Source organism: Oryzias latipes, chromosome 3 (assembly GCF_002234675.1).
Source record: "Oryzias latipes chromosome 3, ASM223467v1".
In the NCBI taxonomy this organism is placed as follows: Eukaryota; Metazoa; Chordata; class Actinopteri; order Beloniformes; family Adrianichthyidae; genus Oryzias; species Oryzias latipes.
Genome location: NC_019861.2, coordinates 14,198,476 through 14,342,654, shown reverse-complemented (window position 1 = coordinate 14,342,654; position 144,179 = coordinate 14,198,476). Strand labels below are relative to the sequence as shown.

Below are 144,179 nucleotides of genomic sequence, written 5' to 3'. Positions count from 1 at the left end.
AGGCATTCCTCGGCTTCCCTGTCGCCTAGAAACAGCGTAAAACAACATGCTTATGTTGTCCGCGTGGTAATGCCCGGTGTAACACAAAATCGTATACAAAATAAAACTATTCTTTTAAATAGGTAAATATAAACATTGCATTAAAAATAGAACCGTATCAAAACACAATTATGAGTTCACAGTCTGTCTTCCACCTCCTCCTCCTTTTCCAATCCAGAGCTTGGAACTGGTGTCCACACGCAGATTCTCTACTGGGACTTCAGCCCCAAACTGTTGGAGGGCAGAGGGTAGGCGTAGGCTTTTCCCAGCACGATGCGGTCTCGGAGTAGTTTAAAAAGCACATAGTAGTTGCAGAAAAGAATAAGGCCCAGAGACAACGTGTGGTTCCAGCGCTCAGAGCGCAATAGAGAGTATAACTGATATAAAACGACGCTGGACTCAATCCAGATCAGCAGGTTCAGGATCCGCAATGGTTTGTGAAACAAGAACTGCAAGAAAAGACAGAAAAGTGGTGAAAAAAAATGAACAGAGCACCAACCAAAACATGACATCCACATGAGAGCCACTGCATGGTGTCTCACAGCTGACTCCACCCACTTCATGCTACATCCACATCAGTCCTCTGCAACACGTGTTCAAGCGTCTGCTTCCAATGACATTTTACGTATTTGTGCACTAAACACCAGGGCTGCACGGTGGCGCAGTGGTTAGCGATCTTGCCTCACAGCAAGAAGGCCCCCGGTTCAAGTCCCGGCTGGGGGAACTGAACCAGAACATCAATGGGGGACCTTTCTGTGTGGAGTTTGCATGTTCTCCCCGTGTATGCGTGGGTTCTCTCCGGCTTCCTCCCACCGTCCAAAAACATGCTTCATAGGTTAATTGGTTAATCTAAATTGTCCATAGGTGAGAGTGAATGGGTGTGTCATTGAGGACACTCTACCCTGCGACACAGTGGCGACCTGTCCAGGATGCCCCCTACCTTCGCCCACAAGTGGCTGGGATAGGCTCCAGCAGCCCCATGACCCCGAAAGGGAAAAAACTGAATAGTTTTCAGACTTTGACGAATCAGTGACGTTTGGATGGCGCACCGTTTTAATTCATGGAAGTGCCAATCATTTGAAAATTGATCATGGTGTAAAAAATGAATAATTGCAGTTTCGGGTGGAATTACACAACACCATGTCTTTCATTTAATGGAATACAGCTGTGAAGGAAAAAACCTGGAGCAAGATTTGCACTGCGTCGACATTTCATGCCAAGCCTCTTCCAACTGTAAGTCTGAGGTAGCAACAGTCCAGTGCGAACATCATGTGAAAAATGCACGTTCTTGAACATGCATCACAGACCTGGTGTGTTTGTAGCATCAGACTAAAGAAAGACTCTGGGAAGTTCGGAGGAGAGGCGGTATGGTCTAATTCTTGGGACAGCACTAAACCCAGCTGTCTATTCTGCAAGTAAACTAAACACATCAGTAAGAACTCCTTCTGCTTTGAAAGATTACATCAAGAAGCAAAATATCATTCTTTATCTTTTTTCCCACCAAAAATTCTGAAACCAGAGCCACATGCATTAGCCCTCCATTTAGGCTCTTTGACTTTATTTAAAATGTATTTTATAAATGTTTTTAGTTACGCACAAATTCTAATCTAACAACAGTGTGTAGTTGTTGTTGTTCAGAGGCAGTTCTTGCACACAGCCCATGCTTTCGCTGCATTATTATTGTTGGACATGAAGAATTCCTTCATATCAAGTTTTCCCACAATTTCTACAATAATATTTAGTTGATCCAAAGTTTAAAGGGAACTGGGGGGTTTCCAAAAGTGCGATGGGGGGGGGGGGGGGGGGGCAGAGTCTTTACCCATCAGGCCCCTCCACTGAGGAGATTATCCCCCCTTTATGATGCTGAAACCCAGAAAAATATCCAATGAAGGAAGACAGTACAGAGAAAAGTATTGGAGAGTTATAAAAGTTGATGCAACAATATGACACTGGAGCCCTAAGCAAGAATTTTACACCCAAATCATCTTTGGAATAAAAAAAAAACAAATAATTTGTGTGTATATATATATATACATACATATAAAAATACACAAAAAAAATTAATTTCAGGGAATAAAAAATATGCAACAAAAAAAAAATCATAAAACTAATCCGTAGCTCATGTTTACTACCAGAGGATAAGTACTAAATACTCACATAAAACCTTGCATGAGAGACATCAGAGGGCAGGGCCACATTATAGGGTCCAACCGCTTTATACAGACATCGACTGTGTCGTACCAAGACCCCCTGAGGCCAGACGGTGCTCTCTGACCACCTGAAAATCACCAGCATATCACAAACAAACCCCAGACTGACAGCTGCGATCATGCGAGTCCGGGAAGGCCACTCACACATGCTGGGGGGCGTTACTGTATGACCCGTGCTCCAGCTTCTGCCAGCGGCCGAGGTGAGCTGCAGAGCGATGGAGCAGGTCACAGTAGCTGGGGGGCAGCAGCTGGCTCATCAACATCACGAACGCATTGATCCACACCATGATCAGGTGTTCGCATGACCAGCGCATGTCGTAGTACTGAGTACTCTGTAAGGGGAAAAATGATGTTGAAGCAGGAAACCCAACCATGTCAGCATGAAGGCTTGTAGCAGCTTGATCATCTGGTATCAGATTATCCAGCAGAAGCAACACAAAGACACCAACCTTAACGAAGCAGAGGGGCAGGAATGCTACATAGTAGGCACTGAACAGAGAGTTGAACAGCACTTCTTTGATTCGCCGGTTAAAGTCGCTCTTGAGCTCCTCCACCTCTGCTCGGATCAGCTCGGGTGTGTCCGAGTGCGTATGTGGCGGGCAGGTGTGGGTGGGCATGTGTGGGGGGCTGGAAAACTGTTCTCTGAGGTTTTCACGCAGCAGGAAGAGGAAGTCTCGCGGCCGAAGAAACGGAGACTCTGCCAGATCGGCCTGCTGGTGGTCCCCTTGGTAATCGCATTCAGCTGCCGCCGCCACCGCCTGGCTTTTTCCTCCTTCCTGATGGAAACAGCAGAGGGGGACATACACGCCGAACCTGGAGCACAGGAAGCAATAGAAAAAAAAATCAAGTTTTTGAGGAGGTTTTGTCATGAAAGATTAAAAATGAAGAAGGAAATGGAAACAGTAACACAAAAAAGTAGAACATGGAACATTTTTATTAACTAAATCAAACAAGAAGTGAGTTTATTCCTCTGTGGATCCATTTTTTTTTTAGATATATTAAATAAATAAATAAAACAACAACCAGTATAAATAAAAAAAATAAAAAGGTGTGTGGATAAAACTGACTTGAAGTCAGGAAATAATTATTACGCCTTTATGATATCAGGCACCTTCTTAACAAGATGTACACAAAATGATTCAAAAACACAAAACTCAGATAAATGGAGGAAACATCAGGTACTCAGCTACACTTGAAATAATCCATCTGTCTTGTATGTCACTGGACATTTTTGGAAGAAATAAAAGAATATTGCAAAAGAACAGCTTCGACAAAGGTTCAAACAACAGACAACGGTGCCCTCTGTCTTGCAGCATCCTTGCAGAAAACTAAGAAAGTGCTAATGAAAATAACACGCTCACTGGCCATTTTATTAGTCACACCTGTCCAGCTGGTCGTTAATGCAAATTTCTAATCATCCAATCACATGGCAGCAACTTGGTGCATTGAGGCATGTAGAAATGGTCAAGATGATCTGCTGCAGTTCAAACCGAGCATCATAATGGAGAAGAAATGCGATTGAAGTGACTTTGAACGTGGCATGGTTGTTGGTGCCAGACGGGTTGGTCTGAGGATTTCAGAAACTGCTGATCTACTGGGATTTTCACCCACAACCATCTCTAGAGTTTATAGTAGTATAGTATAGAGTTTAATAGTCCAAAATTAGAAAATATCCAGTGAGCAGCAGTTCTGTGGATGGAAATGCCTTCTTGATGTCAGAGGTCAGAGGAGAATGGCCAAACTGGTTCCAGCTGATAGAAAGACAACAGTAACTCAAATAACCTCTGGTTACAACAGAGGTCTGCAGAAGAACATCTCTGAAACCACAACACGTCCAACCTTGAGACAGATGGTCTACAGCAGCTGAAAACCACTAAGAACAGAAAACTGAGGCTACAATTCACAGGACCACCATAATGGGACTATAGAAGATTTAAAAAACGTTGTCTGGTCTGACGAGTCTCCTTTTGTGCTCCAACATTCGGATATTAGGGTCATAATTTAGCGTCAACAACATGAAAGCAGGGATCCATCCAGGCTTGTCTCAATGGTCCAGGTTGCTACTGGTGGTAGTGTAATGGTGTGGGGGGTGTTTTCTTTTTACACTTTAGGGCCCTTAACGTCAGCATTGTCACAACGTCAGTCTACCAGAGTATTGTTGCTGATCATGTCAATCCCTTTATGACCACAGTGTATCATCTTCTGATGGCTACATCCAGCAGGATAACACGCCATGTCATGAAGCTGGAATCATCTCAGACTGGTTTCTTGAACATGACAATGAGTTCACTGGACTCAAATGGCTTTCACAGTCTCCAGATCTCAACCCAATAGAACACCTTTGGGATGTGGTGGGACTGGGTGTTCAGTGCACAAATGTGCAGCAACTGATGATAATACTATGCTAATATGGACCAAACTCTCTGAGGGAATGTTTCCAGTACCTTGTTGAATCTACGCCACCAAAGATTAAGGCAGTACTGAGGGTAAAAGGGGTCCAACCCGGTACTAGCAAAGTGGACCTAATAAAGTGGCCACTCAGTGAAATAGATCATTACAATTTGAACCTAGAATATTCTTTAGCTTCTTATTCTTGTTGTATTTCGAAACCCAACATTTCAAATAGACATTAGTATTTCTAAATCTAAACAAAACAGAAGAGAAAAACTGTGCCATAGACTCACGGGTATCCCAGGAAGAGAAGGTTCAGCACCGAGTGGTTCTTGCACAGGTTGACCAGCGTCCAGCAGAGCACCCAGCCACACAGGGTCAGCAAACTGAGCCGGGCTGCGATAAGTACCACGTAGCGCAGCAACGATCCCCCGCTGCTCTGAGACACCTGCACAACAAAACGGAGCATCTGGACCTTCAAACCTGCCGTTGTGTTCCAACTGAGAGTTTAGTTCTTAAAGGGCAGATTGTTTACCTCTGAAACAATTGTCCAAACGAGCCGTCTGGCCAACATGACAGTGATGAAGATAGCCAGGTGGTAGTCCATTAAATGGAAATTCTGTAAGCAGGAGCCAAATCATTTATCATCACCAGTTTTATGTTTTGACTCTACTTTGAACATTAAATCTGAAACCAACTGTTTACAAGCTTTCACTTCATTTGGATCTGAATCAGGAGAAACAGATTAATGTGTCAAATGTAAACCAAAATTAAAAAGATGTTTTTGCATTTACAAAAAGAAGCTTTAGTTGTCGACTACACAACATAGGTCATGGTGTCAGAGATAAGAAGCTAAAGAGCAGCCAAGTCTTAGCTTGTCTGATGTCTTAACTCCGTGAAGGAAAAAAAGAGAAGCCCTTACAAGCGAGGTAGAGGCAGCAGGGTGGCTGTACGGGTACCACCACACTGTCCTGTAGATGTTGATGTACTGGACGAACAAAGCAACCAGCAAATAGAGAAAGAGCAGGAACTCAAACAGCAGGCTGCTGTCCAACGGCAGCTCAGGGATCCGCGAGTGACGGACCGGCTCAGGAGTGATGAGGGCTGAAAGAGGCGGGGCCGACAGACCTACAGAGTTGCTGCCCCTACAGGGAAGAAAGGGAAATGCTAAAACCGACGTGTGATCCCTAAACTGCAGTTTTATACCGTTTCATTTTCTCCTGATAATATGGAATGGCACTCCTAGGCTTTAAAGACCCACACTGATCATCTTTTGATCGGTTGTAAAAGCGTTCTCAGAAGTCTTTTAATTATGAGTATGTAGTTTTTAGACAAAATCACAAACCCTTTGTGGTTTTCTAGAACAGTTTCTGAAGAGCGGCAGAAGTTCATTTGATATTTAACATGGTGGGGGGACCCCCCGTAACTGCCCGTACGGGTGGATACGGACTGTCTGCGGGTGAACAATGGGCAAACTAGGTGAAAACCAGGCCACCTACGTGCCCTGCAGGAAAATGTAAGATCATAGACCTCCAGATAAGCCTGTAAGTTCATGGACATTTTTTTCTACAGGCATGCGCGGGTGTCAGATTGTAGCAAAATGTAATGCTAAGTAAGGGAAAAATAGGTAAGCTTGTCATCATTTTTCTTTTTAAACCCCCCTGACCCTTTACAGGTACCACTTTAGCGCTGTTCAAGGGAAAAGTGCACGCTCCTTGTGCATGCCTCGCACACAACCCAACTGTTAAAAATTAGGAAATGAGACAATCGAGGACTAGTTTGCCTGGGCATCCTACAGACATCTTATAGATGCTCATTTATCTCCTGCACACCCCGTGCGTGCTGCACTCACAAACAGCTTATTTGTTACGTAAGGAGCAGCCACATGCACCTCACTAACGGCTAGGGCAGGGGTCAGGAACCTATGGCTCGCGAGCCATATATGGCTCTTTTGATGGTCACATGTGGCTCGCAGACAAATCTTTAATTATACTTTTTTTTTTTCATTAGACCAGTCCTTCTCGGGCGCGATGCGATGCCAGAGGCGCGGAGTAGTATCGGTGCTTGGAGAGAAAAATCAGCGCCAGCATTATCAGTTTACTATTATCTATTATTTCACAGAGTTTGTACCAACTGGAAACCTGTGAATTGCCGTGCCTAAACTGCGCGCTCCCGTCTCTGAAAAAAGAGCACACAGTTGCGGGGACGGGAGGTGTGAAGAAGAAAGCAGAGGGTGGGGGTGAGGGGTTGTGGGGACAGCAGTTGAATTGACTTATTGTACTTTAAAAATGTTGACATTACATCAAATGCACACATTCACTTGCATATTTAGTTTTAAACATATTGTCGCGGACTGAGTTTAACTTGGCTGTTGGGCCGCGTTAAAAGTTCTGGAGTTCATTGAACGCGTCAAGCAGAGATCTGATTGGCCCTCAGTTATGTCACTCAGCCTGTTGTTAGGTAATTTGGACCAATGCGGTTCAGCTATGGGCCAAATAAGGGAAATGGGAGGGCTGGAGTGGGAGGGGGGGAATATAAAGTTGGGAGAAGCGCTCTCTCTCGTCTCGGCGGGAGAGATTCAGGAGTTGCTGAATTAATTGTTCAGCATTTGTTGTGGTCTGCAGTAACCAGAATAAAGAACCTTAAAAGAGGTTAAGTCTCCGTGCCTCAGTGTGGGAAAGGGACACTACATTATTGTATGGCTCTTTCGAAATTACATTTAAAAATATGTGGCGTTTATGGCTCTCTCGGCAAAAAAGGTTCCCGACCCCTGGGCTAGAGTGTGCCATAAAGACGCCATACGACAGTCTCACCTGTACGTCAAAAGTGCCTCTAACTTACATAATCCTTGCTTTACGATAAACTTACCACACACGACTGTCTACAACCCTGCATGGGCCTGAACAACCCAAAAACCTGTACGGGTGCATGCGACTAAGACTTTGCAGCCCCTCAAAACCCCAACCCAACAGCATAGCTGCAACAAAAAAATGAGGAGCAATATTGGAGCTACCCAGCTGTGCAGCTTTGAGCCAGGAAAACAAAAACGTAAATGGATCTAGTCGTCTACAAGGACTGGAGCAGAGAGTTTGTAGCCTGCCAAGCCTACTTGCTACACAACACATAAGTTGTTTGTCAAACTGAATTCGTTCTGTGTCCTCCTGATTCACAACGATTTGAATAAAAAAATACTCAGAAATTATATTTAAGCCTAATTTTCTTTTTGTGTCGCCCTATCTACAGAAAAACAAGAACATGGTACAAAAAACAAAACAAAACACCATTTTCATCAGAGTGGGTCTTTAAGGAAATGTGTTTGGTATGCACATACCTATTCCTGAGACCTGTGCCATTGCTGACACTGCCTCCAACCAGGGTCTGCAGGGACGGCAGAGCGGAGCGACTGAGCTGCTGTCTGCTTGGACCCCTGCGGCCTCCTGGCATGGTCGCCAGCTACTGCTCGTCTCAAAAAGCCACCATGAAATTTCAAGCCACTGAAAAGCAGAAAGTCAACGAAACGACAGTTTAGTTTGAAGCCAACACAGTGCAGCTTAAGACGTCTACATGTCCTAAAACCTTTGAAGGATATGTAAAAGTGTTTAGTTATTGAACTTTCTTCAATTGCCACATTTTTATAAATGAACAAATAAATAAATAGGAAAAATACAAAGTACGGAAGCTGATACTGTTGGCTACATAAGAAAACTGGACAGAGTGTGTGTGACGGCAGCCATAGAAAATGTCTAGCCTCCAGCTCCAAATGAAGTCAATTCATTTGAGGTATGGACGTTGCCATGTTGTAGACCAAGGACACCAGTAAGGAGTGATTTGTCCCAGTCGGTCTGAGTAAACGTTTCTATGACAGCCACTCTCACCAATCAGGAATAAGCTTGGAAGTCCACACCCCTTACACTGAAAGAGGGCTCAGGAAAATCTGTCAAACATTTTGAACGATCAAGGTGTGGGCCAGCATGTACCACATACTGTTATTAGACATCTGAGTGGCCATTTCTTTTAAATTTAAATAACTTGCACTACAGAAAAAATATGAAAAACTAAGATTATCAAAAACATGTAAAAAAAACAAAAAACGAATGGTTATCCTGTTCCATAGCTGTTCATTTCTCAATAAATGTATAGGATGTATGTTTTGGTTTCTTGGAGCCAGCAGGTGCTTCCTGTTTGGAACGCAAGGAGGGAGGGGTTACTTATAAAGTCAATGGCCGGAACGAACATTTCTGCCACATCTCTGCCAATGCCAAATTTGGTGGATTAAATGATTAAAGTTAAGAGAACTATCCTGATTATGGTTATTGCTGAGTTAGATATCACTCCACTCTTTACTTGCTGAAAGTCATCCAGTGACTGTTTGTGGTCTTCACCTAAACAGCACCCCAATATTGATCCAACAGGACACCCACAGCTGCCTGCTCTCACAGCTGATCCAGTCAGACACCTGGAGGTTCTACAAGCCTAAAAAAAGACTCAATGGCAGGCGTGACATCACTGGTACCATTTGGTTCCATACACATCAGAGCATTTAAGACACATGAACAGACTTTCCTCATCCACATTTACACTTTCAACCACCTAATTATCATGACTTTAGTAAAAAAAAGCCAAACTGATAGTTCAGTGAAGGAAACAGAAGACTTTCTTTGCATCGTTGCATTACAGAACCGTTTGAAAATCTGACCGTCAACCACCTGACGGCACAATCAGAGCAACTTAAAACCAACACCAAACCTGTTTACACGCAGTTCAGCCTCTTTTATGTTATTTTTAGTAAAAACCTGCCTGGACCTCTTTGAAGAAGCAAAGTCTTCCTGAGCTTTGATGAATTATTAAGAATGTCACCTGTGTTTAAAACACGGCTGGGTTAGCTCTCTTTCAGTGACAGACAATCCAGAAATATCAATTTAGGTAAAAAAAAAAACTTTTAGCCTAAAACACCAAATAAAAATGTAAATAAAAAAATCATTTTATACTTTACACTAAAGGCTAAAAAAAAAAACTTTAACCAGCCTAGTGAATTCAACTGTGTAGACCTCGAGCATAGCTGCTAACTCAATATAAAAATGTCTAAGCCCAAAGAACAGATTATTGAATTATGACAGCCACTGACTGTTTATCGCAACAAACGTATGGTTGATATTAAGAAAGAGCCTCATCCTGCAACACGTCTGTTTGCTCCTAACTTTTTGAACTTGGCATGTCAATGAAAAATACCTGTTTAAACAGGTAACAGCAACAGAGGTGACTGGAAAATAAACTGCTGCTGCTGACTCAGAAGAAAAAAAAAAATAGAAAGAAAGAAACCGTTTGATTGAGGAAAATTTAAAAAATGAGATCCAACAGGCAAAAACCACCAACTCATCCAGCTATGAAAATACAGTATTTAAAGAAGACAAAATACACGAATATATAAAAGCACAATTTCTTTAGGGGATAAATAAAACAAGTATTAGGAAAAATATGATTAAGAAACGTATTATTTTGGACACCTTATGAGAATAAAACGTTCAGAGAGAGTCTGTCAGATGCAGCAGACGCTGAAGTTTCAGTCAAAACAACGTCAAAAACCTTTTTTCTTGACCTTGTTAAAAACAGTCATGAGGTTTAGGAAAGAAAGAAACTTCCAATAATGTAAGAATGGCAATTTTATTAAACCACAAGTTTGGTTTTTAAAAATAGAAATGTTTTCTAAACACAATCCTCCAATTTAGGTTTATCTTGTGCATCAAAATGCTCAATTAATTAACTCCTTAATCTATTTCATTATTGAATAATTAAAAAGCTTTTAACTAAAAAAGTTCAGTAAGTTGATATTTTCTCTACTTCTGCAGGGGTCCGGCTGGTTTTTCCAGAATCGCTGAGATGATTGGCTGCTGCGACCTTTGAGGGGAGCAACCAAAAGGTAAAGAAGAAGACAGCCCCACCTACTGCTGATCACCTGAATCAGGTGTGTTATTTAGCAGAACACAGACCATAGAAGACTGGGATTGGATTAAGACCTTCTCCAAGTGTTGCAACACTAAATTCTTCCTGCACAAAGAGCTGAAATAAAAAAGGAGACATCAAAACTTGTTTCCTTCGCATTGGAGAAAGTATCGCCATGTGTCACTGTGGTTTACACACATAGACCAGTTCACTAAAAAAAAAGTTATTTTGTCTAGAAACTGTATGCTTTTTGCTTCTCTTTGCAAGGGACATATAAAGGAAAAGTTTTGATGTGAAATGTATCTTTATAAAAGGATGATACACAAAACACATTGTTAAAAAAATATATTAAAAGTAGTTCTTAGGATATATCAAAATGTCACTTTTCCATTTGTATTTTTATGGGAAAATGTTTTCACGCTATGGTTGAATTTGAATTATTTTGATGTCATTTAGGCTGCAGGTAAAGGTGCCATGCAGCACACAGCTCAGCTGTATTAAATAATTTTGTGACACTTGAAATCTTGAGTAAGACCTTATGTTACTTTACCAAAACACCACTTCCTCTTTGTTAAACAGGCCTCAAATCCTGCTAGGAGTCAGAAATTGAAATAAAATGGAAGTTTAGAATAAAATAAAAAGTGCACAACGGTAATCAGTAATGCTTATTTGCAGTTTAATTTTACAATCAGCACAGTGATGGTAACAAACCTACAATATGCTTTTTTAAAGAAGATACGACAGTAAAGCACATCTGAGAGATGTGGGTTGTAATTTGTTGCGAGTGTCAACTAAAAAGGAAAAAAAGACAAAACTATATGTTAAAATTTAAAGCCTTTACAGTATATTACCACTTTCCTTTACCTTAACACCTATTTAGCCCCGCCCCCTTTTTATACATTTGAGTTTGCTGCTAAAACAGGAAACATCAAACTGAATCCAAACGATTTCTTTATGCAAATGCACTGGAAGAGGTATGATGGGAGATGATGATGAGGCCTTGAGAGGCCAACATACATGTTGCAGGAGCATTTGACACTAAATGCACCGACAGGAAACAGACGTGAACACACACAGCAGGGGGACAACAAACTCCACCAGGGACCTAAAATTCACAGCCTAAACAATCGAGTGAGAACAGCAACTGTGAACTGCACACATTAACTGATGTGATGGGCTGCTGATTGGAAATCTGTTTACTTTATAATAAATCATATGCCCGTTTAAAAGAGTTTAATACTGACAAGTGTGGGCTTTTTTTGTCTCTGTGTTACAAAGTGACATGATTGTGTTAGAGACCAAGAAACTTGCTAATTTCTGCAAGGCAGCACCTTTTGAGACTTATGGTTTTAAGTTAGGGTTGTCACTCAAACACAATGTGAACTTATGAGAATACTTTTTTTTTAAAATCGATGTAAACGTCTATTTTACTGTCTGCTTGTAAAAGAAAGCTTCCATATTTCGTGTATACTCACACATCGACAGCAGCATGCGGGCAGGAACCAAGATGCATCAGTCAGTTGTGTGACGAATCCAGATAACAGCGAGCATTTCTGCGCCTTCCAGCTTCAATATCCAACACTGGACTGGTGGGACTGAAATTTAAGACAGGCCCAGACACGCCGGAGTTTGCCTTCTTATCACATAAAAGCATAAAACGGCCCAAAAAGTTGTTCCGGGGCTCCAGGAGCAACAGTGTAAACGCGTTAGTGCCGTTCACCGACGTGGCAAAACTGCACCTCCTCCCGTGTGTCGTCATTAGTCGGCGACGTTAACCGTTACGCTGCCGCGCGGTCGCACTTCTCTTTGACGCAAAACAAAATAAAAAATATAAATATGAAAGAGTATAACGGTGATTCTAATTAGGAAAAGGCCATTATTACTGTTCATAAATATTGTCTTAATAGTAAAATAAAACCAGTGTCATTTTCGGACTTGTTATCCAGTTCAATATGATTTAAAATAAACATAGAAGAGTCTTGTGTTTTTCTTTTTGCCAAACAAGTAAGGAGACTATTTTTGTTTTATCACTGTATTTATTATACAAAGACATTTTGGTCCGATTTGGTGGTATTTATCATCACAAAATTAAATGTAAAAATTCAAAATAATATTTTTAATGTTCTACTTTGAACTATGTGGTTAGTCCAAAAATATATTTTTTTATTACTTTGGGGGGAATTCTACATTCACAAGGGTAAGATGTCAAATTTACAACCTCGTTTTAATGTATTCCATCTCGAAATTAAACTACCAAAAACAATAGAAGACACATGAAAGCTACAAGAACACTCCATCTTGTGAAGGAACTGTATTTAAAAAAATCTCATTTTGTTTTATTCTATGTTTACTATGATACTGAAAAAAAATTAAACTAATCATAAAAAAAGTTGTAACTGTAAATTTTTCTAATAATAATCGTAGCAAATATTTTACACCAAGACTTTTCTACACAACACTGGTGCATTTATAAATAGTAAAGGATAGAATAAACATATGTAGTGCATTTTGTATTTTAAAGAGATTTTCCCAAAACAGAATAAATCATTTTAATAACAGATAGATTTTCCTTAAGAAATATACTTTTAGAGAAAAATCCTTGAATTTCAGTGAATGAGTGATGCATCTTCTTAAAAAACTATCTGGTTATTTCATTTTCAAACCAGCAATTGTTCTACATAATTCCTGCTAGAATGTTTGGAAAACCTAATTATGTAAGACAGAAAAAGTATAAATACTTCAATTTATATTAATATCGTCAAATCATTGACAAAGAAATGACCACAAAAGAACATACCTTAAAATGTAAAGTTTAATGAAAATAATAATTCCAGACTCTCTGTACAGCCTTTAAGCAAAGCAAAAAAAAAAAATATATAATTAGTTTTGGAAAAAGCATCAATGAAGAACGTTATAGAAAACTGTGAGTTTTGCATTTCAAATTTGTTTTAGGCATAATTTTAAAGCAAAATGACGACTTTGTTTTCTGTACATTGGTAGAAACCAAACAATGATACCTTATTTGAGAATTTTCACATTAATTTAAAACATGCAACAGTAAATAAACACCAGTTGAATGTTTCACTTTGTCCTTCATTAAATTGATGCAAGAAAAACAAACAAAAATCCCACAGTTCTTACTGGATAATGTTATTTACAACTCATTCCTGAAAAGTACATAAAGTTTTTCCAATCACTGCATCTTTATTTGCTCTGATGTAACAGTTTAGTTAAATAAAAATAAAAGAAAAACCTGAGCTCTTCTTAGCCTTTTGCATTTTAAAACCTTGTTACATTAAAATGACTTGTATTTGATAATAAACGCCATGCCTTTAACCACACAGAGATAATAGTAACACCAAGGCCATCCTAGAAGTGCAAAATACTTTCAGACGAATCAGGAGACGGAGTGTATTCCTGTAACTTGTCAGATACTAAAAAAAGTATATCCTTGAATTGTCAGTCTCTCATTTTAATAAAGTTTAAATCATTTTATTTTTATCCTTTAAAAAGGGCTAAAAAAGTATTTACATGACTCCTTTTAAAAGATAAAAATGGGTAAAATCTCCAGTTGACGGCTAACAAGGGTTTCTAAGTTGTGCATGTTCTCCAAAACAAAGGTCACAGGGCGTTCCACAGCTGGAAGGCTCAGATGACGATGCTTGTGCCACCGCGAGAGCTCTTGTCCTGGGAGAAACATACCAACTTTAGATTAACTATATGAGCATATATCAAAACTCAGATGTTTTAATAACAACTGATATTCACAATGGATGTTTATTTTTTTAAGAGCCTATGTGTCGCTGTGTGTGTCTAACTTTGCTAGAGCAGTGATTGTCTTACAGAGTATGGATCATTCCTCCTTGGTCCTGGTTTTTGTCCAGGCTCATACTCAGTCCAGCCTCCACCTCCCCGTCTTCCTCTGCTGCTGGTCTCTTCGTCTGAGCTAAAGGATCCTCGGGAGCGCCGGGATGCTGGAGGAGAGTAGTTATCTCTAGACCTGCTGTCAAACAAGTCATCCCTGGAGCGCGAGCGAGGAGGGTTCATGCCTCCTCGTGATCTACCTCGGCTCCTCCCATCCAGTGACTCTTCGCTGTAGCTCCGGGGCAGTCCTCTTGATCTGCTTGGTGAGGGGTAACGTCTGTCAGCTCCTCCCCTCTCATCACGTCGACTATAACCACTGCGATTGCTTTCGCTGGAGCTGGGAGGGCGGGTTTTGGGTGCTGGAGGTGGGCCTCTTCCTTGCGGCTGCTCTCTTATTGGTGGAAGTGTGATGATGCGACGCTCCCTTGGAGGTTCATCAAGGGCAGAGATCATGCTGGGAGGGCCGGGAGAATATGGAATGTTGATGGGCATTTGTTGGGGAGGGGGTGGCATCTGCTGCATGTGGGGGGGTGGAGCTGGTTGGGACTGATGGAGGAAAAAGAACGCAAATTTAGACAATTACATATCACAGATTAGGAATTGATAAAAGTCTTTAAAAAAATAAAATGACAAAGGCTTTTAAAGGTCGTGACATCACATGTCTTCGTATCCGTTTCTCTGTCATAAAATAAATTCTATTTACATGTAGCTGTACGAGTCCCCAGTTTCCATTGAACTGTAACATTATTTATTCAACATGGCGGTATCTATTTACAAAATATTTTAGTCTATACAAGGAAATACAAGGTCAACTCATTTTAATGACCAGATAAACCTGTTTTTGTGTTGGTTGCTCATTTTTTTTGGTCAACTATAACCAGAGATGGTCTACTTCTTCATGCCTCAGTTACTACATATTTTATGAAAACTGCCAAAACCTCCTAAATACAACATAAATACATGTGGTGACTTCATATACACTGATCTTAAAAGCGGATGTCACCACTCTTTATAATCTGCGATTTTAAATAATAAACAAACAAAATTAAAGTCTCATTTTTAAATGTTTTCAAAATCAACTGAAAACACCAAAGGATCCGAAGGGAAAACTTTGGTCAAACTAAAATATTTTCTGCTTTTAACCAATCAATGATCACTTTATATTTTAAACTTTCCTCTATATAGTCTGTTCTTTGGCAGTTACATAGTTTTAAATATCATTTAAAAGCAATAGGACCAATTGCATACAGTCCTCATATCATTATTGCAGGAGAATCTAATGCACTTGCTTTTTGTGGTGCCGTTTGAAAATGATGCATTCTTCCATTTATCTATGGCAGAAGTGCGATCATACCTGCATTAGAGGACTTGTCAAATCCAGCCCTCGGACTTGGTTCTCCAAGTAATCGATCATATGATTTCCAGGTGGGTGGTTGCCTTGGACACTCGGGGGAGGAAAGCTGTAAGGTGAATAGGGGGCTGGGAGGGGCATTGGCTTCATAGGGTTGCTGTTCCCTGTAACTGATCCTGTAGAGGCACATTCATAGAGACACTTGAGGCAATGCAGGATGAAAAAAACAACCATAGAAATGGATTGAGCATTAAATAGTGTTTTCTTTAGTAGAGATGGGTGAGGCGGATATAAATACCTCCATAGAGCGCTGGGTTCATCTGAGACGAAACATGGCTTAGTGGCATATATACTTGTCCATTCTGCCATGCTTGTTTGGCCTCCTTCATCATACGATGCTCCATCATTGCTAAGAGAGAAAGAATAAATCCTTTAATTTTTTGCAACAAAAGATATTTCAGATCATAAATTCACTGATGGAGATGCAAATCCACTGGGATTAAACCTAATGAGAAAAAACACATTGCATTTATTTACTGTGTCAGTAGTAGTTTCATATTATATTTATATATGACTTTTGTTTCAGGAGTGGCTTCTTCCTATTTAGTCACCATGGTTGGTAAGTGTTCAACCACTCAACAGCCAAAAGCCGAGTTCGCCCAAGAAATGTCATCAGGCCTTGAAAGATCTACCCGTCAACCTCGTCAGCAGTGCGAAACGATACAAATTGTAACAAATCGTCTCCTTTTGGTACAGCAAATGTGCCCTTAAGGACCCACTCTGATGAAAATCATGTTTTTGGTATTTTAAACATGTTCTTGTTGCATTTTTTAATGGAAGACCCATCTAAAAGAATTTAAGATTAAAACCACGTTTCTGGGTATTTCTCCATCCAAATCATTAAAACTCAGCCGTTTGAAAGAGCTCTTAGTTGTGACGGACCAGCAGAACTGGGAAGGTCAAAGTCTCCCTTCTCTGCTCCATTCTGCTGCATCCACTTGCAGACAAATAGATTCATGAATGTCTTTTTTTCCTCATCTGAGCCGACATCTGGCTGAAAACTGTACAGCTGGATTTTTGTTGCACCGGTAATGTTATGTTGAAGGTGTGAGGGGCTGTAAACTAGTGGGACAGAGTGCAAACAAAGGTATCCTTGGGTCTGAGGGGAGGGTTACTTCTGCCTCAACAGACCTGCTCACAATTCAAAGGCAAATATCTGATGAACTCCTGCCACTCTACAGAACATATTTTTGGTTTTGGCTAAAAACGATGTTATCATAAATAAAAGTCGACGGGGAATGACTTATAAAAATATAGTTGGAGTGAGACTTCACTGCTACAGGCACAGAATTCCTTCTCCATACCTTTTTCAGGACAGCAGCATTTCTGGGGGCAGCAGGGACAGCGGACGTAGCAGCAGCACTTCTGAGGGCAGCACTGGCAGCAGCAAATGCCAAACAGCAATATCAGGAGGAAGGCGCCGATGATGATGAGCAAGACGGTCAACCAATCTAAGAGGACACGAGAAGACAGAGTTAGTATACCTTTATCATGAAGCATCTATACTGCTTATTTGAGTATTCAGTCTTTGTACTAAAGGTTTTGCCCAAACCCTACAAGGTTTTCACCCAGAACTGTTTCTAATTACTTTCGGAACAAATAGCAAGCTTTTTTCCTTTTTTTTTTTTTTTTTACAAAGTCAAGTCAAAACTATGGCATTAAGTAAAAGTTTGAGTCAAAAGTCTTATAGATTAAAGTGAGCTTTTAGTGGATACCAAAGTCACCATCCGCCCTACAGCTACAGTCACGACTGGCAGTTGAGTTAGTACTTGACTGCCAGTCTAGTACTAACATCTCTTTGCTAAAACATTTCCCTAAGGCTGTTGTAAATGAAAATCAAAGTGACACAGACGGCACACACTGACTGTTCTATAGAAAGACTGTTTGTAATAAAAATTATTCCACAATCATAAACATTTTCTTGGAGGAAATACCAGTAATCTTGTTTTCCTGCAACAGTAGCAGGGTTGGGGTTTAAGGTTTGAATAATTTGATGGAAGTTTCATAAATGGCTTACTGTAAACAATAAGCTTGACCTCTTGAACGGGGTTCCCGGAGGTGTCTCCAGCAGCATCAACAGAGCAAAGGTAAACACCGTTGTCCCACCACATCACCTCGCTGATCACCAGGTCTGCCTCTGAACATACCAACAGATACAGGTCTAACTACACCAGATGTGCCTCATATCATCATATGAAGACATTTGTTTGCAATTATAACAAACTGTTGCCAAGAAGTCACACAAAGAAAATAAATACTTTACATTAAAGTAGACACTTTTAAGCAATTTTGGTAATTAAAATAATGTGTTTAAATGTACTTTGTTTTAATTTATTTAAATGATTTTAGAAGACTTAATAAATTAAAACAATCAAAAAAATGTAAAGAAAAAGAAAAACCCAGCTCAGTTAGATTAGACAAAAACATACTGTTTTGAATCGTTATTTTGCGGTTCACGTATTCTCCACCCAGTATGGCCTCATTTCCTCCTTTCTTCTGGACCACAGTGCGTATAGTCCTTTGACGATCTGGACAGTCATTTGAAGGGTCCTGTCCCAGCTGCAGGGCAGACTGGTACGCTGCAAAACAACAAGCAGATTGTTTTAATGGACCCATTGGAACCCATAGACTGACAGACCCACAAACAAAAACAACTGCACCTTGTCCTCCAAAAACTGACATTAAGAACCTTCAGCTTCTCCAGAACTCTGCTGCACGAGTTCTCACCAAAACCAGGAGGTGGGCTCAACCCACTCCAGTTTTAGAAGTCCCTGCATTGGCTCCCCATATGCTTTTGGATTGATTTCAACATACTTTTAACAGTTTTTAAAAGTCCTATCAGTCTTGCACCTTCTTATCTATCAGATCTTTTAGTCAAACCCTCGTCGACCCTGAGATCCTCGGGCGCTGGTCTTCTTACCATTCCGACTGTAAAAACCAAAACCTATGGACAGGCCTCTTTTCAGCACAAGAACAGTCTGCCAGACGACCTGAGTGTCGTGTGGAACATAGTTGCTTTTAAGTAAAGACTCATCTTTTTAACCTGGCTTAAAGCTAATTTTTACTACTTTTATTATTTTATTTATTTATTTTTTAATTTTGTATTTATTTATCCATTTTATCTTGTTTTATAAATTTACACTAGATTATTAATGATTTATTTTCATTTACCCTATTTCAATGTTTTTATTGTTTATTGCTTTTATCAGTATGTTACTCTTTCATTCTCATTTTTATTTCTGCTACTTCCTCAGTTGGATCTTTTCCCTCTGGGTCAGCTGCTGTTCAGCCGCTGCTGCTCTACATGGGGACCTGCATCGCCACTTAGCTGTGGTGGAGTGGTCTACGCCTGTGATGCTGCATTTGGCTAGTTATGCAGCTATTCACAGAGAGGGATGTTCTAATTATTATTAGTGTTTCCAATAACAAACATTTTGTTTTCGTGCTCAGTCTGTTTCTCATCGTCTATCCCCATCAGCTAGGGGGTGGGAGGTGTAAAAGGGGTGGGGGGGGGGGGGGGGTCAGATTAAATTTTAACTTTAACTTTATTATTGAGATCAATGGATTATGTCAGCTTTACAGAAAAAAACAAAGACTAAAAAAAAAAAAAACCTAAGAATAATCAAAATTTTCAAACATTAAGGCCAGACATAAAAGCAGTTTGCATTAATTTTCAATTCTTGGTTTACTAATTTTGCATAAAATTTTTTAACTAGCTCATTAGCTCTATTAGCTCATTTTCCTGCTGTGCTAGAGGAAGTGAAATAAAGCCAACAAAAAATGGTACCAACATTACAAATATGCATAATATGTTACTTTTGTGGCCTATATGTAATCATGCAAAATCAACTAAAATAACAAAAACATCCCCAAAGCGGTATTTTGCCCCATTCATGCATCTCTAAGTATTCCTCTAAAAACCTGCTTTCTGTGCACCAGTCCAAACAAGAGGGATCTGACATTGTGATGTCACAAAGTGAGGAACAGCCCCTTCCAGGAAGAGTCTGAGCTGCCAGCTCCACTCCCAGGCTAACACCCACCCACCCACATTTTCTCTGTGGAGCTAACAGTGATCAGCAAAACGCTTTCCCTTCATGCACAATGTGCACATCCCTCTTTGCAAAAGTTCGGATATTGTTTGTCTTCATGGTTGTAATGCAGACACACTGCCGAGGCCAGCTCTAGGTTGACGTCATGAAATGGGCCGTCCACAAGGAGTGAAAGGCGCAAAGAGATTGTGTAGTCTTACTTCCGGATTGAAAAATGAGCTGCCAAAATTACTCATATTTCATAAAAAAAAAAAAAAAAAGGTTCTTTAGTGTGCCAAAGCAAAAACATGTAAAAGATAAAGCCCAACAAATTCTCCACTGTCAGACATTATACCATGGTCGGGTTGAATACTCAATTCTGATTGGCTGCTGGGTGTGGGTAGGTCAATTTTCTAACAATTTATTTCCCCAGATGTCCCTGTTAATATTAATATCGATATTAGTTGTACAAATTCCATTTATAATAGATGTTTTAAAGAGGTAAATGCAATTGTAAGCTCCTAACAAATAGTCTGCTATTTGTGAAAAAAGCGATCCAAACCGAATTATAAGAATAAAGTATAAAAAATTGGTTGAATATTTATGTCTTCTGTAATTGACCATTGCATAAGTAAGTTAATGGCGTGCGTTAATTTTCTGAGAATGCACACTTTGTCGGCCATTAAGCTTTACATATTAGACACTTTGAAGGGCATTATCCCACTTATACCATGGTCACTCACAAAATAAATTTTCAATCAGTTTTTAGTATTTGGTTCGTGTTATTTTTTCTGTTTACATCACTTTTTCACAAAAAGAGGACTTTGCGATACATGATGCGATGCATTGTCATTGTAATGGTTGAGCCGACCTCGACTGCAGCCGCAAAGAAAAGCAATATCCATGCTGAAGGGGTAAATAAAGCATCAGTTCAGAGACAAAGTTCACCTCTTCCCGCTTGTTTTTGTCCAGATGATGAAGCAAAAGTTTAAAAGAAGCCAGCGCAGACCATGGTATATATCATATTAGTGGATATAGTTTACTCTGAAAGACTTAGGAAAAGCATGATATAGGCCCTCAAAAATATATACAAAAGCTCCCTCCTCCTATTTTGGCTACTTCCTGTCTCCTAACAGTGGTTCTAGATTCACCAATAAAATCTGAGACTTGTTGCGTATGCATTACTGACGTCTGGCTAGCATTGCACATAAACACATTAACAGTGTGCCCATTATGTGTCCCCTGTGACATTTTCTGTGTCCGGTGTGAGACAGAAAGTCCCAGCCAATGGTCCATCGGTACCTGTGGAGTAGTAATTCAGCACAGGGTCTTGGCAGAAGGACTTGAACCTCCATGTGACGAGGATATCCTGGATGTTTGCAGACGTGGAGTAGTCACAGCGGAGTGTCACTGAGGCAAAAAGAGTTGTGCTGTACTCAGTCTTAGAAACAACCACCTGAACGCAAACAGACTCTGTGGAGAGACAACAAACACACATTTAGGTTTGGAGCATTCATTATGAAAGAAAAGAAAAAACAATTATTCAGTGGCAGATCTGGGGGAAAAAAAAACATTTGGACAGAAAGTCCAGGAAGAGATGAAGGAAACATTGAGGGAGGTGAGGCAACAGTCTGGGGACTTCTTGCAAACAAGAAGCTGATTTTAAAGCGGCAGAACCAGAAAAACAGGTGACCGAAACAAAGGGCAAGGAAGTGGTTTACACTGAAACTATCCATCTAAAACTAAAAAGATGGTGGAATGAAACCGGCTCAGTTCTTCTGAACGTGCTGAGAACTAAGCGTCTGAAGAAATTTGATAACAATATTTTAGACATTTTCAGTAAAAAACATCCAAAACTTTTAAAACCACAGATTGTCATTGTTAAAAATATTAATACAATGTTTATTTTCAGTATACCGAAAAATACCTTATATATAGGTCATATTAATAGCTTTGGGAGAACCAACAGAGAAAACAGGGAACATATTTTACATAAACAACCTCATCATGTGACCGAAACCTGTGGTTTGTTTCACTTTACATAAAAAAGTTTACATAAAAACAAGTTACAATCAGTCGGTTTAAAATTCACTTCGTGGTTAAAAAAAAAAAAAAAAATGACGTCGATAGGTAAAGAAAAATTACCTCTCAAAAGCGACACGATGAAGACTGCGACAAGAAGTCTCCCCATGATGATGATGAAGACCAAGTGTCTCCAGCTCCAGGTTTATTAGAGGTGAAATAATAAACAAATGACGAACTAAATAAAATAAAAACCTTAGAGTAAAACCTAAAGCAGAAATTAGACTAATCTGCACCAGTGACCTATATTCTAGGCTAAACTCAGTCGATCATCTCTGTAAATCCCGAGCGCTTCGGTGACCAGACTGTCCTTCCGGAGGCAAACTCTCTTAATTCAGGCCACACCCCGAAACAGGTGCGCTCTCAGTAGATGACGTAGACAGGTAGATACCACCTTTCAGGAAGAGTGATGCTAGCAGTTCCTCCAAAAAAAAAAAATTTAAAAAAAAGACATCTGTTTCCATCCTTCAGTGTTTTAGAATGATTTTGTCCTGAATATATTTCTGAGTTGTGCTTTATTTTTGTAGGCCTATTGTATTTTTGTCCAGGAGTTTTCCAAACGTTCAATTAAATAAAAAAATAATTATTACTAGTAAAACAAAAAAAATGCAAATACACAGAGACTTTCTGGCATATTAGAGAAGATTTATCCATCTATTTTCTTAATGTTTAAGAATTGCTTTGCTGTTTGTATTTTTACAAAGCCTAAATGTAACAGTTATAGAAATAAGAGATATTTATTGACGCATCAATCGGTAGACAGAAGGCCGTTTTTTGTTATACAGACGTTTTGCCTATTGATGAAAAACAGTCAGAAGAAAAAAATAGTTACAGCTTCATTGAGAATAGCACCGGTTTTGGCATATAGTCACAACACTATTTTACTTCAAATTTAGGAGTCACACAAGGGAAATGTGTAAAATCATGGATTATGTAAGACACTGTTGAATATGACTCTTAATGTGCCAAACTAGCACTGAAACCTGTGATCAGTCTCCTTTTAATATTAACAATTTGTACTCAACATTTAATTTAATTCTTTAAATAAGAATAACAAAGAAAGGATACACGTTTATTTATTGACAAAACTGGAAAAATGACAAACAATGAAACTAAAAGCATCATAAAATAGTAATCTGATGTAACGTAAATACATTAATTTATAAAACAAAAGCTAAAATGGTTAAAGTTAGAAAGGATTTCGTTTTTGGCTAGGCTAAAAAAAATTATAAAACTGAAACATGAGAGTTATAACTGAACCATTTAAGCAAAGATATTTTATGTAACTGCTGTCAGTAATTATTTAAATCAAAAGTTTGAAACATCAGAGAGTCGTCAACACTACAAGATAAGCAAACTAAACTCAATACACCATGACAATGAAGGATCATTCATGCAAACAATTACTATGTTTTTTTATTTTATTTGAGCAGTTATTCATTGTTTCACACAATCTGGGTCAATGTAAAGACATCATTATTTCAGCAGAAGCTATAGTCCATGATATGTTCAGGTTCATGAGGTGATGTGTTTTTAAACAAATAGTTTAATTATAGGTTGGCTGGATCGGGATTTAACATTTCTGTTGTAATCTCTGTTATTGTCTTCAACAGAGCAGACTTAGTGAACATCAGACTCTATGAGTTCAGAGGTAAGCAGGTCTGGTCCTGTACAAACGTATTTCATGCTGGGCTTAGTGTTGGATAATAATCAGTACATTTGTACCACATGTTAGCAAAGTTATGAATTCCACCTTTTATTCAAGGAGAGTTCTTTATTGTTCCTACTTTGCTCTGTATTCGATCTTTTGCTGCTTTCTTTATAATACGGATCTAATGTCCTATTTAATGGTGTTTATTATCTCAATTCCAAAAATCTGGAGTAGGTCTGAACCAAAGGCAGATTTTAAATACAAACAGACTTTCAGTTTTTATTTTCCAGATGTTCTTATACTTCGCATACATCATCATCAGCACATCTTTTGGTAATGGTAGAACACTGGAGTCACTTTTAGTAGTGATTAGAGGAGCTCAGAGAGCTGAAAAGAAGAGCTCTCATGCATATACCTATGAATGAATGAGGTATTTCTCAAGAATTTATGAGTTGCCTGTGTCAAAGTGACACAACCAGTAAAACCCTGAGACACTGTATAACCTGTAAATCCACCCACCAACAGCTGACAACATGGAATGAAACTGGTAAGTAGGTGGTTCTGTTATGAATTTTTCCTCTTCACCTCTGTATTTGTGGGAAGAACTTGGTTTTCTTAGAAAGTTCCAATGAGCTTGAAGGAAGTTTAATCCTGTGTTTTGTCTTAGCCTGGTTTATTCATGCCTGTGCATTAATGAAAGATTTCATCAGCTTGTCTTGTTTTTGTGCGTTTAATTAACATGCCTCCTGTTCATTCAGACTGTTTGACAATGTTAGTTTGTTCCAGAGTTTATTATTTTATTTTATTTTTTTGGCTGAGTTGAATTATATTCAAAGAGGAGATGTAATTTGGAACAAACGCCACTAGATGTCAGCCTGAACCTCTATTTTTCTTTCAGCCTGAACTCAAAGTTCTGTCTTCCTCCAAGCATTTTAACTGAAGACATCTGCAAACATCCCTCTATTTTATCCTTTCTGGACTTGGATGAAACGCCAGAATTTATTCAACACTTAAGACACCAAACAATCCCTTGATTAAAACTGCAACTCCAAATTTGAGAATTATTTGTAGTAGGCTTCGGCCTGTCGGTGAAGACATTATTTTGAAAGTGAACTTTTCCACAACTCTGTGTAAAAGTTTCATATCAGGATTTTTCAAAAAGCTTTTAGTGTTTGGTTTGAAATGACAGAAAAACATTCTTGTAATTCCCAACATTATTTATCTCAATGAGTCATTTGATTTTTTACATCTCCTACTAATAACAAATATAAGAGAGGTTATTGACTGCAAAGTGGTGGTAGGAGAGAGTGTAGCCAGACAGCACCGCATGGTGGTGTGTAAGATGACTCTGGAGGTCAGGAAGAAGAAGAGAGGGAAAACAGAAAAGAAGACCAAGTGGTGGAAGCTACAGAATGAAGAAACTTGTGAGGAATTTAGGCAGAAGTTGAGACAGGGTCTGGGTGGTCAGGATGAGCTTCCAGATGACTGGGAAACTACAGCAGAAATTATCAGGGAAACAGGTAGGAAGGTGCTAGGTGTGTCATCTGGAAAGAGGAAAGACGGTAAAGAGACTTGGTGGTGGAATGAGGAAGTACAGGAATGCGTCCAGAGGAAGAGGTTGGCTAAAAAGAAGTGGGATGTAGAAAGGACTGAGGAAGGTAGACAGGAGTACAAGGAAGCGCAGCGTAGAGTGAAGAGAGAGGTGGCAAAGGCCAAACAGAAAGCTTACGATGAGCTATATGACAGGTTAGACACAAAGGAAGGAGAGAAGGACTTGTACAGGCTAGCCAGACAGAGAGACAGAGATGGGAAGGACGTGCAACAGATAAGGGTGATTAAGGACAGAGATGGAAAGGTGCTAACAACCCAGGAGAGTGTACAGAAAAGATGGAAGGAGTATTTTGAGGAGCTGATGAACGTGGAAAATGACAGGGAAAGAAGGGAGGAAGATGTGGTTGTTGTGGAGCAGGAAGTAGCAGAGATTGGAAAGGATGAGGTTAGGAAGGCTCTGAAAAGGATGAAGAGCGGAAAGGCCGTTGGTCCTGATGACGTTCCTGTGGAGGTATGGAAGTGCTTAGGAGAGGCAGCAGTGGAATTTCTAACAAGGTTGTTCAATAGGATTTTAGAGAGTGAGAAGATGCCTGAGGAATGGAGGAGAAGCGTTCTGGTCCCCATCTTTAAGAACAAGGGTGACACGCAGAACTGCAGCAACTATAGAGGAATAAAGTTGATGAGCCACACAATGAAGCTGTGGGAAAGAGTAGTGGAAGCCAGGCTTAGGAAGAAGGTGGAGATCTGTGAGCAGCAGTATGGTTTCATGCCCCGTAAGAGCACCACTGATGCCATTTTTGCTTTGAGAATGTTGATGGAAAAGTACAGAGAAGGTCAGAAGGAGCTGCATTGTGTGTTCGTAGATTTAGAGAAGGCGTATGACAGGGTGCCGAGGGAGGAGCTGTGGTACTGTATGAGGTCGTCTGGAGTGGCAGAGAAGTATGTCAGAGTGGTTCAGGACATGTATGAGAGAAGTATGACGGTGGTGAGATGTGCTGTAGGTCAGACAGAGGAGTTCAAGGTGGAGGTGGGACTACACCAAGGATCAGCTTTGAGTCCTTTTTTGTTTGCTATGCTGATGGACAGGCTGACAGATGAGGTAAGACAGGAATCTCCCTGGACAATGATGTTTGCGGATGACATTGTAATTTGCAGTGAGAGTAGAGAGCAGGTGGAGGAACAGCTAGAGAGGTGGAGGTTTGCTCTGGAAAGAAGAGGCATGAAGGTCAGTCGTAGTAAGACAGAATACATGTGTCTGAACGAGAGGGATCAAGGCAGAAGCGTTAGGTTACAGGGGGCTGAGGTGAAGAAGGTGCAGGAGTTTAAGTACTTGGGGTCAACAGTTCAGTGTGATGGGGAGTGTGGAAAAGAGGTGAAGAGGCGAGTGCAGGCAGGTTGGAGCGGTTGGAGGAAAGTGTCAGGAGTGTTGTGTGACAGAAGAGTGCCAGCAAGACTCAAAGGAAAGGTGTACAAGACAGTGGTGAGACCAGCTCTGCTCTATGGGTTAGAGACGGTAGCAGTGAGACAGAGACAAGAGGCTGAGATGGAGGTAGCGGAGATGAAGATGTTGAGGTTCTCCTTAGGAGTGACCAGGTTAGACAGGATAAGGAACGAGTACATCAGAGGGACGGCTCATGTTGCCTGTGTTAGGGACAAAGTCAGAGAAGCCAGACTGAGATGGTTTGGACATGTTCAGAGGAGGGATAGTGGATATATTGGTAGAAGGATGTTGGAGATGGAGCTGCCTGGCAGGAGGGCAAGAGGACGGCCAAAGAGGAGATACATGGATGTCTTAACAGAGGACATGAAGTTGGCTAATGTTAGGGTAGAAGATGTCCATGATAGAGTGAGGTGGAAAAGGATGATTCGCTGTGGCGACCCCTGATGGGAAAAGCCGAAAGAGAAAGAGACTAATAACAAATATACATTTTTGCATTTCTGACAGCAAGTAGGCTTTGTGAACTAATATATGTTAAGCTTGCAGTGAGTCATCTTCCTCTCAGAAGACATTAGTATTTTTACAAGGCTCTATGGGATTTTGAAGCTTTAAAATACACTGATCACATTTAATTCATGGTCTTTAAGACAGGTCCTTTGATGTTGAGCAAATTCTTTATAGTTCATATCATACAACAGATACCAAAATAGGATTTCTATACCAGTAATGGGACTTATCACACAATTTTCTATACAGGTAGAAAAACATGATGTCATAATCCTGATTCATTCTCCCAAATGTTTACTTTACTCAGGAGGGTTATGCTCCTATAAAAAGCAGCTGTTCATAACATTCCTGACATATTAAGGTGAGTCTGACTTAAATGATTTCCTGTCCCCACAAACATGCAGTGAATCAACGCACAGGCAGATTTCTTCAAGCACCAGCATTCTTCACTTCAGTTTTATTCCTCTTTCTTTACAAATGAGTAACATTTATTATTAAGGAGTGAAACAAATAAAAAGAAAACCTCAAACATTTCAACATTTCATGCAGATCTTGACTCTTGTGCTACTAATTTTACTATATTCATATTAACTTGTGGTTTAATTAAAAAGTTATATTTAGCAACTTCTGGTGTTTTGGATGTAAAAACGGTTGACCTTTAACACAGGAAGCAAAGTTTGATTTTAAATAAATGTAACATATTAAGCTAGAAGTGCTAGATAGGATAGAAATTCATCCCATGGCAGGCAGAAGCACAAACATACATTTGCATAACTTTATTGTCATAATCCCAAATACATACTTCAGAACTTCATTTTCTGTGGCTGCATTTGCAGAAGAGGCGTGACTTCTGACACAGCTGTGCAGAGGGAAACAGGCTAGATGTGAGTGCAACAATGAACAAAGACATGAGTCATGCTCAATCACACATTGTCTCTTTTGCAGAAAAGTAAAGAGTCATCTCTCTCTTAGCCACAAATGCACAAACATGTCAGTACCAAACAGCAAAAAAAAACCCAACAACAATGAATGAAACAAAACAAAACAAAATGATCCCACATTTCTTGAGCCTGAACGCTTTAACACACAGAGGTGGAAAAACAAACCAGTAACATGACTTATTTCAAAAAGCAGAGTGTGTTTATGTGTATGGCTCATGCAGTTGGATAAACTGTTGACTCAGTAATCAACAGTAATACTGAAGGTCAGATTACAGTCATTTAAAAAAAGGTACAAAGTCACACATTAGTTATTCAAACAGCATCCACTGCAATACATTTAAGTCAAGAGGTATTTATTTTGTGATATAGAAACGTTCACTTTTAGTATTAACTCTAAATATTGCTAATGCCAAACGGATGAACTATAAAGTTTCTTTGAAGAAAGATGTAAAAGATTTTTTAAAGTATTTTTTAAGGAATTCTATATATTTTTGATATATGTTTTCATACATGAAGCTTTCTGTCTTTATAGGATGAACTAAGAATGAATTCGTTCTGTGGTTTAAAGAGTCAACATTTCAAATGTTGTTAAACAAGAATGCTGAACTCTCCACCCTTAAAGAAATGAATTTCATAATGTTTCATAGAAGATTCACTTATCTTTATGTTTTTTTATAGACTGTTTTAATCTAATAGTGTTAACATGTGTAAGAAGATGAAAATCAAATAAACAGCACCAGAATTGTATCCTCTCTCTTAAAAACATATGAGATCCTTTGCTATCACTCAAAACATTGATTCCTAATTGTAGCTAAAAGCTAAAAAGATGCAGAAAAACACATCAGCAAACCCAATTTCATCAGATGTCATTTAGAAACATTTGAATTTAGACTGGAGTATTGAATGTGGAGATTCTTAGTTTAATCAAGAATTAAATCATAACATATCATCATATCAATATTGAGATGGAACTAAAGGATTTCAGAGGAACCTTTCCATGCATTACCTTCAGATGTTGCTAGGTGATGGTATGTATTAACTATGGAAACAGTGAAATATTTACAGTAAAATGCAGAACTTATCATCCTGTGGCAGCTTTGTTGCCAAAGGATGATTAAAAAGTAAAAGTGGACAAACCTTTAGGAAAATAACAGTGTTTGATGAATAATGACTACTTCCCAGTTATTTCTTTTTTTAAATTAAGTGTTTAGATTTCTGGGAGGCAGTTCTGCTACATTTACATGTTTCTCACTTTTCTCATTTACTCTGTATTTTCGTGGTTTGTGTTAATGTCTCCCGAATAAATTATCTGTTAAATACAACTATACAGTAGTTATTATTGCCTCTATTAACTATAAAAACATGCTGACATGACATGTAACATTAACGTTCTCTTCAAAATAAGTGCTTTAGTACTTAAGTGTGTATCAACATGATATAGTGATCTCATTGTTTTAAATGGCAGGCAGTGAGTCATTTACACTAATGCTGTTGTCATTTACTGCCTGTTCTGCAAACGTGCATCTTCATTCACATCTCCCATCGAATGGAAATGAACGCTGTCATTGTACTGGAAGGCTGGAGCAAGTCTCTGCACCAGAGCTGCTGTAAAAAGACAACAGGGCGGTCCAGGTCATCTGTCCCTGCTAACATTAGCTTGGTAGCAGTGAAACCCTTGATGACATCATCAGCCACTGAGATCGCAGCTATATTATCATTGTCCTCTTCACTTATCAGCACTGACTTGAAATTCCCGTATTTCTCTGAGAATTGTACCGAGCATGCTGCGGGGAAATCCACACTCGCAGTCATTAGTCATCCTTTTTTTTCTTGAGCTGACATGTCATTCCTGTAGATTGAAGCTTTAGGCCTCTTCTTTCGGTCAATCAGACGATGAGGGAATCCCGGCTGAGAAGGGTGTTCTGGTGAGGATAAAACAGCAATCGTGAAAGAGAAACAGCAGAAAAGTACAGTAGATATTAGCCAAAATGATTAATTGGGTGAGGTCAACATGGATTAAACTCCTTATGCAATCATTTTTTCACAATAAGTCAGAGTAAAGCCAATTCAGAACTTATTCTATAAAGCTACTTTAGCATATGCAAAAACATTTGCAAAAGCCTGTTTTTTCTATTATTGCTTTGAAAGTACACTGAGAACAGTAAAAGTGGGAGACAGTAAGCCCTCCACCCATTTAAACTATGTGTTTGCTTCACATGGTATTTAGCATTTTGCAGAGTTGCATGCTGCAAATAGTTTGGATGTAACCATGGTGCTGAAGTCGTGAACAGTGCCAGCTTAAAAAGCCTGTGTTCTCGCACCCTTGTGGCTTAACCAATGAGTGACAAATATCTCTGAATACTTGTAAATGCTCATGACTCTTTCTGCCTTCTCCACAAAAACACAGATATGTTGGAGAGTTTTCTAGATGGGTAAGGACAGCACCGTCTGCTCTCTCCATGAAGAGAGCAAGGCAGCCGTTTATACAATGATGTGAATCCAACAAACTACTAGAGCTGCCTGATATGAGGAAAACCTGCAATGTGAGTGACCAATAATACGATGACAATGTGACCTGTGAACCAATAGACAAAACAAATAAAAACATGTTTTATTCAAATAAAAGTCAACATAACTTAAATTATACTCGTCTACAAAGGAGGCGTGCATCTAAGTTAAAATGGATCAATAGGATTGGTCAAATGTGTAAAGGGCTCTACTTAATAAGTTAAATACTTCAAGATGACAATAAATTTGCGGTTTATTGTGCAGGCCTACAAACTACCATCAAGTTTATCTGACAGATCATCTAATCCTATTAAAACCATTTACAGAGAGCAGAATACGTGAATCACAGATACAAAAACATTTATGTCACATCCCTGCTTTTTTTCTCTGATAAGTTAGGCCTTGGCTTGCAGCCTTGTTTCCTGAACTAAGTCACGTCAATGCTGATATCCAAAATAACTGAACTCCCTGTTTGGAGATACCGCTCAGAAATGATGTTTTCTTAGTTTCTACTATTTAAAAGCCAGTAATCCCTCTCTTTCCGTTATTATGATGGAATTTCAGAATAAAAAAGAAATGTGATACATTTTAATTTGAAGAAGCTGACTTCAGACTTGCCATGCAGTTGTGTATCAGTAAACTAACTAGCTCACAGCAGTCTTCAGAACAGAAATATTTACAAATAAGGTCAAACAAGGTCACTTTGAATGCAAATGTGTTACTGGAGAATGAAGTGACAGATTCATTTGATTCAGCACTGCATTAATATGGCTTTACACCAGCTCAGATAATTGGATTCAACAAAATGATTAAAATGGCAAAAAAACAACCTAAGATAAGAGAAGTTTATGAACACGCTGCTACTAAATTAACACAATGTGTAAGAGTGACACAATGCAGAACAACAGAACAAAACAGCTGGCTGGTACTGACATCATTTTACAGATACCTAAAAACAGACAAAATATCATGTGAATTGTACAGTTTGGCTCTTAATTTATCTTGAAAACATTTTGTATGTCTTCAATGTGGATTGTTTTGTTAACAACTCTGAGTTGGAGTCAAACCTGAAACCCACAGAGTCTAAAAGCGGTAAGCAACTGTAAGGATTCCATAGCAGAATTTGTATACTGGCACTGGATTATATCACATTTAAAATTATACATTTATTCTGTGTTGCATAAACGATTTTTGCTTTTCTCTGACTTAAAGTTTTTGATTTGACCCATTTATGTCAGTGAGCAAACAACCAGTTATTGTTTTAGAAAGCATTGGGATACAGAATACCTAGTTTTCATTCTTGTGGCATCTGAACCTGACCTGTCAAAGGTACAACAACAACAACACTTACTGCAGGCCTACAAAACCCTCTTCCCCCCGTTTACACTTTAAACCTTTATTTGAGTTGTGAATATTTTGATATGGATTCACTTTTTACCCACTTGTAGTCCTAACTATTAAACATCCACTTTACAAAGATGTCACCCCTCATTCTGCTTGTGACTGATCTTTATGCTTCAGAGACCATAATCTCCTTCTTACCAAGCAGCAAATCATCGGCTTTGCATCAGCAGATGTGTCTGAATGGAAACGAGGCGTGTGCTGGTGGAGCATGAGCACACTGGTATCAAGAACATGCATAAAATGATGGTCTCTGACCAACATAAAGAAGTCTGGTGGTCAACTGTTTGGTGATCACTGCACGATAATGAGCACTGTGCCTATGATGCTTGTTTTCTTGGTTCTCAGGCCAGGCTTGTTCAGCCAGCCTGTGGGTCCATGGATGGATGCCAGACCCAAAATAACAGAACTTTGTTACGTAAGGGTTAATGGTCTACGAAGTATGCATTATCAGAAATTATACCATGGTCCGGGTGAATACTCAATTCTGATTGGCTGCTGGGTGTACATTAAGAAGTGATAACCGCACGGTGAAAAAAGAAGTTCCGGTCAACTAGCTTAAATGTTTTGTATCACTGCGCCGGCTTCTTTAAAACAACCATTTGGACAAAAACAAGCGGTAAGAGGTGAACTTTCTCTCTGAACTGATGCTTTATTCAACCCATCAGAAAGATCAGCATATATATATCGCCGCACCACCGCTGCAGTCAAGATTTGCCGCACCACGTAACAAATAGTCCGCTTTTTGTGAGAAAAGCGATCCAAATCGGGAAAAAAACAAGAATTAAGGACTAAAAACTGGTTAATATTTATTTCTTTTGTAAGTGACCATGGTATAACCGGGTCAATGGCCTTCGAAGTGTGCATTATTACTTTTTAACGCACTTCGCGGAAGCAACCGTCTGACGCGAAGCGGAATCGAGCATTCACCCAGACCATGGTATAAATGATGTTTTACATCATTATAAATGCATTAGTAATAAAGAGCAACTTTAACAGTATTGAGTGTGATGTCACATGCCGAGCATCGTACTACTTTGCAATGTGTGATGTCTCTTGAAGTTTAATAAAAAATACAGAATGTAGAAACATTAAAATTCTTTATATCTTGGTATTTCATGAATGTAAAAAATGTGTTTCGTATAATGTAAGACATTTTAAACAAACATGAAACATTGGAAAGCAGTTTTTAGGACTAAGCTCTGTTCCTTGCATCTATCTTTAGCTTGTGAATCATGTCAACGGTTGACAGGAGTCAGTGTTACTCACCACCTTATGGGACTTCTCCCTTTGTTCCTCCCTCCGACTGGACAGGGAATGGGCGGATGGTTGGGGGGAGTGGGTGCTTGCATGGAGAGGGCGTGGAGATGGCCTGCTGTCACCTCTCGCTCTCTCTGTGTCTGATGAAGGAGGCCTGGAACTTGTTTCAAGTCTGTTACTGGCTACGTGGCTACAATGCAGATTCGATTCCCTACTCCCCTTTCTTGAGCTGCCCTTCGAGGGTGTATCAGAATCGTCCTCACTCCGGGACCTACTCTTTCCCTGACAAACTCCTCGCAACTTAGCTTTGCGCTCTAGCAGGCTATTTAGGAATGTGGGATCATAGTCCTTTTCTTCAAAAACTGTCAGTTGTGGACCTGATGTATTAGGAGGTGGGACGTTGCACTCGTTTTCCCATGAGCCCCTCCTCTTTTTAGGAGAATGCAGTGGGCTTATGTTGTGTCTGTTTTGCTTGTAGTGCCTGGAATGTTCTTGGCGGTTGTCGTCGTCATCCAGATCCTTTTCACTGTTGTGATAATACTGTGGGGGGCCGTTACGGTAGCATGGATACCCTCTGAACTCAAGCTCCGTCTCATAGTCTTCCCTTTCTTGTTCTCTCCTCCTTCCTCTGTCTCCTCTCTGCTCATAGGTATCAGCAAACTCCTCCAGCTCAACGAGTGAGCCTCTCCGTCCGGTGGTACGATACGCCTTTCTATGTAGATGTTCTGAACGAGGATTCCATCTGTAAGATGTCATCAGATATTATTATTAGATATCATGTATGATATGTTTTGCATTTGTTTTGCATATTTGACGTGTTTTGCACCTGTTGTACTTTTCCTCCTCATCAGGGCCGTGCTGCCACTGATTCCTGCCAGTCCTGTTTGACCGAGAGAAGGAGGGAGGCTCATCACTGCATCGACGGGACAGCAGAGCTTCGTCCTGGCAGTCGTGAGGCTCTGAGGTCAGGTCATGACGGTAACGGTGAGGTGACGAGTGTTTATTGTGGTGACGTTGTGGCTCAGGACTGTTAGTTTCACAGGAGCGCTGAGGTTCAGGTTGAGGGTCATGATCAGGGATTGTCGGCAGGGCTTTCTGCTGAACAGTTTGGTAGTTTTGGCGGAAGGCAGTTTCCCCCTCATGGAGAGAGCTCAGTTCAGAGTGACTAGAGGCTGTGAAAATGAAAGAATCAGTAAAGACTGCTGGGAAAAATAATTATAGAAAAGAAATGTTTCCAAGGAAAGTAAAGAACCAGTAAATGTAGAAAAGCAAAGGCCTGATAGAAAACAGGTGATCTGACAATTTGAACCAAAGAATGACAGATCATCTTTTGTTTCGTGTATGATCAGTTGGAAATGAACTACGGTAGTCAGAAAGCTTGAAAGCAGATGGGCATGCTGAGACAAGAGACTAAAAAGCTGAAATGACATTGTGAGATCCAAAGATAGCATCAGCATGCTATAGAAGCAAAGCCGTGAAGTGGACTTATTAAGCTTACACTGTCGACTGTTGGACCTGGAAGGGTTGAAGTGAGCCAGCTGTTTCTCTACATACTGTAGCACTCTGAGAGAGTCACGATCCGGTGAGGGCACACAGTAGGGAACCCCTACAGCATGCACGGGCACTGAAGATATGTACATACTTGACTCAGTAGCAGGCAAAATGGATGCTAACTTGTCTTAGGACCATTTAATGGTTTACCAAACAAAATAGTACATAAAAATAGCATTCAATCCCAGGATTTTAGTTGGTCAACCAAATTTCTAAAAGACAACACAATGAATTAAATGCAAAAGCTATGCCCCTTAAAAGGTTTTGAGTACAGCTTCTGAATGCTTCAGTTTCAAAAGGGAAACAATAAAATGGTCTCACCTGTTGTAACCAGGCTGCCATTTGTGGGTGGAACAGAAGACACATTGTCCACGAGAGATGGTGGTGCAATGGGCACCATGGTTGGAACGCCAGACACAAAGTATGGAGGGTATGAGGAGGGAGCCTGGGGGCTTGACGTGCCTGACTTTATACCCTTACCTGCCTCATACACTAAAGGAATGAAGAAGAAAACATTCCAGTCACACAATCTAAAAATATAGTCCTCTTTCAATCAGTATTTTAAACACAAATCTTCTCAATCTGAAGCTATTTTGTGACAATAATAGCCTCGATTCCTCTGAGAGGTCCGGTCTGGTATTTTGAGCGTTTCCATTGTAAAAGGAACCTATTAAACAGTACCGAACTGTACCTCTTGGGGGCTCCCATCTGTTGTAGGTCCATTGTAAAGTGGAAGGTATTGACACAAAAAGATGGCGACATTAGAAAGCCCAAACACAGGTGACCCTTTTCCCAACTCAGGATCCAATCCAAAAGTTTTTTCCTCTTTCCGACGGTATACATCTTAGCCGCCCGGAATCTTGTTCCAAACATCAAATTCCTGTTATATACTTTGTACCAGAAGTAAAGTAATAAAAAGACAAGCTGCTGGATGACCTCCATTGTTGTTGCTTTTTTAGTTGTCACACTACAAGGATGCAATGACATGCTAGCGGTCTACACCACGCATGAGTTGTAAAAAAGAACTGCTCGATGGAAGCGAGGCTTAACTTAGTGGAAGCGCTCTGCAGTATTAACTGGATCGTACCGTACCACTCCTTACCGTACCGGACCGTACCACTGAGTGGAAACAAGGCTTATGTGACATTAAAGGAGTTAGAGCATTATACTGCCCATAAACTTGATGTCAACTCCATACGTGTTAGTCTTTACATTTCCATTCTTATTCTTACAAAACAATTTTTATTTCTTTATTTGGCTGCAAAGATGAAACAAAACAACTGCTATGGTGCTTTTCTGTTTGTGAATAAGTTTGCAGCACTTTAGACATGTACCGTACTCTGTTACTGGGTTTGATATTGTCAAATTGCCGTCACAAAATATCAGAATAGCTCCGGGAGGGTTGTTCAGGGAGGACTGTCCGGACTGTACTCACAGTGTCTGGGGCAGCAGCACGTGTCAGGGCAGCACCAACAGCTAACATAGCAGCAGCAGGAATGAGGACAGCACTGACACCAGCAGACCCCGACCAGCACCAGGACCAAGACACTGCCAAACACCACGGCCACCACAAACACCCACTCTGCAAGAGCAGCAGAAACCCATGCATGCACATTAGGACCAGCTGTTTGGAATCCATCTTTGAAGAGTTGTTATAACAAAGTTACAATAGTTGTAGTCTAACTCCACATATTCTCATAGATCAAGTCTGAAACATAACTGGGACATTTTGCAATTGACCTATTTATTACTTTTTTGAGTAGTGTGACCTTTAAAAGATTGAATAAGAATGTTTGAAACAGTTTTGATCAATTTTGACACACAAGACACAATTAAAATCCATAGTTGTTTAGCATAATTGTCTAAAAATTTAGATCAAAGTGGCTATAAAAAGTAATTTAACACACTAATGGAGGAACAAGGTCACAGTTTGCTATCTGCTCCACTGATAGACTACATGTTCTCATCTGTGGGGACAAAACAAAGGGAGGGGAAGAAAAGGGCGGATAAGGAAATGTAACAACAACGTAAAATCAAGCACAACATTCTATCTGCGATACCCACAAACACACAGACACACAAGGATTCCAAAAACAAACACACACTTTCAGGAAACCAGTTTGTGCTGCAGGAAAGAAGAGCTGAAGCTGCTGTTTAAGAAAAGGGGAAACTTGTATAACAACACGACAGCTTGTAATCCGATCTCATTTGCAATTACCATGACTGATCCACACTCTCATCACCTTACACACTTTCATCACCTTACACACACACACAAATGCACGCACGCACACACGCACACACACACACGCACACACCCACACCCACACACACACACAAGCAATTAAACAAGGAGAAAACTGCTGATTTGGAGAGAAGTATACTTTCTTTTATCTCACATTGTCTTAACCAGATATTTATTTTTGACTTTTTTCCATTCTGGAATGCGTAACAAACGTTTGTGGAATTTGATGAGACTGTCTCCAAATACTTTCCCCCAGCAGCAAGGCAGCGTTTTTTTTTTTTTGTTTTTTTTTTACTAAACAGTATCCAGTATGTTGACCATAAATGTCTGTAATGAGGATAATAGCTGGTTTCCAGCAGCACTTATCTTGGTGGGAGCAACAGGCAGCTCACAGTCTAATGAGTGAGGATCAGTCTGATTGTCACACAACTTTTATTAATTTAACTTTTGGGAAGCCTTCTTTAACCTGGTTCACTGAAGTCACTTAAAGAATGTAATGACAAAACCTAAAAGATGATTTTATTAAAAAAAACACACAGTTTAAGACCTTGTTTAAGGTAAAAATGTTGAAGTTTCCTGTGTCCTCTGCTAAAGCTCTGTCATCATGCTGTCAAACATGCAGTTTTATTGAACTGTTTTGTTTATGTGTCTATAAAAAGATTTGCACAGAACGTTCCATAAAAATGTTGCCAAAGAGTAGAACATTTTTCAGGTTAGAATAACTCTGGATTTCAATATGGACGTGAATCCAGTGTCACTTTGTCTTTTTTTCCTTTTTCTTAACTGGGAGATTTTCAGAATAAGTTGAAAGTCAAACGTTTAGGTTAAATGTTTCATTTTTCATACTGAGCCAAAGCTTGAGCTGGAAGCAGGGTTAGTGTGAAAGGAAACTGCCAGGGGAGAGGATGCATTATGCCCCTACCTGGCATAATCTTCAAATGAAAGTCTGGCAGAAGATCTTCAGGCACACCGGAAAAACCTGGAGAGACAGAGCAAGAGTGACCAGGAGAGGAAAAGAGAGAAGAAGTAAAAGAGTGGATATAAGTTGAAATGATCACTTAAAAAAATGATTGCTGTAGAAACATGCAATGAGACAATCAGGATCAAAATACTGCAAACTGCAGAGAAAGAAGAAGAAAAAGAGAGCTGGCAAGTAACAGAATCATGCACAAGATGTTTATTTTCATCACAAAAGCTAATGAACATGATTGAATGATTTTTGACATTAAAAACAATATTGTTAAGACATGTCAATCATTCTTATTAAGACAAGTGGCAAACAGGGGGTTATTAAAGCAGATCATTTAGCCTTTTTGCAGATGAGACTTTTCTTAGAGTTTGCAACAAACTGCAGACAAACTAACTCTTCTTAAAAGTATTTTTGAAAATCTACAGTACTTTGCATTAGCAAACACAATAACCCCCAAATCAATTTCTGATTTATGACTAAAAAGTTATGTTTTTGAAGACTTAGTCAAGTTGAATTTATTAAAAATAGACAACTAGAATGGTCAATGGCCCTATTATGATACAAGTACAATGACAGACAATGACATTAATTCTGAGATGTTCTGATTTTGATGTAAATTAAAATAAATGTAGCCTGATTTAAGAAAGGGTTCAACCAATGTAAAAAAAAAAAAAATATATATAAAAAACCGCTGTAACCAGATGTTTCTGGATTTTGTGTTCTGAATTTCTTCCTTTGTTTTGTCTTTTCATGCTGCCATAAAGAGGCAAAACAAATGTTTGAATAAAACATGAAAGATAGGAATCTGTCCTATGCTCTTGAATGTTTTTTTTGTTTCATTTCACACAGCTTTAGTTTCCTCACATGGACTTACAGCCAACCTGAGCACAGGACAGATTCCTAAGTGTAAAGTAAAAGCAGACATTTTACTGTTGATTCCAACCAAAGGAATAAAAGAGTGTTGGTTGTAAACAAAAGGAAGGTGAGAGAAAAATGATACAAGCTGGACTATTGTTATTGCACTCAAATACTCACATATTTATTATCTTTGAGGATGGTTATTTCTGTTTATTTCTAAATTTGTTTGTTTTTCTAAATTTGAAAAACAAAAAAAACACCAATTACATCGCTGAAGGAACATAAATCCCCCAAACTAAGAGTAAAAATATGCAGTGTATTTTAAATTAGTTTATTTTTTGCAGGCAAATTTGATCAGATTAAGTTTAAGTTAATGAGATCAGTTTTTTAAACTAGTAACGCGTAGAGCTGTGACGGTGTGGGATATTTGATCACTGCGGTGATGAACCAGCAGGGGGCGCGGTGTCGCGGTTAACAATTACAACGCAGTATTCCTTATTAACAAATAACAGTAACAACTAACTACTACCTATCTAACTAATGAACTAACTATATAGGTTTTGTAGAATGACTATGTGTATGTGTGTAAGCGCGCTGCGTGTGTAGGAGGAAGGAGCGCACACAAGTGTGTTGGGAGTGCGTGTTGATTCTTCTGCAGCGGGCCGCTCTCGAGCTGCACGCGAGCCTTCACCTGTGCTCTCTGGTACAGACATCTTCTCAGAATATTATATTTGCCCAGTAACAAACGAGACTGCAGACACTTTGTCACCTTTCCGGTAGCCAAGAAGCCTGACAGCCATGAAAAATGCGGGGCAGGAGACTCCGCATTTATTTATACAGACACGTACCTTTGGGCTGCACAAAACAGTTCCCAAACAAAACATGTAGTGATATTCATCGAAATCTAACAGTGCATGTTTGTGTTTGGTGTTACAGAGTGAAGGAGAACAGTAATAAACCCCCCAACAAAAATCCTCTGGCGGGCGGCCGTGTCGCGCACTCAAGAACGCACGCAGCATGTAATGGAAATGAATACAATGGTAATGAATAATTAAAACGCAGTAAATTTGTCATATTTCGTTGCGAGACGGAAACTCTGTTGTAGAATGAAGATGTGTATGTGCTGCTGAAACCGCCCGCGTGTGTGTGTAAGTAGAGGGAGCACGCCGCGTGCAGTGAGAGGCGCGGTGCCGGGAGTAAAGGAGAACACTAATAAAAGGTTTCCCCCAGAAACCCTTGAAGTGTGAACATAGGACTAACAGAAAAAGTCCATATCAGCAAAGATGAATGTGTTTAATGTGTTTATTATAGTTCCAATAACGCACCATATGCAAGACTTTTAAAAAAAAAGTCCTGCATATGCGGGTGATGAGGTCATCACCACGGTGATGTGGTTATCGTCACACCCCCAGTAACGCAAGGTTTTTTTAGATAAGCAGTAACATAATAAGCAGCAACACATTTCTTCTCATTACTTATGAAGAAAATTTAGAAGTGAGCCTTAAAGTGCAACTAAGGTACAGAGAAGTGTTTTTTTAAATAATAAATTAAAAACAATTAAAAACAAAATTTGTTTAAAAAAAGTATTTAATACCATCAAAATATGCTGTTATTCCCAATGCTTTTAGAGACCTTGCTTTTTATAACTGGACTCAGAACTGTGGTACCACAATTAAAAGTTAGAAGCATCAAATGATGAAAAAAAAGAAAATGTCTTATGGTTTAAAAGTCTGAACTGGTTAAAAAAAGGTAATCCCCACTATTAAGACTCTGGAATTCTGTTTTATTTTTTTTACATTGGCTGTACATGAACTTTCAAATGGGTCTTGTTAGCCAGTCAGGCCTTTTGTGGGGCATCACCTCCATCTATTGTATTACTACACTCTGTCATGTCTCTTTCAGATCCTTAAATCTTCCCTGTCTACTTTCCTGTAAGGCTTTTTCTCCAAGACAAAAGGTTGCCTGAGTCGGACCCCAACTGTTGTTATGGAAACACAAGTGCTTCACATTGCCTATTAGATACGAAAAGTTGAGCAAACACAGTGTTTTGACACAATGTGGGGACTGTAAACTCTATTTTTGTCTGCAAATGGCTTTTGATGCATCATCATTCTGTTTGTAGCTGTTCTACAGCGATAAAGCCAAACCTAACAATTTCGCCAAGTCTAGAAATCCATAAAACTTCTGTGTGTTTATGTGTGTGGCTGTGATTCTTTGTGCATACCAGTGAAACCCCTAACAAAAGTTTAGCCTCTCAAAGTCTTACGGCACCAAACGGCCTCTTAGGTGTTGCTACGGTAACATCTTTAAGTGAGGATAGACATATAGACTTACTGTTACAAGGTACACAACAGACACATTAACAGCACATGAAAGAGAAACACAAATACACACATGCATAGCTTTCAATGTCAATAATAAAGAATAGATGGCAAAAAGACCAATAATTTACACTGAATAAATACCAGGTCCAGTGTAAAAGGATACAGTTACTATGGTTACAAATTAAGATTTCCCTCCAGGAATTCAAAAAGGCTTTTTGTAAATCAGCTTTTTAATGAGTGTATAGCTGGCTGTGTTGTCCAGTGCAGAACAACATAATGTGTGTAGACTGAATAATGGATGAATGGATTCTTGTGGGGTGTATTTTAAAATTTGCTCATACTAGATACTAATAAAGAGTGGGAGCCACATTAAATTTGCACCCAAAATGAAGAAAAGACAAGAAAAAGATTTTGCTACTTCAGTAAACATAATAATGGCCTAAAACTTCTGCTGTATGTCATATTAATAATGGTCAATGCTCCTCTTCTATTGTGGTGTAACAGAAAGTCTGAAAAGAATCCTCTGCAGTTGTTAGCTTTGCTTTTCAGTCAATTCATTTAAATAAGACATTTAAAATGATCTGGACAGAAAACATGCAATCTTACCAAGAACCAGCAGTTCTGCTGAAGCTTCGTTCTGCCCCTCCAGATCATCAGATATGACCACTTTGCAGATGTACACTCCACTATCTCCCCACTTGACCCTTCCTATTTGAAGGTCCGCTTCTAAAAAAGAAAAGGTGAAAAGAAGGAACAAAATACTTCATATAAGCTTAACCCTAAAGACCCACTACAATGAACATTGTGTCATTGGTGTTTTTGATATGTACTTGTGGAGTTTGAATAATGATGGAGGACATGTAATGAGAAAGTTAAGCAAAATTGTATTTTAAGGTATTTTATTTATTAAATCGTTGTGAATCAGGAGCAAATGAAAAAATTCCATTTTACAAAAAGCTTACAATACGCAGGGTGGGCCACAAGCTCCCTGCTCTGAGCCCTCAGCAACAAGGAGGGTAAGGGGTTGCTCTGCGCCAACAATCCTGCCCACAACTCAGAGGTGACTTTCTAATGAACTTCTGCCGCTCTGCAGAAACTATGTCCCAGAAAATGACACAGGTTTTTAGATTTTGGCTATAAAAGGCATAATCATTACAAGACCACTGGAAATGCTTTTAGCATAGATCAAAAGATGATCAGAGTGGGACTTGACTGGAAAACCAGGTACAAACACAAGTCATACCAAAAATCTTTGCACATTTAAAAAACGTTTGACAAACCTGATAGCTCAAAGTGATGAAAAACATACACGGATTGTTGTTTGGTTTGTCATAATAGCTAAGGTTACCTAGCAAACAAGTCGAAGAGTCCAAAACCCAAAACAGTCCTGGGCCTTTAACAGTACCAGTGAGAGGGGGAAACAGATAGAAATACAGGACAGGAAACAGACTGCTCAGCCTAGCTTTCCTTTTCCTGTTCGCTTAAAGAAGGGAAAGACGGAGAGGACACCTTTTCCTATTTTGGTTAAACTCACCAACCCCTTAGGAGCACCCCCTGCCACAGTGCATGCTGGGACAGAATCTAATCTCTCTAGGAACCTGAATAGGATTATATGGGAATGGATGACTGGTTGTCTCCAAAAGCAACTAAATCTTTAGCTTTTTGTCCATTAAAGAAAAAATCTTCACAGTACGAGGTGTTAAGACAGGAGATGGACTGAGAGGGAGGAAAAGGGAGAAAGGGAACACTCTGTCTTAAAGAAAGACTTCCACTTCAAGAAATGTGACTTTCTTGGATGGTGGGATGTTGAGAGAAAAAAGAAAAGCGTGACTTACATCTACATCAGAAGGAAGGAGCAGGGGGTCAAGATGAATAAGAAGACAGCCTGAAAACTATTTCTTTTGTCTAACATCCTGTTGAGTGCGAAGAGGCCCAATTCTTCCTCCATAGGGCTTCATAAATCAGTCCAGCAAACAAGACTATATATGTGCATTCATTTAACATTTATGTGTGCCCAATTCTATGCCAGTAAGATAAAAAGACACAACAAAGAGCAGAGGAATAACAACAGCACTCACAAGACATGCAGTTCAAATGTAATCTTTGCAAAGAACCAATCAGATCAAAACTAAGGGAACCGCCTTACTGTTGATGATGGAGATGTCTCTGTTCTTGTAGAACTCGGATAGTGTGACTGAGGAACCGGAGATGGAGGCCACGGTCCGTACGGTCCGACTGTTGTCAGAACAGTCGAGGTATCCCGTCGTCCTCCCAGCCTCGTAACTTCCACTGATGACTCCGTTCCTACCCGCCGGCCCACTTCCACCCAGGCCGCCATTCAGACTGTCCGTAATGCTAAACGAATCCCTCGTTCGATCCCGGCAGTACGACTTGTAGACCCACTGCACCACAGCCGTCTGGGTTGACACACTTGTGTACTGGCAAGGCAGAACCACCGACTGGAACAGAATGGCGTACTTTCTCTCATCCCTCACAAAGACATGAACTCCGGAGCATGGTGGAGGGAAGATACCTGCAAAGGACAATAACAAAGGGAAACCAAATAAATCAAATTCAAAAATCTGAAGATAAAATCCTGTTTTTTGTGAAAAAACCTAATTAACAGTGTGCTCTATATTTTCTTCTTATTTTAGTAATTAGTACTGGCTATCTCACAACAATATCAAGAGACACCACCCTCAATCGGGAGCAAAACAGACTTCCTTTTCAGATAAACTTACACAAACCCAAGCACCATCTGACAAAACAACCCAGGCTGTTCTGTGACCCTCTGGCTTTGCTTCTGCTGCAGAGAAGTCTGACTGTGAATTGAGCTGAGTTGACCCAACATTGTTCTGAAGCCTTAAGAAGTCGTAGCGCTCTGTGGTGCACCATTACCAGGAGCATGGGCTCGGCAGCGATGAAGCAATGAACAACAGTGAACGGACCTTGTTGAAAAGAAAGCACACACCCAGAAACATCTGTTCTCGATGCTTTGAATGCATAAGTTACCAAGCCAAAGGGGATGAGGAGGATCAGAGACCCCAAGTTTGATCATTAACACAAAAAAGGGGGGAAGTGATCACTTCATTAAAACTAGACTAAGTTTGTTGTCTTTCAATTATCAAGACCGAACCCAAAGGAAGTTTTCTGAGCAAAAACCTTCCTGATGTAACTCAAAAACCCAAAACAGCTACAATGTGAATGACTTTGTGTTTATAAAGTCTAAATCCGAGTTTATGTAGACAGTTTCTACTTACCGTAGTCACAAAATAAGAAAGTCCAAACACTAATGACCAAGTATTCTAGTTAAAAACGGCTGGGACACTAAGAATTGCTATTTATGAGTAAATACAAACTAAGTGTGTCATCATAATTGTTTTGTAAAAACTAATATTCTATGGCTATACTAATATTTACCATTATGATGCTGATTAAAGACCCAATTAAATAAAGCTTTTGTTTTTAACATGTTCTTATGGTGTTTTTGTCATAATGGAGCACATGCATAAATAAACTTAAGCTCAAAGTTTATTTCCCCAAACCGTTGTGAATTAGGCGCAGATGAAGAAGCTACGATCAACATGTTACAAGCTCTCTGCTCCGCATCACTCTGATGCATCCACTTGTAGATGACAAGATACAAAATCTGGATCAAAACTGTGCGGCTGGATAGCAACGAAATTGCTCGCCATTTTTGTTGGGGATGTGAGGGGCTGTAACACAGATGGATGATGGAATGTGGGGGCAGGCTTACTCGACGCCAATAGTTCCGCCTACAACTCAGAGGCAAATTTCTAATGAACTCCTACAGAAACTGTATCCTAGAAGAAGAAGAAAAACAGTTTTTTGTTATTTTGCCAAAAAAGCGGCATAATAATAGTTAAAAGAACACTGGGGATGGTTTTAAAACATATCAAAAGATGATCGGAGTTGAACTTTAGGTTTAGAACAAATCACTCTGATTTCTTTAGACCTTGAAGCAGGAACCATACACACACACACACACACACGCACACACACACACACAAACCCACAGGGTTGTAAGGGGAGCCGGGATTTATTAGTTTTCAGTGGAGGCCACCCCCTAAGGATAAAATGAAAGTGAGAGGAGGAAAGACAGCACAGCTGGTGCTTTGGATGTTTGTGTTTTCAGTGCAGGTAGATTTTTTTCTTACATTCATGTAAATAAATGCAACATTCAGGACAGAACAATGGGGTCTCCTGTTTTTATTAGCTCTTGTTGTTGTGTAGAAAGGTTTAAGAAACGTCTGTGTGTTGAAGTAGCGTAACAACTTTTCAAAGAAATGATCAACTCATTCCATTTTCCTTTAGACTTCCTAATCCACAACCCCCCAAAGCTTCCAGACCAGTCAAATCACCCAGCCGTGAATTATTCAAAGTCCCCGGATAATAGCAGAAAACAATCTTTTAGCGTCTTTTAAATTATCCATTTCTGTGAGACAACACAAGAAATACAGAACAAAGCTCAAATTTAAGAAAACACTTGATGGTTTGACTGTTTTTCGTTTATTACAGCTACGTCACCGCAGACCTGAGTTGAAACAACCTGTTACACTCAACTGCTCCATTTTTTTCCCTCCACCTCTCTTGCCGTTAATTTTTCTTACCTCCAAGAAGACAAATTGTAAATATCCACCACGACGCCGGGCTCAAAAGTAGTTTCCAAAGTGTACAGCGTGGATTCATGAACATTTTTGAAAGAAAGCTGTCGTCTTCTCCTCTCCTCCCTTTTCTCCCCGGAGGATGTAGACTCGAGCGAACCGTTAAGTGGCCCATAACGGGACAATAGCAATCTGTGGGACCGTCAGCAAGCGTGTCAAAATAACAGTGGCCACTTCCGTTACAAACATTTCAAAATTAAAGTTTGACGCTACAAACGCAATACGGATCTTTATTTTCTCAAGCAATTTTAAAGTACAGTTTTTTTTAGTGTGTGACGTTGAACAGTTTGACTTATTTGACAGCCCCACAAAACAACCTCTCTCATTTCCATTTCAGAAAAAATGATGCAGGCGAACTATTAACAAACTGTTAACTACAGGTATTTCAACTTTATTTTACCAGGAAGTCCCTTGAGATAAAAAAAAAAAATTCGAGAGAGAGACTATGCTATAATAAGTTTAGGTAGCTTCACATCTCACTTCCCATCTACTGTATTTTTGTCAGGTAGCTTTCTGTAACATCTATGAAAAACACTAATCGCACTCGCAGACTCAGCCTTAACTGCTAACTTTGATGCTTATATCTATGAAAGATGCAGTCCAGATTTTGCATGTTTATCCAGTTTTAAGCTATTTTATTTTTTATCACATCCTCCTGCTCGGTTGCATTTGATCACATTTCGTAATCAGTTTTTCCCCCAGTTCACATTTACGTCGTCTCCTGCTTTGTTGAGCAGTATTTTCTTTCATTTTTCTTAATGGACCAATGCAAAAAATAAGCAAACAAACAATTAAATAAATAAATAAACATTTGGAACGCTCCCGTTGAACCTCCAACATCTATGGTCTGAAATCTGCATTTATTTGTTCTATTAAGAGCTTTTATTGGCCTCCAGAAAGGGTGCAATAAATTATTGACACGTTTTTACTTTACTGTATCTTCCCAATGAAAACCATAAAATGCAATTTTCCATTCACTTCATTCTTCTTATAACAAGAGTAAGATGTTACCACATTTTTCCTCAAGTATCCTTATTCTTCATCTACCAAGCAAAATATTGCAAATTTGTTGCAGCAAAAGCCCTCCAAACTAACAGAGTTTTTTTTATTTTATTTTATTTTTTTTTAGAATCTGCACAGAAATGGGTGCATTGAAAAAACAACCAAGAAGTGTCATAACACTTTAGGTACTACAGAAACTGTGTTTTTATTTGCTTGCTCTGCTCTCTCATAATGGTGCTTCAATGTTTTTCTGCCATCTGGTGGTAAAACAAAAGATTTTATTTGCTACGGATGACCGTACGTTTTAGTTCATTTTTTTCTGTCAGATTGTATGTTAAATCTTTATAAGTCTAAATGTTACAATTAACGGGGTTCACACTACTTCAGAGTTTGTTGCATAAATAAATTGTGAGAATTTTGTTTGATGCAAATACGTAAGGGATTATATTATATTGGAAAATAAAGTTTATTCTAGAATCTAAGTATATATGAACAAGAAAGATGATGGAAAAGTTACCGCTTAATACATAAAAAGGATACAGTGTTCAAACCTTTAATCCAACTGAGCTTGTTGAGCAAAAATGTAAACCTTTTGAAGATCTGTATTTTTAATACTAAAAAATGCACAAGAGGGCTGCAGTGTTCATTCAAAAAAGTTGATTATTTTGTGCCTTTAATTTTACTTTATTTTTTTCAAACAGCATCAAGCAAAATTTTGAAATTAAAAAGCAAGTAAGAAAACAACATGACAACTAAACACATGGTTTAAAGCAAATGCGTTAACCAATTTCTCATTACTCTAAACTTTTCAATAACTTGTGTGTATTTTGAAAGTTATTATTATTTTACATTTGCTATAAGTAACTTGTACATTGAAAATTCACGTGTCTTTATTAAAATTCTCAATCTACAGGTCTATTAGATTCTTTTATGATTTAAGAATGATTATTCAAATTCTTTCTCATTTGATTTCTTTTCTTTTTTTAAAAAAATTACACTAGACAGCCGATTTTCTTATGCTTGTCTTTTCCTGTCAGTGGCTCTCACTGCACTCCAGTCCAGTAGGGGGCAGCACTACATTTTCAGCTCCTTGCCTGTCTCCAAGAAAGTCAACAGAGGATGTGGCAACCCAACATAGCCGCTGCTTACGGCTAGCTCACTAAGGTGGCTGTGACCATAAGCCGCTTTTGTATCTGTTGTTCCCTCGTTTCAACGACAGAACTGAAAGGTAAAACGTTAAAGTGTATTTATGCAGCAGTAAGTTAGACTTTATTTCCAAGTTTTTATTCTTTTCAGTGTCAGGTAAAACGTGTGTACGAAATACAAATAGCTAACGTTGAAAGTAGCCTAGAGGCTACTTTCAAGCTAAACAGGTTAAGGCTTAGCTGTTTAGCTTTCCTTATCAGTGATATTTATAACTCAGCTGTTGACATTGATTTATTAAAGTCAGCTCTCTCTTTGATCGGTGCCATAAATCAGACTCTTTTTATGATATAGTAAACAAATGACTGTATCTGGTCTTCTTTCTTTCCTCCACAGGGACTGGGATCGTGTTTTTTTTATCCTATATCTTCTTTGGTCATCTCCACGTCATAATGGCAGCTGTGAGGGGTACGTTATGTTATACATAAAGGATAAACCGCACTTGTTTTACATGTGCATTGATTTATGCTCACTGGATCATCTAAAAACTAAACTTTGCTGATAACATGCAGTTTTGTACAACTTATCAGGTTCTGATAGCAAACAGCATTTGCCAGCAAATTTCAATAGAAAACATGTCATAACTAAAACAACAGGCCATAAGGTTGTGTATAAGACCAGTAAAACAATCATAAAACATAAACTTTTTTTAACCGTCTAAATCTTATCTGGGCAGATATAGCTTGTTGTTTATGTGTTTATACTCCACCACGACAGACACTTGTGTTCATAGTGGTGTTATTGTTTCTTTAAGATTTTGATATTTAAAGACATCACGGGATATTTAGATAACTGTAAAAAAAAGGAAAAATTATATATATATATATATATATATATATATATATATATATATATATATATATATATATATATATATATATTATTCCATCTTTTTTAACATAGTAGTGTTATACCTATTGCTACTATTCTTTAAAGAAAATGGTAAACGACTACTCTTTCCTACTGTGGATAAAGAGGCTCCATGTTGTGTTTTTGTTATGCCTGTTAAAATGATGATTATGAGCTGGTTTGTCAGCTGATCTTGCTTATATTCAGAAACATCTGTGGCTTCAGTGCTTTTACAAACTATAGTCTTTTTGCCATTGTTGTTTCTAATTCCTCTGGATAAATACTGTAATTTATATGAGACACATAAACAAAACTGTTGTGCAATATATGTATATAAATACTTTTCCTTTTTAAAACTCAAGGGTAAGCAGTCGGAAGATGGTAACTGGCAACAACTGGCATATACTATTTATGTATGACTTTAAATATAAAAAAATTCTGTGTGGCTTTCCCCCCCCTTTTTTTTTATCATCTAGTTTCTACCAGAGTTCCTATTCGGGGTCCTGGAGATGGCATGGAAACAGAAAATTCAAAAGCAGTGCTGGAAATAAACACTGAAGTCCTGCCTCCAAATCCATCTCAAGTTTCCCTCCTCAAAGTAGCTAACCCAAAGCACAGCCCAAAGTCTACCTGTATCCCTGCCCCTGCCATCCCTGAGCCTCGTGGGGTGCTGCACCTGGGCAAGGTGAGTCGAGAGGCCTGTACTGAGGTGGAGGCTGTAAGGATTATTGTACCTCGAGCTGCGATCACTCGGAGCAGCCGTACAGGACCCACTGAAGGGAAAGGAGAGCCGGACCACCAGGCTGAGGAACGGGGCTCTCCTTCACCACCGCTTGTTGAAGATTGGAGAGGAGAACTGAAGAAGCTACAAAACTCAGAACGCAGACTGCTACAAGACAAGGAGGGCCTCTCCAATCAGCTTCGAGTGCAGACAGAGGTAAGCCTATTGGAATACAAAGAAAGACCGTGATAACTGTTGACTTCTGTTTAGATAAATGGCTGTTTTTTTTTCTCTTTTCTTTTGAGTGTCTTTGTCCTCTAATAAAAACCCTTCATAACAACATATTTTTTTGTGCCAGGTCAACCGTGAACTGAAGAAACTGCTGGTTGCATCTGTAGGCGATGACCTTCAGTATCACTTTGAACGACTGGCTCGGGAGAAAAACCAACTGATTCTGGAGAATGAGGCTCTCGGTCGGAGTCTTGCACACACTGCAGAGCAGCTGGAGCGAATGAGCATCCAGTGTGACGTCTGGAGGAGCAAGTTCTTGGCCAGCAGGTAAGAAAATGCTTTTTTTTACGAGTTCTGGAGAAAAGCAATGGAATGTTTGTGTGCTGCCATAAGATTCTGGTTTTCTGTCTCATTTTTAAAGAAGCTAATTTTTAGAAAAACGTGGCCTGGATGCTGTTGTGATTTATAGCCCAGCTTTATATCTTTAGAGTCATGGCAGAGGAACTCACCAACGCCAGAGGGGCTCTCCAGAGACAGACCAGAGAGGCACAAGGAGCAATCCAAGACCTGCTTCTGGAGAGAGAGGAGTTTTCTAGAGACATGATGCTCACTCACAGGTGAAATAACAACTGATCCATGGTGACCCAAGACCGAGTGCTGGTTGATATTGTCGCTGCTCTCTGCTGTATTTAAAGTTGTTGGGCCATAAGAAAATACCAATCATTTAATCCATAAGAACCCATGGTGACATCAGTGTAACAGAAAAATATCAGAACTAGATTCTGTGGTCTACTTGTTTGTGGTAAAATACACATAATTTAATTAAAAAAAGGGGGTCTGTGTTCGTATGGGTTTAAAAAAAAGAGGTTTATCATTTTTTTAATGGCCTTCATCAGCAATATATTTGTGTGACAGCACAAATAGAATGATTGAATGTGAAAACAAACTGACAGTGCTAAAGTTCACTAAAAAGTTATGATCAGTTAACCTTTCTAAAAGTTTCATTCTTTGCATACCTGACATTCTCTGATGCTTGCGGCAGTGTTCATTTGATGCTACTGAAGTCCAAATGACAGCAGTGAAGATGTTAGCATGGTCATCTGGATGAGTCCTAGGAACATCTGTGGCCTCTGTTTCGCTCAGATCTCTGGAGCAGCTCCTGGTGTCTCTGCAGTGGGGCAGACAGCAGACATACTACCCCAGTGCTCAGCCCCTCAGCATAGGAGAGCTGGCAGCAGCCAATCATAAGCTAGCAGATACCATCAACTCGCGCCTTCTGGGAAAGGACAGCAGCAGCGGCTTGAAAAGCAACGGGGCTGCTGAGCAGCTCTGCAGCACACCAGCTGAGAAAATGGCTGAGAAGGTAGCTATTCGTACAAAAACATGAATTGCATCGAAGCATTTTATTCTCTGTACATTCTTTCTATAAAAACTCAAAACTGCATCAACATTTCACCGTTTATCTCGCCAAGGTGCTGCAGATTTTGGACCCGATCTCTCATTCAGAAAACAAAGCGGAGGCTGAGCTCACTGATTCATCCTCCTCAAACTTCCTGAACAGCAAGAAGAGCATTGGGAGGTTTCACCCCTACACCCGCTATGAGAACATTACTTTTAACTGCTGTGTGCATTGTCGTGGAGATATCCTGGTGCTGTAGAGGTGAGATAAGGGGGCACCAAGACTTTTCTTTTTTTTTTTTTTATATTCAGGGATTATTGATGGCATTTTTAGTGATTTTTTTTTTTTTACGAAAAAAAAACTCTGAAGAAAATGTAGTTTTACTAACCATGTAAATATTCAGTTTCCAACATTTCAGATGTTCTGTATTGATATTAACTCACTGTAGCTTTAAGAATCAACAGAAATGTTGACTAAATGGAGTATTTTGTTTGGTGGGATGAAAATCTGACTGAAACCAAATGAATGTCATGTCAGTGTTGCATAATGAGCACAAAGTGCTTTTTTCTGATTGGGAAAGTGTTTATTATATTTTATGATTTTTTTTTTTTTTTGCTTTAAAAGAATTGTTACTGAAACAGTTAAGAAGAGCAAGTCTAAAGAGCAGAGACCCTACAGGATGTTTACAGTGGAAGGTGCTCACTGTGACCTAACAAAGAATCTTATTGCTTCCTAACATTGCAGTTTTGATACAATGATATTTATTAATGTATGTTTTTGAGAGTTTTGAGGTTAATGTTATATTTAGGATTTTTAAGATGTAATAGTTGTTTAATGATGTTGAGATTTTACTATTGTTCAAAGAAAAGAATAAAAAAAAGTCGAAAAAAAGCTTTATTTTTCCTTTTGATTTATTTGAAATTACAAAATGTGTCTTTGTAATCATCGCGTTGATCAAAGTCGCAACGCTTTCTTCCTTCATCAAAATGATCCAGCAGATCTGTGGGCTCTTGGAATCAACCCTTTGAGCTCTCTTCTCCATTTTCATCGTTCCCGTCTGGATCTTTGTCACTGAAGTCATCATAAACTCTGCAATAACAACAATGGTTAGGTAAAAATAATTATACATAGAACTGAATTATAGAAAAAAAAAAGAGCAATACTCAAAAATTTAAGCAAAGCTTACTTCATGTGTATAAGATAAGTACAACAATACATTTATTGCTGTGTTGTAAATAAAGATGTTCTCTAATGTACATGGATGGTACCTGATGAAAACTGAAATTCCTACTTCACTCTTTGATGTGAGATCTTTTTTTATTTTATTTTTATTCTTTTTGCTTAAGGTTTAGTCTGTTTCGTAAATACTCTTCAAACTTTTCAACATACATTGGACCCTTCAATGCTTTATGAAAAAAGGAATTTTGACCATTTTCCTTTGGCATATAATAGGCCCTTAAAAAGATTGCTAAGCATGCAGAACTGTGGTATTTCAGCCAGGGTTAAACGACCCTCTATTTTGTTCATTTTAATTACTGCCGTTATAAAGGCCTTTTGAATTAGACTTCATGCTGGCTATACAAACTCAGAGGGAGCTTTGTTTGCAAAAGAATTAAGTCTGGTTTAGATGAAATTTGAAGTCTTTCAGTTTTTTTTAAACCAATTCTATTCATTTTGTGAACAGAATGTCTGGACACAGTCATTACTGAAATGGTTTGACTTCATATCTTGTTACTGCTGCTTGCACACCACACAGTCGTCTGCACAGGCCCCACCTTTGCCTCTCAAGGTTTGAAATGTCTTATATCTTCATACATGTTTTTTGGACAGTCTGTTTACAATAAGGGAGGGTTGGAAGGGTGAAATTGGCAGATTGCAGTAATAAAATCTGCTTTGGTCAATTTAAAGCTCTCAGTTTATAAGCTTTCAATTTAAAAAAGCAAGTAAGAAAACGAAACCTTCAAGAAATCAACTCCTGAAGGTGTACCTTGAGTCACCTATGGCCAAATTCTGGGGGTTTTTAACAAATGATTGATACAACAGATACAGATAATAGAAATGAGCCTTTGGTACTACGGTAACGGCTGGGCTTTCTTCAAAGAGACTTATGTTAAATAGCTGCAAGGAAGTATTTACTGAAATGAAATCAAAACCACATACATGACGTGACGGAGAGCGGGAGGCTGCACGAAGCAGAGCCAACTTTGTTACTGGATGTGCAGACGTAGGTTCCTGATGTGTCTTTGGTGATGTCAAAAAGACTCAAAACACCTCCTTCTGCAAAAGAAAAGACTGAACATGTCAGAATGCAGGATACAGAAAATAAGTGGGGGCTTAAACTTTCCCTAAATTAGTTGGTCTAGAAACTGCAGATTTAATTTATTAAAATATCAAGCTTTTCAGGCAACAAACACCAGACTACAAGATGAAAATCAGCCTAATATAAAGTCAGACAAAGAAGTGACAAACAGTAAGCTCTGATGTTGGCAGAGTGCTAATTTCACCATAATCCCAGCTGTCGTTCCAGAGAAGTACATAACTCATGTTCTCCAGCACTTACCATCAGTAGATTTGGGGTCTAGAGCACGAGGATTGTCCTGATCATCACGACTTTCCCATTTATATTCGGCAGGGGGAGAAGCTTCATTAGACACACAGGTAAGATTGATGTTCTGGCCATACTCTGGAGTTCCCTGCACCTCACAGATGGGCGTGGTTGGAGCCGCTTAGGAAAAGGAATTCAAACAAAGGCATATCCTTTAGGAATCAAGTGACTAGATCCAGTTTGCTACAACGCATCAATATCGAACATAATCTTTCAGAGTTTACTAATAATAATCATTAGATCTACTTAAGTGAGGCAAATAATCATTTGAAAAGACTTTGCAACTGATTTTGCAAGTTCTCCTACTTAGAAAGCATGGAGGTGTTTGACATTTATATCTTACGTGCATGTCCACTGTGAGAGACATAATCGAAAGAAATCTGGAAATCACTATATGATTTTTTAAAATAATTTATTTGTATGCTACTGCAGCAATATGTATTTGAACACCTATCAGCTAGAATTCTGTCCCTCAAAGACCTGTTATTCTGCCTTTAAATAGTTAACCTCCACTCTATTCATTATCATAAATTAAAAGCACCTTTTTAAGGTCGTTAGCTGCACGAAGACACCTGTCCAACCCATACAATCAATAAGACTCCAACTACTAACATGGTCGTCAAGACCAAAGAGCTGTCCAAAGACACCAGAGACCAAATTGTGGACCTCCACAAGACTGAGAAGGGCTGCAGGGCAATTTCCAAGCAGCTTAGGGAAGAAAGAACCACTGTTGGAGCAATTATTAGAAAATGGAAGAAGCTAAACAATATCTCACCTCGTAGGATCCCAATGATTCTAAGGAAGGTGAGCACTCAGCCCAGAACTACACAGGAGGAGCTGATCAATGACCTGAAAAGAGCTGGGACAACCATTTCCAAGGTTTCTGTTGGTAATACACGAAGATATCTCGGTTTAAAATCCTGCATGGGACGGAAGGTTCCCCTGCTTAAACTAACACTTCTCCAGGTTCGTCTAAAGTTTGCTAATGATCATTTGGATGATCCAGAGGAGGCATGGAAGAAAGTCATATGGTCAACTGAGACCAAAATCCCTAGAACAGGACTGATTCTCGCCTTGCCCTCCCATGCCTCAAAGTAGTTATAAGTTGGCGCCAGTGTTTGGCAGCAGAGCTGCCATCAGTGTGTGACTTTGTGTCTGAACGGGTGAATGGGACTGTGAAGCGCTTTGGGCCTTCGATGAAGGTAGGAAAGCGCCAAACAGGATACGCCTTTTACCATTTACCAATTCCCTCAGTCAGAGGATTGAATATGGTTTATGGCTTGGTCTTCCAACATGACAATGACTCGAAGCGGAGCTCACACTCTGTGTTTCTCAGCGACAGCTCAGAAACCTGACAGATCTAGAGAAGATCTGTGTGGAGGAGTGGGCCAAAATCCTTCCTGCAGTGTGTGCAGACCTGGGGAACAGCTACAGGAAATGTTTGACTTGTGTAAGCACAAAACATATGGGGTTCCGTTTGTGCCAAAAATATAAGGCTACTGTACTCAATATTAACATTGATTTTCTCAGGTGTTCAAATACTTTTTTGCAGGAGTAGCATAAAAACTAAAGGACCATTTAAAAATATCTACCTTGACATCAGTATTATCCTTGTGATATAAAATGATTTAAGCAGGTAACTTCTAAATTAAAACATCTTTTCTTTTATCAGCTGTAAAGTAAAATAGTTTCTCTGCATGGTGCTGCAGTTTAAGGGCTTAAGGCTTAAGAACACATTTTTTTGATAATTCTATAGTTTCACATGAATCACAGTGTTAAGGCCCGTACACACCGGGACGAATTTCGCGTGTGATTTTCGCCGACGTTTAACGCCTCGTGACTAAACAAAGGGCACCAATGAGAGTGTGCACACCGACGCGAAAAAACGGCACGCGTCAAAGCGCCAAATGGAAAAAAACGCCTCGGGTTCGTTCTTTTTTTTTGACGCGTGGCGTCGAAATCTATTCGACCAATGAGAATGGCGCTTTTGCACACGTGTCTGGAGCCTCTGAAGTTACAGTAAAACACAACTTGGGGGCGCTCAAACACAAAACTGCCTTGCTGAGCACACATACCAGCGAAGAAGATAGACGCGGAGTTGCATCTACACTGCCGCGAAGAAATAATGACGGACATTCTAAAATATCCCCGAACCAAGCACCAGTTGGAGCAACAGGTGCTTGAAATATTCATGTTTTCTTTGTATTATTCTGACAAGCGTGTAAATACTTGCTCTCTTCTTCTGAGTGAAAAGCAACTTTAAGAATCGCAAAGTTGCGCAGCGCCACCTTGTGTACAGGAGTATTTCTGTTTTACATTAAGCGCCATCTAATGTCAGGGAATGAAATTGCATGTTCGCTCGGCTCATCGTCAGCCTGGGTGTGAACACAAAAAACGTGGCGAAAAACGCTGGCGAATAACGCCTGGCGAATATTCGTCCCGGTGTGTACGGGCCTTTAGATTTTCATGTCACATTATCCGTTTCTTTACAAAAATCAACAAACATTAATTTTTGTCTAGCCTTTCAACCTGCTGGTTTTTTCCATAAATGTATATAAGATCTTACCCAAAACGATCAAAGTTGCCGAATTTGCATTATTGCCTTCAACATCCCCTCGAACCTGGACACGGCATTCATAGATCATGTTGTCCTCTGGTGTGACTTCTTTGAGTAGAAGGTCGGCCTGGCCCTTCAGGAAATCCGCCTCAATGGAAAACCCCTTAGCATCAACAGTTTGTGGCACATCATAGCTTTTGTCCGGATAATAGTAGGTAAGAATTAGCTCCTGTTGGAAAATTATGACAAATAAACCACTTAAACTTAGAATAACCTGCTTATATTATTTTAATACTGACATTCCCAGTAGTGGTTTCTAGAACCCTCCTAAACCAGGAGATAACGCCTGCTGTTGGCTCTGTTATTGTTGTTGTAAATGTGCATGGTATTTTGGTATCACTTCCATTGGCAGCCTCATACATTTGTTGAGGAATTTCCACAGTGATGGCAGCAACATTCGACCACACTGTCAGAACAAAAAAGAAGAATTAAAGAAAAGTCTTTGATAACTGTATTAAATAAATACCAAGCAAAATTTAAAATCACATCTAAAGGAAAAATAATGTTGATATAAAAAAGTGTTTTTGTCTTTTAAACATCCTGTCTTTTGCGATGTAAAAGCCGTATTTTGAGTACTTTTGTGAAAAAGAAATTAGGAAACATTTATGGGAAACAAAAGAACATAAAGCAGGTTTTAAGCTTTCGATGCTAACAGGTGGGGCAGAGTCTTTGTGGAAAGAAAATGAGAATATTTTCAACGGCCTACTCACCCAAACACAAAAGAAGAAAGGTAAACATGCTGCTCTCCATTGTAAAATACGTAGGTCAATCAGCCAAATTCAACCTGCTCTTCTCCTTCTCGCGCTTTTATATGATTTGAAAAAGGAGAACCGAAAATACTTTTACGCAATGTAATGTTGAAACTCCTGACTGAGACTTTTCTGCAGCCTGCTGTCCCATCCAAGATGATCAACTGTCTACCTCAAATCACTGTGCCTGCAGTTACACAGGTATGGCGTTTTTCCTGCACATCAAACGTGTTTCTGCTTGTCCTGTCAATACTTAAAATCTAAAGGTCTGCAACCTGAGTACCTGGAGCCACATGTGGCTCCCCTTATCTTTCCACTGTGACCCTTGGGCTTTAAAGAACAATGCTAACAATTGGAATCAATAATAGACTTGTAGATTTGATTAACTGGTTTTAGTTCATCAAGTTTTGTCAATTATGTTTAGATTTGTAACATGTTAGATTACTGAGAACAAAAAGGAAGCATGGCATTATGGGATTGCATTAACTCATGTTCTCCAGCACTTGTTTTGACATGTTTTTTTTTGCTGACAAACTAGTTTGAGAGGACACACGATGGAGAACAAAAAATGAACAGATGAAGACAGCCAAATTAAAATCCACAAAGCCTGTAAACTGCACACCAACAAACTAAAAAATACAATAAATAAAAAATAAAAGGTGGATATTCTATTTGAACTTTAGGTTGAATATGTTCTTGAAGACATTCTTAAGATAGTCCAGTGTGTTCTAAAGAGACCTTTAAATTAAGTACAATGAAACACTTTTGCCTTAAAAATGGTTTTTAATAGAAACACAATGAGGAATAACAGGATTAGATCCACTAACAACAAAAATAGCACAAACCTTCATCATGCTGTCACTCTTTGCATTAAGAAAAAGCAGCATTTGAATTGTTGAAAAAACAAAACATCCTTGAGGTTAAATGTCTCTATTGTTTATGACTGTTGGTAAAAGAATTAACTTGGGAATTCAACTGGGAAATATCTGCAGAAAGGTGAAGCTTGGCCAGTAGAATTATTTAAAAAAATAATTATTGTATTTAGTCTTTAATTTTTTGTAATTGCAACATCTTTTGATAAGGACATAGAGATATGGTAAATGGCGTATACTTATATGGCGCTTTCTACCTTACTTGAAGGTACAAGGCGCTTTTCAGTCACAGTCCCATTCACTTAGTCACACACACATTCTCACACACATTCACACACTGGTGGCGGCTCCGCTGCCGAACACTGGTGCCAGCCTGCCACCAGAGGCAAGGTGGGGTTTGGTGTCTTGCCCAAGGACACTTTGACACATGGGTGTGCAAGGCGGGAATCGAACTTGCAATATTACGATCATTGGTCGACCGCTGCACCACGGCTGCCCCGAGATATGAAACATAGAAAGTAAAAAAACTGGTGAAACACATTTTCTATGATATAGACAGTAATGGTTTCTTTCTAAGCACAACAGACATTCACCAGTGGGTTCATCAGGCAGATTTAGTCATATCCTTAAAACAATATAACTCTTGAGTTACCTTTTTTTCCTTTTTTTTGAAGGGGACGGTATAAACGCGTCAGTGCTAAGTGTTAGATCTGTCAATTCGACCCAGATCTACCCATCATGCCTCCATGGGCACATACACAAGGGCATTTGTAGAGTGAGGCAATACTAATGAAATTTGGAGAGTGGAGGTGTGTCTCGCAGTTCCCTTGAGGCTCATGCAGCCACCTCAATGATATATTGGAACGTTCAATTACTGTGTGTGTGTTAAGTGTTTCGTGAATCTTCAACGCCTTATGGAGGTTGGTCTGTTCGACTGCTGTGGGTCTTTTGAGTTGCTCAGGCCCATGGAGGGTCACGGACAGATGTAGGGCATCCTAACGGGAACACAAGTGTGTCTTGCAGTTCCCTATAAAACAAAACAGGTTTATTGATTTTGGCTAAAAACGGCATAACCCAAATTAAAAGACCACTGAGAACACTTTAATAATTGATCAGAAGATAGTGGGAGTGGGACTTTAAGTGTTTTGTATCGCAGGACGCCTATAGAAACAATTTGCATTAAGATTTTCACTCTATGGGCTCACTAAGCAGTCTACAACCTTGTAACCCGCATGCCCTTGACAGATATGTCTATTTTTTCCTGCAGACAACCCGTGTCCACCCGTAAGGGCAGTTGTGACTAAGACTTAAAGCAGCAAGACGAAGAACATTAATGGATGAAAAAAGAATGCAAGAAATGCAAAACATTTTCTGCTCGTGGCAAGTTACTGGTTTAAAATTTTGATTAACAGTTTTTAACCAAGTTTTCCATCAGGCCAGATTTTTATAATTTTCCAGAATCAAACAATGACTTCATTTCTGTGACCTGTTGCAGAAGGATATTTTGTAAGAGTAAAAACATCATTTATTTTTTTCTATTTTGAAACTGCATGTGGTCAAACGGACATAATGTCCAGACCACTTCTCCATGCTGCAGACCCCATTTCCTCAAATTGCAGGATGCAGCTGCTCCCCACCAATGGATTTCCTCCTACTTATGCTAAATCAGCTAAAACCTGTTTATATCTCACACTTAGCAAAGAACATTGGAAATTTACTGATACATGTACACAAGGAGATGCCCTCAGAACGGCATTGGAAGAGACATAAGATGATAAAAGAGTTGCAATCCTTTACTCCTTCCTTTACTCAATCCTTTACTCTCTGGCTGATCTCTTGAGAGAAGCATTACTGTGGCCTGGTTCAATGATGGTAAACTGATCCTCTGCATCTTGTGTTCTGCATGCAGTGGCAGACTTAGCAGTTTAGGGGCCCCAGGTGAACAACAACTTGGGGCCCTCTGCAATGGTTGTATTAATTGTTATTTTTTAAAGTCCTACAAGGTCAAACGTTGACTAACTTCCTTACTGGTCTACTTTCAGACAACTTCAATGTCAAGAATCCAAATATTTTGATAAGAATTTAAAAACTGAAATCAAATTTAAATGTTAAAGAAATGTATTTTATATTATAAAAATGATTTGAACTTGAAAAAATATTTCATTTATTAAATGCACTAATTTGAGAACAAATTACGTTTTTCAGTCCTTTCTTTAATTTGTTAGGTTTTACTACAGAGGGCAAAAGAAACAGAGTTTTATTCTGTTCTTGTTTTTCCTATTTTATTTGTCGTCCAGCACTTTTGGAGGTTTGGCTACAAATGTCTTGCTTTTTTTCTTTTCACAGCCCCTCGGATCACACTGCTTCAATTGACCACTTTTTAAAAATTGCTTTGAAGCATCATTTAATCTCTACCAGTGTTGCCAGATAAAATCATGATTTTCCAGCCCAAAAGTAATCTAAAGACCACCAGACCCAACAAATAAAACACCCAAAAATAAGAATCAGTGATCAATTAGCAGTAATCAGTCATCCATTATTCATTAATTTCTGATTTTGTTGAAAGTCTAACTTTAACGCATTTTTGATGATATTACATCCATCATTTTTACAGTCAGTCCAATAAAATCATGGCTTTAATTAATAATTGCCTAATAATTGAGTCCTATTGAACTTTTCTAACAATCACTGCTGTTTTGCTCAAATACTAAGAACAATTAAAAAAGGAAAGGGGAAAAAAATCACAAATATTTAAACACTATAGGAGTTCTAGTTCACCTTATTAGTCTATCATGAACCAAAGTGGAAATTGTTCTTGTATATTTACTTTTAATTAATTTAAGTGACATAAAATATAAGTAAATGTCTTTGTAAAAAAGAATAAAGAGGAGTTTAATTTTTGAAAACCTGTACTTGTGAATATAAAATTTACATTAAAAACTAAAAAAAAACATCACTTGAAATGACTGCCAAAAGTATATTTTGTTTTCTAATTGTGTATTAAAAGGAATTTTTGCAACACTCACTTCAAAAAATCCTCCCAAAAACTTATATTTACATTCACAAAAGAAATGATCAATTGTTTCAATTAATATATAAAAAAAAAGCACAGTTGTTTTTTCTGTTGCAGCTTCACATTAGATGTGAAATGAAATACATGACCTATCATATAGAAAGGGAGGACATGGAATAAAAATGTCTAGAATGTAAAAACAATCCGGCTGCCGCTGCTGGTGCGGTGGGGGTCTTGGGGTGGGGATGGCTGGGCACTCTCCCTCCTTCTTTTCACGTTCCACCATCCATTTTAGAAGAACATAAACACTCACCTGAGCACAGGTGTCAGCTCAACAGACTGAATGACTGAAATATTTCACACTAGTTGGTTTTAAGGCATAAGTATGCGTGTGAACACTATCTGTTTTGTGTACATGTCGACAGGTGGACATTTTTGCAACTAACAGGTGTGTTTATACGGAGCCCGTGTCCTGACATTAAGATATAAAAATATATCTTGTTCCCACAGATTAATATCTTGTTCCCACAGGTTATTATGTCGTTCGCACGAAATACTATTCCGTTCCCACAAGATACTATTCTGTTCCCACAAGATACTATTGCGTTCCCTCAAAATACTATTCCGTTCCCTCGAAATGATTAACTCGTGCGAACGCAATAATTATGTCGTTCGAACGCAATAATTAACCTGTTCGAACGCAATAATTATTCACGTCATAAGTCATTCACGCGGATATGCTCTCTGTACGCCGGCAAAACTAAGCCGCTTTCAGCGGTAACTTCCGTGTCTCTGTGACCCATATTCGTTCAAAAAAGGAACATGAAAAACAAAAATGATCACTTTATTACCGTCTCAATGAATATAAGAAAAATATCAAAAGATTTATGATAACTAGGCTGCTTTGTCATACGATAGCTCCTGCTAGGCTACTACTAGCTCCGCCGCAGAGCTCTCTGATCATGTATGCCGGCATATGGGCAACTGGCTGGTCTGTTGTCAGACAGCTGATATTGTAGTTTAGGGTCGAATAGCAATAATAATATTCAGGACTTGTCTTTTATTAACTTTAGCAGTCAGTATCTTTACATTCGAAGCCTATTAGGCTACATGCTAACTGACTAGCCGATCATTTCCTGTTATTAATTTACGTCATAGATTTACAGCAGATACCTTCACATTTCTCTCTGTGTGTGTCTCATTACATCGCATTGAAGACACGGAGGATGTTTAGAGAACAGATTTATTTATTTCAAAAAGCACAAAAGCATCCATCGTATTCACGTTCATTCACATGATGATCTGGTACGCATCTTGCTGCAAAAGCCGCTCCCTGCCGCTACTTCCGTGTCTCTGTGAGCATTCAATAGGGGTAAAAATAAAAGCAAGAATGGTCGATCTGTTATTTTCTCGATGAAAATCTGAAAAATATCATATTAAGCTGGATGCTTCGCCTAAAGCACTTACCTTTAGCTTGTAGCATAACAACAATAGCAGTACGTCCCGTTTCCCAGGGTGCTTTGCTGCCAATCACTGGCCAATCACCGTGTCCCTGTGACCAAGGTCTAACAACAGGACCAATGATTGGCCAGTGATTGGCAGCAAAGCACCCTGGGAAACGGGACGTACTGCTATTGTTGTTATGCTACAAGCTAAAGGTAAGTGCTTTAGGCGAAGCATCCAGCTTAATATGATATTTTTCAGATTTTCATCGAGAAAATAACAGATCGACCATTCTTGCTTTTATTTTTACCCCTATTGAATGCTCACAGAGACACGGAAGTAGCGGCAGGGAGCGGCTTTTGCAGCAAGATGACTGAAGGCGTACCAGATGATGAGAACGTGAATACGATGGATGCTTCTGTGCTTTTTAAAATAAATAAATCTGTTCTCTAAACATCCTCCGTGTCTTCAATGCAATGTAATGAGACACACACAGAGAGAAATGTGAAGGTATCTGCTGTAAATCTATGACGTAAATTAATAACAGGAAATGATCGGCTAGTCAGTTAGCATGTAGCCTAATAGGCTTCGAATGTAAAGATACTGACTGCTAAAGTTAATAAAAGACAAGTCCTGAATATTATTATTCCTATTCGACCCTAAACTACAATATCAGCTGTCTGACAACAGACCAGCCAGTTGCCCAAATGCCGGCATACATCAAAGAGTTCTGCGGCGGAGCTAGTAGTAGCCTAGCAGGAGCTATCATATGACAAAGCAGCCTAGTTATCATAAATCTTTTGATATTTTTCTTATATTCATTGAGACGGTAATAAAGTGATCATTTTTGTTTTTCATGTTCCTTTTTTGAACGAATATGGGTCACAGAGACACGGAAGTTACCGCTGAAAGCGGCTTAGTTTTGCCGGCGTACAGAGAGCATATCCGCGTGAATGACTTATGACGTGAATAATTATTGCGTTCGAACGGATTAATTATTGCGTTCGAACGACATAATTATTGCGTTCGCACGAGTTAATCATTTCGAGGGAACGGAATAGTATTTTGAGGGAACGCAATAGTATCTTGTGGGAACGGAATAGTATCTTGTGGGAACGGAATAGTATTTCGTGCGAACGACATAATAACCTGTGGGAACAAGATATTAATCTGTGGGAACAAGATATATTTTTATATCTTAATGTCAGGACACGGGCTCCGTATGTTTATAACATTTGAGTGTGTGTGTGGACAGGCTCCGCCCTTTTTTTTTTTTTGTTTGTTTTTTTTACATTTGAACCTTACCATAATGATTAACAACCAGTAAACTTGTTGCTTTATGCTGCTTCATGGTCTTATCCCCCTTCCCCTCCTATTATCACCCCCTACCCCCCCTCTCTCTAACGTCCCTCTTTCTTCTTCCCCTCTTTCCTTTTCCGTCCGGTCCAACACCAAAGATTTTCAGACATGTTTGAAATTAATAAAGTTTGGCCTCAATTACAAAAGGGGTTTATTCAGACATAACTTTGGTTTGTCTGAAGATTAATAACCCCTCTTGTTAAAGTAAAATATGTCCAACCCAAGAGGCCCTCAGCTCTCATCTGTCTGCCTAGCTGTTGGACAGGACAAGTTAAAAAAAAAAAAAAAAAAAAAAAAAAAAAAAAAATAGAATGTAAAAACAAAAAGCTCTACATTATTAGCATACACTGAGTAAACTAAAGGAACAATTAACCTGACTTCGGGATTGCGTAATCTCTTGTGCAGCAGACCTCGCAGCCTGTGCTAAACGCAAAATACAGCGATTTTGAGGATAAAAATAATTGATCATAACTGTATTAAACAGGTTAGTGTGAACACATATTTGTTTTATTATCAGTAGGGTTTGCATTTCATGACTGCAGGTGAGGAATACCAGAGGTGACGCCTTGCCTGTCACCTGCCTATCCCCAGACTTCACTTTGCCTGCTTGAAACACATTTCAACCAGGAAGTAAAAGCTCCTAAAACCGATCTCAAACCCGGCCAAATTATGTCCATCCACCTAAAGCAATTTTTGCCCGCAAAGTCAGAATAAAAACTGCCCCATTGAGCTGGAAACCTCCCAGCCTGGCAATGGTGCCTCTGCTCGCTATCTTGTGAGGCTCTGGACTTACTATGAACTAGAATATACCATAGCTGCAGGAGGACGGGGAAGGTCCAAAACTTGATCAACCTTATGCCAGCTCAGTGATGTGGGTTTTTTTCATGATAGGGTTAAATAATGATGGGCGTAAAATTCATTTTAGACATTTGTGCAGCTCAGGGCCCCTAGAAAGTCAAGGGCCCAAGGCGACCACCTACCTTTGCCTACTGGTAAGTCTGCCTCGGTCTGCATGTAATCCTTTAATATATATTGTTATTCTTACAACCTGTTTCTCTTCATTATGTTAAGCATAATGCTTCCTGAGTAAAGGATTGAGTTGCAACACTTTAAATGTGATGTGTCTTGTTCTACAGAGCCCGGTGAGGTGGGCCAGTCCGAACACATCCTGGACGCCTCCCTGTGAAGGTGTTCTGACCATGTCCCACAGGGTGAAGGCCCGGGGGAAGACCCAGGACACGCTGGAGACACAACGTCTCTCGGCTGGCCAGGGAACGCCTTGGGGTCCCCCCAGAGTAGCTGGAGGAAGTGGCCGGGGAGAGGGAAATCTGGGCATCTTTGCTCAGACTGCTGCCCATGCGACCCGGTCCCTGAGAAGCAGAGGAAGATGGATGGAGATGGATGGATGGGAAAAAATTATTAATTTGTGGTACCGAAACAATAATTTGTAGCAACGATTTAATACTTTTTTTTACCCATGTCAGGTCACGGTCTGTGTAGTTCTGTTTCTCACAGAGCCAAAATTTGTCTGTGCTGTTTTAAGTGCAGGTTTGGTGAAGTAATTTACATCAGATTTCATAAAGTAGAATTTATGTTTTTGTGAGGCACACAGTTCTTAGGATTTCCATTTGGCCTCTGTTTTCTTATATCTCAAAGCAGGGAGTCTATATCAAGAATCAATGGACCACACCGACAAAAGCTTACTTTTTGACTCGTGGACTACAAAGGGTTCTAAAATTAATAATAGTCCAATAATACTCCATTTGATTTAAAAGCGCCTTTTCTAGAAACTCAAGGACACTGTAGAAAGACAGAGGTCATCTAGGTTAAAAAATACTCAATTAACAACACAATAAATAATGAGTTAAAATCAAAAGTGAAGCTTAAAGATACTACAAAACATTTAAAACTACAAAACATTTAAAAACACAGTAAGTAAAAACTGACAGAGAATCAAAGTGAATCAGAAGGATAAGCCAGAGTTGAACAAATGAGTTCTAAGTTTGGATTTAAAAGTTAGTAAGGAATCTAAGTTACGGGGATCAGGAGGGAGGGAGTTCCAGGGTTTGGGCATGGCATGGCTATAACAAGACGGGCCGCAGGGACAGAAAACTGAACAGATAAGGAGGACCAAAGAGAACGAGAGGGGGTTTTGATATGAAGTATGTTGGTTAGATAAGGAGGAGACAGGTTAAGGAGGGCCTTAAAGGTAAACAGCAGGAGTTTGAGTTTGATTCTGTAGGTTTTGGGAAGCCATTGCAGCTGGTGGAGAACCGGAGTGATATTGCTGAGAGATTCAGGAGATGATGCGGTCAGCTGAGTTTTGGACCATTTGGAGCTTATTGAGAGATTGAAAAGGAGGGAATTGCAGTAATCTAAGCGAGAAAAGACCAGACTGTGAACCAGAATAGAGGCAGAGTGGATGGTAAGGGAAGGACGTAGGCAATTTATGTTACATAAGTGAAAATGGGCAGACCGAGCAATGTTATTGATATGAGATTGAAAAGATAGTGAGCTGTCCAGGATGACACCCAGGCTCTTCACATTGTAGAGAAGGGCCGTCCAGGAGCATATGCATGGCACGTTTTGGTAATCCACCTCATTAGAGAAAGAAATAACATGACATCTGAAGGAAAACATGCTTTAATTTTGATTGAAAATGAATATATAGACAGTGAGGACAATAAATGTTTGGACAGAGAAACATTCTTTCTAATTTAGTTTCTGTACATTACCACAGGGATTTTTAAATAAAACAACTCAGATGCCATTGAAGTGCAGACTTTCAGCTTTTATTCCATGGGTTGAAAAAAAGGATTGCATAAAATTGTGAGAAACTAAACTAAAGCACAATTAAACACAATCCCTTCATTTCATGGGCTGGTAAGTAACTGGACAATTGACTTCCATGCTATTGCATGGGCAGGTGTGGGCAATTCCCTTGTTATGTCATTATGAGTGAAGCAGATAAAAGGCCTGGAGTTGATTAGAGAACTCATGCCCTACATTGGGAAAATATGTCGGAATTAAGACGTCAAAGGATCTTTCAGTTTTTGCAGTTGAAATGTTGGCAATATCATATAGTTTACACTGGTAAGAACAGAACAGAATAGAATTGGAGATGGTATATTTTGTTCAGACTCATTGTCAGCTTTGATGTCTCTGAAGTTTTATTCTTCTGACAGCAGATCAGATATATTGTATGAAATTAATGAGAGTTTGTACAGGTTGGGAAAATTGAAAATAAGCATCAGATTTATGTGGGTACCAGAACATAGCGGGGTGGAGGGAAATGAAATGGCTGATTTTCTGGCGAAAAGTGCGTTGAAACAGGGTATAGAGATGAAAATTCCAATAGGTAGAACGGAAATTAGGGCGATTATTAGGAGGCGTATTATGGTAGAATGGCAGACACAATGGGAAAGGGAGAGGAAAGGTCGACATTTACTTAGCATTGAAGACAAAGTAGGGAGAGGTTTGAATGTCAGAGTAAACGCCAGAGATCACGGCATAATATCACGGTTGAGAATGGGACACGCTGGTTTAAATAATACATTGGATCTTATAGGGAAACACCCAACTGGTTTGTGTGAGTGCGGGAAAGGTGAAGAGTCAGTGGAGCGCCTTCCACGTCATTGTGAACTGTATGGGGAAGAAAGACGACAGCTGGAAAGTAGAGTACGGTTGATAGAGGGTGAACAGCGGAGTTTGAAGAAGCTTCTGGGAGGGGAGGAGAATTTAAATGGTGTGATAATAGGTTATTTGAGCAGGACCAGGTTATTGAGGAAAATTTAGGGGTGTTTTTTTTTTTGTTTTTTTGTTAGGTAGTCCCCACTCTGACCCACATTCCAACACAGTAGGTGGCGGTAATGCACCTTCACGTTGGTGCCTCCTGCCAATAAAACCACAAGAAGAAGAATAAGAGGCGGCCTCGTGCTTGCATTTTGAAGATTTTGCTGTGAACAGACAACGTGGTCAAAGGGGCTCTTCATGCAGGTGAAAGGAGCCATCGTTAAGCTGAGAAAACAGAAAAAAACATGCCAGAAATTGCTACAGTATTAGGAGTGGCAAAATCAACGGTGTGGTACATCCTGAGAAAGAAAGAAAGCACTGGTGAACTCAGCAACGCAAAAAGACCTGGACGTCCATGGAAGACAACAGTGGTGGATGATCGCAGAATCATTTCCATGGTGAAGAGGAACCAGTTCACAACAGCCAACCAAGTGAACAACACTCTCCAGGAGGTAGGCGTATCAATATCCAAGTCTACCATAAAAAGAAGACTGCATGAAAGTAGATACAGAGGGTACACTACAGATGCAAGCCACTCATAAGCCTCAAGAATAGGAAGGCTAGATTGGACTTTGCTAAAAGGCATCTAAAAAAGCCAGCACAGTTCTGGAAAAACATTCTTTGGACAGGTGAAACCAAAATCAACCTCTACCAGAATGACGACAAGAGAAAAGAATGGAGAAGTGTGGAGAAGGTCATGATCCAAAGCACACTACATCAACAGTAAAACACTGGAGGCAGTGTGATGGTCTGGGCGTGCATGGCTGCTAGTGGCACTGGGACACTAGTGTTTATTGATGATGTGACACAGGACAGAAGCAGCCCAATGAACTCTGAGGTGTTCAGAGACATACTGTCTGCGCAGATCCAGGTGAATGCAGCCAAACTGATTGGGTGGCGTTTCAGAATACAGATGGACAACGACCCGAAAACATACAGCCAAAGCAACTCAGGAGTTTATTAAAGCAAAGAAGTGGAATATTCTTGAATGGCCAAGTCAGTCACCTGTTCTTAACCCAATTGAGCATGCAATGACCATTTTGCTTTCAGTTATTTTATTTGTCCAATAACTTAAGAGCCCATAAAATGAAGGTATTGTGTTTAAAAAATGCTTTAGTTTTTTACATTTTTATGCAATCTTATTGTTCAACCCATGGAATAAAAGCTGAAAGTCTGCACTTTAATGGCATATGAGTTGTTTTATTTAAAATTCACTGTGGTAATGTACAGAAACTAAATTAGAAAGAATGTGTCTCTGTCCAAATATTTATGGTCCTGACTGTGTATATATATATATATATATATATATATATATATATATATATATATATATATATTCTTATTGTGCTTTTATTTTAAAACTGGCTTTTACTGTAATTTCAGCACCAATGCAACAGTGGGTTGATGTCCCTCAAGAAACATGCAAACTTGGAGAAATGCTGCATTCATATGGCAACAAAATGATCAGAAAAATGACTCTCCACCTCGGAAAATACACTCAAACATCAGAAAAAATGCACATCATTTACCAGCACACGAACTGTAACACAGGATTGGGTAGAGCCAAAGTAAAACCTGTGATTCGAAGTTGATTTTTTTTGGTGAAAACTTTTCTTTGGCGTTTTATAATCTACCTACCCTGATCTCTCTAACACATTGATTTGTTCTTCAAAACAGAACCACATATTTGCCCCCCCATACAGTCAATAATTTCGTTTCTTCGAATTTTAACATAATGCGAGGTTACTTTATGTCACTCATAAAAACAGGTAAATCTAGCTGAATCTCAACGGATGTTATAGTTTTGGTGAAACTTGAATGTAAAATGAGTCTCTTGTTTTAATCCTATGCCTAAAATTGTCCCACCAGAAACAAATTGTGACTATTTTTTGCCTTAAAAATTCCTGTTAGCATTTTTTCCAAGTAAATAACATTTATCAAAAAATAATTAAATACATATTAAAAAATTGGGAATGATACGAAGTGTTTGATTTTTTTCTTTATATTTGTTTTCAGTCAAAGACAAAAAAAAAGTGTTTCCAATACATTTAGGAAGGCAAGGAACATCCAATCTATCAATGACATTATGTATGCATCTTACTTTTTGGTCAGGATTATATAAAAATCTAAGTTTATGAAAATTAGATAGAATTTTCCTAAATTGATTTTTTTCCACTTGCATAGGCAATCATCAGGCCTTTTGCAGCACTTAAACAGAAATATTTCAAGTAGGTCTAAGACATAGCCTTCGAAGGTTTTGCCTGGGAACGACTCGGGGTCCCACCAGAGGAGCTGGAGGAAGTGGCCGGGGAGAGGGAAGTATGGGCATTTTTGCTTAAACTGCTGCCCCCGTGACCTGGTTCCAGATAAGCGAAGAAGATGAATGGATAAATGGATGGTTTGAATGTCTTGTAAAAGTACACTTAAACCCATAAAAATCTTTTGATAACAAATCTGGCTTTTTATTATATTTAAAACTATTCAGACCAGGTATGCATGTGTTGTTAGCATGCATGAAACACAATATGATTGTTTTAGTGTGTGCGATTCTACATGAATGTTTGAGTTTACGTGGGATAGGGTTGGTGAAAAGAGCCTGTGTGTCTGGGTGTTTTTGTGTGCTGTGAGGCACATTGGGTGATTTTTGACCCACAGAGCAACCCACAGCTTTGAGGTGACGCATACAATAGCCAGTAGCCTATTCTCTGCTGGCCATATTTGACCCATAAAACCAGGGTCAAATGAATGTTAGCCAACTAATATTCATGAATTCTAAATGTAACAAACCATTAGAGAAATGCTTTAAATGTATACATAAGAAGCTTTATTAAAACAATACAACTAAAATGACCCCGTTACCAACCCCAGAGGTTATCAGACATGAGAATATCAATACTTGCATGCAAAAATAGAAAGATATAAGAATAATTTACAAATAGTTGTTCTCCTACTGAACACTCCAAGTTAAAAATTTCTCATGAAAATTCTTTACAGTTACACAAATAGTTAAAGAAGTCACTGTGTAGAATTGTCCTATTTGAAGAAGTAGTCATGAAGCAGTTATTCTAATACAATGTTGCATGGTCCCCAGAAGACATTACCAACATTACATACATTTCAATGTCCTTTTACATTTCGTAATTTTATCAAAATTATGCTATTAAAAAATATATTTACAATGCCATCTGTGGCTATATTTAGTCCTACAGAAGTAGATTCACCCTATCCAACAATAATTGCTTCAAAAACCTGATATCAAGCTAAACTGGGATTGAATTTTCTACTGAATGTGTTATTGCCTGTCAAGTCTTCAATTGCACAATTAGAGCTGAAGATATAGCAGATTGTCCTGAGGAACTTAGAAAGTTTTAAAATTTAGTTGACATTGTTTTTTAGCTTTTTCAGTTGTGATCAATAGATTGATAACGGCAATCATCTGCACAACCACTAAATACAAGACAGAGGTGGTTTTAATGCATCTCAATCTGCTGGATAGTCTTACTCTAACCTTGCTTTGTGGCCTCTAAAGTTGTACTAATGATCTGTTTTAGTTAGCAGCCATCGTTGTCTTAGCGCTGCCCTCTACGATCGTCATAACGGCGCTCATCATCATAATGGCGGTCGTCATCATAGCGCTCATTGCGATCACTGTACTTGTCACGACGGTCGCTGTAGTTGCTCCGTTGGTCATCAAAGTCACTGCGCCGGTCATCATAATCTCTGCGACGGTCATTGATGTCACTGCGGCGGTCATCAAAGTCACTGCGGCGGTCATCAAAGTCACTGCGGCGGTCATCATAATCTCTGCGTCGATCATTAATGTCACTGCGCCTGTCATCATTGTGCTCTGACTTTTCCTCATATTGATCCCGTCGAGTTATGGGGCCCTTGGAATCACTGTAAACCACTGAGCTCTCTTGAGGGTGGTGATTTTCATCATTTCCGTCTGGGTCTTTGTCAGTGTACTCAGGAGCTCTGCAATTCACATTAACAAGGGTTAGGTATTATTGTGAACTAATTTGAAATAGGAAAAAAAATCTAGAGCAATGCTTCAAACCAAGTACATGTTAAATTCGTGCAACACAAGAACAAAGATAAATGTATTACTGTGTTGCAAATAAATATTTTCTCTAATGTATATAGATGGTACTTCATGAAAGTTTAAATCTCTACTTCATTCAGTCATTTGTTTCATAAGTTATTTGTTTCGAAAACAGGTATGTGGCAATTGTTTAATCAGAGAGAGTTTCCTGGGAGACGCAAACATATTGGAGATAATAAATCTACAAAATCTCCTAGAGGATATGAAAGAGGTGACTGGGGACATGTAGGTCTGGATGTCTTAAGGAGACAAAACATGCATGAAGTTTAAAGTTAAATAACTTGGAATAGAAATTAGTCAAATATCCATTCAAAGAGTTTTTGCCGTAGAATTGTTGTAACCCAGTTATAATTGTTACTCCATTTGTCTAAAATATTTAAGTTTGAAGATCTAATATCAACTAAACTTCAGCAGCAACTGGATTAGACAATTAAATTATGTTTTCTTTAAACCTAAAGAAAATATGAAACACATTGGACTATTTGTTATGCACCATTTTTTAATTAATGCTTTCTTTAAAATAACTGAATAACTTTTTGTGTGATAGCTTTATTAAATTCTGTTTTTGATTCACCTGGCTTTCTGTAGAAGACCCAAGTCCAAGTCTCTCATTTGTGTGAGAAGCAACTCATGTTAGGTATTTAGTCTCTAGCAACAAATCTGTCAAATCTCATGTCCCATATTTATGTACACTTTGCATAAAATCTGGGTTGCAGAGAAGTGAAAAGGTCCATTCAAAATTTGAACAGACTTTTACTAAATTCAGTTTAAAAAACTCCACATAATTTAGGCATTACTGGAGAAAACTGGTAATGTCTTGTTATCAAACAAGCATTTAGCATAAAAAAGTTGAAAATTAAAATGTCCAAAGATGCACATTCTAAAATTGTGGAGACTCCTTGTTTGCCTTTAAATGTACAAAGGTTTAAGTGTGTAAATTGATTTTTAACATTACCCCATCGCATAAGCCTCCTCCTGTTGTTTTTTCTTTCTACAGTAGCAGCAACAGATGATGATAACCAGTAAAATCAAAGCGGCAGCAACTCCACCAATGATTCCTGCAGTACTGCCAATGTTCAGGGATGCTACAAGATCGAAGGACATTAAAAGTTAAGGAACAAGAGACAAATATGAGTTATGATGCAAAGAAGTATGTCCTAAAATAAAATTCATAAGACAACATACGCGGCAAAACCGAGAGCGTGAAGTTGCTTGAAGCAGAGCCAACTTTGTTGGTGGATGTGCAGATGTAGTATCCCGACGTCTCTTTGGTTACGTTAAAAAGACTCAATATTCCTCCCTCTGCGAAGCACAAAAGTGTACATGTTAGTATTTTTTAAAATAAAATACAGAATACATTGATTTCTAATTTTGTTTGTTTGGAAATTGCAGTTTTATTTTAATAAAGTATTATGAAGAATTACTAAAGTATTAAATCAGTCTAAAATATAAGCTAAACCAGAGTCTACGTATGTTTGTAATGATATGAAGTACAAGTTGCTGTAAATGTCAATGATGTTTACATTTTGTCAATAGTGTTGAAATTCATAGTAAATATCATACAAAGCATTGTGCCATACAGAGCGTTTTCCTTTTCTTCCTCATAACTTTTCTGTGGTAAAACAACAATGCTGTCATGCAGGTTAGGGACATGTGAGGTTCCTCAAAACTGCCCAATCTGACAAAGAAGTGACTCCTTTTCACAAACACTAAGCTTTAATGTTAGCAAAGTGCCAATTTCACCATAATCACAGTCGTAGTTGTTCCAGAGAGGTATCCATTCTTCTCCAGCACTTACTGACAGTAGATTTGGGGTCTAGAGGACGAAGATTGTTCAGAACATCATAACTTTCCCACTTGTATGTGGGAGAGGGAGAAGCTTCCTCAGACACACAGGTGAGATTGATGTTCTGGCCGTACTCAGGCTTTCCCTGCACATTGAGGATGGGCTTGGTTGGAGGCACTTAGGAAAAGGAACAAAAACAAAACAGGTTCTTTAGGAATCAAGTGACTAGAGTCATTTTGGTACAACACATCAGTATTAACGTATAATCTTTTTGGAGATTACTAAAGTAAAGCAAATATCTGATCTTTCCAAAAATATATACCTTTAAAATCGTATTATCCTTAAATAAAAGGCTTTAGAGAGCCACTCCAATGAAAACTGTGGTTTTGGTGTTTTAACATGTTCTTGTAGGATTGTTCTCATGATGGAAGACATGTATAAAGAATTTTTTTTAACTTGTCCTATTCAACAGCTGAGCAAACAGCTGAGTTGAAGGCCTCTAGTGTTGAACAGATTTTACTGTTACAATAGGGGGTTATGCATCTTCTGATGGCCAAGGTGTATATTTGTGTGAATCCCTTTTGTAATTAAGGCAAAACATTATTTATATTAATTATATTTATAACATTTCGTTGGACCGGACGGATAAAGAATAACAGGGAAGAAGTGAGAGGGATGAGGGATGTTAGAGATGCGGGCGTGAAGGGAGGGGGGGGGGGGGGGGGTTGGTTAAGGGTTAGGGAGAAAATGGGAGGCGAGTCGACTTCCTGGAAGTTTACCATCATTGCTTTCAGGTATAAATTTTAGTCTACAGGGGCGGAACCTGTCCGCACATACACTCAAATGTTCACAAATCTTCACATACAAACATGTCAACATGTAAACAGTACAACTACAGCTCACACGCACATACTTATGCTTTATGTCATATTTATGATGTTACGTTTTTTTAGAACTTTTACAAACTCATTTGTTTGTTGTGGTTTTATACTAACGTTTTTTAATTTTGCACTATTTCTTATTATTTTATTATGCCATTTTTAATATACATGTCCTATAATTGATGTACGTTTACTTCTGTTTTTTGTAATTGGTTAACATTGTAATTTGCCAAAAGTCTGTCCTGTGCTTTATTATACATTTAATTTGTAAAAAAAATATATATATATATATATATATATATATATATATATATATATATATATATATATATATATATATATATATATATATATATATATATATATATATATATATATATATATATATATATATATATATCCGAAATTATTCTATAACCAAGCATTTCAAGAAAAAAAGTATCACTGGTATTCCTGTGATACTAGCCCTGTAAGTACTTGGTCTCGGATCCATACCCAAAGTCCTTGTATCGCCCACCCCTACTTATTTGTGTCATAGAAAATACGCTAGTTGGGCCAAAAGCTCCCTGCTCTGCATCCACTTGCAGACAAATGGATCCACCAACGTCTTCATTTTCCTCGTCTGAGCTGGCATATGGCTTTAGTGTACTGCTAAAAGCTCTGAAATTAGTCACCATTTTTGGTGCGCTGCTAATGTTAGCTTGGGGTTGTGAGCTAGAGGGAAAGAGTAAAACAAAAGGTTGATGGGATATCAGCACAGGCTTACTCAGCACCAATGGTCGCACCCACAACTCAGAGGGGAATTTCTTATGAGCAGAGATGTGACGTTCACAAATAGACCGAATCTTTTGAAGGGCTCATGAACATGAATAATGGAAATCGAGTCATGATTGATATTTTTTCTCCGACCCCTGGAGTTTGACACGTTAAACATAAAAGCTTCAACAAGTTCATCCTTCTCATTTCAAATGCAAATTTTACATCAGATGTGCAAACACGATTTGTGTAGGTACCTCCATAAAAGAAAAAAAAATTAAGAGTGCCTCAGAGCTGCAGTCAATGCAGTCAGCAACAGCATGGATGGTGGGATTCGGGGGGGCTCAGTCGTCGTTCTGGAGTTGTAGTCATGACTAAGTTTTTCTGTGTTGTTAAAAATATTCTTGTGTCGAGACTTCCGGTTTGTACATCATCGGGATGGCTGTGTAGTGGGAGAGCTCCCGACTGAACCAGAGAAATCAGTCAAAAAAAGCCCCGGGAACGGCGAAATCAACTATGTAAGTTGAATATAACATCGAGGGCAAAGAGAGAACACCAAAGACCAGTGTTTTGCAGCGAATTGGTGGAAGCAAACTGACTTTGAAACGGGCTAACGTTAGCTGCTAAAGCTTGTCACCGGAGGCTTACCACCTAAGTTAACGTTTGCTAACACAAGCGAAATGGCAGAATACAATATACTGCTGCAAGAGCTTAGAGCGTTTCGCCAAGAAAACAACGAAAAATTGGAAAGTATTAAAGAAGACATCGCTAAAGTGAATAACCGAATGGAAGAAGCTGAGGGGAGGATTGAAAAAGCAGAGGAGCGAATCCAAACAATGAAAGACGTTATGGTGGAGCTAATGCAGGTACACGTGAAGCTAACAGACAAGCTAACGGACCTGGAAAGCCGCGAAAGGAGAGAAAACATCCGGATTTATGGTGTGCCAGAAACATCTGAGCGAGATTCCCCCTCAATGAGTGCTTTTGTGGAAACTTTACTTCGTGAAGGTTTGAAGCTAGAGGGCGCGGAGAATATAAACATCGAACGAGCCCATCGCTCACTAGGGCCGCCCCCCCCCCTAACGGAGCCTCACCACGCTCTATTCTGGTGAAGTTTTTAAGCTTCAAAACCAAAGAGCAAATACTCCGCAAAGCATGGCAACAAAAAGGCTTTACCTGGAAAGGTAAACAGATATCTTTGGACAATGACTACCCTCCACTCATTCTCAAGAAAAGAAGAGAATATGCAGCTATCCGGAGGATTCTAAAAGACAAGCAGATCCAGTTTCAAACCCTATTTCCTGCAAGGCTGAAGGTGAAGTATGCTGATGGAGTCAAGATCTACAACACAGCGACAGAAGCAAGTGAGGACATGAGCGAAAGAGGATTTCCTGTGGAGGTCATCAAACCACCGGAATCTGTTTTGGAGCGATACAAGCAGCTGAACACCTGGAACAGGGTGACTAGAGGGACCGGCCGCACTGCACCAGGCCCACCGGGTCCGAGTTATAAAGAAAAACTGAGAGCATTCAGGAGAACCGGTGCTGACCCAGCGGTGGAGTGAGTTTTATAAATACCCTGGAAAGGTTTCCCAATGGTAACTTTGGTTTCCGTTTCTGATAAATCAGAATCTACTAGAACTTGTCTGAGGAGATCTTATTTTTATTTTCTTATTTTTACCTTTTACCTTTAATTCAAATAAAAATATTGAGACGTAATGGTCATCAGGTGTATAAGTAACTGACATTATACGTGGTTCTGTCGGTGGGACAATCTCCCACACCTAAAGCCCTGCTCAAAAGGGCCCCCCCTACCAAAGTGAGGAGGACACTGCCTTTAGAGGCTCAACAGGGTCTATTTCTAAGACCCCTACCTTGGAAGTTTAAGTTACCTACATTTGTTTTTAGTTATGTTCAACTGTTAAGTTTTCTTTCTGTTCAGAGTTCAGTGTTCAAAATGAGGAGCAGGGAATATATGTGCAAAATACTAAAATGTGAAACATTATGTATGACAGAAACGTAAAACTGCTTACACTTAATATCAATGGCTTACATAATCCAGTTAAGAGGTGGAAAACATTATCCAAACTAAAACAAGATAAAGCAGAAATAGTCTTTTTACAAGAAACACATCTCCCAGAGGCTGAGCATCTAAAGTTGAATAAAATGGGCTTTAAACACGTTTTCTATTCTTCCCATAGCTCAGGGCGGAGGACAGGGGTGGCCACCCTGATAGCTGGGGCAGTGAATTATCAACATGTATCAGAATACAAAGACAAAGAAGGCAGGTATATAATGATAACAGGAAAAATCAATAGTATTCTAATAACATTACTAAATGTGTACGTTCCCCCTGGTAGCAACTGGTCTTTTTATAGACATATTTTTGAAATAATTTCAACAAAAAGTCAAGGAACCTTGATATGCGGCGGAGACTTCAATATTGTATTAAATAACTCTCTCGATTCCTCAAATGGCAAAGGTGACTATAGAAAGATTGGGAAAAAGATGAGACATCTCATGGAGGAAATGGGCATAGTTGATGTGTGGAGGGAAAATAATCCAACAAAAAGAGAATATACTCACTACTCACATCCGCATAACGCGTACTCCCGTCTAGATTACATATTTATGTTCAAAAATTACCTACTAAGAGTGAAAAACAGTGATATTGGAATTTGTGCAATTTCTGACCATAATCCAGTTCAGTGACGTGCGGTGAGGTTAATGGCTGGTGAGGCACTGACGTCATCAGTCAGATTTACAAACATATGAACCATGAGTATAAATAACTGAGTAACTTATTCACCATTTGATTGACAACAGTTAACGTTTTGTTTAAAATATAATTTCAACATGTTTTTTTTCATATACAAACTGCAGCATAGAAAAAAGCACAAACGTTATTATCGTCTTACCTTTAGTTGTAAATAAAGTCCATACGCCGCTCCTTCTGAAGAAAATGACTTGCCGCTTGCTATCACTTCTTCTAGTATTTTTAGCGTCATAATCTCAGGGCTCACCGGCGCCCCCTAACATGAGGCACGAGAACTGCAACATGAGGCACGAGAATGTCTGGCCTCACCCAGCGGCTTTTTCGCCGTCGTTTAGCGCTCAGCACAAGAAACACGTCCCTCACATACAGTTATTTATAAAAACAAGCACTGTGCATCATATACATCTGCTAAATTATTTAAACTCAGCTCATATAGTACAAGTGATTGAACCGACATACAGAGAGACAGCAGTACCGTCTGACTGCATAGGTATTGCGCAATCCAAGGTGAGGCTCAGCGGGCTGGTGCCTCATCGCAGGTCACTTAGTATCTGAACGGCAAATGCGGGAATTCAGCGATTTTGAAAAGAAAAAACACCCAAAAATGGTACATTTAAATGGAAAATGACCGCAAAGCACAACTTACTGATTAAATATAATAATTGAATTTATTTTTTCTCTTTTCTTCCCATAATGACAGGTGAGGCTGTGCCTCACCTGCCTCTCCTGACTGCACGTCACTGATCCAGTTACAGTGAGTCTCTACTTGGCTGGACAGAAAAGAGCTACTGTTTGGAGATTAAACAATAACATCTTAAATTATCCAAATATCAAAGATAAATTAAGCTATGAAATTAAAGAATACTTAATACATAATGATAATGGTGAGGTATCATCAGGAACTCTCTGGGATGCTCTAAAAGCAGTTCTGAGAGGGAAAATAATTAGCATCTCATCCTACCAGAAAAAAGCTAATCAACAGAAACTGAAGTGCTTAGAAGAAAAACTGTTAAAACTTCAACAGGAGCATTTCCAAAGTGTAAAGACCAAAAATAAGACTGAAATTATAAAATTAAAGAAAGAAATTGACGACATCAATACACTGGCGGTACAGAAAAAACTTGTTTTAATGAAACAAAAATATTATGAAGTAGGCAGCAAATCTTTTTAAACTTCTATCTTATAAACTGAGAAAACAACAAGCAGAGAGAGCAATTTATAAAATAAAAAATCCTTCAAGTAAAAAAATTGAAACGGACCAGGAGAAAATTCAACAGTGTTTTCATGAATACTATAAAAATCTCTACTCAGAAACAAACCTAAATAATAGTGACCAAATAGATGCATTTTTAAAAAATTTGGATTTGCCAACTCTAACAGTTGAGCAAAATGAAAAATTGCTTACAGCAATTACTAGTGAAGAAATTCAATTTGCGATCAGAAAACTAAAAAGCGGAAAAATGGCAGGAGCAGATGGGTTTAGTCCAGAATGGTATAAAACGATGGAAACTCATCTAATTCCAACCTTATTAAAAACATTTAACTGGGTGATGGAGAAAAAAATGACTCCATTGTCTTGGAACGAAGCAATAATCTCAATAATCCCCAAAGAGGGAAAGGACAGACTGGATTGTGCTAACTACCGGCCAGTTAGTGTTTTAAACATCGACTACAAACTATTCACTTCTATAATATCACGGAGATTGGAAACAATTCTCCCAATGCTGATACATAAGGACCAAACAGGATTCATTAAACAGAGACAGACACAGGACAGCATCAGGAAAGTACTAAACATAATTCATCAAGTTGTTCAACAAAAACAGGAGACTCTAGTGATCAGCCTGGATGCCGAGAAGGCATTTGACTCGGTGAGGTGGACCTTTTTATATAAAGTACTCGGCAAATTTGGCTTTTGCAAATCAATCATTGAGACAATTTCAGGGTTATATAACAAACCAACAGCCAGGATTAAAATCAATGGAGACCTCACTGAGACGATAACCTTAGAGAGAGGAACGCGGCAGGGATGTAACATGTCTGCCCTTTTATTTGCATTATACATTGAACCTCTTGGGCAATGGATCAGGCAAAGAGCAGACATTAAAGGAGTAAAAGTTTCAGGAAAGGAACAAAAGCTTTCCTTATTCGCAGATGATCTACTATTAACTATATCTCAACCTACAAAAACTCTACCAATAATTATGAACTCCCTTAAAGATTTTGGCACTCTGTCAGGATATAAAATTAATGTAAACAAGACACAGGTTTTAACTTTAAACTACAGCCCTCCTCAAAATATTAAAGACGAGTACAAATGGGAATGGCAGGCAGACTCAATTAAATATTTATGCATTGCTCTGCACAAAGATTTTACAAAGATGTTTGAAGTGAACTATGGACCACTTAATACTAAACTACAGTCAGATCTACAAAGGTGGAATGCAATACCATTTTTAGACCTTCACTCACGGATTGACTCAATAAGAATGAATATATTACCACGAATGTTATATTTATTTCAATGTTTACCATTTCCCATACCCCAAAAGCAGTTTGTAGAATGGGATAAGATGTTATCAAGATACATATGGAGAGGGAAAAAACCCAGAATTAAATATAAAACCTTACAATTAAAAACAGATCAGGGTGGCAGAAATCTTCCTTGTCTACAAGACTATTTCTGTGCTGCCCAGCTGAGGCCTCTTATCTGCATGTGTTCTCCAGTTTACACTGCAGGGTGGAAAGATCTAGAGCTGAAAACTTTTGAAAAAATGCCATTAAAAGCTTTATTAGCAGATATCAAGTTACAGGGGGAACTTCCTTTACAAGATGACCCCTTACTGAATATGATGATTAAAACCTGGAATGACACAGTTAAAAAATGCAACTTGATGGAAGACTCAAAAATTCTCAGATGGTGTGCGTACGACTCAGAGTTCACCCCCAACAAGTATGATGGTAGATTTAAGTTATGGATTGCCAAAGGGCTAACTGATTTCAACTCATTTGTTCATAAGGGAGCATTTCAAACATTTGATACCCTAAAAAAAAAACACGGGTTAATTTCTGACGATTTCTTCAGATATCTACAGGTCCGGCACTATTTCAATCAAAAAATTAAAATATCCACAGATGACCCAAGGTTTCTTAAAACTTTTAAAACGTTAATAAAAGCAATATGCCCTACGAAAATAATTTCTAAGTTATACAATAGTATCTTGTCGCACAAGGGGGAGAACACATACTATGTAAAGGAAAGATGGGAACGAGAAGGACAGCTCACTATCACAGAGGAGGATTGGGAACAAATATGTCGGAAACAATGGATCACAACAGGATCAAACATTTGGCGTGAATTCTGTTGGAAAAGCATAATGAGGTTTTTTACTACACCCTCTCAAAAAAAATACCTAGGAAATAGTAAATGTTGGAGGTGTGGTAACAATGGAGCCAATCACTTCCATATATTATGGGACTGTGTGATTATCAAGAAGTATTGGTCTGACATACATGAACATCTGCAAAATGTGTTTTCTATTGTTTTCCCCTTATCTTTTGAAAGTCTGTTTTTGAGTAAAATTGATGGCCTAGACAACAAAAATAAGAAACTGCTCTACATTCTGCTGGCAGCCAGTAAGAAAGCAATAACCAGAAAATGGCTTAAACCTGAACAACCAACGACAGAAGACTGGATTGATGTGGTACAAAGAATTTATATAATGGAAAGAATCTCACACTCTTTACAAATACGGCTGGATGTTTTTTACGCTACTTGGTCTATATGGACAGAATATGTTAAGCCTGTAAGATCAGATTTCATCTGAAATCATGTCATATCATTTATGTTTTGAAACTCCCTGCTTCCTCACATGTTCCTTTTTTATTTATTATTATTTTGTTTTGTTTTTTTGTTTTTCAATTAAAAAACTGAGAAAGCATGAACATTGTAACACGTCAAAACAATGTACAATTTATCCTGTGCTTTTTCAATAAAAAATAAATTTGAAAAAAAAAAAACATTTAAAATTCAAAAAAAAATAAAATAAAATAAAAATAAAAAATAAAAAAATATTCTTGTCAAAATGTTAATGGAGTGTCAAAGTAGCCCGATTTGTTTTATAAACATGTATAAAAATGGCTTTTTTGTTACATTTTTCACGTTTATTTTTTAAAATGAGGGGATCTTATAACAGTAAAATAAACTTGTTTTTAACCATTCATGACATGATTTATCAATCTTCCAAAATATCTAATGATGATTCAATTTATTGCCAGAACTGTTTATAATTAAAATAAGATTTAATCACATGTTCTTATCTTCTGCTGCACAGCAGTACTTACTTTCTGTTCAAAAGCAAAAGTTCTTAAATTACAGAATCGCATAAAATTACTGCAAATAAATCTGCTTCATCAGGAGGATCGGAACCAAATGGCTCTTTTAGTGTTAAAAGTTGCAGACCATCCTGTTTAGTCGTTACATTACTGAAATAATTCAAAGTACTCATACACACTCTTTAAACAAAGGGTAGCTAGTGATCTCAGAATCAACTCAGAAGAGTTTTAAATATTTACAATGAATCCATATCAGACTTCAACATCTTGTCCACAGATGTCAAACAGTATAGGAGTTTTTCCTCACCGAGAAGGAGGGTCTAAGGGCAGGGATGCCCAGTTCAGTTTAGTCTGTTTAGTAGTTCAGTTTAGAATTTTCCTATTGAATTCTATGTATTCATGATCATTTTGATTTTATGGTTACTTTACAATTACCAGTACGAAGCCCATTGAGACGACTGTTGTTGTGATTTTGGGCTATACAAATAAAATTGAATTGAACTGAAGCTATAATTAATATGAAAAAAACATTTCAAACTCAATTATTGGTGGGAAATCTGAATTTGAACTATGCTGATCCAGATCTCAGCCCATCAATCTTTTCTGTGATTATTCTCAGGATAAAATGAATAAACTCAGAGTGATTAATATAAAAAAGAGCCAAATGAGTCAGTCTTGTGAACAGCTCTTTTACAAGAACCTATCCAACTGCAGGTTTTCAGAAACTATGTCCTAGGAAACGATAATTTTCTCGAATTTTGCCTAAAGACCGCATAATCCTAATAAAAATACCACTAGTAATGTTTTAACAATAGATTGAAAAAAATGATTGGAGTGGTACTTTTAAGGGCGTATACCATGCAAAACCAACTTTAGAGCTTTTAATAGTATTGTTTGTTAATTCATCACAAAAAAAGAACCTCAAAGCGGTTTTTTGAGCCATTCACACATTTCTGAGTATTCCTCTTAAACCCCGCGCTCTGAGCACCAGCACCTTCCAATCCACGAAAAAAGAAGTGGGTTCTCACACTCATAGTGAGAACCCTGGAGAACAGCCCCATCCAGGAAGAGTCTGCGCTGCCAGCACCGCCCCCAGGCACACACGCACACACACTTTCTCCGCAGGCCTAGCAGTGATCTCCAAAAACTCTTAATTTATATGCACATCCATCTTCTCAAAAGTTCAGATATGTTTTGTTTTCGTGGGTGAAACGCAGACACGCTGCCGAGGTCAGCTCTAGATTAAGGTCATGAAATGGGCGGTACCCACAAGGAAGCGAAAGGCGGTGCCTAAGAGATTAAGTGGTCCTTGTTCCGGGTGAAAAAAATTGTTTGCAAAAATACCACATATTTCATTAAAGAAATTGTCCTTTAGTGTGCTAAAAGTAATATATTATCATATATATGGATATAGTTTATTCTGAAAGGCTTAAGATTACCATGATACGGGCCCTTTAAACAAGTTAGTCAAAATAAAAACATTTTTTTCTTTTCTGTTTTAAGTACAAAAGTTTCTGTTCATGGTATTGGAGTGTAAGAGATTCAAACAAAAAGCCACCAAGTCATTTTTTAGGAAGACCTTAGTTCCACTTAAATCATTGTTAGACAACAAATACAGGATTTGTAGTCATCTGTCTGGTTTTAAGCTTATTGCCTGCCTTTTTCATCTCCCACCAACCAATTGTCTCTGTGAATGTAAAAATACTTACCCAAAACCACCACATTTGTTATAGCAGCCGTGTTCCCTGTAGTATCCCCTCGAACCTGGACACGGCACTCATAGAGCATGCTATCTTCAAATTTGAGGAATTTGAGCAGAAGATTAGCCTGGCCTGTCAGGACCTTTGCATCAATGGAAAATCGCGTTGGATCAAAACTTTCTGACAAATCAAAGCTTTCGTCGGGATAAAAGTAGGTAAGGATTACCACCTGTTGGAAAAAATCAAACTTAGAATAAAACATTTATGTCCATGTGTACTTATATTATTTTAATACTGACATCCTCAGCATCAGGTTGGTTAGGCCTCCTAGACCAGGTGATAACTGCAGATTTTGGGTTTTGGACCGTTGTTTTAAATGTGCAGGGTATTGTGGCGTTGCCTCCTCTGGGAACATCATACGATTTCTGAGGAATACTTACACTAAGGGCTTCAACATTTAACCACACTGTAAGGACAAAACACAAAGAAGTCATTTATAACTATAGAGCAGATTGATTTCAAGGAATAATTCAAATGCTATGCTGAAGTATAAAAAATAAATAAGAACAAAAACCTGAATTATGCTTAGTTTTTGTCCATTTGGTTCATTAAAACAGAAAATGTGTGGTGTAAAAGCCCCATTTAGTTCATTTTTCAATAAACAAATAATTTTAGAAATATTTACGGGTAACAAAGCCCATAAAACTGATTTTAAGCTTTGGGTGTTCGAGCAGAACAAGGTGTGGCCGAGTCTGTAGTAGCAAAAAAGAACATTCTCTGTCCGTCTGTCTACTCACCAGTACACAGAAGCAAAAAGGTAAACACGCCGCTCTCCATGGTAAAGGATGAACTTCAATCGGCCAAATACAACTTTTGCTCCAGTATTTCTGGAGCTTTTACTTGATTTGAAAGGGGAGAACCGAAAACACCTATAACTAAGCACTGCACTGTCGAAACTCCTGACTGAGATGCCCCTGCTGCCACACCTGTCCCGAGATGATTGACAGTGCCTGCCACCAATCACTGGGCCTACCGTTGCACCCGTAAGTCATTGGTCCCGCCCATCTTACGTGTATCTGCTTGTCCTTTCCTTTCATAGAGTCACAAAACCTCCACTGGATTCTCTTTAATCATCTAGCAGAAAAATTCTCAGTAACAACAAGAAAAAATCCCAGATAAATGTGTTGGAACAAGCACAGGTACTTGACTGTATTACATTTAGTTTTTCCTCAGAGAGTGCAAAAAGGAAGTGAGCATAATGGGATTTCTATGGAAGTCAGAGTGTTCTTTTTTCTTTTTTGGACAAACTTGTTTGACAAGTTATATGAACAGATGCACACAACCACACTAGAAAACCACAGACCCGGGTGTCAGTCTTACACTTACACACAAACTATTCACAGACAGACTTTGAAAACAAAATAAATAATATGACCTTCAATGAATTTGTCTTATTTTTAAACTAAATTTTGGTTGAATGTTCTTTTTCTATTTCAAAATACTATCTAACAATTAACTAAAAGTAGTAGGCCTCCATTTGAAGTCTTTTTTGTCACAAACATTTGCTAAGTACAAGTATGGCACATGGACCATACACCATGTGGTCTTGGAAGTATACTAACTAAATATATCTTAGTCCTAGAGAGGCCTTTGAATTGTTGATATGTTACTGAAAAATAACAAAAAACAAGGTTAAACAACTTCATGTGCATCACTGAAGGAATAGTCTCTTGTTTATGACTGTTGGTGAAAATATGATTGCAATTCTGTGAGGTGGTATGCAAAACAACAGTCACGAGTACGGGTGTGAAGCACTTTGAATTTAGCAAAGACATGCGACCACATAGTGTGCTAGAATGTTCTAATAATTGTCTCCTTTGGATTATTTTGGTGTGGAAAAACATCAGTGGGTTGAGCTTTATGAAACTATAATGTGAATGGATTTCCCATTAATTTTTGTTTACTTGTTTGTTTTTACACATATTTAATTTACACTCGATTATCTTGAAAGAAATACAAGGAAACTGGAAAACCTCAGCTGCACTGTTCAGTACCAGGTATTTATCTCTGAGTCACACTGATTCAATTGATATTCTGGTTCAAATTTACGTCAGTAGATTGGACCGTTCAAAAGGAACCAAAATTGACAATGATTCGGTTCGGCAACCACAAATGATGATATGAATGGAATCATTGTTAAAATAAATCGTTACACTCCTAGTCACAATTATTGACTACTATTCTCAAACAATACTTTCTATAGTCCTGTCTATTCTTAATCTTATCTGTATTTTTTGGTTTCACTATGTTGGGTATTAATAGGGTTTGGACATTTGAAAGCATAGTGTGTTTCTAATATTATTGTACATTTAATCATGATCAAATACAACATTGTTTAATTGTAGCTTAGATGAGGACTTAATGTTTCATTTTGTTGTGTCTTACAAAGCCAAAGATTTTTTTCCCCAAAGATTGCTGAATTTTCTATTTGAACAGTAAAAAGCTTAGTTTGTTAGATCACACTGAAAGAGTCACAGTGTATCCTTTATTATTTACAAGATGCTTTAGGTTAAAAAATTATGTTTATGAACAGAAAACAAGTTCTCCATTGTAATTTCATTAGGTCTTTCTCATCTGTAAGGTGTGGAATAATCCTTTCCATAGTTTCTTCTCTAAATGGATCCCTTGCTTCCCTGGCTTTTTACCTTACTTGCACATTCAGAGCCCACGGCACATATGGGCTTTCAGTTTAATATAACACCTAAAAACTGGCAGTTCCTGAAATATACAAAGAAAAAAAACAAGTCAATAGCCAGATTAGACATGTTTTTGTATTTGTGGATTAAAACACCTGGCTGGAGGAGAAGTCACTCCTGTTGCTTTGTCTGTGCCTGTGTAATCATAGCTGCATGGCTGCTTTAGCAAGTCAGTATAAGAGGTTATTTTGCGGATTATTTCTTTTCTTGACCACTGGCTGATGGAACAGCAGTCCTTTCTCTGCCTGTGGAGTCTCTTTATTCTGCAGCAGCCAGAGGTCTGTGACTGTCTAGGAAGGAATCCATCTATCTGAGTGTTTGTCAAAAGCAGAGAAATGGAGGCAAATGGAAGGAATCTGCAAAGGCACAACAGCTCTATGAGTGACAGGTAGATGGCTTGAGAGGCTTCTTAAAGTATCTGAGGGTTTGAATGAAATCCACAGTCTACAGCAAACATACTTAAACGTCTTACACATTTCTGAACTTCTCATGTAATTATATAGCATTTTTGCTAAAGAAAAGGTTAAATGTTTGGCACAGTTATTCATTGCTGCATCATGACGACTTTCCTTAGTCAATAGGGAAAGACCTTTATATTTTTATGAGATATTATTTTTCCATTTTTGGTTCAAAGTCCCACATTAACTATTGGTAGACATTTGGAATCAATGACTGACACAATTAAATCCAAAATAAAAGACTCCCTGTCCCACAAAGGATCACGTCAATGCAACAAAAGTTAGGTGATGTGATGTCAGCAGTTATTAAAAGAAAAGAAAAAAACAAACTTTATAAGTTTCGTTTTATTGTTTTTGGTACATCTCGACCAGAAATTTGTGAATCTAACCATGTCAAATTAAATTTAGAACTAAGTAAGTGACCTTTCTGCATATGGCACACTTAAAATCCTTAATTTTCTTTTTTCGACAGTCTGCCTTATAATCTGATGCGACCTAAATAGGAATTCTGGTTGTGCTCTCTGAACTTGATTTTGTGTGGTATACGGCGCTCAAAAATCTTTTGAAATGTACAATTTGGGTCAACTGCCCTACTTGATGGATTGTTGGAGCATTGTGGGTATTGTAGTCAGGAGCCTGGTGAAGTGATGTGCGCTTGCTTCAACTGTCAACAGAATAAGCTTTGATTTATCTGACTGATCTGTTTTGCTTGATGCACTTCACAGTCCAAAAATATGTTAACTTTTAAATAAAAAAACATTGCAGTATTCTTTAACCAGATAGCCTCACAGGAAGAGTCAAAGAGCCATGAGGCTCCAGAGCCAAGGTTGCAGATGGCTGGTCTAGAATGAGTTTTTCTAGTGTCGCACAGAATAGATTGAAGGTAGAATAAACACAAAGACTTTTGGTGAACATTTCTCCTTTATGCGTTTAAAATAGATTTAATGTTAAGTACGTAATATTTGCGTGATGCTCTATACTTTTTGCTTATAGATTTTCTTCAAATAACTTAACTTGTAGTAAATGAATTTGCGCACAATTCCACATTAATCTTTTACCGTGTGAGTTTACGAGCAGCTTGAAAGTCCCTCTCATGCGCATGCAAAGTTTTCTCTCACCTGTTGTTTACTTGGTTTTTGTTCATATTGAAGTTATTCCAAATTTTAAGCATAAAACACATTCCTGTTTGATTTCACAAACATCATAACGTCTTGGTTTGACGTTGGGACAGATGGAGCATCTCTCTGCTCCGGTGCGTCGCGCAACGTCACTCCTCTCCACAGCTCAGCACCAGAAATGTGGAGCACCGGCGTGGCCATTGCGTCCATTTACGGTGTAATCAGTGTTTTGGGGCTCGTCGGCAACATTACTCTTATCAAGACGTTTTGTTCTTCTGTTCATGTCGAGCCTTGCGCTCGGGGATGTGCTGCTGCTGGTGACCTGCGCTCCGGTTGATGCGAGCCGTTACCTGTCAGATGAGTGGCTGTTCGGGAGAGTGGGCTGTAAAGTCATCCCGTTTATTCAGCTCACGTCGGTCGGGGTGTCTGTTTTCACGCTCACGGCCCTCTCTGCAGACAGGTAAGCTTTTTGTCTAATGATCATTTCATTTTTACTGAAAACCAAAGGAGCAGGATGATGGAGCATGAAAATAATCCAAATCTGATTTAAAATGAAGAAAGGACATGGCCTTTATTAAATTGCAGTGTCCAGCAAAAACATATTTGTTTGGAACAGTAGAGTGCCATTTAGTTCCAAGTAAAACCAATAAACTTTGGAAGCAACAACATGAGCAGTTCCTCTTCATTAAAATGATAAACAATGTCTTGCTTATATAAATAATGAAATAGTTGCCAGGAAAACAGGTAAATGAGGCAGCTGGGAAATCATGTGTGTAAAACTTAATTTACAGAACATCATACATGTGGTTGATTTAAAGGAAAATCCAGAAGTTGTTCTGATGTGCCACCTCCCTGTGCCCCCCAGGCTGGCACTGACTCCTAGATAACCTGCTCAGTAAGCCACGCCTTCTAATTTTAGAGAAGAGGCTATTTTAAATGAAATATTTACCTGACTCTCATCCACTTTTAACTCTCAGAGCATAACAAAAGCTCTGAGTGTTGTGATTTGAAATTAAAATCCAAACTCTCATCCTTTGGGCAATCTGACGTAGGTTTTCTTGGAGTTTTTAGGATTTTTATTTCAAATATAATGTTCCTGGAAGTTCCTGGAGCCACGCTTTTAGCTTGAAAGGTCACACCCCTCACCTGTCTCCACTTCTCCACATCTTTTTTTGTAACCCTAGACCACTTTCATTATAAAAGGTTGCACCATCACGTTTGTCGTGTAGTTTTTACCCAATATTATATACTCAACAAGAATTTCTTGTCTTAAAAAATAGATCAAAACATAACATGATAAATTTTTGTGGTTTCCTTTTATTTTTAACAGTGGTATGTGTAACAAAATAAAAAAATGTATATAGAGGAAGTTCCTAAATAACATGCTAAAAAATAACTGAAAGATAATGAATTTGAGAACAAAAAATTCCTAAAAAAATAATAAAATGATACTAGAAACTTGGACTTTGGTCCACCGATTCCTGGGACATGTCAGACTTCCCTGGTGAAGCACAGACTTGACACACAACATATTCAAATTAATGTAAATAGTTTTGCTCTCGGCGATAGTGGGTTAAGCTGTCCTTATACTTGCTGTGTTCTTTTGAGTTAGTTAACCCCTTGATATCTGAATTTATTTACCACTATGACAAAAAAATCACTTATGTTTTTGCTTTAGATGCTAGTTTAAAGTAATTTTGGAACAGAGGTGGTTTGATGCACATTTGCATCAATAGGTGTCAATGGGTCAACTTTGCAGCTATCCATCACCTGTCTTGATATCCATGTTTTAATCTTACACAATATTTTGTAATTTCCTTTTTATCTCATGTTTAAAGTAACTATTTTGTGAGATGAGAGCCAACCAATCAGCCATTCTTTCAACCCTTATAATAACATTAAATGCAAAGGAACTATTGAATTACATTTTTTGCATTGGAATACTTTTCATTTCTTCACATAGAACATAAATATTTCTAAATAAATGTTATCAAAATTACTGTAAATTTCATATTTAAAAACCAGAAATACAATAAATGTGGTATTTAAAGAAAAAAAAGCTTTTGTCAACATTCAATCTGGGTTCATATGAAATGTTACATATTTTGCCACTTTTACTGTTAAGTTCTAAATTTAAATCAGGTGAAGAGGGAAATAAAACAGTTATTTTCTTCTAAACTACAAGCCACTGTGGTTTTGATTGGAAAAAGAAATATATTTTTACTTCTGGTTTGGCCCTTGAGGTTTTAAAGATCATGTACACAGTACTACAACAGCTTATAACCTGATGTAGCCAATCACAATCAAAAAATCATACACACAGTTTTTAGAAAGTGCTGGAGGCCACATATTATTGATTTTATAACAGGGGCCTGCGGGCCAGTGGAAATTTGAATGAAGGTGTAAATTGGCCCATGGGCCGGACTTTGGACATGCTTGATCTATGTGCACTTTGTCATTCAGCGTGGGACTATTTTATGCTGTCCTGAGGAAGGAAGCCTGCTGTAACTTGCCGGATGCAGCAGCACATACTCACATACATACACTCATAAATTACATTTTCTTATTTTTTTATGACAAGTGCCTCCTCCTCCTGTCAGACCAGCCTTTTGTGGCAGTTAAGAGGCCCTGATTTCAGCTGCTTCAGCCTCAGAGGATCCATGTTTTTCTTTTCTTCATGCACTTTACTACCTGTAAAATTCATGTGCTGATCTTCTCTGAGGAACATTTTTCTAAAAGTCCTTTAGGATCATGGCTTTTTCACCATAGATTGTGGATATAATGTTTTTAAATGCACAGTTTAGCTGAGCTCAAACTCTCTAAATTAGGTGTTTATTTCTAAACCTCTATATATTTATGAGAATCCTCTTAGCTTGGCTTTTGGGGTTTTTTGGTGGATCAGATATCTTCTGAACATTTATGTCTCATCTCATTGTTTGGTTTCACATTTTTTGTATTCTACCACAGCTCTGGCTTACTATTTTGTTTAGTGACTCTGATATTGCATAGATATTCTTGATCTTTGTTTTGCACAAGACTCATTCCTGCAGGTTTTATTGCTTAAATATTTTCAGCTGTAAAGTCAGGTAAGCACCTTCTTGCTTAGAAAGACTTTCAATAGAGGAGAGTGATGTGTGACTGCGCTGTTTGATTTCCATAAACTGCAAAAGAAAGGGGTTATGAATACTTCTGTATTATGTAGCACAGGAAGCACTAAAATGGTTTTCATGAAAGAAGAAGATTGTGACCCATATCTTCTTACAATCCCAACTCAATTGTTTGTAATTTAACTGCTGATCATGTGAAAAGCAGGCGCGCAAAATGACTAAAGCCAAACCTGTTCCTTTTTCTGAGACACACACTTTGATGACAATAATATAGATTGAAAAAATGTAAAGTGCTGTTTTTAATGAGTTTTGAAACAGTTTTTGTCATCTTTTGGTGAGTGCCTGTTTGACCATTCAAGTGGTTTAAAGGCAGCAGTTATTGTAACTGCAATCATGGAAGTTTATATCTCTGAACTGCATGCAAAGATGGGGCTTATGTTCTCCTGCACATCCAGGAAGTGTTGACCCTTTTATGAAGTTGTCTTTGTTGATGGGACTGTTCTTCCCCACTCATGTTCAGAAGGTGGAGAAAAACTCCAACACAGGGTGAAGAAAAAGAAAAAAATAAATAAATTAAATATTATATCAACAACCATGAAAATAAACATTAGAGTGTAAGTTTTACTCTGCATGGCAGGTGTTTTTTTTATTTGTTATTTATTACGGTTGTCCTCATTGACTTTTAGCCGTTGTGGAGTCTCCATGACTTGAGTGGTGTTGCCAAGAGACTGTTGCCATCTTGCAGTTTAATGTGAATTCTATTTTTAGACCCATTTGTGTTACTTTTCATTATTGTTTTTTTTTTCATCTGTATAATCAACAAATTGTCTGATTTTCCATCTGTGCCAGTAATTAGTGATTTTGTCACTTGAAGTTCTGTCTCAACAGTCTTTGCCATTATCGGTCCAACTGTAGTCCTGAGTTACTTGAACTGCATTAAGGCATGATGATTTTTTTTTTACTATTTTCTTTCCATTTTAGCTTTTAAGCACTGATGCATTAGGCTGACAGGAACTGCACCAAGGCAGAGTTAATGTGGGTAAATGTGAAAGACTTGAGTTGGACAGTCAGTAGAGATTTTAGGTAGAGTGTTGGAAAGAGGTGGAGAGGCCTGTGCATGCAGCTTGGAACGGTTGGAGGAAGGTTTCAGGTGTGACGTGTAATGACAGTGTTAGCAAGAATGAAAGTGAAAGACTGTGGTGAGAGCAACAATGTTGTTCTGGAGACTCTGAGAAAGAAACAGGAGGCAGAGCTGGAGGTAGCAGAGTTGAAGATGTTGATGCTCTCTTTGGGGACTGACAGACATGGAAAGGATCAGGAATAAAAACATCCTATGAACAGCTCATGTTAGATGTTTTGGAGATAAATTCAAGGTTTGGACACATTCAGAGGAGAGACAGTGATTATGTGATAGAGGTTGGAGCTACCAGGAAAGAGACCTAGCTGAAGACCAAAGAGGAGGTTCATGGATGTAGTGAAGGACATGAGAGCAGTTGATGAGAGTCAGGAGGATGCAGAGGATAGAGCTGGATGGAGGCGGATGATTGGCTGAGGCAAACCTTGAAAGGAGCAGTCAATGGACAAAGAAGAGTCAGACACAGACAGAAAGAGAAAATGGAAGACTGAAAACACATTTTTAACCATTTTTTAGGACTTCAGCTTTGAACAAAACAAAGCAGTCCATATTTTCCTTCTGCCTTTAGGCATGTTTTACAGCTTTACTAGAAGAATAAAGGATACCCAAACAAGACAAAGCATTCAGTCTCTGAAGCATGTTCTTGATCATTTTTTGGATCAAAAAGTGAAAATATGTTTTTTGACAATGTAGGCCTAAACTGCCTTTGTGTACTTTGTTTATCCCCAGAAGTTATTCCATTACAGATGGGTGATATGTTGTCTGGTTGATCCAGTGGCTGAAAACATTGTAATTTAAGATACAGATGCAATCAATCTGTGTGTGGGTGCTGCAAAATTTGTTGACATAGAAATATGAAATATGACAGACAGACATTGCTTTGATTATGGTATATTCTCCATATACTCTGTGATTAACTATTTTGTTATAAAACAAGTTATGTTTTAGGTAGATTAACAGGCTTATTCTCCTAACTCAATTTCAAAAACAAAGACAATTTTGATCTTAAACATTTTGCTTTAGAAATCTAGAATTGTTCTTGTAGGTGGCCTGTGTGCAAAATATAAAGAGGTAAAAAAATAACTGAATGAATAAATTATGAGTAAATTGATATATACAACTGCCGTCTATCAGTTTTGCTCCATAATACTGCGTGATAGGTGTGTCTTTATGGCAGCTCAGTTGTGTCAGTTTAAACATCGTCCATAAGGATGGATCATTCTCATCCTCATGGGGTCTGTCGCCTAGCATTAAAGTATAGCTGAACCAAAAGGAGCATAACTGTCATGAGGCATCTGTCAGATCCCCCCCCCCCCCCCCCATCCAGCTCCTCTCCACTCTGCTCCTGATTTCCACCAGCTGTCGTCACTCAGCTCATCAACCTCCTCTGCTCTTAAGGAGACTCAACTCAATCATTCAACGCCAGTTCGTTACCCCTTATGGCGACTATGCCTGGTCTAGGCTTATTCATGTTCATGTTAAAGTCAAGTCAAGTCAAGTCAAGTTTGCCTTGTATTAATTCTGCTGTCTAACCTCAGGAGAATCATCCCACGAGTGATGCCAGTTGGATCATCCATCAAGCTCTCTGAGAAGTAGAAGATCTCTTGGCTTATGCTGACCGCGCTTAACACCTCCAGCCACGCCACAGCCAAGCGCTCCAGCCACGCCACAGCCAAGCGCTCCAGCCACGCCACAGCCAAGCGCTCCAGCCACGCCACAGCCAAGCGCTCCAGCCACGCCACAGCCAAGCGCTCCAGCCACGCCACAGCCAAGCGCTCCAGCCACGCCACAAGCCTCTGTCCTGTTCAGACCTCCGCCACCACAAAATTCAAAAGTTCCTGGAAAGAAATAAATCATTTCTTACCCGCCACTTACCTTTTGTATTTCTGGGTTCCAGCGCCTGGGTTCGCCACTCTCCGAGATTCATGACAATAACAGTGGAATCCTAAGTGATCAAAGCGTGTGATGCATAAAAACTGGTCCATTTTTGTCTCTCAACCAGGACTGAGAGACAAAATTAGAGTTTCATTGTGCAGCCATAAGTTTTATTCATCTACAAGGGGCTGAAAGAGCATCTCAGTCAATCTTCTGTCTCATCCTTTAGAAAACTATTGTGGCTGGTCAAGGACGTGATTAGTGCAGGACCAAAGGGGGGGTTGTGATGCTGAACAAGAGAAAAGTGTGTAGTATGACACAGAGCATCTGTCACTGCAGCAGAGAAACAATGAGTAAAAAACTCCTGTGTTTATTTTTTTGTTCTTTTTAAGAGGGAACTGTTAAATGACACATTCTGAAAGCCTGTGTGAATTATGTTCACTATACTGTTAATTGATGCCCTCGGCTAATTTGACCTGCATAGGCCTGCAGCACTGACACGGAATAGGTAAAAATACTTGATCTTTGTGGATCAGTCTTTGGTTTCTGAAAGGAAAACTGGTCCTGAAAAACGGTTAAGCTGGAAACTGACGTTGCAACGAGGCGACAAGAACACACATGCTTAGCTTCACACCACTTCACTATTCAGCTAATGAGCCAGCCATGTTTGTGTGTCTCTTTTTACATTTGTCCATTACAGGTACAGGGCCATAGTGAAACCCTTGGACATCCAAACTTCTGTCACCACAACCAGCATCATCCTGCGGGCGGCCTCCATTTGGGTCTTCTCTTTGATTCTAGCCATTCCTGAGGCTGTGTATTCTGACCTCCACACCTTTAACATCCCCTCCACGAATGAGAGCTTTGTCACCTGCGCTCCCTATCCCCATGCTGGAAAACTGCACCCTCAAATACACTCCATGGCCTCCTTTCTCATTTTCTATGTCATCCCCCTGCTGGTAATATCCATGTACTACACTGTCATTGCACAAAGCCTTATAATGAGCGCGTCAACTCTCCCTGTGGAGGGAAATGTGCACATGAGAAGTCAGGTTAGTGCAAAATTTACATCTGGCAGTCCTTTTTGAGCTGTGCAAATTACATGAATGATTGTAGGTGACAATTCTAACACATCTAACAGGTGATACACACGCACTGGCCCCTTTTTACATTTATCACAATCATTTTGAGCTTAAGGTAAGAGGAAGTGTCTGCATGCAACTCTCATATCTCACATCAAAATATGTGAGTATGGCTGTGCCACCCTGTGCACGGCCAATCTCATCTGATGTCATGAAGTATGCAGGGTTGGGCTGTGAGTCACTCCAACCACATCGAGCACTTTACCATGTTTTCATTTGTCAGTTTTGGGGCTGGAAAAATTGAGTTAAGATCATTGACTGTACTAGAGAAATGGACTGAGTAACCCCTCCCCCTGCATGCTCAAAACAGGAAGTACCGTTGGTTCCAAAGAAGCCAAAATCCCATAGATATCATTAATCAACAATCAGTTATTATTCAGTCATATTTATCTGTCAGAATAACTATTCTTACTGTGATTTTTTTTACATATTCTTTTACATGTTCTTGCTAACCCTGATTTTTTTTTAACAATGTTTTTTCTAAATTGCAAGAATTTCTAAGCTATAAACTACGACGGAGTTTTAGGGCCAGTTTAAAACCTTCTTTTTTTTTAAATTACGACTTTTAAGTCGCAAATTTATGCGATTTTGTCTCGTAAATTTACCAGTTTATATGTCATAATTTCACGACTTAAAATCTCATAAATTTACGAGGAAAAATCCCCATAGTTTTCCGTTTGTCGGATCCAAGCTTGAAGATGAAATATGTGGAGCCTTTTGTGAAGCTGGCTTCACATTCACATTCAGTGCTTGTTTCCGGGGTTCGGTCAGTAAAGCTTAGTTTTATATGGAGCTCAGAGACACGGACCTCTGCAGCCTTTATTTTCCTTTTCATTCACATACCCTGAAGTTCATTTGTCACCTTACGTCATCAGCCTGTCATCCGAACATCAATGCGGAAGTAAACAGTGTTACATACACCCCCTCCTCCAGATGAAACGTCCCGTTTTAACATAAAACAATTAAGAGGAATCAAATTAGTCTGTTATATTAGCAATAGCACGTTGAACATGTGAAAAAGTGCTCCTCCTTCTCAGACGGAAGCATCACACAAACGTAGAGATCTTGATTAGATATAAAGTTGTGGATGGCAGAAAATTTCTTAAAGCTCAACCAGGACAAAACTGAAGTTTTAATCATCGGTTCTGAAGACAAGAGAGAGATGATTTTACCACATCTTCATAATTTTAAACCTTCTCAATGTGTGAGAAACCTGGGCGTACTTTTTGACTCTGAGCTAAATTTTATCCCACACATTAAAAATGTCGTTAAGACAGGATTTTATCATCTCAAAAACATTGCCAGAGTCCGCCCGTTCCTCTCTCTTGCCAGCACAGAAGTGCTAATGCATGCTTTTATTTTCAGTCGTTTAGATTACTGTAATGCCCTGCTCTCTGGTTTACCCAAAAAGTCTCTTTCAAACTTACAACTTCTACAGAACTCAGCGGCACGAGTTCTGACGAAGACCAGAGGGCGGGAACACATTACACCGGTTTTAAAATCGCTGCATTGGCTCCCTGTGCGTTTCAGGATTGATTTTAAAATTCTTTTAATGGTTTATAAATGTTTTTATGGTCTTGGGCCTTCTTATTTAAATGATATTCTTTTAAAATATGAGCCCTCGCGGACCTTGAGGTCTTCCGGTACTGGCCTCTTAGTTGTTCCCAAGGTGAGGACCAAAACTTATGGTGAGGCTTCGTTCTGCCATTACGGTCCTCGCCTGTGGAACGGCCTGCCGGAGAACCTCAGGGCCGCAGAGACTGTAGAGGTTTTTAAGAAGAGGCTCAAGACCCACCTTTTTAATATAGCTTTTAGTTGATTTTAATTGCTAATTTATTCTATTAGTTTTAGTATAGGCTATTTTATTTATGTATTTATTTTAATTTTATGCATCTTATTTTCAATTTTATGGGTTTTTTTTTCTTCTTTTTTATGTTTTTAATTTTAGCATCTTATGATTTTAGCCCCAGTGTTTCTTGAGGGGATCTTTTCCTCCAGGGATTGCCGGCTTGGTCAGCGGTTGTTGCTGCAGTTGTTGCCCTTGCTGGGGCGGCTGGGGTCTAATTTTACAGCTTTTGGCTGTGAGGGGGACCCCGGTGTTGTCCCGGTCTGGGTGGGCACTGTGGCGATGTTCCGGTGGCCGGGCTGTCTCCTGGTATGAAAGGATTCCCAGATACTGTTTCCTCACAGCAGAGCTAAGCCATACTTGTTTATTTATTTATTTATTTATTCTTTTACAGTTACATAGTCATATTTCATTGTACGTGGGAGCCATGGGTCATGTGGTTTAATGGAGGGGAGTGGGAAGGGTGAAGGGTGGGTTGGGGTTTTTATTGTAATGTTGTGTGTTTACTGTTTTTAGTGTTAAAGCGCTTCGAGCTGCACAAAGTGCATGAGAAGCGCTATTTTATAAATAAAGTTTGATTTGATTTGATTGAAGTGGATTGAAGTGGACAGCTGCCTGCAGGAGACACCGATGGCTTCATCGGCAGCAGAGATCCTGCGAACCACCCATCAATAAATAAAACATTAATAAACATTAAATCAAACAAATGAGCTTTGAAGGAATTTATATTTTTGGAACTTTCATTAGGGTTGTCAGTCTTAATTTTTATTACATTGAAGATAAATCATTTGCTGAAGTGTGTGCTTTAACATCCTTTGAACTCTGAAGTTGCTTCCTTAAGTTGCATATGTGAGAAGGCAGCTCCACATCCATCCCCCGTCAGGGGAAGAAACAGTCTTTGATCTTCTAAGGCCATTTGGTTGAAGGTCTAACATGGGCCATAAATTAACTATCTCTGGGACTGCAGCTATGGGAACCACTTCAGGCGTACGCTCACGTGTGGAGAACAAAAGTTTTATGATCTACTGAATGCATGCTGGGAAGTTCCGGTCGCCTGTGGAGGACCACGGGAAGCAGAGACCAGATGCTGTGATGGACTGAAGGAAGTAGGCGGGTTCCTCTGTCAGCCAATCTCTAGCGACCAGAGGCGGAGATTCAGCGGCCATCATGCTTCAGGAAGAGGGACTCTGACCACATGTTTAAAAGAGCCATGCTTTGGAAAATGTTTTGTGTCCAGACAAGCTGCATGTGAATCGGATTGTAATGTCTTATGTATTGCAGGCCTTGATTTTGGACACCCAGATCGATCTGTTTTATTCTGTTTTATTTTTGTTTAGAGCTCTTTGTTAGGGAAATAAAACCTCTTAATTTTATTCCGTTCGCATTTTCTGGTCATTCTCCCGACATACGAACACGCATGGAAGAAATCTCAAAGTGACAGATTTCTCATTTTTCTTCAGCTTCCAAACATTTGGAACATTATCAATAAACATTCAGTTCAATTAAGTTTAGTCGGGCTGCTCTGCTGCTGCGCGGCGTTCACTTGTTGCTGCTCTGTATGCTCACTGGCACTTTAATCTCGTAAAATTAAGAGTTTTTTTCTCATAAATTTACAACTTAAAATCTCGTAATTTTACTTTCTTTTGTTTTTTTGGTGGCTCTAAAACTCCATCATAATAAACTGACCGATCAGATTCCTCCAAAAAGCGTGTGGTGCCCGCTGGCCCCCACCTCTTACGTTCAGAATGTTTGATTGACAGATTCACCCTAGCCCCCTTTCAGTGGAACTTTAAACAAGCTCAATCTGGATTGGTGAGAGTTGTTGCCATAGAAACGTTGACTCAGATCAATCACTGTTTACTGGTTCCAACACGGTGGTGTTTGTATTGCAAAAAAAAATGACGACTGAATTTGCTTCATTTTGCTGGAAGTAAACGATTTTCTTTGGGTGACATCACTCTCTCTCGGTCCAATTCTCATAAACAGTCAGTGATTGAGATAGTCATCTGCAGCAAAACTGAAGCCGAATCATGATGTGGATGTGGGGTTTTCATTGAGGAGCAACCAAAAAATAAAAAATAACACAAAATCTTTATGTGTGCAACCCTTCTTGGTGGTCGTCGGCACATTAAGTCTTTTAAACCTTTGCATGGTCTTAGTGTCAACAATCTTCTTCATTACCTTTTGTAAACTCACAGATTTGTGGAAATATGTGCAGATATTCCTTGAAAAGATGTCAGTTCAATTCAGCCTAGTTTTGATGTTACAAACAATTGTACAACCTAAGTTTGTCACTTACCTTCTTTCCAATATATATTCAAACCAGAGCCTTTAGTTTTTTTAACATGCAGAATCCATTTATTACTTTTTCTATGAGTATTTTTACAACTACAGCTTTTTTCGTGTATACCACAAAAGAGTTCAGTGGAAACTAACACTAAAGCCATTTGCTTTTATTTTTAATGGAGAAAACAACACATTCAGTGCTTGTTTCTTCTTTGTTCTCATTTGAAGTGGTTCTTTTCACACCCACAGATTGAATCAAGGAAGCGTCTGGCTAAGACAGTCCTGGTGTTTGTTGGTCTCTTTGCCATTTGTTGGCTTACCAGTCACATCATCTACTTGTATCGTTCCTACCAGTATTCAACGACAGAAGAAAATCTTTGTCTGTATTTTATGTGTGCTTAGATAAATGCAACACCCGACATGCCTGACTTTATCATGAATAAGGAGAAAGGTAGTGACAAAAACTGTGAACCCCTAATGAGTTAACATTAATTAGATTGGCATTTAAAACTGATTCTTCATCTCCTTACCCATTGTCTTGTTGTCAGGTGGACACCTCCATGGTTCATTTTGTATGCAGCGTCTGGGCTCGGATTCTAGCTTTCACCAACTCCTGCATCAACCCATTTGCCCTTTACCTACTCAGTGAGACCTTCAAGAGGCAGTTTAACCAGCAGCTGTGCTGTTGCTGTCATTGGATCCTCAAACACTCCCCACGGAGCCCAACCCATTTTAACATACGTGTGACCTCCATCCACAGCACGCATCACTCCATAGCCAGCCTGACCACAGTTAATGGCAAGCAGATCTACCAGGAAGACAGTGTGTAAAGTCTAGTATGGACTGCACATGTCCATATTTCTGCTCACAACATCGTTTAATGTTGTCAAAAAATACATGTCTCAGCAAAAGATTGACATGAAGATGGCGTTGTATATTTCTAAAGTGATTGTAAAAGTGTGAAAAAGATTTTCACTAATGTCAGTTTGTATTTTCAGGCTGCTTTATGGATAGGCTTTAAAAAATCTATGCTGCTTTTAATAAACTAAAGCTGTCATGGCGCCTCTGGCAGTCTCTCCTCCCCCTCCCCTCTCTTCTCCACTCCCTAACTCGAACTAGCTTTGACCACTCACCTCATCATCCACCAGCCCTACATAAGGAGATCCAGTTCCAGCATTCATCGCCAGTTCGTTGCCCCTGATGGTGCTTAGTCTGTTCACTAGAGCTTATGCTTTGCTCATGTGTTTTTGCTTCTCACTAACTTTGTTTTCTTGCCTCAGGACTTCAAACCACGAGTGTCACCTGAGTCATAAATCTCCTATAGCAGCTTCTACTTCACTGAAAATCCTGGTAACTCTTAACCACACCAAGACCTCCAGCCACGCAACTAATCCTAATCACGCCAGGACCTCCAGCCACGCCACGACTCCAAGCCATGGCAACAAAAACATCTGAATACTTACCATCTTACTTACCTGTGTTTTCCTTCCGGGTTCCAGCGCCTGGTTCTGTTGTTGACCTAAACACTTGTTGGTGTGTGCTATATTAACTGGTTTGCAGTTCAAAACAGTTTATTTGGGTGCTCACGCGTATAGATAAAAACAACGATGGAAGTAATAAATATAAAAAGCTATCATTGCAATTAGTTTGGCAACGTTTTCAGCGTGTTCCACACTGTGTTTTTCAAAGTCCTTCAATATTTAACTCTCCTCTGTGTGGCTTCTTCTTTGTTACATTTATTGGTTTTAACTACTTTAAACGTGATGAAATTTGTGTTTAGGTTTGAAAATTCTAGATATGATTTTAAATGTTTACAAAATGCACTTTAAAGTCATGTGACATGTTTAATGTGAAACAAAACATAGCCTTTCTCCTTCTTTGCCTTTCAACCCACATTAGGTGTCACGGTTTTAGGTTCTTTGCCTTTATGTTCTAGTTGTTTTATGTTCGGGCCTGTTTGAGTTACTTCCTGTTTTATTTTGTAGCATTTCCTGTTTTGTTGTTGTCTCAAGTTTTACCTTTCCCCATCAGTCCTGAGTGTTTCCAACTGTGTCTTGTTCCCTTGTATGTATTTAAGTCTTGTCTTTCCCTTCCTCCTGTGCTGTTTGTAAGATGTTAACTGCAGGCAATTATGGCCAAAAAAAAAATCAGTTATTGAATGTCTCATTTTGTATCAGTTCTTTCTGCTGTACTTCCCGTTATAGTACAAATGGACTACAAAAACAAAGGAATTAAATTGAGTACCTAAAGGAATTTCAGTTAAAAAATGTGTATAAAAAATATGTTGAGAAATAGGACTATAAAATGTCCTGAACACCTGATTTCCTTTCAATTTGAATGAAATAAAAATTATATTTGAAAATTATGATAGTATAATAAACAATAATCTAGTATTCCTGTTTTACTCAATGACTGCTCAAAAAGCTGTTTTTCATTATTCTTCATTAGAATAATTTTGCTTTCTTATTCCATTCATATGTCCTTTTTCAAGAAAGTCTTTGATATTTTTGCTGGACATGGTTGAGGTTTAAATTTTTTATGACTGAATTATTTATGTATTATTTATTTGGTCTTCCCAAATTCAATGATGAGTGTTGAGATTATGAATTCTATGTGTTGAGCATTGATGTGTTACAGACTTTGTCAGCTGTCGTTCCACCTATTTTCAGAGGTGTGTTTATGGCCTTGTGGTTTGTAAAAGTGGTGAAATCACAAGCATATTCTTTTGCTTTCTTTTTCATTCTAAGTCTTAAAACTCTCTATGTTGCCCCACACTTTGTCCTCTCTTTAAATCTGGGATTAAAACAAAATTTATATATATATACACTGAACAAAAATATAAACGCAACACTTTTGTTATTGCTCCCATTTTTTATGGTATGAACTCAAAGATGTGAAACATTTTCCACATACACAAAGTAACCAGTTCTCTGAAATATTGTTCACAAATCTGTCTAAATCTGTGATAGTGAGCACTTCTCCTTTGCCAAGACAATCCATCCCACCTCACAGGTGTGCCATATCAAGATGCTTATTAGACAGCATGATTATTGCACAGGTGTGCCTTAGACTGGCCACAAGAAAAGCCCACTCTGAAATCTTCAGTTTTGTTTTATTGAGGGGGTCAGGGGACTCAGACAACCAGTCAGTATCTGGTGTGACCACCAGTTGCCTCATGAAGTGCGACACATCTCCTTTGCATACAGTTGATGTGGTTGTCTATTGTGGTCGTGGGGTTCGTCTAACAGTTTGTGCTAAAATCGAGGACCTGCGCTGTGTCCTGCGCGTCTGTTTCTCATCCAGTAATAATGAAAAAAACATATTTTTTTGTCTTCTGCTGCAGGTACGCATATATCTGTGTTACCTTTTCACCATTACAGAGTTCCTTCATTTATTGCTGGAGTTACAATAAAAAAATAACTTTGATTTGTGAAATCCACGGAGTCTCAGTCTGAAGATGTTTTTTATGGCATCAAAACTCCTCACTGCACACTTTCTACACTTTTCTCAGACAGACATGAACATTTTCACCCTTTTCTCTTGTTTATATTCTCAAACCTTCATAGAAATTAGGTTCAGGATCTTAGAATGAAAACAAAGATCTGCTCGATCACAGATTTCTGTAGATCTGAAGAACTCCATGTAACGCGTTCCGCTGTACAGGAGACACGGCACGGACTGAGGAGATTGATTGACAGGGTCTCCAGCCAATCAGGACACTGAACAGGGTGCCGGGTTTAAAAAAGGCTGGATGATCGCTCAGAAATAATGAGCTAAACCAGGAAATATGAACTGCAACATAAAAAGGAAAGACTGTCTTCTGTTCTAGTTGACAGATTTTAGAGGGATTCAGGTTGGAGGACAGACTGCAGAAGGGGGGAATAAAATGTCACGTCTTGACCATGTGACCAGATTAAAATAATAAATGAACATGGGTCTCTGATATTGTTCAGTGGGCCGGACCAAACATGGAGGCGGGCCGGATCTAGCCTGCGGGCTGTAGTTTTCCCACCCCTGCCCTATTTAGTGCACTTTCTAGTGCGTTCGCCATTTTGTAGTGCTGTTCAAATCTACAATTCCAAAATCGAGTGCCCTAGAAATTTCCCAGAAGTCTCTGCGAAAAACCCGTGTTTATTGATGCTCACTAGATCGGCGAATATAGACCAGAATGCATTGCGTTATTTAAATGTATTTTTTTTAATAAATCAACAACGTTTTTATCTTCAGAACACAGTGGACTCATAAATAATCATCGCAAAATGCTCATATTAATTAGATTTTAATTTTGTGAAATCGATTACGTCATGTCAGCCGTTAAAAAACAAACAGAGTGAGGTGTCCGAATAGCTTTTATAATTCAGGGCACTATATAGTGCCGCACTGTATAGTGTTTTAGTACACTGACCAAAAATATAAACACAACACTTTTGTTATTGCTCCCATTTTTTATGGTATGAACTCAAAGATGTGAAACGTTTTCCACATACACAAAATAACCAGTTCGCTGAAATATTGTTCACAAATCTGCCTAAATCTGTGATAGTGAGCACTTCTCCTTAGCCAAGACAATCCATCCCACCTCGCAGGTGTGCCATATCAAGATGCTGATTAGACAGCATGTTTATTGCACAGGTGTGCCTTAGACTGGCCACAAGAAAAGGCCACTCTGAAATCTTCAGTTGTATCACACAGAACAATGCCACAGATGTCGCAAGTTTTGAGGGAGCGTGCACTTGGCATGATGATAGCAGGAATGTCCACCAGAGCTGTTGCCAGGGAATTGAATGTCCATTTCTCCACCATAAGCCGTCTCCAAAGGCGTTTCTGAGAAATTTGGCAGCACATCCAACCGGCCTCATAACCACAGACCACGTGTAACCACACCAGCCCATGACCTCCACATTCAGCATGTCCACCTCCAAGATCGTCTGAGACCAGCCACTCGGACAGCTGCTGAAACAATCGGTTTGCATAACCACAGAATTTCTGCACAAACTGTCAGAAACCGTCTCAGGGAAGCTCATCTGCATCCTCGTTGTCCTCATCGAGGTCTCGACCTCACTCCAGTTCATCGTCGTAACCGAATTGAGTGGGCAAATGCTCACATGCAATGGCATGCGATGGCGTCTGGCACGTTGGAGAGGTGTTCTCTTCACGGATGAATCCCGGTTTACACTGTTCAGGGCAGATGGCAGACAGCGTGTGTGGCGTCGTGTGGGTGAGCGGTTTTATGATGTCAATGTTGTGGATCGAGTAGCTCATGGTGGTGGTGGGGTTATGGTATGGACACGCTATGTTATAGGCGAAGAACACAGGTGGATTTCATTGATGTCATTTGAATGCACAGAGATACCGTGACGAGATCCTGGGGCCCATTGTTGTGCCGTACATCCAACAACATCACCTCATGTTGCAGCATGATAATGCACAGCCCCATGTTGCAAGGATCTGTACACAATTCTTGGAAGTTGAAAACATCACGGTTACTCACCGGACATGTCACCCATTGAGCATGTTTGGGATGCTCTGGATCGGTGTATACGACAGCGTGTTCCAGTTCCTGCCAATATCCAGCAACTTCGCACAGCCATTGAAGAAGAGTGGACCAACATTCCACAGGCCACAATAGACAACCACATCAACTGTATGCGAAGGACATGTGTCGCACTTCATAAGGCAAATGGTGGTCAGACCAGATACTGACTGGTTGTCTGAGTCCCCTGACCCCCTCAATAAAAAAAACCTGAAGATTTCAGAGTGGCCTTTTCTTGTGGCCAGTCTAAGGCACACCTGTGAGGTGGGATGGATTGTCTTGGAAAAGGAAAAGTGCTCACTATCACAGATTTAAGGCCCGTACACACCGGGACGAATATTCGCCAGCGTTTTTCGCCCCATTTTTTGTGTTCACACCCAGGCGATTTTCGCTGACGATGAGCCGAGTGAACATGCAATTTCATTCCCTGACATTAGATGGCGCTTAATATAAAACAGAAATACTCCTGTACACAAGGTGGCGCTGCGCAACTTTACGCTTCTTAAAGTCTTTTTTCGCTCAGAAGAAGAGAGCAAGTATTTACGCGCTTGTCAGAATCATACAAAGAAAACATGAATATTTCGGGGATATTTTAGAATGTCCGTCATTATTTCTTTGCGGCAGTGTAGATGCAACTAGGCATCTATCTTCTTCGCTGGTATGTGTGCTCAGCAAGGCAGTTTTGTGTTTGAGCGCCCCCAAGTTGTGTTTTACTGTAACTTCAGAAGCTCCAGACACGTGTGCAAAAGCGCCGTTCTCATTGGTCGAATAGATTTCGACGCGGTGCGACAAACCAAAAAAAACGAACCCGAGGCATTTTTTAAAAAGTGACGCTGTGACGCGTGGTGTTTTTTCGCGTCGGTGTGCACACTCACATTGGTGCCCTTTGTTTAGTCACGAGGCGTTAAACGTCGGCGAAAATCGCGGGCGAAATTCGTCTCGGTGTGAACAGGCCTTTAGACAGATTTGTGTAAATATTTCAGAGAACTGGTTAGTAGTTTGCCATCTCTCGGTCGGTGGAGTGTCCTTGCCCCAGGTGGAGGAGTTTAAATATCTTGGGGTCTTGTTCACGAGTGAGGGAAGTTCGGAGCGTGAGATTGACAGGCGGATCGGAGCAGCGTCCGTAGTTATGCGGTCGCTCTATCGGTCCGTCGTGGTGAAGAGAGAGCTGAGCCGAAAAGCAAAGCTCTCAATTTACCGGTCGATCTACGTTCCAGTACTCACCTATGGTCATGAGCTATGGGTCATGACCGAAAGAACGAGGTCCCGAATACAAGCGGCTGAAATGAGCTTCCTCCGCAGGGTGGCTGGGCGCTCCCTTAGAGATACGGTGAGAAGCTCGGTCACCCGCGGAGAGCTCGGAGTAGAACCGCTTCTCCTCCACATCGAAAGGAGCCAGTTGAGGTGGCTCGGGCATCTAGTTCGGATGCCCCCTGGACGCCTCCCTGGAGAGGTGTTCCGGGCATGTCCCACTGGGCGGAGGCCCCGGGGAAGACCCAGGACACGCTGGAGAGACTACGTCTCTCGGCTGGCCTGGGAACGTCTCGGGGTCCCCCCAGAGGAGCTGGAGGAAGTGGCTGGGGTGAGGGAAGTCTGGGCATCTCTGCTCAGTCTGCTGCCCCCGCGACCCGGTCCCGGATAAGCGGAGGAAGATGGATGGATGGATGGATGGATGGTTATTTTGTGTATGTGGAAAATGTTTCACATCTTTGAGTACATACCATAAAAAATGGGAGCAATAACAAAAGTGTTGCATTTATATTTTTGGTCAGTGTAGTTAGGGGTTAGGGTGGGAATTCGGACACAACCAATATCTCTAAGTCTGTGTGAAGCTTCCGTCTGAGGAGAAGCACTTTTTGGCATTTTCAATGTCCTTATGCTAAAATAACAGACTATTTTCATTCATCAGGTGACAAATGGGCTTCTGGGTACGTGAATGAACATGGGTGAATAAAGTATTGGTTGTCTTCACCCAAACATGTCTCTGAGCTCCTTATTTTACGTATAAAACTCCATTTTACCGACACCGAACCCGGAAAGCTGGCTACACTAACAATAATTTGATTTGGAATTGCCAAAATGTTCGCAATTTCTTTGTTTCTGAAACGTATCCGGAAATGAAGCTTCACAAAATGCTCCACATCTTTCATCTTCAAGCAAGGCTCCGATAAACAGACAACTTTGGAGTTTTTTTTTCTTGTTAATTGATGACGAGATCAAATTCGTAAATTTATGAGAAAAAGGTAATACATTTACGAGATTTAAAGTAGTAAAATTTCGACTTTTTTCTCGTAAATTTATTACTTTACTCTTGTTATTTAACAGATTTTAAAGTCGTAATAAAATAAAATAAAAATGTCTGTAAGCTGGCCCTAAAAATCTGTCATAAATCATTCCGCTGGAACAAATCATTATTTCAAGGTGACACAATAATTCGTGGAAACAAAATAATAATTTGTGGTAGAGAAATAATAATTTGTGGGAATGATTCAATCATTTTTTTACCCATGTCAGGTCACGGGCTCCGTGTAGTTCTGTTTCTCAAAGAGCCAAAATTTGTATGTGCTGTTGTAAGTTTATGCTTGGTGAAGTAATTTACATCAGATTTCAATTTTTTCTGAGGCACACAGTTTTTAGGATTTCCAGAAAAACAATACATTTTCAACAGTACACCAAAAAAAGCAAAACAGGATTGGGCAGAGCCAAAGCCAAACCTTTAGAAAACTTTTCTTTGCCGTTTTCCTCATCTACCTGAATCTCTCTAACACAAAACAGAACTACATACCGCATGGATAGATGGATGGATAGATAGAATGTCTTATAAGAGTACACTTAACCCTAAAACAATCTGGCTTTTTATTGTATTTAAAACTATTAAGATCAGGTATATTTGTGTTGTTAGCTTGCATGAAACACAATATGATTGTTTTAGTGTGTGCGATTATGCATGAATGATTGAGTTTACGTGGGATAGGGGTGGTGAAAAGAGCCTGTGTGTCCGGGTGTGTTTGTGTGTTGTGAGGCACATTGAGTCATATTTGACCCACAAAGCAACACACAGCCTTGAAGTGACGCATTACATAGTTAATTCTGAAGTAGATAGCACTTTTTTCATACTTGTACTTGAAAATAGGTAAATCATGACCCAGAGAAAATGAGGGTCAAATGAATATTAGCTACTCTAATTTTCAGTAATTCTAAAGGGTAACAAACCTTCAGAGAAATGCTTTAAATGTATACATATGAAGCTTTAATAAAACAATGAAACTAAAATGACCCTGTTACCAACCCCAGAAGTTATCAGACATGAGAATATCAATACTTACATGCAAATGAGACACAACTAAGCATTTTAAGTTAAAACCACAACTTCCACATTAAATTGCAGCATCTGAGTCACCTATTTTGTCTTATTGCTTGTTTCAAGTAATGTGTAAGACTGGAAAACAAACATGCCAGAACTGCTGTGACATTACATAAAACTCAAAGCACAGAAAAGAAAAAAAACTTTTTTTTTGCTTTTTCAGTTGTGATCAATAGATTGATAACGGTCCTCATCCGCACAACCAGTGAATACAAGACAGAGGTGGTTTTAATACACCTTTAATCTTCTGGATAGTCTTACTCTAACCTTGCTTGATGACCTCTAAAGTTGCACTAATGATCTGTTTTACGTTTCAGCAGTCATTGTCTTCGCCCCCCGTTATGACGATCTTAGCGATCGTCATAACTGCGCTCATCATCATAGTGGCGGTCGTCATATAGCGCTCACTGTCACAACGGTAGCTTTAGTTCAGGGTTCCCCAAACCTTTTCCAGTGACGGCCACATGACGTTTCCATTCTCTAAACGGGGGCCAAGGTCAGTTTGAAACAGAAAAAGTGTGACGATCGTAAGGGTGTCTAAATGTAAACACTTATTGTTTCCCAGAAAGCTACAGATAACCAAATATACATAACCCGATCTGATATAAAATAATACTCATTGGGTTCTTTACCAAAAAATAAATAAAAATAATAATAATAATCAGCAAATATTTAATAACACTATTTTTGAAATCAATAAAAAAACCTCTCTGGGTTCTTCACATTAAAAGTCAGGAAATATATAGTAACACAGTCTGCTGAGGTAACAGTCCCCTTTTAGCTTTGAGAGTTTGCTCGCATCTGCCCTTGCAAGCCATCATATTTTTCTTTATGACAGGATTCATAATTTCAGTGTAGACTGTACTCTTTGAATACCGCCACCATCTATTGACAGATGAGACAAACAGCCATTTCTTTATGTTGAACAAAAACATACTTGTTTGGCTTGACTGGGGCAAAGTGAGATTGCAGTAGAAATTTTTTTAGGTTGGCTCACATTTTAATTCAAATAAGCTTTATTGACGTGAAGAAACAATTCTAGGGATTCCGTTGGGCAGACCCACTTCATCCCAGTTTTCCACTAGTCCAGTGTTTCCATTAGTCTCGATCACCGGGTCAGGCTAAAAAGAAATAATAATGCAAAACCAAAACAAAGGGTCTTTCTGTGGTATCATTCAGGGACCAGGTCAAATGCGTGGGCAGGCCAGGTCCGGCCCCCGTGCCGTCGTCTGGGGACCCCTGCTCTAGTTTCTCCGTTGGTCATCAAAGTCACTGCAGTGGTCATCATTGTGCTCTCTCTTTTCCTCATAGTGATCCATCTATGGGGACCTTGGTATCACTATAATCCAGTAAGCTCTTCTCTCTCAGGGTGGTGATTTTCATCATTAGCAACTGGGTCTTTGTTAGGAACTCTGTAAAACACATTAATAAGGGTCAGGTATTATTGTGAACTAATTTGAAATAGGAAAAAAAAACTAGAGCAATGCTTCAAACCAAGTACGTGTTAAAAAAAAGATAAATGCATTTCTGTGTTGCAAATATATATTTTCTCTAATGTGTATGGATGGTACGTCATGACAGTTTAAGTCTCTACTTCACTCAGTCATATGCTGGTTCTTGTGCTGTACTTTTACTTCATAGAAACATAAAATGTAATCAAGTTTTCATTTGTTTCATGAGTTATATGTTTCATAAACAGGTATGTGGCAATTGTTTAATCAGAGAGAGTTTCCAGGGGGACCCAAACATATATGAGACAATAAATCACCAGGCCAACCTGGGAAACCTACAAAATCTCCTAGTGCAGTGTTTTTCAACTTTTTTTGAGCCATGGCACACTTTAACCTTGACAAAAATCCTGCGGCACACCAGCATCCCAAAAAAAAAAAAGGAGAAACTCATAGTCTGTATTGATCTACAGCCCCTCCGCAATCTCACATCCATTTTTGTGATAATTGTGGCAGAAAAAGCTGGAAGCTGCAGTTGTTTTTTCTAAAAGATGTAATAAAAGTTAAGTTAGAAGATTTAAAAACTGTTTGATGTGTATTTGTTGTGGTTCCAAGACGTTTAACAAGGACTCATTGTGCGCTGAGACGTTGTCACTTTAACCCAATGCATCATGGGAGATGTAGTACAAACATCCGCTGAACGCCAAAGAGACTCGTGTCTCTTAGCTTCATTGTTTTTTCACTTGTTCCACGGTCTGATACCGGATCCTGTTGAAAGCTTCAGACGAGCTTTAGCTGGTCTTTTTGTTAGCACTGAGCATCTTTATGAGCAGAATCGGAACAAGGAAGTGAAGATTTTAAGCACTTCTGATTGGTCAGACTGATGACGTATGATTAAGGCTCCAAGAATTATTGGTGGAGACAGTTAAAGGGGCGGGACTTTTCTTAAAACAGCTGAAGTTACGGCTAAATTACGGTACCGTCATTCTTATCAAAATGCCTTTAATACAATCAAATAAACACGATCTTTTATATTCTTAACTAGTCAGTGTTTTATCAGGGCCTGTTTGGATGAACACAGAGCTGATATCCTGGAGATGGAAAATGTTTTAAGATCAGTGAATGGGTAATTATTTCCCACGGCACACTAGTTGAAAAACACTGTACTAGCGGATAAGAAAGAGGTGACTGGGGACAAATAGGTCAGGATTTCCTAAGGAGACAAAACCTGGTGCATACGATGTTTAAAGTTAAATGACCTAGAATAGAAATTATTCAATATATCCTTTCAAAGAGTTTTTGCCTTACAATTGAAGTAACTCAGTTATAATTGTTACTCCATTTGTCTAAAATATTTAAGTTTGAAGATCTAATATCAACTAAACTTCACCAGTAACTAAATTAGACGATTACAATTTAGTTTTCTTTGAACCCAAAGAAAATATAAAACACATTGGACTATTTGCTGTAATGCACCATTTTTTAAATAATGCTTTCTTTAAAATAACTGAATAACTTTTGTGTGATAGCTTTTTTAAAATTCTTTTTTTGATTCAATGGCTTTCAGTAGAAGACCCAAGTCCAAGTCTCTCATTTGTCTGAGAAGCAACTCATGTTAGGTATTTAGTCTTAAGTCTCTAGCAACAAATTTATGTCAAATCTCATGTCCCATATTTATTTACACTTTGCATAAAATCTGGGTTGCAGAGAAGTGAAAAGGTCAATTCAAAATTTGAACCGACCACATAATTTAGAAATTACTGCAGGAAACTGGTAATGTTTTCTTGTCAACCAAACATTTGGTATAAAAAAGTTAAAACTCAAAATGTGCAAAGATGCACATTCTAAAATTGTGAAAACTCCTAATTTCTCATTAAATGTACAAAGGTTTAAGTGAGTGAATTGATTTTTAACATTACCCCATCACATAAGCCTCCTCAGGTTGTTTTTTCTTTCTCCAGTAGCAGCAAAGGATGATGATAGCCGGTAAAATCAAAAAGGCAGCAACTCCACGAATGATTCCTGCAATACTGTTCATGCTCATGGATGCTACAAGTTCAAAGGACATTTAGAGTCATGTAACAAGAGACAAATATGAGTTATTCTGCAACAAGTATGTCCTAAAATAAAATTTATAGGACAACATACATGGCACAACTGAGAGCGTGAAGTTGGTTGAAGCAGAGCCACCTATGTTGGTGGATGTGCAGACGTAGATTCCCGACGTCTCTTTGGTGACATCAAAAAGACTCAAAATACCTCCGTCTGCGAAGCACAAAAGTGAACATGTAAGTATTTTTAAATGTTGCTTTATTTTCATATTTAAAGAAAAAAAAAAGTACAAAATTGTGTTAAACTATTTCAATTTTGTTTGTTTGGACATTGCTGTTTTATTTTAATAAAGTATTAAGATTTTCAAGCAACAAACACAACTACAATATGAAAATCAGTCTAAAATACAGACTAAACCAGAGTCCATGTTTGTATTGATATGAAGTACAAGTTGCTGTAAATGTCAATGATGTTTACTGTAAAGAATAGTTAGAAACTGCCTTTAACTTTTATCACACTAATGGTTTAAACTTAATTCACTAAGCATGTATTGTCATCTCAAAATTATATTACATTTGAAGACAGCACAGCCAAGCTATTTTCCTCACAGTTTATTCTCATACTCCATTTTTCTGTGCATGTGTGATCTGCTGAGGAGGCCTCAGAGTTATCTTCACTTTAGCCTTGAAGCGCCTTTCCAGCAGCAACCTGGGGGCGTGATTTTCACACGGAGTCCATCGGACGATCTTCTGAATATGCAAATGCAGGCTTTATATACCAAGCCCATCTCTGAGCTCGTTGGTTCGGACTTTAAATGCACCATGTTCATCTGTCTGTCCCCTTCGTGTTTGTACGAAGTAAAACCTCCACAAAAGATAAGTAACTGTCTCTGAGTCTTTATTCATTCATTTCTGTGTGCAGGAAGCTGAAGGGGAACGAACCTAATTTAGCTATTTTACAGTCCTGTTTAGAATCTCCAGTTTCCTCACATTTACATTTTATCAATAGTGTTGAAATTCAAAGTAAATATCATACAACACATTGTGCCATACAGAGCGTTTTCCTTTTCTTCCTCATAACTTTTCTGTGGTGAAACAATGCTGTCATGCAGGTTAGGGACATGTGAGGTTCCCTAAAACTGCCCAGTCTTACAAAGAAATGACTCCTTTTCACAAACAGTAAGCTCTAATGTTAGCAAAGTGCCAATTTCACCATAATCATAGACATAGTTGTTCCAGAGAAGTATGTATCCATTCTTCTCCACCACTTACTGACAGTAGATTTGGAGTCTAGAGGACGAAGATTGTTCTGGACATCATAACTTTCCCACTTGTATGTGGGAGAAGGAGAAGCTTCCTCAGACACACAGGTGAGATTGATGTTCTGGCCGTACTCAGGCTTTCCCTGCACATTGAGGATGGGCTTGGTTGGAGGCACTTAGGAAAAGGAACAAAAGCAAAACAGGTTCTTTAGGAATCAAGTGACTAGATTCAGTTTGGTACAACAAATCAGTATTAACGTATAATCTTTTTGGAGATTACTAAAATAAAGCAAATAATTGTTAAACCAATGCAATGGTTTATACGATCATTCCAAAGTATGTACCTGTAAACTAGTATCATCCTAATGATATGAAAGGCTTTAAAGACCCACTCCAATGAAAACTGTGGTTTTGGTGTTTTAACATGTTCTTGTAGAATTGTTCTCATGATGGAAGGCATGTATAAAGATTTTTTTTTTAACTTGTCCTGTTCAACAGGTGAGCAAACAGTTGAGCTGAAGGCCTCTAGTGTTGAACAGATTTTACTGTTACAATAAGTGGTTATGCATCTTCTGATGGCCAAGGTGTATATTTCTGTGTGAATCTGAAGAAGCCGGTTGGATGAGAGGCAAAACATCTTCAAACAAGAAGTTTTCTCCAGTTGAGTTTTTTTTTTAGAACTTTTCATTTTTGTGGTGCATTTAAAGTAACATTTTTGAATTTTTTAAATGTTGCCCTTTTTTTCTTATTTTATTTTGCTATTATTATTATATATATGTCTTAAAATCGATGTACGTTCAGTTCTGATTTCCTGTAATTAGTTAACATTTTCATTTGCTGAAAGTCTGTGCTGTGTTTTATCATACATTTAATTTATTTTATATATATATATATATATATATATATATATATATATATATAGGACTAGTGAGCGTAGAAGCCACTATCCAGGATGAAACATCCAAGATGCATGAATACATCAAGCTCAAGGCCCCAACTGACAATGTGCTCAGTGAATGTCTCTGGCAAGAGAGAGCAGAGGATACAGTGCTGGAGGACTATCCTCATGGGAGGACAAACCCTGCATAATATACAGGAACATGTGTGCAGAATATGGACTGGAAACCCCAAGGTCAAAATTGGAAACATCTCCGAAGATGGTAGAGAATGAAAGGGCAAAGATCCTGTGGGACTTCCAGATCCAGACTGATAGAATGGTAATGGCGAACCAACCAGACATTGTAATGGTGGATAAAGAACAGAGGAAAGCCGTTGTGGTGGATGTGGCAGTGCCAAGTGATGGGAACATCAGGAAAAAGAAACATGAGAAACTGAAGAAATACCAGGGACTCAGAGAAGAACTGGAGAAAGCCTGGAAAGTTAAGGTGACAGTGGTGCCTGTGGTAATTGGAGCACTCGGGGCAGTAACCCCCAAGCTGGAGGAGTGGCTACAACACATACCTGGAAAGACCTCAGACCTCTCAGTCCAGAAAAGCGCAATGCTAGGAACAGCTAAGATACTGCACAGGACCCTCAAGCTCCCAGACCTCTGGTAGAGGACCGAGCTTGGAGGAGAAACCACCCGCGGAGGGTGAGAGGGGCGTTTTTTTTTTTTATATATATATGATCTCAAGTGGGCCGGACCAGTAAAGTAAAAGCAAAATAACAGCCTTCTTTTTGTTTTTTTACTCAGTTGGAAAAAAATTCCTCAACACAGTAGCCTAATCACTTGGGGCCAATGGATCTCAAATAAAATGAATTTCACTTAAAAAAAATGGTCTATTCAATTTTATACAGACTGAATATTTTACATCTGACACTGAAACAATCCCGATAATAAACTCAAGAGAGGCTACAGAAAAAAACGAAACACCTGCCTAAAATTTAAATGTCCAAACCATTAAAACCATTAAAAATTAAACTAAATTAAACCTGCTAACATTTGCGAATATAAGAATTTAACCTTCCTTTCTCTCCTGAAACTTCACCGGACCGTCAATATCAGAATCCTGTGCAGCAACACATTTACTGTCATTCCAGTGAGCAAAACACAGAGAAATGTCCAAGAATCTTTTCCTGTTTTGCTGACCTTTGATGTGGCCCCATCAGTGACCAGACTGATTTCACGTGACCAGTTCACTCCAACATAGTCTGCCGCTTTAAATAGAGAGCTGACTATGTCATCAGCTGTTGTTGTGTCCATCAACTCAGAAACTCATCTGTGACGGTCTCTTTGACATCTCTAATAAATATGCACGGCTGTATATAACTGTGATGTTGGTGTTTTCATAAATAGCAACCGAAAATGCAATAAATGACGGTACTCCTTCATTTGGCGTCCAAGTCTCCTCAGAGATGTTATATCTGGAATTGTAAGCCTTGACAGACTCATGTTGGCAAAGGTTTTTGGGGCACAAAAGTTCTGCAGCATTTTTCCACAAGTTCACCTCTAAAAAATGGTTTGGATGTTTGCAGCAATTTGTTTAAAATAAGGTAGCTGTCACTGCTCCATCACTGATTTCAATGGGGCAGTGAATGCAAACCAAATCAAATCAAATCAAATCAAACTTTATTTATAAAATAGCGCTTATCATGCATTTCGTGCAGCTCGAAGCGCTTTAACATTAAAAACAAAAAACACACAACATTACAGTAAAAACCCAACCCACCCTACACCCTTCCCACTCCCCTCCATTAAATCACATGACCCACGACAATGAATGTTGACTACCAATGCAAGTTAAAATAAATAAATAAATAAATGAATGAATAAATAAAAAAGCAAGCAAACAAACAAACAAACAAACAAACAAACAAGGCTTGGCTCTGCTGTGAGGAAACGGCATTTGGGAATCTCTTCATACCAGGAGCCAGCCCGCCCACGGGAGCATGGCCACAGCGCCAACCCAGACCGGGACAACACCAGGGTCCACTTCACAGCCGTGAGGCTGCAAAATTAAACCCCAGCCGCCCCAGCAAGGGCAAGAACTGCAACAACAGCCACCGGGCAAGCCGGCAACCCTGGCAGAAAAGACTCCCACAAGAAACACTGGGGCTAAAATCACAATAAGATACTAAAATTATAAGATTTATTAAAAAAAATAAAATAAATAAATAAATAAATAAATAAATAAATAAATAAATAAAAACTGAGAATAAGATGCATAAAACGAAATGAAGTATAGTATAGAATATAGCCTATATTAAAACTAATAGAATAATTTAGCAGTTAAAATCAACTGAAACGGTAATTTTTTCAGTCCAGTTAATAGTTGGAAATCTTCTCTTTTCTCAACTGCAAATGGTGAAACTTTTCTTTATGGTGAGTATCATAGCGGTGCTGAAAAAAATTCTTTGAGCACTGTGACCTGTTGATGACATATACCAAGCATGGGGGGTTTGCATTCAGCTTTGTGAAAAAAATAAACAAAAATAAAACTGTCAATTTTTCCTGGAAACCTCTTTGATCCACTTCACTTTTTGACAACATTTTGGTCATTAGGGTGTCGCTACTGATCATCCTTATAGCAAGATAACAGCGGTGAGGCTCATAGGGAACCAAAGTGCATCTTACCCAGACGTAGAGCTGTTAGGTTTTGCCTGGATTCACTGTTTCACCTGTTTTGCTTTTCCTTTGCTCATCCTAGTGGGGGAATTGCGAATTTCGGTTATTTCTTTAACAAATCATAACTTGTCACAGGAATGGACTAGAAACTTGCTTTCTTTTTTAAACATCCTTATGATTTTTACTCTTCATGTGTGGGCTGGACTAAACCACCTGGCGAGCCGGATACGACCCGCGGACCATGTATTTGACATCCCTGGTTAAGACACATCTTCTCATTCATTTGAAAGAGAAGGTGTGTCCAAACTTTTGGTCTGTACTGTATATTTGTTAAACAAGGTTCTTGTGTTAAAATGTTTTTCCACAAGCTTTCAAAATGGAGCTTCGAAGTAGCTCCATTTGTTTGTTTAAATGTGTATAAATAATGGGTTTGTTTGCCACATTTAATCATTTAATTTTATTCTTTTAAATGAGATGATGCTATAACTGTAAGATTAACTTGTTTTTAACCATTCATGACATGGTTTATCAGTCTTCCAAAATGTAAAATGACCATATCTAAGGAGGATTCAATCTATTGCCAGAACTGTTCATAATTTAACTAAGATTAAATTACATGTTCTTATCTTCTGCTGCACAGCAGTACATACTTTCTGTTCAATAGCAAAGTTTTTTGATTCTTTTAGCACAAAAATTGGCAGCCATCCTGTTTAGTTGTTGCAGTAATGAAATGATTCAAAGTACACATACACACTCTTAAAACAAAGGTTAACTAATGATCTAAGTATCAACTCAGAAGAGTTTGGTATATTTACAATGAACCCACATGAGACTTTAACATCTGGTCCACAGATTTCAAATGTAGCTATAATTGATATGATAAAAATATTTCAAACTTAACTATTGATGGAAAATATAGATTTTAACCTATTTTGATCTGCAGAAACTGTGTCCTAGAAAATGATAGTTTTCTTTAATTTTGCCTAAAAACTTCATAATCATAATTAAAGTACCGGTACCACCAGAACTATGGAAGCATTTCTGTTGAATAATTCAAAATAATAGTCAAAACCAGAAATGCTTTTTCATTTTCAAAATGAAGCTGCCTTTTTTGACTCAAAATTAAAATGAAAAAGCAATCCATCAAAATGATTTTTCATGTTCTTCCTCAACACTACGTATTCTGTCACTTAATTAAAATTGTAAAGAAAATGGTATTTGACATTTAATTTTCAAAATGTTCTCTGCAGTGTAGCAAATGTGTAGCAAAATTCATTTAGAAATGTCTAATTTGACAATTAAAATGGATTCACAGAAATTCATTTTAATTTTCAAAATTTAACTGCATCAAATGACTCAAATTTAAAATGAAAAAGCAATACTTCAAAATGCTTTTTCATTTTATACTTAAAAACCACTCATTCTGTGTCATAATTAAAGTGAAAATGCAAAGAGGGGATTGCATATGGTGTTTTCAACTCCACCCCGCAAAATCTGTAGAAATATTCAATATCAGTCAGCATTTCCAGGGGGGGGGCGGGGCGATGACGTCAGTGCTCAATCGGTGTGGCTACATGCTCTGCGCAAGCCAAGCATGTCTGATCAGTGCAGCCGGAGTCTTCGTGTTTGTGTAAAGGGAAGTGAAGGGTGCTTTGTAACATTCAAGGCTCCGGAGGACGCTTCAGACCTCACTCCGTCTGACTGTGTCTCCTTGGTGAACCGATTCTCTAAGCAGAAGAGTAGCTTTGAGGCGGCTTTTGAAGGCGGTTCTTCGGGCAGTCCTGAGAAACCATGCAATCATGTGAATTTATGTTTCCAATCGTGTCCAGACAAAATAAAGGCTGAAGTTTTTCCCACATATTTACAGCCAAGATGCACATTGTGGCATTGCCCGCAGTACGGAGTTTAAATGCATCAGAACAGGGGTGTCGAACACGCGGCTCGAGAGCCGCATGCAGCTTTTGGCCAATAAGCGTGTGGCTCTTTGCGTCTCATCATATTTTCTATATACTGTGCCTCATTTCATAGTTTTTTCCCTCTTAAACCACACTCAAACCATCAGAGGGTATTGAAAATAAATTATAAATAATAATAAAAGTAATTTGGCAGTGTGTGTGTTTGATTCTGCTCCCGACACATACGTGAGCGGCAATCATTTGCGCAGCTTACGCCCAACGCCGGAACACACATATAAAGATTTCATGTGCGTGCAGACTGTTACCCTCATGGTCAAAATGATGAAATTCAGAGTATAAAGATAAACACAGGACGTTTCTGGAAGAACAGGAAGATTCTTACTTTTTCACTGAACTGAATGGCGTTCCTATGTTTATTATTATGAGCTTTTGGAAGCAGTAAAATAGTTCATGGCAGAAAATAACAAAACGTATCCCGGAGAATATTAAAAACTCTTCCTGATCTGACACAAATTGTCTCCTTTATTAACAAGTTGAAGCTTTTCAAAGTGCACATTCAAAACGGCCATAATTCCACTCTCCTTCTTTGTGGAGTTCACAGCAGAAAGCTGCAATAAACGAATAAAGCGCAGAACGTGATGCTGCTTGCACAACTGGACGGAAACGACCGCAGATCACTTTTCTCATCGATCCTTTAATGCAGAGACTGACTGATCCCCGCTTGTCACTGATGAGGCAGCGAGAGAACCGGAGATAAATGAGCTGAAAGCCCCATACTGTTACGTTTTGGAGAACGGAGAAATACCCGTGTGTCAAAGAGTTGCTCTCAAGCTGCTGTTGATGTTCTCCTCAACATATGTCTGCCAGTCCTTGTTTATTACCTTGAAACACGTGAAATCAAGACATCGGTCCGTTCTGGCCGACACTCACGTAAAGGAACCGATCAGAGAGGCTACAACTGGCATGGGTGTTAGCCCCGCCTTCAGCCCCTAAGGCTCATGGGAAGTGGGAAATCTTAAGTGTAAAACCATGAGCCAGGGAGCAATGAGCAGAAGTGACTTGCATGCCGTTTGCCCGTATGTGTGTGTGTCCAAGGTAAAAATTTATATTGTGGGCATGGTAATTGCAGATAACGCAGCCAGATTAATGGAAAGTTAGTTCTTCTTTGCTAACTACATTGAAGAATTAACTGAGTCATGCAATGTATTGACATCCAACATATTATTTGCTTTTGATGCAAATGTCAGTCATTCAGTTTTAACTTAAAATAAACTTATGAAAGCAAGACATTATAATGAAGGTAAAAATTATTTAAGTTGCACACAACTAAAATTTAATGCATTTAATGCGTTATGGAAGATGATACAGCTTTAATTGTGTGTTTGTGTGTGTACGTCTTGTAAGGTCAGTGTATGGTGTGACTCATTGACTCTCACAGTGAAAAAATTCGGCTCTTGGGTCAAACTTGTTCGCCACCCCTGCTTATTGCTTAAGCTTAATGTTGTTGACACGTATTAGCAGGATGCTAAACCCTTCTCCTGAATCTTATGTCTTTTCATTTTAATCGATACAATAATTATAAATCTGGTTTTATTTTTTCCCTCTCAGGTTAACGCAGGACAGTAAACTTTCAGACTCGGTCAGAGGGAGATGGAAAACCGCAGCCTGCAGCGCAGCGGCCGTCATGCCTGGAAGCTGAAGGAGAGACTCTGTGGGAGAATCTCTGGGATGAACTCGAACACGGAAACATGATTATGATGTAGAACTCTTTAAAACAAATAAACATGATCTCTCTACATTCTCCGTGTCTACCATGTATTGTTGGTGAGATAGTTAGTCACAGAGACGCCACTCCATGTAGCAATCCGGCTAAAAACATTAGCTGGTAGTTCCTCCCACACTCGGCCTGGTGCGTTCATGGAGCTCCAGTACATAGAAGCTTCGCAGAACTCTAACAGCCACACAGTCCGGTAATATATTTTCATAAGAAAATAAGAACTGCCAGACCAACCCTAAAATCACCCAAAATTTGCCTACTCCCCTAAAGCCATTTTTACCTGCAAATTCAGAACCAAAACCGCCCAATCTAGCAACACTCCCGGGAGGGCTAAGTGCGCAGAAGAACAGTGAGCACTGACGTCATCGCCCCGCCTCCCCCCTGGAAATGCTTACTGGGATTGAATATTGCTACAGATTTTGCGGGGTGGATGTGAAAACGCAAATGCAATCCCCTCTTTGTATTTTTGCTTTAATTATGTCACAGAGTAAGCGATGTTTAAGTATGAAATGAAAAAGCATTTTGAAGTATTGCTTTTTCATTTTAATTTTGAGTCATTTGATGCAGTTACATTTTGAAAATTAAAAAGCATTTCTGTGAATCCATTTTAATTGTCAAATTAGACATTTCTAAATGAATTATGCTACACATTTACCAGAGAACTTTTTGAAAATTAAATGTCAAATACCATTTTCTTTATCATTTTACTTAAGTGACAGAATATGCAGTGTTGAGGAAGAACATGAAAAAGCATTTTGATGGATTGCTTTTTCATTTTAATTTTGAGTCAAAAAAGGCAGCTTCATTTTGAAAATAAAAAGGCATTTCTGGTTTTGACTATTATTTTGAATTATGCAACAGACCTGACCCCAGGCTAACACACACACACACGCAAACACACACACACACACACTTTCTCCTCAGGCCAAGCAGCATCGCCAAAAACTCGGACATATATACAGTTTACCAATATTATATGCACATCCATCTATGTAAAAGTTCAGATGTTTTTTGTTTTCGTGGCGTTTTCAAACGCAGACACGCTGCCGAGGTCAGCACTAGGTTAAGGTCATGAAATGGGCGGTACCCACAAGGAGCCAAAGGCGGTGCCTCAGAGACTGAGTCATCCTACATCCGGGAAAAAAAAATGTTTTCAAAAATACCTCATGTTTCATTAAAATATTGACCTTTAGTGTGCATTTAATTCATAAAATATATTTTATAAATGTATAAAATATATTTTTTAATCCCATATCTCCCACCAACCAATTGTCTCTGTGAATGTAAAAATACTTACCCCAAACCACCACATTTGTTGTAGCAGTTGTGTTGCCTGAAGTATCCCCTCGAACCTGGACATGGCACTCATAGAACATGCTATCTTCAAATTTGAGGGATTTGAGCAGAAGATTAGCCTGGCCTGTCTGGACATTTGCCCCAATGGAAAATCGCGTTGGATCAAAACCTTCTGCCAAATCAAAGCTTGTGTCAGGATAAAAGTAGGTAAGGATTACCACCTGTTGGAAAAAAAAATCAAAATTAGAATAAAACATTTATGTCCATGTGTACTTATATTATTTTAATACTGACATCCTCAGCATCAGGTTGGTTAGGCCTCCTAGACCAGGTGATAACTGCAGACCTTGGGTTTTGGACCGTTGTTTTAAATGTGCAGGGTATTAAGGCATTGCCTCCTCTGGGAACATCATACAATTTCTGAGGAATACTTACAGTAAGGGCTTCAACATTTAACCACACTGTAAGGACAAAACACAAAAAAGTCATTAATAACTATAGGGCAGATTGATTTCACGCAAAAATTAAAATGCTTTGCTAAGAGTATTGTAGTGACACTCTCAGCTTGTTTTTCTCTTGTACCACCGTTTGAACTCTGTCCAGCAACTGTTATTTGAAACGCGAGTGAGATGTGCTCTTCATCAAGTTTTATTCCAAAAAATAAAAATTACACAAACACACGTTCAAAAAACTATATCGCTTCCAATTTTCTCAGGCTTCATTCAACAATGAGTCTCGCTAACAGCATCTCTGTGACGTAGCTTTATTTAATTAGAAGTTTAAAAAAGGATTATTTAAATTAACTATTAAATTAAAAAAAGTGCATTTGGCTCCAACAATAACTATTATATATAAACTGATAATTTGGCTCCAACATAATCTGGCCCCTAATTGCTTAGCCGGATGACTGAGCAATTACAAACTCAAACATAGAGTGCGAAATCCTTTAAATATCCATCACACACAACTTCTTTCCTTTCTTTTCACCCTTCAAATGCTTCTTCCAGCAGACACAGTTTATTCACAGGCCTTTCTAGCAGACTGGTCTTGGTCTTTATCCCTACTCTTCTCACCGTCCCACTGAAGTCAGGTATTGTTTCCACCACCTTCCCCATAAACCAGGAGTTGCGTGGGGAAGAACTGTCCATAAGAAGGACAACATCTCCAGCCATGAAATTTCTTCCTGGTCTTTGCCATTTCTGGTGTTCCTGTTGTAGCATCTTGTCTATTTTAACCTCCAGAGCTGCTTCAGTTAGTTCAACTCGAGTTATTGTGATCACTTTGAGTGAGGCTACTCTTGATTTTCCCATTAGGAAGACACAGTGCTTTTTTCCTTCATTGCTCTCTAATAGCAGGTCGGACACAGTACCATGTGCACATCTGAAAAGTGGTGCAACTGTGCTGCACCAATGGATCCAAAATCCAAAGGCATCTTGTTACCCTGAAGTTGGAAAGGTGAGTAACATCTTCCAGCCATCTTTTCCAGTCTGTAGCATGTTTTTCACCTATGTTCATGTCCCACCCGTAATGTTCTTTACAGATCTCTTTCAGAAGTAGCTTAGCTGGAAGAATGACAGGTGCTAAGAAGCCCAGGGGATCATAAATGGAGTTGACAACAGATAAAATCCCTCTCCTAGTCATTGGCTTGTCTTGCAGTTGTATTTGGTAGGTGAAATTATCAGTTTCTGTGTCCCACTGAATGCCAAGAGTTCTTTCAACTGGCAGAGTGTCAGGTCTCAAATCCAAGTCTTTAACTTCACTTGCTCGATAGGGTTCTGGGATTGAGAGCAATACTTTCCTGCTGTTGCTCATCCACTTTGTTAAAGTGACCCCCCCCCCCGGCACACATTGTCTGAAGATCCTAAGCCAAGGCCACTGCATCATCTTCAGTAGCTACGCTTTTTAGACAGTCATCCACATAGAAATTCCACAGAACTACATGCACAGCTGCTTGAGGTGCAACATCTTTGTGGTCTTTAGCAGTTCTTCTTAGCGCATATGAGGCAACAATTGGTGAAGAGGTAGCGCCAAAGAGGTGCACCATCATTCTGAACTCCTTCATGGGCTTGTTTATTTTGCCATCAGGCCACCAAAGAAGACGCAGGAAGTCAGAATCATGTTCCGGCACACTCTAACTTGGTAAAACATTGACTCGATGTCAGCCATTAACGCCACAGACTCCTCGCAAAATCTCAAAAGGACACCAACCAATGTGTTGGTCATGTCCGGCCCTTGTAGCAACTTTGCATTAGATTTACCCTGATAGGTGGCGGTACAGTCAAAAACAACCCGAAGCTTCTTTTTCTTTGGGTGATAAACACTGTGGTGTGGTATGTAAAACACCCTGCTGTCATCACGGTTCAGTTGGTGGCTCGGCACTTCAACAGCATAGCCGTTCTCGATGACGGTGTTCAAAAAGTTCTTGTAGTGCTCAAAGAACGCAGGATTTCTCTGGAACTTCTTTTCGTAAGGCTATATGCTGCTCTGCTACACATTGGTTGTTTGGCATTTTGACATTTTTGTTCTTGAATGGCAGTCCAATACTGTAATGTCCACTTTCAAACACTGTTGTTTTTTTCCATAGATTCCATAAACTGCCTGTCATTTTGAGACATCTCTTATTTGTCATTATACCTCTGTTCAGGAAAATCAGAGTTGTACTGTTCAACCAGTAGCTTCTCAATTTCAACCATTGAGACTCTTGATGTCCTGTGATTCTTGTCCTTTGGGTCTATTTACCACCCAACCAATTGCTGTTTTTACAGCATAGAGGGCCGTACACACCAGGACAAATATCGGCGCACGTTATTCGCCAGCGTTTTTCAACACGTTTTTTGTGTTCACACCCAAGCGATTTTCGCTGGGCCGAGTGTACATGCAAATTCATTCCCTGACATTAGATGGCTCTTAATGTAAAACAGAAATATCCCCTAACTGCATCGCAACTATCTACATTTTAAAGCCTTTTATGCTCCTTCTACCTCATAACCCTCAACCATTTCAGTACAGGAGGAGTAAGCAGAAAAGCAGCTTGCCCACTACTTTAAGCTGGTGTTTTTGCTGGTGCATAGGAGAAATGCAGAGATAGACTGGCACAAGTCTGTGTGTGTGTGTCTGTGTGTGTGTGTGCGTGTGTGTGTATGTGCTGAAAGCAGCAGGTTGTCGCTAGCGCATATATAGCACGCGCGACGCAAGTCTTTGTGTGTGTGTGTGTGTGTGTGTGTGTGTGTCTGTGTGTGCTTTAAGCTGGTGTTTTGTATGTGCTGAAAGCAGCAGCGTTTTCTAGTGCATATGTAAAAAGGAAGAAAGGAGACGTGATGGCACGCGCTGCGCACCTCTATGAGGGGCCGTATAAGACATTATTTATTCTGAACCATTCACATTCATACATTCTTGCTCTCACAGTCATATATACTCTCTTTCGCATACATATATTCTCTTACACATACATATATTCTCTCTTGCACATACATATATACTCTATTTCGCATACATATATTCTCTTACGCATACATATATGCATGCGAGAGAGAGAATATATGGATGTGCAAGTGAGAATACATGTTTGTGCAAGTGAGAATATATGTCTGTGCAAGTAAGAATATATGTATGCGTAAGAGAGTATATATGTATGTGAAAGAGAGAATATATGTATGCGTAAGAGAATATAAGTATGCGAAAGAGAGTATATATGACTGCGAGAGCAAGAATGTATGAATGTGAATGGTTCAGAATAAATAATGTCTTATACGGCCCCTCATACACCTCTGTGAGTGTGCTGTGTGTCTTTAGCGCTTGTGTACGGTAATACATTTTGTATTTCGTATTATTGTTGCTGCCGAAGAATTGAATACAGTATATTTCTAGCATGTTGGATGCACATTTAGTGGTACCAAACCAATTTTAATAGTGCAAAGAAAAAAATATGAATGACCTCAACACATCCACAGTGTTACCATAAATTGGGCAGTTTTGGTTCTAAATTTGCGGATAAAAGTGGCTTTGGGCGAGTGTGCATAATTCGGGTGATTTTGTCGTCGGTTCGGCAATTTTCATCTTCTCATGAACATCTAGTAGTGGCCTAAGTTAGGCTGAGTGGTTGTTGGAGTTCCACTAAGCTTCTATGAACTAGAGTTCCATGAACGCAACATGCCGCGTGTGGGAGGAGCTATCAGCTAATGTTTTTAGCCTGATAGCCACATGGAGCGGTTGCTTGTGCTTATCTCAGTAACAATGCATGGATGCACAATGCACATGGAGAGTGTTAAGATGTCAGAAACGTCATCGCAGGAAAGGTTCAACATTTTCCCTGAGAGGGATCATAAAATCAGAGGACCTGATTACAATCATTGTCTCAATGAAAATAGAAAAATATCATAAGGTTCAGGAGGCACGAGCAGGCTTGTCCCGCTTTGCGCAGCTGCCTGTTCTGTCGGTCCGCCAGCTCACCTCCTGCGAGCCGACATCAGGCACGATGTGAGCTATGAGTGAATGGCGTAAGAATGAGGAGTGTTTCAACCGGGGACTTCGAGACGTGGACGACCGGAGCTCCTCTGTGGTTTGGTCCACACAAACCCTCAAACTACAAAAACAGAGTCGTCCATGTTTGCATCTTCTGCAGCAGACAGATTGTTTGTCTCTATTTGATCTCTAATGTCAGCAAAGCCGCGCGGATATCGCTGAAACATGTAATCTCTCTGACTGGCATACCGCTGAACGGGTATCGAGGAATATGAATCGATTTCCATGGATGAGCCAATGAGCGTTTAGATCCCGACCACGATCACTGATTGACAGACAAACCTATTCTCCTGAAAAAGCTCTTCATGAAATAAATAAGCCATTGTGAAAAACAGCAACATGAAATAAAAACAAAGCTACTTTGGAAAACATTGATTTTGAAATACGAGCTTCTAAAAAAAGACAGAATTATGATAATATTCAACATGATTAAAAATGAATATTTTAAAATGCTGTTTTAAAATAATGAACAGGTTTTTAAAGCCAAAATGAAATATATTAAATAATAAAATGGCTAATTTAAAATCTGTGTGCAGTTTTTTCACAATTTCATGATCTTTTTATATATTTATGAGAGATTTATTGGTTTATTGTGTATTTGTATGAGGTCATATTTATTTATTTAATTAAATATTTATTTATTTAATTATGAACAGTTTAGGACTCCATAGATTTTGAGGATAATTTTTGAAAGTCAAAGTCTTTCTCAGTCTGAAAAGGACCTCTTTGCACCAAATCCATTCTACTGGATCAGAGAGTGTGGTTGGCCATTCAGCTGGACCAATTGAATTTGGAGTAGGTGAAATTTTTGGATCCAGCAGCTCCTCTTCTCTTGGAGCCTCTGGAACATGAGATACATAACTTCAACAAAAGCAAACAGTGGAAAGGATAAGGGTATAATCAAATCTACATAACAGTTGCTGTCACACTGGAGGCAGAATGTTTGAAAGAAGTGCCTTCACTTTTGTGTGCGTGTGCACTAATGTATGACTATTTTTCAAGTGATACTGAAAAAATAAGTAAGGTTTAGGGTTGTGCCGATGGACAGTGATGGGTGACTGACCTCACGATGGAGGGACACCATCGTGATGCCACGCCCCCGCCACGCTGCCAGTCAACAACATAAGCCGCTGTTACATGTGCAAAATATCTTGATCGGATGAATGGTCGGATTAGAATTCAACCGCGTACATGGGCCCAGAAAAACTTTTTCCGATTGTGACAAACGTTCACATGGGTCACACTTTTGGTCAGAATAAATCTTTCGCACATGCGCAGTAGGGTTTGAAATACCGGAAGAGGAAATGAGTTACGCTGAGAGGCTACATACATAGATAACTGGCAGCTCCGTAGCATACGAGATGATCTTCTAAACGGGCTTTTATTATTTTTACGGTTTTTATGAAGTGCCTGTTCGCTCATCATTTTAATTTTAATCCGTGTGGTCAGTGCTTTTTTGTGTGGAAGAACGGAGCCGGAAGACATTAAGCGAGGCTAACCTGGGCTAACAACATTGGCCTTGGATGAACATAAAATCCATGCAGGAAAAGCTGCAATCTGCATCTTGGCTGCACGTAAACATGTGGGAATAACATCAGCCTTTATTTTGTCGGAACACGACTGGAAACACAAATCCACGTGATTGTTTGAACGGTTTCTAAAGACTGACATTTCTACTATGAAAAGCTGCTGCCCCAAAAACGCCGCTGTGAGCTGGCGGTCAGAGCTCTGCCCAGACACACACTTTTACAGAGACCCGGTTCTCCTGAGTTTGGTAGCTCGTTCAGTTAGAGCTGCGGGACGGATCACAGTCCGAAGTCTCCCACACATAGCGCACACGTAACAAAGCATCCTCCCTTCCCCTCAAACACAAAGTCCGTCTGCCCTGCTCAGAGACATGGTCGCTCGGTCCACTTGAATAATCAAGTGCAGGAGCGGACTACTTCTTTTCAGTTTTTGGTTTTTTGTTTGTTTTTGGTTAAAGTCACTTCCTTCAGGCGTTTTTGGATCATCAGGGATGAGTCATCAGTTGGGAAATAAAATAAATGAAGTAATAAAGTGAAGTGACGAATAATAAATATATATAACACGGAAAATTACAGATACCCCCCCCCCCCTTTTCTTCTTCTTTCTTTTTCCAGCGCCTGATGGATAAAGTCTCTTTGGCATGACGTTCTCTTGTGGTCGCATGAATCAACGTGACAAAATGCACTCGTAAATGCACACTGTGCCAGGTTCACATGCAATGATGTTGACCAATCGTTGCTAGGAGTGGCGTATTGTCATTATCTTGGTTGCCAGATTAGTTCAGGTGTGTTGAAGGGGGGGGGGGGGGGATAGTTAAAGTGCAGGCAACATTCTTTTGCACAACATTAGACCGCAGGTTGGTCCGGAAGTGCCTTGAAATGTGTTGCCAGATTTGAGCCTTTTTTCCCCCCGCCACTTCGGGGCCCTAGTGGTGACGGCGGGGCCCTACGCGGCAGCTTAATCCGCGTATAGGGCGGGCCGGCCATGGGTGCATGTTTGCAGTAACTTGCGGTGGCTTCATGTTAATTTTCTCTTTCTTAACAGTTTTAGTTAAAAAATTTTGCCTTGATGTGTAGCTCCTGCAACCATCTTCCAAACTTTCATATTCCCTTAACACCTTTAACTTTGCATGACTTTCGGCCAACGCCGTATCCAGATCCAACTTTTCTTTTTCTGCTTGAATTCTAGCTGCTTCAAACTCAAGCTCTTGCTTTCTTTTTAGTGCGGCCGCACGTTTTAGCAGCACTGCATGTTCTGCTTCCTGTCTTGGTCATCTAGAAAAATGCTGGATGAAGCTGTTTTCCGACTTGCACGTGAACTGCAAGAACTAGTTTCTGCTTGTGAAATACTGTCTGTAAAGTTTTCTTCACTGTTGCTCTTCAATGACAATGCTGGACACGGTATTCTCGAGAACAGGCGCGTTTTAATGTCTTCACTCCATGTAAAGCCGTGAAAACTACAGAACAGAGTTGTACAAAAACCGTTAGACTTGCCATTTACAGTTTTACCAGAAAATATATAACAAGTTAACTACCTCGTGGCTGCCTGTCACTTCGGAGGTCTTTGATGAATTACCAGTCTGTATTCAACTTTTCACAGCTGGTTGACTCTTTTGCCAAGCTGCCTTTTTGCATGGATCTTGGTTCAAAGTCTATTATGATGTGAGAATAAACTCCTCAGCCCAATATCAAATCCCGCGAGTTCTCAGGAACTCTCGCGTTATTAGCGTTATACACAACTTCATATAACATTGCTATATAACTTAGTACTAAACAGCATGAAATCAACTAAAACACAATTTACACATTTTAATAAGACAATCTTCAAACAAAGGCATTTCTTCCTTTAAACCAAAAGTTAATTAATCTTGTAACCTTTTCAGTGACACTTACACTGTCAATTGGCCCAACAGTTGCTTGCAAGTTATCCATAACACCAGAATTTCCTTGCGCCACATCTTCTTCATTTAGTGGTGGCAACCTGAGCTCCTGCCCAGCTGCTATCCATGCTTTTGTGGTTCGCATAAATGCACTGATTCTTGCCATTTTTTGGCTCAAACCAGGTCTGTTGCTCAAAAGTGATCTCATCTTCCTCCAAAAGATTTGTGACTTCAGTATTACAACTGCCAAAATCACCGATCAGAAATGCAAAATCATTTTCCATTGCATCTTGTACATTTTGGACATTTTTTGCATCATTCATTAAAATATCAAGCTCTTTAGTTTTGCTTGACAATGCATCAAATTTTCTTCATGTTAATGCAATACATCTCTGTAACTTCTCCTCTAAAGCCTTTTCAGATAGTTTCCGTGGTCCTCCCTGCTCCGCTGCAACCCCCCCCCCCCACACCCCCTCGTCTGCTCCTCCTCATCAGTCATCACTCACGTTGCAAAGTTTAAGCACAAACTGAATGCGTTATTAAGAAGCTTCTCTTTGAATGGACTTCTTTCTATAAAGACATGCAAGCAGTTTCCAAAAGCGCCGAACTCCACATTGACTGAATTAAAGTTGCAGTCCGTTCTCTTATACGGGAAATTCACGGTGCTATTATAGCGCAGCTCGGTTACGTCATCACTTAGTTTCATCTTGTCACTTTTCTTTGAGCATCAGAAATCTTCGTGTCATCTTATTACTCACAGAAAGAATAGTAAAATACCTTCATCTTTGGAAAACGGAGAGCATGACAGTCTTATGAGGTGCGTGCCGTGTGTGGGTGCCTTTCTGTCCGTCTCACTTCCCGCGGAAGGCAAAATCACTTCCTCCAGACGTCCGAGCAATCCGAATTTAGAAAAGCGAGTTTTTTGAGTAAAATGTAGTGACACTCACTAAGCTTCTCTTTCTCTTGTACCACTGTTTGAAGTCTGTCCAGCAACTGTTATTTGAAACGCGAGTGAGACGTGTTCTTCATCAAGTTTTTATTCCAAAAAGTAAAAATTACACGAACACACGTTCAAAAAACTTTATCGCTTCCAATTTTCTCAGGCTTCAATCTACAATGATTCTTGCTAACAGCATCTCTGTGACGCAGCGTTATTTAATTGGAAGTTCAAACAACGATTATTTAAATTAACTATTAAATGAAAAAGTGCATTTGGCTCCAACAATAACTACTAAAAATAAACTGTGAATTTGGCCCCAACAAGTATAAACACTAAATTAATTAATAAAAAAATCCTGATAGGCCTAGTTTTTGTCCATTAGGTTTTCTACATTACATTAAAACAGAAAATGTGTGGTGTAAAAGCCACATTTAGTTAATTTGTCCAAAAATAAAAATAAAAATTAGAAATAACAAACCACATAAAATACGGGGCTAGTCTTTGTCAAAGTATATCAAAAAGGAGAACATTCTCTATGGTCTACTCACCAGTACACAGAAGCACAAAGGTAAACACGCCGCTCTCCATGGTAAAGGATGAAATTCAATAGGCCAAATTCAACTTTTGCTCCAGTATTTCTGGAGCTTTTACTTGATTTTAAAAGGGAGAACCAAAAATACCTAGAAGCAATGCACTGTCGAAACTCCTGACTGAGATGCGCCTGCTGCCACATCTGTCCCAAGATGATTGACAGTGCCTGCCACCAATCACTGGGCCTGCCATTGCACCGGTGAGTCTTTGGCGCCGCCCATCTAACGTGTTTTCTGCTTGTCCTTTCATTGAGTCACAAAACCTCCATTGGATTCTCTTTAGTCATCCAGCAGAAAAATCCTCAGTGACAACAAGAAGAAAAATCAGAGAATTGTGTTGGAACACGCACAGGTAGTTGACTGTATTACATTTAGTTTTTCTTCAGAGAGTGCAAACAGATATGGAAGCAATTCTGTAGCATAATTAAAAATAAAAGTCAAAACCAGAAATGCTTTTTCATTTTCAAAATGAAGCTGCATTTTTTGACTAGAAATTAAAATGAAAAAGCAATACTTCAAATATGACACAGAATAAGCGGTTTTAAAGTATAAAATAAAAAAGCATTTTGAAGTATTGATTTTTCATTTTAATCATTTGATGCAGTTACATTTTGAAAATGAAAAAGCATTTCTGGTTTTGACTTTTATTTTTAATTATGCTACACAATCGCTTCCATAAAAAGGAAGTGAGCATTATGGGATTTCTGTAGAAGTCAGTGTTTTTTTTTAAACTGATTTGACAAGATATATGAAGAAATGCACACAACCACAGTAGAAAACCACAATGTTACACTTCCTGTAAACTATTCACAGACAGATTTTAAAGATAAAGAAATAATATAACCTTTAATGTATTTGTCTTATCTTTAAGACAAATACATGTTGTAAGAATGGAAAGGGAGCAATTGGTGAAAAAGGTATACAAATCTGATGCGAGTGGAGTGAGAATGAGAGGAAGACCGCGAATGGGATGGACAGAGGGTGTAAAAAGAGCGTTGAATGCAAGAGGGATGACTGTGGTGCAGGGGAGAGAGGCTGCTCAGGACAGGGATGGGTGGAGAGAGTTTGTGTATGAATGAATGGATGGGTGTGGTAGAGGTCTGGGGCCTCATTTATAAACGTTGCGTACGCACAAAAGAAGGCGTACGCCACTCTCTATGCAATAGTTGAGATTTATAAAAAGCAAACTTGACGGGAAAATGTGCGGTCCTTCACGCAAGCTCTGACCCAGGCGTACGCACAAAAACGGGTGAAATGAGAAACGGCGACACCGTCGGCAGATGGAAGAAACACGTGAAAGTGAAAATGACAATACTGCCTCTTATACAAAACATGAAGACTTCACAAAGCAAGTCTTACAATTAACAGCCTACACGAACACCCGTTTGATCGATCAGCAGTGAAACAAACAAAAAAATCAAACGAAATTTACAACAGAAATTCAAATGAACACTTATTTGCAAAAAGAAAAGTGAAATATGTTCTGCAATATTGGCATGTTGTGCAATTCATCCTCATAAATAATAAAGTTAACAGAACGAAATAATGTACAAAACTGATATTCTCGTCAATGTGTCCGTCTGGCGGAGCAGATATAGGTGCGGGCGTGTGGACGGTACGGACGGACAGATGTACTAATTGTCCACTGGGGAAAGTTGTTTTCATATTAAAACATTTCTTCATAAGCTATGGAATTATGGTATTTATGCATATGCCTTTAGTTTGTTTTATCTTTGATAAAACAATGTATGGCGTATGTCTCAACCATTCAGAAAGGAACAAGAAATTACATTTGTGCTGATCAATTTCCCATTTCCACGTCGATTATTGCCGACATCTGTAGCTTGTCAGATGCAATTAAATGGATGGAAATAAAATGCCCCATCACAATGCGTAATGACGCACAATGGCTGATCTTGCGCTCTTAGAAGATGTGGCAAATGGAAGAATTCGAAGAGAACGCATCTTTAGACAGCAAGAAGACGTGCTGGAAAACGAGGACGAGTGGCTTATGAGCCGGTTCCGACTTCCTCGAGCCGTCCTGTTGGACCTCTGCGGGCTTTTGGGGGTGTGTCACCCGGTGCATCTGGCGCGTCGGCGTCCCCCTGCGCCTCAGTCACCACTCCACTAAGGGATTCCCCAATTCTTGCCGCCAGTCTGTCTTCAAGATGGGTCAGCTCCGGTGTCCACCGGTGTCCACCCCCCCGTGGCAGACACACTCTGGCGATGCAGCGCCAGACGTTTTTTTGCCTCGACTTTGATGTCTGACCATTTCTTTTTTACTTCGGCCACGGTCCGAGGTTGTGAGGCATTTACGGCGTCTGCCACCGTTTGCCACTCAAGTGCCTTTTTGGCTTTAGTAATGCCCACACTGTGCCCTCCAAACAACACTTTTCTCCTCTTTTCCACCTCGCCAACGATAACTTCTACTTCACATTGAGTGAAGTTACGTTTTTTTTATTTCCTCTCTGTGTTTGCCATGGTTTCGCAATCAATGAATATTCATTTGTGGGCGTTTCACGGACTATTTATGGGCAACTATGGGCGTGTCATGAGGCCGCAAAAGCTGCGCTGCATTTAGAATCGGTTGTGATTTATAAAGGGAAAGACGCGTAGGATGTGCGTGCGCACGGTTTTATAAATCCGAATATTTCTGTGCGTACGCACATCCTATGTTTCATCCGTACGCCACTTCTGACGCAAATCCTACGCAAAGTTTTATAAATGAGGCCCCTGGTCTTGGTATGAAGCGGCAAGGAGAAACCAGCCTTGGCTGAGGCCCTGCTGTGGAGGTGCCCACACTGGGCTGTGCAGCTGACCCTGGTGCAGTGTGGTCTGGCTTAGACCAGGCCTTAGACCAGTCACATAAACACACACACTGAAGGAGGAGGGTTTGGGGAAGAGAAGGAGGGAGTTAAGAAATGTGTGCCCTGTCTAGGCTACCCCACTTTGGTGGGACACAGCCTGGGTATATAGATAGATAGATATAGTCTTATCTTTACATTTGTAATTTTGGTTGAATGTTTTTTCAAAACACTATCTAACAATTAGCTAAAAGTAGTAGGCCTCGGTTTGAAGTTTATTTTATTACATACACCTGCTAAGTACAAGTATGGCACATGGACCATACACCATGTGGTATTCGAAGTATACTAACTGAATATTTCTTAGGCCTACAGAGGCCTTTGAATTGTTGATGTGTTACTGAAAAAAAACAAAAAAACAAAACAGTTTCACTACTTCATGTGCATCACTGAAGGAAGAGTCTCTTGATGTTGAACTCCAAATGGACTACCCCGGGTTCTTTAATTTGGAGTCAGACGGATCCTGTAGTTGAAGGTTCTAATAATGAGACTTGACACTCTGAAACTCTGGTTCGCCTCTGCAGAGGAGGAATTCAACACAGCTGTTCACAACCTCTCCTCACAGTCCGTGACAATTCTGGCTTCTTCCTTTCTGCAGGGTCTTTTTATTGAACATTCGTATCCTGTTTCACACCTTGTGATCTATTTCCGATACATTCAGCTTCTTACATGTGTCCATACAATATAAGGAGGTATTCTTTGACATTTGTTCACACCTTTGACATTTGTTTATACCGGACAAGGAGCTGTTTTTGACAAAGCACACGGGTTGGCGCGAGGGTGCTCTTAACCACAGCCTTCACTTCCTTTGATCTGCTGCTGACTGTTGTCTTTCACCTTTCACAGTAGAGACACATTCTTTGTCAAGCTTAACACATTTCTAACACAGTACGTATTTGATTATAATCTTCACAATTTCCCCTTTTGAACTCATTGAACATGGAGTAATAAACCAAAGAGCCAAATAATTTCAAGAAATATGACACGTGGATTCATCACTTTCTCTGTATGTCTGACGTAACCTGAATAACAGCAGAGTTCTGACCTGCAGACAACTTGACCTCAACTTTCACCGTCGCTGATATCAGCTGAAGAAGGATATGGACCTGAATCTAATGTCTGCAGTCATGACATCGAAGAGAACTATTAACTCTGTTTTGAACCCAGGAGATCAGCTGTTATCAGTAAAAGAAGAAATACCAACCTTTGACAATCGACAGTTATGGACCCTTTTTACTTTTCCCCTACAGCATTACTTTATTATAAATAAAAAAAGAAAAATACAAAAAAAATTTTAAAAAGTAAAACAAATGAATAATCACTTATTGAAAATTGTTAAATTGATTGACTTTTATTGATATTACTTCACTTTCTCCAAAAATTGATAAATTGATTCAAAAATCTTTCCTAATGTAGCATAATTTTGCACATGTTTTTAACTTTTGATACTTGATGAAATTTTGCTACGAAAATTCCTGAAACAGTGTTGTGTCTACTTTACTGATATAGTATTATGTTTTATTCATATGAATGGCTTTTATAAGTAACATAATCTGCATATATTTAAGATGACTGATCTGCATTTGCCATGTTGATTTCTAAAATAGTTATTTTTGACGTAATACTTAAGTAATTCATCTTTGTCATGTGCTTTATCGATATCTTATGATTTTTAATTCTGTATGATTAAAAACTGGGAACCGGATATTGATAAATCATGTAATAAAATGGTTATAGTATAACGGGGTGGGATTATATAAATTCGCTTCCTTCCACTTCCTTTCAAGCAATATTTTTATAAGTATGTCTAATTATACTAAGTTTGATTAGTTACTGTATGAATGTATAACTGATTATTATATTGCTGTTGTGTATTATTTCTACTTAATTGCTTGAAATAAACCATTTCAAATCAAAAAAAAAAATTTAAGAGTTCACAAACCACCCTTACAAACATGTATACTTGTCCCATACCCACACATCACACGTAGTACAAATAATAATAAAACCGCCAAAACCTGTAACAAACATCAAAATGATAAAAAACCAAAATCTGTAAGAAACATCAAAAGATAAAACCTCAAAACCTGTAAGGAACATCACAATAACACATAACAACATTTTTGTAAATATTTTTACAAAAATGGGCGGGGCCTGTCCACACACACACATCCAAATGTTACAAACACACCCGTTGGCTCCAAAAGTGTTCACACACAAACAAGTCTGCATGGATATACTACCACTAACATTCACACACGCCTACTTATGCATTCAGACTAACACGTGAAACATTTCATTCAGTCACGCAAACTGTGCAAAGGTGAGATAGCACCTGTGCTCGAGTGAGTGTTTATGTTCTTCTGGGGTAGATGACGGAAGGTAAAAAGAGGGAGAGAACCCAGCAGCCCCCTCACCAAGGCCCCCACCGTAGTAGCAGCGGCAGCCGGGACCCCCCAACACCCGCACAGCACAGCAGATAGAGAAAGACCCCCTGCCGGGCAACCACACCCGCCACCCCTGGCAGGGCCAGCAGGACCGCCACAGCAGCCCCCATCGCCAGACAGCAGGGGAGCGCAGGGGGTACAGAGTGCAAGCCCCAGCCCGACCCGTAGAGCAGCCTCCCCACCGCGCCCAACGGCCCTTAACGAGGGGGGGGAGCCCAATCCCAAGACAGGCGGCCCACCACCACGCAGGAGTCCTGAGCATCCCCACCCCAAGGCAATAGTCAGGGCCCCCCAAGGAAGACCCGCCCCCACGTGCCAGGCAGCCCCCCCCCAGGACACGGTTAGTCCAGGAGAGAGCAAGGCAGGGGGCGCCCCCCCCCCGCCCAGGAAGAGGGGTCCCCAACGGTGTTATAAATATGGCCCGACCAAGCTCACCCTCAGTTGGAAAATATGAAGAAGGCCAGAACCCACACCACTGGGACACGGACACCCCCCGGCTCAGATGTGATATGATCCCCGGCTTCCGGTCTTGCCAGAGAGCTCAGGGATCCCTCTCCCTGCGTGGAGAGAGGGCCACCGGGCCCAGGAAGCCAGCACCCCAGGGACAGGGCCGCCGTGAAAGAGGGGCCCGGTTCCCTCCGCCAGGGATGGGGTGGGGGACAGAAAATCAGAAGTCCCTCTTCCTTGTGTGATGAATGTGTGTTAGTAAGCGTGTGTGTGCGTGTATGGGTGTGCACTAAAGGGTGTGGTTAAAAATGGCGGAGAGGGCACTGAGAGGATATCTTCTGCTTGCAACAGTGATGTCCAATCACCCTCCCCCCCAAGGGGCCCTTAAATGTTTAAAGTGCAGTTAAAATTGGTGGGTAGGGCACTAAGGACATCTATTGCTTGCTGGCAGTGATGCCCCCTTTTTCTGCCAACAGCATATCAAGGGCGATGCGATTTTGGAACACCATGAGAGAAGTGGCTGCCAACTGCCAGTGCACCGCTTCAAACCCTCTTGAGTCCAATTGCCTAATCTTTGTACGTTATAGTGTGCATAATTTATTCTGTTTACATTCTTATTGATGGTACACCACCAATAAAATACTGATTCAAATCCCGCTGCTACCTGGTTTACCTGTTTGTACACATCTGGTACCCCCCTTGGAACTCTGACTGCATCTATAAATGTTGGATCAGTTGTTTGCCAAGAAGTGTCACGTTTGCATCTATGCATCCATTGTTGAGGTGACCGGGTGTTACCTTTTTTGATGTCCCAGTGGTCCAGGACACCTGATTGCTATCCACCTCAAGTACAACCTTTAAAGCAACACACAGTGACATTAAGGCTTGCATTTTCAAAATTAGACCAAGTAACATTAAGGCTTGCATTTTCACAATTGGATCAATCAAACAGAAGTAAAAACAGATTTATGTATATAGACAAAAACATTTTTTTTTTTTAGTTCTGGTTCCCTTTTAAAGCCTGACGAATTCCAGGATCGTCCGTCTTCTTTTGGATCTTCGGTGTTTGAGTGGGAGGGAAACTCAACCACTTATGTGCCTCTTCTTCCTCTTTAACACTGGGGAAGACTAGGGGAAGACTGGGGAAGTCAAGTTTCACCACTAGGGGGATTATTCTGCCCCCTTTTGTTAAAGTGGTGAGGCAGAGTGTGAGGGTAGGTTACCTCACACCAGTAGGTCCAAACCGGGGGATTATTCTGCCCCTTCAATGGTCTGGCCCTCCGTTGTCTCCTCTGAGTTCTTGCTGTTCTGCAGATCTCTGGAGCTTCGGTCAGAGAGCATTGTGGCTCGTCCGCCACTGCACACTGGCTCCAGTGGTACCAGGTGTCACCTTTAAGGCCTGTTCACACCGGGACGAATTTCGCCGGCGATTTTCGCCGACGTTTAACGCCTCGTGACTAAACAAAGGGCCCCAATGAGAGTGTGCACAACGACGCGAAAAAACGCCAGGCGTTAAAGCGTCAAAAAAAAAAAACGCCTCGGGTTCGTTTTTTTTTTTTGACGCGTCGCGTCGAAATCTACTCGACCAATAAGAACGGCGCTTTTGCTCACGTGTCTGGAGCTTCTGAAGTTACAGTAAAACACAACTTGGGGGCGCTCAAACACAAAACTGCCTTGCTGAGCACACATACCAGCGAAGAAGATAGACGCCAAGTAGCGTCTACACAGCCGCGAAGCAATAATGACGGACATTCTAAAACATCCCCGAACCAAGCACCAGTTGGAGCTACTGGTGCTTGAAATATTCATGTTTTCTTTGTTTGATTCTGACAAGCGTGTAAATACTTGCTCTCTTCTTCTGAGTGAAAAGCGACTTTAAGAAGCGTAAAGTTGCGCAGCGCCACCTTGTGTACAGGAGTATTTCTGTTTTACATTAAGCGCCATCTAATGTCAGGGAATGAAATTGCATGTTCACTCCACTCATCGTCAGCGAAAATCGCCTGGGTGTGAACACAAAAAACGTGGCGAAAAACGCTGGCGAATAACGCCTGGCGAATATTCGTCCCGGTGTGTACGGGCCTTTACCCTCAACTCTCACCGCATGTCCTCTCAGTAATCGGTAGGGCCCTGTTCATCAAGGTTCGGACCACTTTCGTTTGATGACTTTGATCAGGACACAGTCCGTTCTTGCCCCTGGGTCAGTTCCTGTTGTGGTCCCTTCTGGTATCTGCACCACCTGTTTAGAAAAAGCTGACACAAAACTATGAAGTGATTTGTAATAAGTTTGATGAGACATAGTCCCTGTGCATCCTTGTTGGCAGGGCAACCTTGTGTGTGGCCCTGGAAAGGGTCTCCCTGTTTGTAGTTCATGTGGAGTTAGCCCAACTCTCTGAATTACTGATCTTCTGACCGTCATTAGGGCCAGTGGTAATGCATCGATTCAATTCATTTTGGTCTGTGCAGAGATTCTAGCCAATTTGGTTTTGAGGGTCTGGTTCATGCGCTCTACCTTCCCTTGGGATTGTGGATGATACACTGTTTCCGAACGCATGTTTGAGTCCTAACATAGACTCCACCTGTTGTAAATCTTGGTTCTTAAAGTGGGTTCCATTGTCTGACCGAATTTTCACAGGGAGGGATATAGTGGTTAATTAATGTTAATTAAGCATTTAATGACCAATTTGCTGTCTTCCTTCTTTGTAGGCCATGCTTCAGGCCAACCTGTGAAAGCCTCTACAAATACCAACAGATATCTGTGACCCTGAACTGGCTCAATCATGTCGGTGTAGTCAATCACCACCTCTCTGCCTGCAGCTGCCTCAATTGGAAACTGGCCTGACTCCGGTTTGATAGTGGGTTTGGCATTAAACTTTTGCCATAACTCACAAGCGGATACCCAATGTGCAACCATCTGCTTCATGTAAGGATGCCACCAATTCTCCAGATTTTTCAACATCTGGGTTGTTCCTGCATGCCCCACTCCATGGGCTTCTTCCAGTGCTGTTTGTCTGATTCCTGGAGGGAGGATTGGCCTCCCATCAGGACTTCTCCTAAGTTCCTACTCATCCTGCTGGCCTTCTCTGGCCGTCCACACGGATCTTTCTTCTGGTGAGGCCCCCTTTTGTAGTCTCACTACTTCCTCCAATATAGGTTCTGGCTCCCACTTACTCTCTGTGCATACCATTATTTGCTTTTCCTTATAACCTGCGCACTGTTTCGCTGCTTGATCTGCTGTTTTGTTTCCCCAAGCAACCTTGGATCCGCTATCATCATGTCCTTTACATTTGACCACTGCTACTCGCTTAGGCAACAGCAAAGCCTCTGCCAACCCCTCCATTTCTTCTTTATGCTTGATTGGTTTCCGTCCGGCTGTCAAAAACCCTGTTCTGAGCCATTGTTTTAGTTCCACATGTACTGCCCCTGCTGTGTAAGCTGAATCACTGAATACATTCACCTCTTGTCCTTCACTTAATTTTAATCCTTCAATGACTGCCACTATTTCTGCTCTTTGTGTGGACTGTGGTCCAGTCAGTCTTTCTGCTTTTCTGGTTACATACTTGCCGTTCTTGTCCTCCACTACTGCATAGGCTGACCTCAGCCCTTCTGTGTCATCTCTAAAACAACATCCGTCGTTGTACAGGTCTATCACACCCTCTAGGGCTGTTGACTCTAAGTCAGGTCTGATTTCTTCCTGTTTTTCGATTCGTTCAGCACACACATGGAGTGTTCCTGTGGTCATTTGGTCTGTGACGTTGATCCCTTCGTGTGTGAATTTGATGTTAGGTGCTTCTAGGATTTTACTCAGTCTCCATTGTCTGAGTGGAGAAAGCGTAAATGCCTGAGAGTTTACATAAGCCACTACCCCGTGTGTAGATAACACCTGTAATGGACGTCCCATGACTCTGTGCAGTTTTCTGGAGTAGCTTGGCTCGTGATGTCTCTTTTCCATGTTGTCTAACAAAACAGGTACATTAGTACCACTCTACTTCCCCCTTTTTTCTGGAACAGCACGCCAGTAGCGGTGTCTGCTGTTCCAAAAAAAATCAAGAAAGAACGGGCTATTACATGTAATCTGGTGTGGCCAGCTCAGAGGCTGTAGCCAGCGCCTATTTTGGCTCAATGACAACAGTTTCAGCCTCTGTAGCCCATTGCAGGTCTGCTTTAGGGTTTCTCCTATATTGCTGTCAGACCATGTTGTGGAGTGGTTAGATCAATCCCGTGTAATTGGGATGTAATGCCTGCTGTAGCCAGTCCAACCTAAAAACGACAACATGTCTTTGACTTTTATGGGCTTTGTATGAGACAACACTGCTGATTTGTGAGCCGGGGACATACCAGTGCCCGACTGGGAAAAAACTCGTCCCAAGAAATCTACCTTTTTACGGCACACCTGCAATTTTTGTTTGCTAACCTTAAACCCTCCAGCCGCTAGATGGCTGAGAACGGAGAGCTGCCTGACCGACGCTTCCGGTTCTGCAGGGTTTTAATTGTTGCTATGAAAATAAGAAAATATAACTAAGTTCGGGTTTACGGGTGGTCACAATGGTCAACCACTGAAGTGTTCTAGGTATAGTTTTAATTTGTTAATATTTTTATGGGATGGCCTTTCTTCAAATATTTGCATTTGTAAAGGTAAAGGTTTCACAAATCAGAAATTGTGTTTAATGTATTCTTTACTATCTAAATCAAAATTTAATCCAGGTTTGAGCAGTCCAGGTCCAGCGTTTTTTCAATAGGACCAGGTCTGAGGTGGACTCAGTGCATAAAATGTGATAGAAATCATCCTATTTCACATTTTCACAAATCAGAAACTGTGTTTAATGCATTCTTTTGAATCAAATGCATAATTTAATCCAGGTTTAAGCAGTTCAGGTCCTGTTCAAAAACCACAGTTTTAGCTGATTTTAGTGCAAAAAATGCAGTGGAATGTTCCTTTAGTGCCCTCGCAAAGCGCAAAAGCTGTGAGTTGGAAGCCAACTTCAGCGTCGTTCCACCATATAGCCATCAGGCTAAAGACATTAGCTTAAAGCTTCTCCCACATGTGTGTGCAGTTAGTAGTAGCTACAAGCTCTGAAACACATTTTTTTGACTGACGGCCAGCAGAGACTTGGCCACTCGGCAAAAGAGAGGCGGAAGACACAAATTTGCCCGTGAATCATTCGCGTTCGCCGTGAATGCAGCTTGATTGGTGGTCTTTCTGTACACTAAACTGGGTGTGTCTGCGCGTTAGCCGAAGCTAACAATAACCACAATAAAACCTAGGGCTACCTCTGGCCAAACCAAATAGCATAAAAATTACACATAGTAACATTTAACACCAACGTTAACTTCACTTACTTCACTTTCTCGTTCAGTTTCCGATTCATACTCCTGTATTCCTCCTTCTTTTCCCAGCGGTGTGGCTTTTAAAAGCCAATCCACTTTCCCTTTTCCACTACTCTCTGGTCTAAAGTTTGTCATTTCATTTCCACCCACATTGACCCAGACTTTCGTCTGTACTTAAAACATGTTATGTTTGGCCTCACTCACTGTCCATCTCATAAAAAGAATAATTCTACATCATTAACTTTTTATTGTTTTATGCAAATGGCACATTCATAAATCCAAAGTTACGAATCATACCCCTCATTTTTATCTCTTTATCAATGAGTTCAAACAATAGATAATCGCAATAAGAAAATCTGACAATAAGAAAGCCATTAAAACATTTGATATGTGCATCAGTTTGTATTTGGGTATAATGTAATAATACCCCCCTGGCTTGTTCCTTTCTTGTTGCTGTTTTGCATGTTCTGTATTGAATGATACATTAAATAAACTTTGAGAGAAAAAAAGCCAATCCACTTCTAGGGTACGTTCAGCAAACTAACCCCAGATCTGTTGTGGCGTTCGTAGATGCATCGCTTTTTTTACGTTTGTATTTTTTTCTTTTTTTTGCATCGCTTTTTTTGCTGTCATTATTATTTGCAGCATTTATATTTCATTTGTATTTCCTCTTTTTTATTTGATTTTAATTTTGTTTGCAATTGCTTTTTTTTGCTCCTCTTTTTTTAAATTTGCATTTCCTCTTTTTTATTTGCAGATGCTTTTTTTGCCCCTCCATTTTTAAATTTGCATTTCCAAATTTTTAAATTTGCGTTTCCTCTTTTTTATTTGCAGTTGCTTTTTTTTGCTCCTCTTTTTTTTCTTTTTTTTTGCTGCAATGGCGGTTCTGGGCCACCGTACATAAGAGCTATTTAAGTACATTCTTCACTGTCAACAACTAATTAGGAGTCACAAAATCTGACTGATTGCCATTTATGTCAGTGGGACTATGATATATAAACTATTGTTCTTTGTTTTGTTTTTTGCATTAATATAACACAACCATAAGGAGAATTTTATTTCCTCAACACAAAATGATTTTAACAGGGGTTCACATGATGTTCTTCAAAAAAGAAAAGACTCCCTGTCCCACAGAGAATCACTTCAATGTAGCCAAAGTTAGGTGGTGTGATGTCAGCAGTGATTAAAAGAAAAGAAAAAAAAACTTTTTAATATTTGTTTTTGGTACATCTCGATCAGATACTTGTAAATCTAACAATGTCAAATTAAATTTAAAACTGATTTAGTGACCTTACTGTAGGTGGCACACTTAAAATCCTTTGTTTTATTCAATAATAGACAGTCTGCCTTATAATCTGGTGCGACCTAAATAGGAAGTCTGGGTGTGCTCACTGAACTTGATTTTGTGTGGTATACGGCGCTCAAAAATCTTTTGAAATGTACAATTTGGGTCAACTGCACTACTTGATGGATTGTTGGAGCATTGTGGGTATTGTAGTCAGGAGCCTGGTGAAGTGATGTGCGCTTGCTTCAACTGTCAACAGAATAAGCTTTGACTTATCTGACTGATCTGTTTTGCTTGATGCACTTTACAGTCCAAAAATACGTTAACTTTTAAATAAAAAAACATTGCAGTATTCTTCAACCAGAGAGCCTCAC

The 144,179-nt window shown here is 39.3% G+C and overlaps 7 protein-coding genes across 12 annotated transcripts in view; 1 reads left to right on the top strand and 6 right to left on the bottom strand.

Moving 5' to 3' along the window:
• tmem39a (transmembrane protein 39A) overlaps positions 1–12,345 on the bottom strand; it is a 13,924-nt gene extending 1,579 nt beyond the window's left edge. The window contains exons 1-10 of one of the 2 annotated variants that reach the window (XM_023953349.1): positions 12,056–12,345; positions 8,989–9,113; positions 7,972–8,134; positions 5,563–5,785; positions 5,176–5,259; positions 4,934–5,088; positions 2,699–3,062; positions 2,394–2,581; positions 2,197–2,317; positions 1–488 (exon numbers count right to left, since the gene is read on the bottom strand). The exon at positions 1–488 is cut by the window's left edge and continues 1,579 nt beyond it. In XM_023953349.1, the coding sequence (XP_023809117.1) occupies positions 249–488; positions 2,197–2,317; positions 2,394–2,581; positions 2,699–3,062; positions 4,934–5,088; positions 5,176–5,259; positions 5,563–5,785; positions 7,972–8,084 (1,488 nt within the window). In that variant the 5' untranslated portion in view covers positions 8,085–8,134; positions 8,989–9,113; positions 12,056–12,345 and the 3' untranslated portion in view covers positions 1–248. The remainder of the gene's footprint in view (positions 489–2,196; positions 2,318–2,393; positions 2,582–2,698; positions 3,063–4,933; positions 5,089–5,175; positions 5,260–5,562; positions 5,786–7,971; positions 8,135–8,988; positions 9,114–12,055) is intronic. The other variant, XM_023953350.1, reaches the window with a different exon arrangement.
• Positions 12,346–13,374: 1,029 nt separating this feature from the next.
• Positions 13,375–22,355, bottom strand: LOC101158428 (immunoglobulin-like domain-containing receptor 1). Its single transcript, XM_023953348.1, has 9 exons — positions 22,029–22,355; positions 21,186–21,356; positions 18,285–18,434; positions 17,873–17,992; positions 17,160–17,306; positions 16,094–16,204; positions 15,799–15,971; positions 14,424–14,990; positions 13,375–14,267 (listed from the first exon to the last, which is right to left on the bottom strand). The coding sequence occupies exons 1-9, from the start codon at positions 22,072–22,074 to the stop codon at positions 14,229–14,231; spliced, it is 1,524 nt and encodes a 507-aa protein (XP_023809116.1). The 5' UTR covers positions 22,075–22,355; the 3' UTR covers positions 13,375–14,228.
• A 5,514-nt stretch (positions 22,356–27,869) lies between these two features.
• Positions 27,870–46,098, bottom strand: LOC101158679 (immunoglobulin-like domain-containing receptor 2). 5 transcript variants are annotated; one of them, XM_020712769.2, is made up of 11 exons: positions 45,802–46,098; positions 43,317–43,703; positions 41,777–41,896; positions 37,941–37,997; positions 36,209–36,355; positions 35,095–35,265; positions 34,721–34,846; positions 34,049–34,394; positions 33,232–33,964; positions 31,849–31,881; positions 27,870–29,975 (listed from the first exon to the last, which is right to left on the bottom strand). In XM_020712769.2, the coding sequence occupies exons 1-10, from the start codon at positions 45,968–45,970 to the stop codon at positions 31,849–31,851; spliced, it is 2,289 nt and encodes a 762-aa protein (XP_020568428.1). In that variant the 5' UTR covers positions 45,971–46,098; the 3' UTR covers positions 27,870–29,975. The 5 variants fall into 5 exon arrangements, with proteins under 5 accessions (XP_020568428.1, XP_023809115.1, XP_011489146.2 ...); XM_023953347.1 differs by lacking the exon at positions 31,849–31,881 and having other exon boundaries at positions 34,721–34,828; positions 45,802–46,095; XM_011490844.3 differs by lacking the exon at positions 31,849–31,881 and having other exon boundaries at positions 45,802–46,092.
• Positions 46,099–47,951: 1,853 nt separating this feature from the next.
• On the top strand, positions 47,952–52,139 carry blzf1 (basic leucine zipper nuclear factor 1). The gene is made up of 7 exons (XM_004067096.4): positions 47,952–48,085; positions 48,397–48,468; positions 49,386–49,846; positions 49,989–50,188; positions 50,350–50,478; positions 51,005–51,224; positions 51,334–52,139. The coding sequence occupies exons 2-7, from the start codon at positions 48,453–48,455 to the stop codon at positions 51,517–51,519; spliced, it is 1,212 nt and encodes a 403-aa protein (XP_004067144.1). The 5' UTR covers positions 47,952–48,085; positions 48,397–48,452; the 3' UTR covers positions 51,520–52,139.
• A 14-nt stretch (positions 52,140–52,153) lies between these two features.
• Positions 52,154–57,466, bottom strand: LOC101160969 (cell surface A33 antigen-like). Its single transcript, XM_004067097.4, has 6 exons — positions 57,193–57,466; positions 56,722–56,888; positions 56,432–56,651; positions 53,821–53,985; positions 53,421–53,537; positions 52,154–52,349 (listed from the first exon to the last, which is right to left on the bottom strand). Coding segments are annotated over exons 1-6 (711 nt in total). The 5' UTR covers positions 57,233–57,466; the 3' UTR covers positions 52,154–52,347.
• A 13,045-nt stretch (positions 57,467–70,511) lies between these two features.
• Positions 70,512–85,030, bottom strand: LOC101172378 (cell surface A33 antigen). Its single transcript, XM_023953344.1, has 7 exons — positions 84,843–85,030; positions 84,345–84,511; positions 84,055–84,274; positions 73,611–73,775; positions 72,998–73,114; positions 72,768–72,897; positions 70,512–71,685 (listed from the first exon to the last, which is right to left on the bottom strand). The coding sequence occupies exons 1-7, from the start codon at positions 84,880–84,882 to the stop codon at positions 71,280–71,282; spliced, it is 1,245 nt and encodes a 414-aa protein (XP_023809112.1). The 5' UTR covers positions 84,883–85,030; the 3' UTR covers positions 70,512–71,279.
• A 23,498-nt stretch (positions 85,031–108,528) lies between these two features.
• Positions 108,529–131,562, bottom strand: LOC105357764 (cell surface A33 antigen-like). The gene is made up of 7 exons (XM_023953346.1): positions 131,396–131,562; positions 122,275–122,441; positions 121,982–122,201; positions 113,437–113,601; positions 112,262–112,378; positions 112,033–112,162; positions 108,529–110,077 (listed from the first exon to the last, which is right to left on the bottom strand). The coding sequence occupies exons 1-7, from the start codon at positions 131,433–131,435 to the stop codon at positions 110,005–110,007; spliced, it is 912 nt and encodes a 303-aa protein (XP_023809114.1). The 5' UTR covers positions 131,436–131,562; the 3' UTR covers positions 108,529–110,004.
• Between the last annotated feature and the right edge of the window lie 12,617 nt (positions 131,563–144,179).

Coding starts and splice junctions, on each gene's coding strand:
- LOC101158428 (XM_023953348.1), bottom strand. CDS start 22,074: ATGGGGAGACTTCTTGTCGCAGTCTTCATCGTGTCGCTTTTGAGAG. Junction 16,205..17,159: donor ATGCTGCTGTCCTGAAAAAG/GTATGGAGAAGG, acceptor TTTCTCTCTTAG/CAATGATGGAGCATCGTATG. Junction 15,972..16,093: donor GAACCCAGCGCTCTATGGAG/GTATTTATATCC, acceptor GTGCCTCTACAG/GATCAGTTACAGGGAACAGC.
- LOC101158679 (XM_011490844.3), bottom strand. CDS start 45,970: ATGGGCCACTTAACGGTTCGCTCGAGTCTACATCCTCCGGGGAGAAAA. Junction 34,847..35,094: donor TGGCAGCCTGGTTACAACAG/GTGAGACCATTT, acceptor ACATATCTTCAG/TGCCCGTGCATGCTGTAGGG. Junction 34,395..34,720: donor CAGGTCCAACAGTCGACAGT/GTAAGCTTAATA, acceptor TCATTTTCACAG/CCTCTAGTCACTCTGAACTG.
- blzf1 (XM_004067096.4), top strand. Junction 49,847..49,988: donor AGCTTCGAGTGCAGACAGAG/GTAAGCCTATTG, acceptor TTTTTGTGCCAG/GTCAACCGTGAACTGAAGAA. Junction 51,225..51,333: donor CTGAGAAAATGGCTGAGAAG/GTAGCTATTCGT, acceptor TATCTCGCCAAG/GTGCTGCAGATTTTGGACCC.
- LOC101160969 (XM_004067097.4), bottom strand. CDS start 57,232: ATGGAGAGCAGCATGTTTACCTTTCTTCTTTTGTGTTTGG. Junction 56,889..57,192: donor CTTTCTTCTTTTGTGTTTGG/GTGAGTAGGCCG, acceptor TTGTTCTGACAG/TGTGGTCGAATGTTGCTGCC. Junction 56,652..56,721: donor TAGAAACCACTACTGGGAAT/GTCAGTATTAAA, acceptor ATTTTCCAACAG/GAGCTAATTCTTACCTACTA.
- LOC101172378 (XM_023953344.1), bottom strand. CDS start 84,882: ATGGAGAGCGGCGTGTTTACCTTTTTGCTTCTGTGTACTG. Junction 73,115..73,610: donor AGACCCCAAATCTACTGTCA/GTAAGTGCTGGA, acceptor TGTGCTTCGCAG/AGGGAGGAATATTGAGTCTT. Junction 71,686..72,767: donor GAGGAGGCTTATGCGATGGG/GTAATGTTAAAA, acceptor TGTGAATTGCAG/AGCTCCTGAGTACACTGACA.
- LOC105357764 (XM_023953346.1), bottom strand. CDS start 131,435: ATGGAGAGCGGCGTGTTTACCTTTGTGCTTCTGTGTACTG. Junction 122,202..122,274: donor ACCAACCTGATGCTGAGGAT/GTCAGTATTAAA, acceptor TTTTTCCAACAG/GTGGTAATCCTTACCTACTT. Junction 112,163..112,261: donor CACGCTCTCAGTTGTGCCAT/GTATGTTGTCCT, acceptor TTGAACTTGTAG/CATCCATGAGCATGAACAGT.